We start from the raw sequence: 144179 nt of genomic DNA, 5'->3' as shown, positions 1-144179 counted from the left end.
ACTAACACGCTTCAAACTTGATAACAGCACATTATAACTAGTAGGGATGCTCGATATTGGCTTTTTTACCGATACCGATATTCCGATATTGTCCAACTCCAATTTCCGATACCGATACCGATACCGATATCAACCGATACCGATATATGCAGGGTTTCCCCCCCAAAAAACGGAATAATTTCAGGTAACTAATAATTTCACTGGATGCATTCAAAAGGCTTTCTAAATGTAAGCATTATCTGTGCAAAATATGATAATTAAAAAAGTAAAAATGAACATTTTAAACCAACATGCATACTTTTGACAATAAATAAAATAAGAATTGGTTCTTACTTGCTTGCCTGGGTAAATAAAGGTTAAATAAATGTTAAAAAAAAAAAAAAAAAAAAAAAAAAAATTGTTATTGTTTTTTTGTTTTTTTTTTCGATACCGATATTTTCCGATATCACATTTTACTGCCGATATCGGCCGATAATATCGGTCGGCCGATAATATCGGACATCCCTAATAACTAGTAATGAACATGATTTAACCTGATAGCATCACATTATAACTAGTAATGAACATGATTTAACCTGATAGCAACACATTATAATTAGTAATGAACATTGTTTAACCTGATAGCAACACATTATACCTAGTAATGAACATGGTTTAACCTGATGGCAACACATTATAACTAGAAATTAACACTGTTTAACCTCTTAACAGGCGCCCCCAAAAGTGGCAATTTTTTAACTTGAGGACTGCATACTTTTTTTTGCAAACCAAAATACTATATACTTATAGCACATGCATGAGCCTGGTCTCTTTTGAAAGATGACATTCTGAAGTTTCTGATACAATACAGAAAGATCACTTTTAGTGCTAATGAAATAGAGTAACATAGGTCTGAACTTGAGTTGTAGAAAAACCTGTTACTCACGTTTTTCTGTAGTAGTTAGTAGTCCAGAAGTAGTATTTCCCCAAAAATGTGTATAGCTGAAAAACCCTGGGTCCATAGCCTGAAGTCTTGTGTAGTACCAGTACATGTCCAAACTTCATAAAAATCCGTTCAGAAATGAGTTATTAGGAAGGAAGTAAAGAAAAAAGTGAGAAGAAAAAAAGGCAGCAGGAAACGATTTCCTCATTGGCTCCAATGCACTCCACAGAAATTTCTCTTCCTGTTTGCGCTCGTGACTTTTCACCTAGATCCCTGATTCGCTCATTCCCACATGGGGTACCATTGGAAAACCACACTCATTCGTTACAACCCTGTCCAATAATTTTCGAGATCGCCAAATGATTGACTGAGGTAGAGGCTCGGCAATCGGGAGTGGTATTTGAAAAAATAAATAAAAAAAGTCTGCCGTCTACTTCGGCTCACGCCTCACATATCGGCATGTAACTCGAGAACCGCTGAACAGATTTTGTTGCCTGAAAAGGCAATCGACAGGCAACAAATAGGGCTTTAATTCGATCTATATATTGTATTAAAAAAATATGCACACCGAGTCGGCAAAGTGGCGTGTGGCGCCGGTGGGCAAACCGTCCTCAAGAGGGCCCGGGGCCGGGCCGTTGCACGTTAAGAGGTTACCTGATGGCAACACATTATAACTAGTAATGAACATGGTTATGTTTTCCTGTGTACCAGCTTCTGTTGATGGAGAGGAAGCTGGGTGAGGTGCACCCTCTGCTGACACTGTGTGGGACCATTGTGGAGAACTGGCAGGGGAACCCCATCCAGAAGGAGTCCCTCAGGGTGTTCTTCTTGGTCCTACAGGTCACACACTACCTGGATGCGGGACAGGTAAGAACCCCCGGTCTGTGGTCAGGACCCCCACCTCTGGAGCCACACGTTCTCCTGCAGAACCTTCTCTTGTTTGGAGATAATCTTGATAAATAGCACAGGTTCGTTGATATATGGCGACAGACCCATTTCTATCCCAATTTATGTCAATTTTGTTGGAATAGTGCTATGGAAACATATCCTAGGAACTACTGGGATTAGTATGTACTGTACAATATACTGAGGTGGGCAACACATTTATTCTCTTCTTTTCTCTCTGTTCCCAGGTGAAGAGTGTGAAGCCGTGTCTAAAGCAACTGCAGCAGTGCATCCAGACCATCTCGACGCTGCACGACGACGAGATCCTGCCCAGCAACCCTGCAGATCTCTTCCACTGGCTGCCTAAGGAGCACATGTGTGTTCTTGTGTATTTGGTAAGCCCACGTCCTTCCTCTGCACTACATAAACGTTCCACAAAGTTCTTCTCTTCCACGTGTGTTTGTGTTTTCCTGTCTCAAAACACATTTGTTCATTCTGGCATATTCACTTTAATTTTAAGTTTATTATAACTGCTCCCCTATGTGTAACTCTGTAATGTTGTGTTTTTACTGTGTGTAATTGTATTTGTTTTTAACCCTGTACGGCGACCTTGGGTGCTTTGAAATAAAATGCATTATTATTATTACTCCTCTTCAGTAGTGGGCTAGATCGGAAAGCAAGGGGCTCGTTGGGAACAAGCTCATATAAAACAATGTCTGTACTGTTATGCCACAGTTGTTGGTATCGATACTAAATGCCCTTTTTCTAATGACCCTTGCAGGTGACAGTCATGCACTCCATGCAAGCAGGCTATTTGGAGAAGGCCCAGAAGTACACAGACAAAGCCCTCATGCAGCTTGAGAAACTAAAAAGTGAGTCGTCTTTCCCAAAGGAGATTTAAAATGACAGAGAAACTGTATAGAGTTGTGCTTTTCTTTTAGAAAGAGCTTCTCCGTCTAGCAGGCCTTGTTTATGTGTTTGTCTTCTGTGCCCCTCTGTTATTCCAGTGTTGGACTGCAGTCCCATCCTGTCCACCTTTCAAGTCATTCTACTGGAGCATATCATCATGTGTCGACTAGTCACTGGCCACAAGGCTACTGCGTTACAAGAGGTATATTACTACTGACTTACAAGAGGTATATTACTACTACCTTACAAGAGGTATATTACTCGCGGCTAGGTGGTGTAGTGGACAAGGCACTCGCCACCAACGCAGGAGACGCTGGGTTCGAGCCCAGCTCTCGGCGTTGCTACCAGCTTGGCTGGTCGTTCATACTAACACAATTGGCAGTGTTAGGGGTGGGAAAGCTGGTGGGGTGGGTCCTGGTCGTTGTAAACAGCGACTCCTACAGTTCGGTCGGGGCGCCTGCTCAGCGAGGAAAGGATCTAAGGGGGGTAGTGTGATCCTTCCACACGTTACACTCTCCCAGTGAGAGTCCGCGCTGCCAGGTGAAAAGAAGCGGTTGATTGGCTACACATGTGTCGGAGGAAGCATGTGATAGCCTCCACTCTCCCAAACCGACTGTAGGGGGTAGGTGCGCAGCGACCAGGAAGGGGATTGGGAATTGGCATAACGACTAACATTGGGATGGGAGAAAAACTGAGGAAAAAGGAGGGGGAAAAAAGATTTAAAAAAAAAAACAAGAGGTATATTACTACTACCTTACAAGAGGTATATTACTACTGCCTTACAAGGGGTATATTACTACTACCTTACAAGAGGTATATTACTACTGCCTTACAAGGGGTACAGTACTACTGTGTTACAGGAGATACACATACAGTAAATCACTACTGCACTAGAGGTATATTGCTACTGCATTCACAGTCACTTTAATAACTACTTCTGTTGGATGTGATGTGAGATATATGCCACGTGAGGACGCATGTCCAGAAGCTATAACTCCAGAAAACGTCAGGCTTTATTTGATAACATGCCTCGGCCAATTTAAAGTATACAAACAAGAAATGAGAACATGGACTCTCTGTCCCCTTTGCTCCAGATTTCCCAGGTGTGCCAGTTGTGTCAACAGTCGCCCAGGTTATTCACCAACCACGCTGCCCAGCTTCACACACTGCTGGTAAGTACTTTGAATCTTGAAAGGGTTCAAGTTCAAGTTTGTTTATTAAATATCACAATAAAATACACATACTTTACGGTGAAATGCTTGGTTCTGTATGAGCTCCTGAGAGTGTGCTTCATACAGTAAAAGAAAAAAATGTAAGTAAAGAGGAATATACATATATATATATTACAATCTAAAGTGGTAAAACAGTGAGGTACAATGCAGAAAATTAGGTACAAAACGTTGAGGTAAGGTGCGATTGCAAATGAGGTATGAATGTAGTGCAAAATCTCTTTAATAATAGATCAATATAATGTGGTGTTAACATGTCTAAAGTGAGTGTTAAGGTGAGTGTAAGGTGAGTGTTTGTTTAAAGGTGAGTATGTGGATGTGTGTGCAATGAGTGTAGATGATGGGTTGTTACATGAAGTCATTGAGCATCCTGATGGCCTGGGGATAGAAGCCCCTTCTGAGTTTCTCTGTACTGGCCATGAGACTCCGGTAGCGCTCGCCTGACCGTAACAGTTCAAAGAGGCAGTTGTTTGGGTGACTAGAGGTACCGACCTGTGTAAGAGTGCATGTGTTTTGTGAGTCGGTGAATCACTGACACCTTTTTAACGTTTTCTTCTCACACTCATTTCCTAGGGTCTTTACTGCATCTCTGTCAATTGTATGGACAACGCAGAGGCACAGTTTACCACAGCTTTACAGGTGAGTGGCTGGTTGGACCGAATGTTCAGTTTATTTGTGTTCCAGCTCACCAGTTTATTTGTGTCCCAGCTCACCAGTTTATTTGTGTTCCAGCTCACCAGTTTATTTGTGTTCCAGCTCACCAGTTTATTTGTGTTCCAGCTCACCAGTTTATTTGTGTTCCAGCTCACCACGCACCAGGAGCTTTGGACCTTCATTGTAACCAACTTGGCCAGTGTCTACATCAGAGAGGGAAATCGACACCAGGAGGTTGGTATACTACTACTACTGTGTTAAATCATCCACGTAAAAGAAGGAGGAGAAGAATAGGCATAAAGGGGCATTTCACCGACACATATAACCTGAATCCTATCATTCTGTTGTGAGGAGGACATGTGATAAATCTTACATGAAACTTAACCAACGTGTTCTATGTAGGGGTGGGAATCACCAGTTTCATCACGATACGATATCGATTCTTTGGACAACGATATGATATTAGCAGATATCACAGTCTGCCACGATACGATACGAGTTCGATTCAGGTGCTTGCGATCGATATGAGACTATCATATGCCCATTTAACACAATCGGTAACATTTAGATACATTTAAAAAAGGCAACGAAAATATCATTTGAAAAAAAAAAATTATGAGCTCTTCCAGACATTTAAATGAAAAACAAAATTATTGCTTTGAATACAAATAGAGGTTCACTGTAAAGTGCCACATTTTGATATATTGAGCTTTAAACTTTAAGTAAAATGTTCTCACAACACACAACCTAAAACCCCTCCCTACCTCCCTCTCCCAAACCATTCCTACAACAATTGTTTTATGTTGCATGATCATGTATACATTTATGTATTATATTTTTTATGTTAAAATATCAACATTATCTGTCCATCCTCAGTAAATACTATCAAACTCCTCTGACCTCATCTGGTCTTTCCAAAGACCTTAGATGGGACGCGAACGCATGCACACACAAACACAAAGGGAGAATCAGGGTTAGCTTAGTTTAGTTAGCTTATCACGTTCACTTATCACATTGGTATAGTGATTTTCTAACGCTACACTCACTTGGCATCGTCGGAGATTTGAGGTAGCTTGCTATCAGTTGCTTGCATTGGATATCAATTCCTGGTTGATTTCATTGCTTTGTTTTCTTTTGCATCTTTGCTTGGTCCTCTTGTGTGCTGATTCGGCGGGCCGGGGGGAGAGCACGTCGCGGAGTGCATGAAAAGCACCGTGCCTGGAGCACAGACCGGTGCTGCTGAAACTAAACCAGACCGCCGCTATGTGCAGCGCAACGATATACATAAAAAAACTGTAGCATCTTCTGTTGTCAGTGGAGCCTAGCTAGTAGGTTACACGTTATGCCCACAACAATGGGACTTAATGTTACAAGTTTTCAGTTCCTGGCTACACACAATTGGAAATTGATCCATAGGCACCGTGCAACATAGATGCAATCTGTTATGGTCTCCACTAGATATGTGAGGTTATGAATATAGCCTGGCGACTTCTTGAAAAGCAATTTTCTCACTTTTATTCTCTGCCAGACTGCCACATACACATTACACATTAAGTAAGAATGTAGACTACAGCATCCTTTCTCAACATTTCTCTCCATCTGAACGCCACATTTACCCCCAATTGTCTTCCACGCCAACAAGTCTATGGGAATATATTACATCTTGCACAACATATTACAGTGACCGTTTAACTCTGACTGCCACGCTGTTTCCCCATCTGTACTCCCTGGTGCCAGCGTTTCAGACCATTTTGACGATGTTTGCAGACCCATCGTATATTCTATATTATAGCTATGGAGACAATACTATGGCTCATTTGAAAGGCAATATTTATACTCCCAACAGGGAACAAACCGTTTATTTCTACATACCTTCGTTCCTGCACAATCCCAGGTTAAAAAGCGTCCTGTATCAAAAGATTCCATGCTCATTTTCTAGAATGCGAGATATTGCGTGTTTTGTGCGCAGCATGGTAAATGGTAAATGGCTGCTTTTTTATATAGCGCTTTTATCCAAAGCGCTTTACAATTTGTTACTTACATATTACCCATTCACACACCGACGGCGGAAGCAACCATGCAAGGTGCCAACCTGCTCATCGGGAGCAATTAGGGGTTAAGTGTCTTGCTCAAGGACACATCGACACGCTGCCCAGGAGGAGCGGGAATCGAACCGGGAACCTCCGGATTGCCAGACGACTGCTCTACCTCCTGAGCCACTGTCGCCCCTTGCACAGTTCGTGCTTGTTGCTCGTCTGACACCTATATATTTCCTGGTCAAAGGTAACATGACCATACATACAATTGTTCTATTCACAAAACCACCATGGGGGGCACTACATAAGAATAACACATTCGACTGCTGTAGAATGAGAGGATTCAATTCAAAATTGACATTTACATTCAAGTCCACATTTTTACACACCAGATCTACCCATACAGTAAACACATACACATGAATACAGTATTTACATGCATACATTTATGTGTAGAATTGGTAATGGATATATGGCATTATGTGGCCTGAGTTGCTCACCTAAGTTAGAAGGGGTGACTGACAGGCCTACTACAGGTTCCCTCGCCATACTCATCTGACTCGTTTTCTGAGGATGGGATCACAAAGGCATGTTTTAGGATGGGTTTTGGTAAAATAGAACATTGTGCCAGAATTCTTACAGTTACGTTACCTTGGTCAGGAGGTCCACCAAACCCTGTCCACTCTTCCTCTAGTGTGTCTGACTACCGTGGCGCGGTGAACAGATAATGTTACATCCTTGGCCGGTTTGACTTTAGTATTTGTATGATTTACCAGAAGTGCAGAGTCCAACGTAGTCTGGTGAAAACGCACCTTATGGATGGATCGTCACCTTTTGTCCTCTTCATAATAATCTCCAATAGTTCGCTCGACACGATCGCCATTGCCGAGGCAGTTTGCTGGCTACTGTGGCCAGAGCGCAACCCCCCTCCCCACAGGAAACTAGCCCAGATGTACTCAAAAGGTAGGCGACACTGCCACCTATCGGGATTCGATCGTTATCACAGTCTTTCCAAATGCATACATGAAATGTATGACAGTGTTTAGTATCATAATTCAAAAGAAAAACATAAAAACGAGTATACTCATTTTTGGCCTTCAACGCATGGGCGCCAAAAACTAGTATACTCGTTTTTGCAGTCAATGAGTTAATATAGTGATTATCCTGTTCCATAGGATCCGCCGCAAATCAAACTCAGTTACACACAGAGTTGTTTACATGTATCACAATTGACTGACATATATTCCCAGACCCTTCCTCATTACTCCTAGTTCAAATGTCAACATCAGCTGTTGCCAGTTCAGAAGCATCTGTTCTGTAGAGTGGCCACAGGATGACCGAATTAATCAGTTTAAGGAATACTTCACCCAGCAATGATAATTTGTATAATTACTCACCCCATGATGCCGTGAATTCATACTGATTTTTCTTCCTCGCATGCCTCCGCGGTGAAGGTAGATTCCAAATAAAGTAGAATGAATTGAAGTAAATTTTAAAGCAATTTTGAAGCAATTTTAACATCCAAACATACATTTACAAACTCTCAAAGACACTCTCATCGTGCCGTATATTCCAGTGTCTCATTTATCCAGTCGTATGCTTGGTTCTTACCAAACGCATGCCTTTTCGCTAAAAAGAAAATAATCCGGTTAAGCACTCTCACGCTGGAACGAGTAGCATGCTCAGAATAACTGCAATTAGAACATACTGCACAATGTGTTTGAGAGTTTTGCTGTTGTCACGATTGTCTCCCGTTAACTTCCAACTCCTCAAGTATGGCTACATCTTTTTGGACTCTTTTGCCGCGGAGGCATGCAAGGAAAATAAATAGTTGTGAATTCAAGGCATCACAGGGTGAGTAATTGATATACAAATGATCATTTTTAGGTGAAGTGCTCCTTTTAAGAAGGCAAACATTTTCATGCATTTGGTTAATTGTACTGGGCTGTTTAGTGTTTATATAAAAACACATCTTGTTCATTATACACCTTTTATGTAAATGACGACTAACATCTTTTCCGTTTCACCTCCAGCTGTACAGTCTTCTAGAGAGAATAAACCCGGACCACAACTTCCCAGTCAGGTACAAAATCACGTTCTTCAACAGACATTTTCAATGAAATACCTTCTTACAGGACACTGATTTCTCCCTACCCAAATAATGACACCCACCTACACATATTGCTAAACGCCACACTAGGCTGCTAATCGCCGCCTGCTACCACGCTTCACAATGACGGCATAACATGTTGAGCATATTTGTAAACCAAGTTACTTGGCAGCATAATCTCACACACCGCAGGCTCTGGCATGTAAATGCAACTACTTGTGTGTGATGCTTGAATGCATGCAGGCAGAGTGGGAAACACTCAGTGGTCTGAAGTGTTTTCTTCTCCGGTTCCCTTTAAGCTCCCACTGTCTACGTGCTGCAGCCTTCTATATCAGGGGACTCCTCTCCTTCTTCCAAGGACGCTACAATGAGGCCAAGTAGGAATTCTGCCACTCCTGTACACACACACACACGCATGCACACACGCACATATGCACTAGGGCTGCTCGATTATGGCAAAAACTATTATCACGATTATTTTGATTGAAATCACAATTATTAAACACGATTACTCATTGATTTGAGATCGTATGACGCGCCGTGGCTCCCTCGGGTGCGCTGCATTTACAACATGCAACACAAGACAAAATTAGAGCAATGCGGCACAATAATTGTTTTATCTTTATTCTTTTGTTGTCATGATCGTGGGAAGCCAAGATCATATTGAAATTGAAACTTGATTAATCGCCCAGCCCTAACACACACACACACACACACACACACACACACACACACACACACACACACACACACACACACACACACATATTTTGAATCTTTATTTATGTCCACATAAAGACAATGTTTAAAGGACACAAATATTATCAGTGCACTTGTACATTGTGGGTTATTCTGATACAGTCGTGCCCAAATTGACAATGGCAACCAAAGTTACACACACACATGGATGATGAACCTGACAATCTACACACAGCTCATGGATACAGATAGCAGCGTCTTCTCCAAATTGCCTGGCTGCCAATAATTGCTGACACTGAGCAATATCTTGCTAATTGTTTGGCTCTTCTCTTCGGAAGACCGGCCATCTGAAGGCCTCTAACACCCAACTTATGGACATGACCCAGGCTTCCAAATATGAAGACTAAAAGTTTACAGTTGTAGCCGCACACACACACACACACACACACACGCACACACACACACACACACACACACACACACACACACACACACACACACACACACACACACGAGGATCCAACTGAACTGAGCAGTCAAATGTCTTCCCTCACATATGGATAGTTTACCCAATCATTGAATAGTGAAGGTATCTGTGAGGGCATCATCACACAATATATCCAATGTATGGTGTATGCATGTATGTTTCTGTTGCAGGCGTTTCTTGAGAGAAACTTTGAAGATGTCCAACGCTGAGGACCTGAACAGATTGACGGCCTGCTCCCTGGTACTGCTGGGCCATATCTTCTATGTGCTGGGGAACCACAGGGTGAGAACATTTTACTACAGTATAATCTCATTCCAGGAAAATTTACCGGCTGCCAGTCAGTCACTACATCAGAGGTCTCCAACCGGTAGCTGGCTAGCTCTCTAACATTATCTTTGTAGCAATGGCTTGTGTCAAGCTGGTGACAACAACAATAAGACTTCCGGTCAGAATTTTGCACAATAGAAGTTGCAACATATGCATCTTTTCAGCTTTCTTTTTTTGCAATATTAAAAAACGATATATATATATATATATATATATATATATATATATATATATATATATATATATATATATATTATCTTTCCTAACCACATGACGTGCAATGTCCTGGCCCCGGGCCCTCTTTAGGAGGCGTGCGCCATTGTACACGGCAGAGTCAGATTACCTCCCGGGGCTCTAGCTCCGTCAATCATTTGCCGATCTCGGAAATTACTGCACAGGCTTGTAGCCAATGAGTGTGGCTTTCCAATGATACCCCACCTGGGGATGTGCGAATCAGGGATCTAGGTGAAAAGTCATGAGCGAAAACAGGAAGAGAAAAAAAACCGCAGAATGAATTGAAGTCGATGAGGAAATGTAATCCTGGAGTATTTAAATTTTTTGTACACAGTTTACCAAAATCTCTCCTAATCACTCCTTTTATTTTATTTTTGTATCTACTCTTTCTCCTCTTTTTCAATTTTTCTCCCATCCCAATTACCCGCTGTGCCAATTCTCCCCTCCCCTGTCTTGAACGTTGCTCGCATATGCCCCCCACTGGCCGGTTGTAGGGAGGATAGAAGCCTTGCATCACGTGTCCCCTCCGATACACGAGGAGGCAGCCTGTCACATCTTTTCACCTGCCAGCGCGGACTCTCATTGGCGAGGTGTAACGTGTGGGAGGCTCACACTACCCCCGCCATTTCCTGTCTCTGCTATGCAGGCGTCCCCAACCGACCTGTAGGAGTCGCTGTCCACAACGTCCAGATTACCACCCATCGACTTCCACCCGCTAACTCTGCCAATTGAGTTAGTATGATGACTGGCCCAAGCCGGAGGCAACGCCGACAGCCAGAGTCGAACCCGGTGTCTCTTGCATTGGTGACGAGCGCAATGTCCGCTGTGCCACCCAGTCGCCCTAATCACTCATTTCTAAGATTTTTATTTTATTTTTGCGTTTTAACGCTTTTTTCTACTGGGCAGTCCAGTAGAGAGAGAGAGAGAGAGGAGGAACGGGAGACAGAGTGGAGGGAAGACATTCGGCAAATAACGCCAGGTTCGGGAATCTAACCCGGGTCGGCCGTGCCGCGACTCAGTGCGTTATGTGGTTCGCCACTGGGGCGCCCCTAATCACTCATTTCTGAACGGATTTTGGATATTGCAACTACTACAGAAAAACGTGAGTAACAAGTTTTTCTACAACTCACGTTCAGACCTATGTTACTCTATTTCATTTGCACTAAAAGTGATATTTCTTTATTGTATCAGAAACTTCAGAATGTTATCTTTCAAAAGAGACCTGGCCTATACATTTGCTATAAGTATAAAGTATAGTATTTTGGTTTGCAAAGTATGCAGTCCTCAAACATTTCCACTTTTCAGGGTGCCTGTTAAGAGGTTAAAGCAATAATTGTCAGTAGGGGAATTTCGATATTGCCCAAGCCTAGTTTTCATAAACAAAAAGGTTGGAGACACATTACCTAAATTACAGGTAGTATCAGAATACCTAGGATTACACATAGACCCAAACCTTAGCTTCAAAAATCACATAAAAAAAAGTCTGCAATAGGTAAAGTTCAGCCCATCAAACTTCAGGTACATAAGAAACTTCCTTTCAACCGAGGCAGCAAAGCTATATTTTCATTCAATGGTTCTTTCCCACATCACATACTGTTTGATAACCTGGTCCAATTCACATTCCACCATTCTGAAACCACTTCAATCACTATACAAACGAGCAATAAAAATTCTAGACAAGAAACCATTCAGGTACCATCATTGTCACATTCTAAAAAGATATAATCTACTCAGTTGGGAAAACCTGACTCTATATCAAAACGTCTGTCTAGTTTTTAAAATAAAGTGTGGATTGGCTCCTCCTCCTTTGTCCGGTTTCATCAACCTCAAGTCTGCCTCAACCAGGAACACTAGAGGTGCGGCAAGGGGGGACTGTACAATCCCTTTAAAAAAAAGTGTATTTGGCCAGGCCGTCTTTTCATACAGAGCATCCCACCAATGGAACTCAATTCCTCAAACAATTAGAGTGTCCACATCATACCATTCATTCAAGTGCAGGGTTAGGGAATGGCTCATTGAAAACCAGAACTGTCAACACTGAGGTGTCTGTGTGTGTTATGCGTGTGTGTGGATATGGTGCGTCTGTCTATGTCTGGGTCTCTTAATGTCATGATGTGCTCTGTCCTTGTGTCCATGACTGTATTGTGACCTGTAGTACTATGGTATGTGCTTTTGTTGTGTTTTTATTCTAATGTTATTTATCTTGATTTTATTCTGTTTTTATTGTTAACCCTTTTTTTTACACAGGATTTTAGCCTGTACCTTCTGGCAGGGGGACTGCCAATGGAAATTAGCCTTTTGGCTAAAATTGGGTGCATTTACATCTGTACAATGTTTTATTAATGTACACTGTCCCCCTTGAACAAATAAAGTAAACCTAAACATGCATGCATAATGTTTAGCTATTTGTGTAATTACTTCCTTGTTGCCAAATGGACATTATGCTTTTAAGCCCTTGCGCCACCCAGCCGCCTACTGGATAACTTATTTATAATAGATAACTGCTTCTACTATGTTCTGTTATCATCCGGATGTGCATTGCCCCCTGAATATAATTAGTCTAACAATCTGTCTCACTTCATTCCCTGATGAGATGTGTCTTTTCATCCTCAGGAAAGCAACAACATGGTTGTACCAGCCATGCAGCTGGCCAGTAAGATCCCTGACATGTCTGTCCAGCTGTGGTCGTCGGCGCTATTGAAAGGTAGACTGTCCCTCTCCCTCTTTACAATACATTACAATATAATGTGTGTTTTTAGATTCAGCACTTGTGATCACATGTTAGTACAGATGAGTCAAAGGTCTATTGGACCATATGGCATCACAATTCATATTGCATTTTGTGTCGAATCTGAATAGTTTTTCCATTGGTGTCAACTAGATGAAGGCTGGTACATGAAGGCAGGTTTTGAGCACGACCCCTCGTTGTCTTTGCAGACTTAAACAAGGCCCTAGGCAACACGATGGATGCCCATGAAGCCGCCCAGATGCACCAGAACTTCTCTCAACAGCTGCTGCAAGACCACATCGCCGCCTGCAGCCTCCCCGAGCACAACCTCATCAATGTACGTACAGTAGCTGAGCTGGTTTAAAAAAAGAAAAAGAAAAAAAGCTTGATGTGATTGCCTGCATTTAAAATGTACATCAATATTTCATTTATAGTTTTGGATATTTCGAGTATATACAATAACCCGGGTGTGCCTTTTATACGTGGCAGGGTTTCCGTTGTCCGGTAATTACCGGTTTTTGACCGGCAAAATCTGTTGAAGTCCGACATATTTAATCTCTCCGGTCATAATGTCCGGTGAAAATAATTCCTTCTAAGCACAATTTGATTATTTGAATTGTATTAAAATAGGCTAAAATTAAATAGCCTATGCGATGAACGAAACAATCATTACATTTGTTTCATGGTTGCTTCACCAAGCAGGTCTAATAATGACAACGATGTGTCAGCGGGAGCTTGGTGCTGGATTTGCGAGAGCATGCAGCTGCAGAGCCGCAGAGCCCACAGAGCTGTGCCAGCACAGTGCAATACTCCAATTCAGCCATTGGCAATTCAGCTGTTGGGTGGGGGGCGCTGCTGAGTGGTCCCCAGACCGGACCTGAAAACACCGCTGGCCCTGCGGCTCTGCAGCTGCATGCTCTCGCAAATCCAGCACCAAGTCGTTGGGAGGTGGAGATAGTCATCACGCAAACCCACGATAATGTTGCCGTCTCTCTCTGCTAAATTTCTCAGTTCTTCGCTTGATATAATTAATACAAATGTCTAATATAACGGAATTCGTTAGCTCATAAAAATGTGATTATTTATAACAGACTGCTGTTTATTAATGTCGGGCCGACTGCCCACCGACACCTATTTGATTTTAAGTCGGCAGCAGCACGAAGTCTCGAGGGACTTATTTTATTTGGAATATATTAATGACTGTATATACGCAAAAGTAGCCTAGTTTTAAGTAAAAATATTATAAATCTACATGCCTTGAGGATGTCATTCTTTATATAGCCTGCCTATCAATTGTTTTTAAGCTCAATAAACTCTGACCGGAATTGATCCCATTTGTCCGGTAGATTGAAATCTACCGGACACTGAGACCGGCAACAATTTCTTCTAACGGAAACCCTGATACGTGGTTATGAGAAGCCCGGATGAGATGCGCTGGAAAATGAAGTCTGAAAAACAACAATAAACAGGATGAAGAGTTTCTCAGTATTCCAGCAGTTATAATAATGTTGAGGATGAGAATGTGTCTGTGTCATAGTTGTATATGAGCTACAGTTGCTATAAATGTGTTCTATATCGTATTAGCTTCCGCTCAGCGTCAACTGCACATATCTCACTTAGTGCATATGCACTGAATAAAAACTCACAAATGCACCTTTACATACCAACATCCGTCTGGCCACACCCCATCCGCTACATAAGCAGGTGTGTGACCACACACTCGCCTCCTTCTTCACTTTCACCACAAGAGAGTGCCTGTATACCAATCACTTGACATGGGTATTTAGCTGAAGAAAGTTGAGTTAAGTGTTCACATTGTTTCTTGCTTTTTTCTTTCTCTCATACTTTTTAAAAGAAAAAAGCTAAGCTATAATGTTTACCTCGGGGGTCGCGCTAGCAACGTTACCCTTCACCAGCGATTCTCCATTTCCTCCTCTGCCGTGCGTCTTGGGGCGGGGTTGACGCCACTGTCGTGGGCGGCATCCGCGCCCGGTAGGCGTCCGGTGGATAGCTTGCCTCTCCAAGGAGCTGGTGTACCAGCGCTGTCTCCTGTGAGATGGCCTGGTTCCTGCTCTGGTTCCTTTGCCGCCGGAGAGTCGTCCACCGTTGGGCGGCCGGCTCCTCTTGTGGCGGAGGATTTGAGACTCAAGCTTTTTGCGTCTGCTCGCTCCCGTCGTAAGATGGTGGCTTGCAGACGCGAACGGCCTGGTTTCGGGGAGTTGCTGGAGCCGGATGAGGATGCGTCTGCTTCTCCGTGGCCGGTGGAGACATGTCCGCCTCCCGTTCAGGATAAACTGGCAGGGGGTGATATGTCTCCTTGGGGTCCCTCGTATGCTGATGTTGGGTTAGAACCTCCGACTCAGCGACGGGATGCCCTGCTATCAGCCACATTGGAATGTGGCTCTGCGATGTCCAGTAGTCTGCCGCATGTGAGGGATGCGGGCTCGGTGGGGGAAAGTATGCAGGGGGAACTGCATGCTTTGTTCCCCGAGCTCATGGCGGCGGCAGCAGTCGCAAATGGCGTGCCTCTGCCGCAGCCACTGCCTGTTCCTGTCCCTGATGATCTCATAGGTCATTTATGGCAACGTCGTCCTGTGAGGGAGACTGGCGCTGTCTGCCCATTTTCCCCCTCAATGGAGGCCTACGTCCGTCAGGGACAGGTGGTCTCCCACATCACGGGCCTCACTCCCGCCTACGTGCGAGTCACGAGGGTGGTGGGTTTGGTAGAGGGTATGAAGGAGGGGGTGCCTCGGCTTGATAGGCCGATGGCAGCTCTCCTTTGTCCTGAGGTGGTGTGGGAGCCTTTACGGAAGCCGGTTCCCCACGGGAAATCGGCGAGGCGGTTGGCCAACTGTAGCGACCAGTCGTTCATCGCCGCGACTCAATCCCTAGCTGCCACGTCTAACATCGTGCAGCTAGCGAGGTTCATGTCCGGGATAATGACGGGCGGTACAAAGCTGACCGAAATACAACGTGATCAGCTCGCCCAGGTGGCCGGAGCCATCCTGCATCTGATCCAGCTGCAGGCCGTCGCCGCTGGGAAGGTACGCGCCCTGGCCACTCTAGCCCAGCGCCACCTTTGGCTGGAGCAGGCGCGTGTGCCGGAGAAGAAGAGGACACCACTTCTGACGGCACCCCTCTCCGATGCTGGGCTCTTAGGGTCGGCGTTGCAGCTTATGACTTCAACCTGCAGTGAAATGCAGGAGGAGCGGTCCGTGCTCCAGCCTCATTTCCCCCCGCCCGATGTCGCCGGTGGAGTCAGGCGGAAGGCTCGTCGTCGGGGATCCGCGGCCGAAGCCGCCGCCGCTACCACCGCCACTGCTGGTTCTTCGGCGAAGAAGGCCAGGAGGAGAGAGGGCGCCTCGACCACTGCAGCCGGCCCATCCACGCTCGGAGGTGACGGTAGGGATCGTCGAGACCAGCCTCCAGTCCTTTATCGTCCCTCCGGGGTGGCAAACCCCGAGCGGCTCATGGCAGGTGTCGCTAGGAGTGACTTTTCCCCCTATCATTTCCCCCTGTTCCCTTCCCCGGCCCGCATATGATTTTGTCAAATAAAAAGTCCCTCCTAGGAGGGACTGTATTTTGTTACAAACGGTGTGTTTATTCACTACATATGATGGGGATACGATGTGTGAACCTTCGCTAGTGTGGGTTTGATAGGAGGGCTAGACTTTATAGTCTTGTTTGGTCGCTACATTACATGTGTGCTTAAGCAAGGCCTGCAGCTTACACTCGGTCGAAAGGGTTTTTTCTTCCTCGACCTGAAGACTTAGGTTCTTCATATAAAGGTAGAGGTTAGTTGTGTGTTCTGTTGCTTAAACTGTGATATTGAGCCACAACACTGTTGTGTTGGTCTGCAGTAATGCTCGTGTGTGTAAGGGTACCGCGGTCTTTTAGGCCGCTCTCTCTCTCTCTCTCTCTCTCTCTCTCTCTCTCTCTCTCTCTCTCTCTCTATCAAATCTCATAAACACGGGTGTCATGTTCACACACATATAAACTTTGGCCTTGTTATAAACCCTGTTCACAGACTTGTCTGTGGCTAGCGTGCATTGAGTTAGCTTATCCTTGGATATTCGCTGTTCATTAGCATACTGGCTACTTAAGGTATCATATGGCTATTGTTGTAGTATTCGAGGGTTGGGCTTGCGAGGGGGTACCGAATAAACCCCTCCTTCCCTCTTCTGATTGGTCAGTTTTTTTTTACCCTCTTCATTCGGTCCAGCCAAGCTGTTAGGTCAGCTCGGCATGGGGGGGGAGTCTCTCTGAGGATTCCCGTCTCCTCCCTGTGGTGAGGTTGGCGGGGTGTAAAATGAAAATATTTTTTCCCTCAGCCGCGTCACAAGGGATCCATGTCAGTCTGTGTTTTCTTTCTTTTTTAATAAAAAGAGGAGAGGAAATGAAGTGCGATGGCTTCTTGTCGTTCTCCCAGGCGACTTGGAGGAACAATGTCTGGTGTCTTGTTAGACTATCCATTGATGTGTTTGGGTCTCGACGCGTACATAGTGATGGCTCTGGGTGTTTCTGATAGGAATCATGCATAAGGCTGGTGCGCCTTGGTTGCTCGTTATTAAAACGGCGTTTTTATAGGGCAACTGGGATGGAGTTTTTCTCTTCCGAGCGCCAGTTTACTAGGTTTGTCTCAACGAATTCTCGTTCATATCTGGGGGATGTTAACGGAATAGATCAAAGCATAGGTAGAGGGGTCTCACGCCCTTGGGGTGGGCCACTGAGCGCGGTACGAATCGGACCGTCTGGGTGGCGCCCTCTATAATGTTTTAGATCAACACACGTACCTGCCCCTCCTCCTGGAGTTGGGGATGTCGGCGTGATTAGGGCACGGGACTGGTTCTGGTCACGCTGGTCCAGGTCAGTTAACCCGCTGTCCGCCGGGGACGCAGATCTTCTGTTCTGGTACCCTGAGGGACTTGTGCTTTTTTCAGGGGGAAAAATGCTGGGTCGGCCCGGGTGTCACAGGGTTGGGCGTTATGGAGACACTGTTGTTGGGTACATGTTGTACCTTGTGCTGTCATGAAGGGGCTGGTTCTCCATTCTTTTCGCCCCTCTCTTCTCCCGCTTACGCATGGCTGAGAGGGGGCTGTTGAGGTGGTCTTTATAGAACTCCTCTGGCATCCCTGTGTGCATCCCGGTCCGCCGGGCCCGGTCCGAAGTTGTTTTCGTCGACCCGTAGGCCTGGGATAACCCCTTTTTGAAAACTGAAACACTTGTACTGCGGTATAGCCAGTGTATACCCGCAGGTGTGTTTGAGTTTTTTCCTGAAGGGTTATAGGAACAACCACCGCATGTTGAACCAAGAGGGTGGTTGATTCCCTGGTGTGTTGGAGCGGAGTCAACTCCCGGGTTACCCGGTTGAGTGTGCCCCTGCACGTTCATGACGTCTGCCAATCGTGTCAGCCTTCTCTGCCTCGGCCCCTCTAGAGCGTCTGGGATTTTTTTGGTGGAGGCTTTGACATGGTGCTCACCAATGCCAGCATACGCCCCTTCCGCCGGGGTGCTGTTTTCAGTTGACCCCTTTGGCGCCTGTCTCGTCCTCCGTGCTCCAGGCTCGGGTCAAGTGCCTGCTGCCTGGATTGAGGGATCGGCCTCTTCTGGAGGTCGTCTCCCCGGTGCGCTGCCTGCTCCCGCTGTAGTGTAGCCTCTTGAGTGCTTCGAGTTACAGCCATGCTGACTGCCTGAGTATGTCAGGGTCAGCGTGCCAGGCGGCGTGCTAGTGGGGGGAAGGGCCTGCTCTTGGATGGGCCCTGTCCGAATACGCTGGCGATGTGGGGGGCGGTGTCACTAGTGACCGCCTGGTGAGGTCTTGATGCTGTGGCATCGTTGGCCTCTCCGGGCCCCCTTTTTTCGGGGGGATCCAGTCCCTTCTGGGTCTGGGTCTTCCTTCGCGCTCCGCTGCTATGGCCTTGCCACGGGGTTGAGTTTGCTCTTGACCCCGTGATTTTGGGGGCGGTAACGAGGTTTGTTCCTTCCGTTCGTTCCCTGGTGGCATGCGGGTTGTGTGTGTGCGTAGTCGTGGGGTCAAGCCACGGTCTGCTCACCCTGTGCGTTGAGTTGCTCGAGTTCCTCTTCGCACGGTCGGATCCGTTCCCTCCCGTCCTCCAATAGGGGGGGTATCCCTCCATTAGGGAGGGTCGGGGGGCTCGGTCCTCCCTGGTTCTGATGGTTGTGGGGGGCCTCAGTGGGGTACATTTGTCGAGCTTCAGCTCCCGCTCAGCTCCCGTTGTGCAGTAGACGCTGAGCGGAAGCTAATACGATATAGAACGATAGGTTATGAATATAACCGTAGTTCTATGAGTATTAGTGACGCTCAGCGTCTGGGCGCCACTGCGGCCTTTGATCTTGCCTTGTGGTGAAAGATTGGGAAGGAGGCGAGTGTGTGGCCACACACCTGCTTATGTAGGTAGCGGATGGGGTGTGGCCAGACGGATGTTGGTATGTAAAGGTGCATTTGTGAGTATTTATTCAGTGCATATGCACTAAGTGAGATATGTGCAGTTGACGCTGAGCGTCACTAATACTCATAGAACTACGGTTATATTCATAACCTATCGATATGGTGTTTGTGTGCCAACTCCTAATATAATATTGGAATATAGACCTTGAATAATAATGGATACATATACCTGCCCCCCCCCCCCCCCCCCCGACAAAACTCTGTTTCCTGTCCAAAATGTATATGCATCTTTTGACTTAAAGTCATAGAATTGTCTCTCAGAAAAGTGAAACAACATGTAGTGTTGTCTCCGCGGCTCTCTGTTGAGGTGAGCATTAGAGCTGGTCAGGATCTGTGGTGTTTAGTCCCCTTGCATACCTGGTCAGGCTATTAATGCACTCTGCTGTCTTTCTGCGGGAGAAGCTCCAGGGACGTTCTGGACGAAAGCATTTGACTCGGTAAAGACAACAGATGTCCCATGGTTTCATCCAGACTTCCGGTGCCAAAACATTGTCATTGTTCACAAACTGTAAAAGGGTCTATATTGATTAGCATCTGTCTGACCTGTGGTTGCTGTCTATTATCTTTATGATAAAACGCTCTCTTTCCTTGTTTAACAGTGGACCGACGGTACTCCACCGGTCCAGTTCCAAGCCCAGAATGGTCCCACCACCAGCCTAGCCAGCCTGCTATGAGGAACCCCTCCACCCCACACATGACTCTGGCTAGTACATTATATGATGCAACAGATGGATGCCTAATAAGCTGCTTCCGGCACCCTCTCCATTTCAGATCTGAACGGATTTAATAGGAGTTGGCCTGGCCCGTCATAGTTCGCTATCTTCTCAAAATCATTTCTGGATTGTTTAGCCATAATTCCTTTTTTTGTTTTGTTTTGTTCCGAACTAATGTTCTATACCTATTCCATCCTCTCGGAGGTCCATGGCTGGTTACCAGGTAAAATGGCAGGGTTAAATGGGCAGTTCACCCAAAAAAAAGAAAAAGAGACAAAAGAAACATATTCTCCCCCTTACCCAGAGTGCTATCTATCCATCTAGATCATTTGGGTGGTGGTGGTGATTCACTTACTTTTGGAGATATCGGCCGTCACTCCAATGCAATGGAGCAGAATGGAGCACTCTGAGTTGGAAAAACTCAGAAGCGATGTCTCTTTCCAGAAATCATGACCCAGTTACTCAGGATAATACACCGACCTTCTGACCATTTACATGTAGGAACTATTTTCTATCAAAGTACACCCACATTCATTATTATGGTAAGGGAGAAAATATGTTTTTGTATTTATTTTGAGTGAACTGCCCCTTTTTTAAGAGCCTATGAGTTAGAGATGCAGGGCAACACATACAAGGGATCCTTTGCTTCACAGATATGAAACATCCTTATTTGTGTTTAACACAGGTTTGTTTTTTCTGTCATTGTGAAATAAAGGGGTTAGTTGGAGGTGGAGTAGATGAAACTAGACATTATATCATTAATTTATTCATGTTGATATTTTTGTAGCTGTTGGTAAATATTATACAGCTTGCCTTTTCTTTGTCTGAATGTGTTTTTCCCCTCATGCGTGGAAGTTACTGATGTCAACTCTCCTGTAAAAAAAAAAAAAGAAAAAAAGATTTTCTAACCAAATTGCTAAATATGTTTGCCCCTGGTAGGTCATTTGTTGCACAGTGTCCTCATTCATTAGGCATACGAGCCATCACTTTGTGTTTTCACAAAATAATCTAAGTCAAATAATTTGATAATGTGAATGCTGACTTGGCAATGAAACTACAATGTTTTGGGATTCGATAGTTTGTCCATTACTTGCAGTACTTTAATAGACCAGAGGATGGCTCTGTTGAGCAATCAATTGATACATTTACATACTTTTAGATTTAACATTTGGCTGGTGTGAGATGCCAGGTGTTTTTAATACACAATCTTCACATGTATATTTTTGAAGTTCCATAATATATTAATTGCTGTTCATAACACATTAGTTCAGCATTACATGTTTTTGACTTTTGGAACTTGGTAATCTTGAGATATTCAAAAGTGAATTTATTTTGTAATATTTTCATTTGTGTTAATAATTCTAGTACAGTTTTCTTTACAATATATTTGTATATATTTGCCACTTTACCAAACATTTATTGTACAGCGACCTTTTCTAAAGTCAAGCAAGTAAAGTGTGAAATGTATTTTTTAGCTTTTATCCTATGTAGAAATCAAATTCAATACTTGGTATTTAAGGCACTCTGTAAGGACACAGTTTAAACTTGAGTACTTGCCATATTCTATCCAATGCCTATGTTTTTTTGCTTGCATTTTCAAAGTTTTCCAATAAAATTCTGATGGGAATGTTAATTGACTTCAACTTCAGTCAGTAAAAGAATGTTGGTAATGAGATATGTCATTGTATTTAAGGGATACTTTTTTATTAAATTTTTATTTTGGGATTTTTGGAACCCTAGTCTTATTCCCTGATGATGTTGATATTTTGTAAAGTAATGGTACGATTGCCATATAGTTTGCTGTGAACATTCATGGACCCCAATGAAAGACGCCTATTGATTTTGGTGACCCTCATCATTTCGGACCTTTGTCAAAGTATGGATTCCTACACTGGTTTAAAAAGATCATCTGACTAATGGTATTGTGTGATGAGGAACAGGGTCCTTCTCACGTGTACACTGTGCATCTGATGTTTTGAGTCATTTGGTGGTGCTATTCTCACAAAAGAAAACATGAACTCAACAGCTTGATGACATTTAAAAAGTGGTGCTTTGGTTTACTTTAAGATTTTCTAACATTTGGCTGGTGTGAGATGCCAGGTGTCCTTTTCATTTTGATGTGTCAAAATCAATCGACATTCTGGAACGGGACCATATGGCAGCCAGCTTACCCGTGTCCAGTTCTAAACTTGCTGTAATTGGAACCAATGATGAAAGAGACATGTTGTTTTATGTTTTTTTTTTAACCTCTGCACGTGTTACATTCCCCCAGTGAGAGTCCTCGCTGTCAGGTGAAAAGAAGCGGCTGGCTGACTCCACATGTATCGGAGGAGGCATGTGGTAGTTCTACACCCTCCCTAGGCCGACAGTGGGACAATGCACGCAACGACCAGGAAGGGAATTGGCATAACGACTAAATTGGGATGGGAGCAAAATACAAAAAGTGAGAAAAAAAATATAGAAATAAAAATATTTATAATTGTGCATTTACAATGATTTTATTTTTGCACATTTTCCTGAACAATATGCAAGAACTGTATTTAGTATTCTGAATGTCTAATATACTGTGCTACATTAAGCAATATCCTTTATGTAGAAATCTTTGATTGTAATTGTCTGCCAATATAGGAATCTAAGAGAGAAGCACACCTACAAATAACAAACTCGGCAAGACCGACGGCTTCTCAGTTACAGTGGGTGACAATATTGTCACAAGGAAAGAAGAAATTACCTACCTGGGTTCCATCCTAGAGGCAAATCTTTCCTGTGACAAAATGGCATCCAATGTAATAAAAAAAAAGTCAACCAACGAACTCTATTCTTGTACCGGATCTCCTCTCTGGTAAACAAGAATACCCTGAAAACTCATGGTACCAAAGCACCTCAAAGGTGCTAAAAACTAAATTACAAATATCTCAAAACAAACTGGTCAGACTACTGCTTGACCTTACTCCTAGAACCCACCTCACCCCTGCCCACTTTGACAACCTAGGATGGCTTAGAGTAGACGACAGAGTACAGCAACTTGCAATGGGCCTGGTCTACAAGATACACTACACGACCAAGGTACCCATGTACATGTCAAAATACTTCCCAAAGGTCAGTGAATACCACGATCACAACACCAGAGGGAGCTCCACAAATCATGTTAAACCCAGATTCGGCTCAAACAAGGGACTAAACACGTTTTGCAATTATGCCACATCAATGTGGAACGCCCTACCCAAAGCTGTAAAGGAATGTGAATCACTACCCACTTTCAAAACCACTCTCAAAGAACACCTACGGGAGACTGCAATTCGAAACTGGCCCCTGTAAATGTCCTAACCCAACCCCCTCCAATGTACAGTAAATTACCAAGTATGGTTGTCAATATTCCAAAGTACAGTTTTGCTTGTACAGTGTCCCCCACCCAACCACCTCCAATGTACAGTCCCCCCACCCACCCAGCCCCACCCCACCTACCCAACCTCCTCCAATGTACAGTTTCTACGTCAAATGTATACTCTCTTTTCTGGACTCTTATCTGTATTTGCAAATCTGGTATGTCATAAATGTATAGCTGTAGCAGTACTGTCTATCTGTATGTCATATATGTTATGATGAATTTAAAATGGGGGACCCTGATGTAAACAAGACGAAAGTCTTTCTCTGGTCTGCATCCCCTTAACAATTGTATGTATTGAGCTGTACTGTACTGTACCCATTCTGCAATCTGTTAATAAAGTTTTCAATCAATCAATCAAACCTATTATATATTCATATATGTATTATCTTTGAGCTATAAGTTTAGTTTAGTTGACTAAATGTATGTAAAAAGATCTCATCTACTCTATACTGATGTGTGGAGAGCAGAATATTCAAGCAGATATACATAATAGTGGTTAAATGAGAAGACGTGTACTGTGGCATTATGGATGGTCTGGGATGAAGCTGGGACCTTTGGGGCGCTTTGAAATACTGTAAAAGTTGTAGTGAGCTCTTCATGTGAGGAATCCCTAAAATGTCAGAGGGAGTTCAATGATGAAAACGAACCATCAAAGCACATGCAAGAGACTAGTATTCAACTTAGGAAAGGTTTAGTTGAAGTCATAGGTGCCAGCAGCTGCTGGATCTCAAGGGTTCACATACAATATGCACACAAGGATATTTCACGTTTAATCATTGTATTTAGTAAATAATCAAATCAAATACATTCAAACTATTTGTGTTTTCCTTCAATCATGTCACGCTTTATCAGAAAACGTATCTTGGATGAAGATATAATTAAGATTAATGTGTGAAATATTTGGAAAAACACTATTCCAAAGGCATTCACATACTTTCTAGCACCACTGTATGTTTGTTGTATGACTGATGTTAGCATCACCATCTTTGATAATTATATAAAACATGCCCTATGTTATATTATATTATAACAAATAAATAAATTATATTAACATGGGTTAATCGCAGATACGCATTGTATGCATGGTTCGCATGTGTGCCAAATGATGACCTCGGAGCAGGTCCTAAATTATTATTATTAATTATAATTATTATGCCCGGGTCTGTTGAGACTGGCAATAATGGCAAATCTTGTTTCTGTCAACTACCCAGGAAATGTTGAGTGAAAGTAACTGCAAAGTGGGGAGATTGTTAAAGCGGCAGTTCACCCCCCAAAAAACAAGAAAACACATATTTTCCTCTTACCTTGCACTGCTATCTATCTTGATAGTTTTGGTGTGATTTTCTGAATTTAGGAGATATCTGCTGTAGAGATCTGCCATCACTCCATTAAAATGGAGCTGAATGGCATTGGGCTTTTCCACCATTGTACTTACCTTTCAATATAAGGCTCCAATGGGGCGGCTGGGTGGCGCAGCGGACATTGCGCTCGTCACCAACGCACGAGACACCGGTATCGAATCCGGCTGTCGGCGTTGCCTCAGGCTTGGGCCGGCCGTCATACTGGCTCGTTTGGCAGAGTCAGCGGGTAGGGTTGGGCACCGAGAACCGTTAGGAATATATATATTTTTTTAATTTGTTAATTCATACCCTAGTTACAGTACAGCAACCAAATTAAACTGTATCAAGTCAACTGACAATGTGAATAGTATGAATTCTTTTTTAGATTTAAAAAAAAAAATAAAAAATCTCCTGCGAAATAAGCTGTGACCTGTTTTGACCTGCACCTCAAAGAGTCGCAATCGAGAATCATTTAGAACAGGAATCGAAATGGAGAATCGGAATCGGAATTGTTCAAATCCAAACGATGCCCAACCCTATCAGCGGGTGGAAGTCGATGGGTGGGGATTGGACGTTGTGGACAGCGACTCCTACAGGTCGGTTGGGGCGACGCCTGCACAGCAAAGACAGGAAGTGGCGAGGGTAGTGTGAGCCTCCCATGCGTTACACCTCGCCAATGAGAGTCCGTGGTGGCCGGTGAAAAGATGCGACAGGCTGCCTCCTCGTGTGCCGGAGGGAACACGTGATGCAAGGCTTCTATCCTCGCTACAACCGACCAGTGGGGGGCATAGTCGAGCAACGTTCAAGACAGGGGAGGGGAGAATTGGAAACACGAAATTGGGGGATGGGAGAAAGGTGAATAAAAAAAATGATACCCAGAGATGCGAGTCCTCATGGACAACAAATTTGCCATAAGGATGTCGACCACATTGAACTTTCTGCCATTTAGATTTCTTTCTCGAAAATGTTTTCCTGTTCAGGCTGGAATTGGCTGGGTTGCACCTTAGTTGGGACCAACATCTTGAAATGTGTTATTATTATTATTGAGTGAGTGAACAAGATATCTCGAAAAAGAAAGGCCAGGTTGCCATAAAATTTGCTATAAACATTCAGGACCTCAAGAGAAAGAAATATTTAGATTTTGGTGACGGCATCACCCTTCCATCAGGCCAAACTTTCCATTTTCAAATTAACATATTTCCTGACCTGTTAGTTGTACGGTCACAAAACCCATGTCCCCTACAGTGAGAAACCTGTTGATTTTGGTGAACCCACCACAACAACATGGATTTATAGCCTGGGGCTGTTGAGACTGGCAATATTGGCAACTCTTGATTCTGTCAGATAAAAGTATGTTAAACATACAGGGGACTACCAAGGCTGAGCGACAAGGTTGGCATCCAGGAGGATGAAACTTGCAGGTCACTGCCACTGACACAAGGAACTTCCGACTAGCAAGCTAGTGCTCTGGGAGCCAACGCACGGTGCCACGGGCGCCGACCAATAGGACGTCCCACGCCAACATACGTGGACATACTGAGGAAGGTCGCAGGTGTGGAGAGCTCTACGGAACTGGCCGGATGTATGGAGGTTCGGAATGATTGGAATCTCCGCTGTCGAACCCGTCTGAGGACGACCAAATGATGAAACATGAAGAGATGTGTTGCTTGTAAACACTGTCAGATTTGCACCAAACTTTTCAAATAGCCAAGGTTTTTCCCACTGTATAACCCTTTTTTTATCGTCACCTTGTAGGCAACACTCTGGAACCAAACCGCACACACACCTGGGGAGATTCCAGGGACATGAAAGTACTGGACAGGTTGGACATTTCATGGTTTAATGTAGACCTCCTGGAGCAGTGGCCTCAAAGTCTCATTAGTCTTGCGTTGCCGCCAGACCTCTCTCCACACTGTTAGTGCTGTGCCAGCACTGGAGAGAGGTCTGGCTCAACCTGTTATAATTCTGCTCTAAGGGAAACAACACTTCTTTAAACCAATCACAATCATCCTGATTTCTGAGCCCAGGATACAGTGATGGTGCTCTGCCCTTGCAAAATAGTGTCAGAAGGGGAGGATAATTCTGTCGACCAATGGCATGCTTATACCCACCACTTTATATCCTGTGATTCAGACTAAAAACCAAACAACAGCTTGCCCGGTCACAAATAAATAGTTGTCCCCTTGTTATATAATATCCACTAATGGTATCAGTATGTATTGTAACCTATTATTAAATGGTTGATCAACCGTGGCAATAGACAACTCTCGTTTAGGCCTATCTACCTGGTAAAATTGGGCCTGGGTGGAGGTCTGCATGTTATTCTAGAAACATGCGGGAGAAAGATGACGAAAGCAAACTCTAGTAGCTTAATTTTGCATCAGATTCAACTTGGTTTTGATGAATGCTCAGTTCATATTAACAAAGTGGCCAGATTATTTTTCACATAATGTAGTCATTTTGTTTCAGTTGACTCAATTAATTCACAAATGAGCCGAAAACCAAGATATTATGTAATGCCTTCTGTGCTTTTAATAATAATACATTTATTATTATTATTATTATTATTATTATTATTATTATTATTATTATTATTATTATTATTATTATTATTATTATTATTATTATTATTATACACATATACAATATGGCGCGCGCATTGCCAACCTGTCATTGATTACAATCACCTGTTGTTTGCCTTCCAACATGGCCGTGTAGTGATGCAATGGAATACTACAGTTGTGCCAGTGTTTGTTTTCACCCTGGTCAAGCAAACGGGTGCAGCTGGCAGCAGAATTCTGGTGTGCAGTAGAATTTGGCAGAACACCGGCACTGAATGTGTTCCGTTTTATGAAACAGGTCGACCCACCCGATTGCCTTTTCATTTCACCGTCTGGGCGTAGTGACGTGACGTCATTGGTAAACAACGGAATGTATCGAACCAGCCGACAGCCTGCTGCCGATGTACACTAGAAAATATGACAGGAAAACTTGCAGTTTGCAGTTTAAAAAAGAATGGTCACCACATGTGTAGTTACAGGTTGTCATAACCGATCTGGCAGTGACAAGTGCAGTCAAGTGAGTTTCTTCAGAATCCCAGTTGTGAGGAAGAACGAGGGAGAGGAGACTCAGGAGCTCAGCCGGAGCAGAAGACATCTGTGGCTCGCCAGGATAAACCGAAAGAAGTTCCAGCCGTCACACAGCAGCAGAGTGTGTTCTGACCACTTTGTTCAAGGTAAAACGTATAGACCACCGCAACACTTCCGATAGTTTGAGCTCAGAGCGGGGGAAAAGGGAGCGCCTGAATGAAATGTTGATTAGAGCCGTGGGGTAAGTGGTTGTGTAGGTACTTATTATTACGCCACAAGGCTCTAATCAACATCCATTAATTTACCCCCCCCCCCCCCCCCTTGCGAGCTCCATGTAACGCGGAAGTGCAGTGGTCTGTTTGATTGATTGTTTGATTGAAAACTTTATTAACAGATTGCAGAATGGGTACAATACAGTACAGCTCATTAGACCTATCAAACCCTGCCCCTTTTCTTGATCCTCCAATCACAGCTGTCGCTTACCTCTGACTTCCTCGTACAAACAAAGGTACGAGGAAGTCAGAGGTAAGCGACAGCTGTGATTGGAGGATCAAGAAAAGAGGGCAGGGTTTTGAGACAGGTCCAATAATGCAGACCAGAGAAAGACTTTCGTCTTGTTTACATCAGGGTCCCCCATTTTCAATTAATCAGGAAATGTAGGTGTAGGTGTAGTCTGACATCACTGGCCACTCGGCAGCAATGTTTATGTTGAATGAATGAAAACTTTATTAACAGATTGCAGAATGGGTACAGTACAGTACAGTACAGCTCAATACATACAATTGTTAAGGGGATGCAGACCAGAGAAAGACTTTCGTCTTGTTTACATCAGGGTCCCCCATTTTCAATTCATCGTAACATAATATGACATACATGACATGAATGAATGAATGAATGAATGATATACAGATAGACAGTACTGCTACATCTATACATTTATGACATACCAGATTTGCAAATACAGTACTGTTTGTGATACGAAAAGAGTCCAGAAAAAAAAGTATATACATTTGACGTAGAAACTGTACATTGGAGGAGGTTGGGTAGGTGGGGGGGGGGGGGGGGTTTGGATAGGAGTGGGGGGGAGGTTGGGTAGGAGTGGTGGGTGGGGGACACTGTACCACTGTACAAGCAAAACTGTACATTGGAATATTGACAAGACCATACTTGGTAATTTACTGTACATTGGAGGGGGTTGTGTTAGGACATTTACAGGGGCCAGTTTTGAATTGCAGTCTCCCGTAGGTGTTTTTTGAGAGTTTTTGAAAGTGGGTAGTGATTCACATTCCTTTACAGCTTTGGGTAGGGCGTTCCACATTGATGTAGCATAATTGCGAAACATGTTTAGTCCCTTGTTTGAGCCGAATCTGGGTTTAACATGATTTGTGGAGCTCCCTCTGGTGTTGTGATCGTGGTATTCACTGACCTTTGGGAAGTATTTTGACATGTACATTACCTTGGTCGTGTAGTGTATCTTGTAGACCAGGCCCATTGCAAGTTGCTGTACTCTGTTGTCTACTCTAAGCCATCCTAGGTTGTCAAAGTGGGCAGGGGTGAGGTGGGTTCTAGGAGTAAGGTCAAGCAGTAGTCTGACCAGTTTGTTTTGAGATGTTTGTAATTTTGTTTTTAGCGCCTTTGAGGTGCTTTGGTACCATGAGGTGCAAGCATAGTCGTAGTACCCTTGAATGAGCGCTCCTGCCAGAGTTTTCAGGGTATTCTTGTTTACCAGTGAGGAGATCCGGTACAAGAATCGAGTTCGTTGGTTGACTTTTTTTTATTACATTGGATGCCATTTTGTCACAGGAAAGATTTGCCTCTAGGATGGAACCCAGGTAGGTAATATCTTCTTTCCTTGTGACAATATTGTCACCCACTGTAACTGAGAAGCCGTCGCCGTCGGTCTTGCTGAGTTTGTTATTTGAACCGAAGAGTACCATGAGGTGCAAGCATAGTCGTAGTACCCTTGAATGAGTGCTCTTGCCAGAGTCTTCAGGGTATTCTTGTTTACCAGTGAGGAGATCCGGTACAAGAATCGAGTTCGTTGGTTGACTTTTTTTATTACATTGGATGCCATTTTGATAGCTATAACGTTATTATAGCTAATAGTGAGCTAAATCAGGTAGACTAACATAAACTAGCATGAAGCAGACATAGTAGTACACTTTTACACAAGTGTTTCCACGTCGTTTGGTTATTTTGTGGTGATGGGAGTCAGGGTGGCTAAGATACACATAGTCAACAGTGGACAACTAAAGACTGTACTTGCTACACAAATAAGCCCTATTAAGTTATTGTATTACTAATCATCACTATAGTAAATATTGGGTCTGTCCCCGACTAAGGATTTGGATGGTCGACTATGATTGGCCAAAATTTGCCGTTAGTCGACTATTGGTAGACAAAAAATAAATAAAAAATATAATATTTTAAAAATGTGTAATAAAAAAAAAAAAATACATCAGTGCATGCACTCATCTGTGTTTCACTACACACAATACATGAGTGCATGCTTACCAACTGTTAGTCTGCAACACTATCACCGACATCTTGAAGGGAGATCCCCCCTTGAATGGCCCTTCTAAGGTTTCTCTCCTCCACACTGCCTGTGGAGCATTTTCCCCTATTGTTAGGTTTTAGTGAGTTTTTCCCTTACCTTCGCGTGGGGTATGCCTGGGAGTGCTTGCATTCATTCATTTATTTGCATTTATTTTAAATTTGTTGGACCTTAGGCCTAACAAAATTAATAGTTGGTTTCAGGTTGCCGACCGACCCTGCCGATTTAGGTGCGACCCAATATATTTTATGAGTTTTTAGAAAAAATTATAATTTTTTTTTTTTTTTTTTTTTTATAAATAAAGTTTCATAGAAATCTTAGTCAAACATTTAGTATTATGGATATTAAACATGCTGGCAGAGTACATGCATCCATGTTGTTGTGAACATTTTAACTAAATAAAGAAATTCCCTATCCATAGTCGCCGTGGGAAAGAATAAAATAAAAAAATAAAATAAAATAAAATAAATTCCCTACCTACCCATGGCCAAACTGACAACCAACCTGAAACCAACTATTAATTTTGTTAGGCCCTCTTGCTTTGTTCTTGACTTATTGTTATGTTTCTTCTTGACTTGTTTAAAGAAGACGTGTCCGGCCCATGGGGACATTAACGTGTGTTGTCGGGCCTTACAAATAAATTTGATTTGATCTAGTGTGTTCATTAGATGGGTGAAATCCTCTTTCAGTGCCTCTGTGCCTGTTTTCGTAGGCAGTTAGCCTCTGGTATGCGTGCCATTAGCGTTAGCCACGCTTCTAGGCCTCTTTTCTTTTGGAAAGAATGATATATATATTTTTTTAATTATAAATATATATATATTTTTAATATATATTCGACTAAGAAGTTGGCCAGTCGACTACGGCTCCTTTCGACCGATTAGTTGACTAAAAAAAAAATAAAGTTATTATTATTATTAATAGGGGTCAGCCCTAGTAAATATATTTGCTGCCATTTCCTTTGGATATTGTTTTCTCCTGTTTTGGTTAGGTAAGAGTAGTTTAGGTAATGTAATTTCTTTTACCATAGATTAGATTGGTTTATTTGGAGTATAGTGGTGTTTGTTTGTTGTTTTAGCCTGGGCTCACCCTTGGTGTGCTTCCTTTGCATCTCTCAATAAATATCATTGTTGTTTACAAACGTGGTCCATCATTTCTGTCAACCAACTGTTATGTTACAGCCCTTTACCCTTAGACCCACAGGGGTCGTAACACACACACATACACACATAGGGATGCACCGATATGAAAATTGGCCACCGATACCGATTGTTCAACTAACACAATCGGCCGATACCGATACCGATACCGATATGTGTATATAAGTATTTGTAATTTTTTTTAATTTATTTTATTTTTATTTTTTTAATGAAACTACTTTATATTTGCATGTGTATGTTTGTATTTGTAGGCCTCTTTACTTACTTAAAAAAAAGGAAACATCAAGAAATATGTTTATGGTATTAATTCCACCATGCCATGTAGCACTATTTCTCTCCCAGTATCGTCTGGCGGCCTGCAGATGGATACTATTCTCTCAACCAGAGCTCTCACATGTCGTCAGCCTGTGACTGCAACTTGTTCCTGTTTGCGGACGACTCAGCCCTGCTGGTCTCTGACAAGAACAAGTTGCAGGTTGAAAAAACCCTCAGCACGGAACTAGGCAAAATCTGCATATGGCTCGCTGATAACAAACTATCATTACACATGGGCAAAACAGAGTCCATTCTCTTCGGTTCAAATAACAAACTCAGCAAGACCGACGGCTTCTCAGTTACAGTGGGTGACAATATTGTCACAAGGAAAGACGAAATTACCTACCTGGGTTCCATCCTAGAGGCAAATCTTTCCTGTGACAAAATGGCATCCAATGTAATAAAAAAAAGTCAACCAACGAACTAGATTCTTGTACCGGATCTCCTCTCTGGTAAACAAGAATACCCTGAAGACTCTGGCAGGAGCACTCATTCAAGGGTACTATGACTATGCGTGCACCTCATGGTACCAAAGCACCTCAAAGGCGCTTAAAACAAAATTACAAACATCACAAAACAAACTGGTCAGACTACTACTTGACCTGAACCCCAGAACCCACCTCACCCCTGCCCACTTTGACAACCTAGGATGGCTTAGAGTAGACGACAGAGTACAGCAACTTGCAATGGGCCTGGTCTACAAGATACACTATACGACCGGGGTGCCCATGTACATGTCAAAATACTTCCCAAAGGTCAGTGAATACCACAACCACTACACCAGAGGAAGCTCAACAAATCATGTTAAACCCAGATTCGGCTCAAACAAGAGACTAAACACGTTTCGCAATTATGCCACAACAATGTGGAACGCCCTACCCAAAGCTGTAAAGGAATGTGAATCCCTGCCCACATTCAAAACCGCTCTTAAAGAGCACCTACGGGAGGCTGCAATTCGAAACTGGCCACCGTAAATGCCCAAAACCCCCACCACCTCCTAATAGACAGTCTCCTCCCCACCGCATGTATATATTCCCTCCCCGCCGTTACGTATATTTCCCTCCCACCCACCCACCCCCTCCTAATGTACAGTCCCCCCTCCCCATGGATGGTGCTAACTAACTAGCAGTAGCTACCGTACCGGGAGCTCACGTTGATGCCTGGATGGTGCTAACTAACTAGCTACCGTACCGGGAGCTCACGTTGATGCCTGGATGGTGCTAACTAACTAGCTACCGTACCGGGAGCTCACGTTGATACCTGGATGGTGCTAACTAACTAGCTACCGTACCGGGAGCTCACGTTGATGCCTGGATGGTGCTAACTAACTAGCTACCGTACCGGGAGCTCACGTTGATACCTGGATGGTGCTAACTAACTAGCTACCGTACCGGGAGCTCACGTTGATGCCTGGATGGTGCTAACTAACTAGCTACCGTACCGGGAGCTCACGTTGATACCTGGATGGTGCTAACTAACTAGCTACCGTACCGGGAGCTCACGTTGATGCCTGGATGGTGCTAGCTAACTAGCTACCATCCCGGGAGCTCACGTTGATGCCTACTAACTGGCTACCGTTCTGTGATTTGTTTACTTCGAGGTTGAAGAAAGTGCACTTTTAGGTTGAAAGAACGGGGGCCGGGGGCGGCGTTGTGCAGGTTGCGATGCGTTTTGCCTTTTGACGCGACACAAATTGATGGATATTTATCGGCTACTGCCATCGGCACATTCGAGCTTATCGGCCGATAGGCCGATTGCAGTCAACAAGGCACTTATCGGCCGATACCGATACCCGACCGATACATCGGTGCACCCCTATGGCACACACTGATATATAGGTGAAAATACCTCTGATTATCCCAAGACTGGTAAAATAGATTCCTTACCTCAGATCAGATGTTCTCCAAAAAGATTATTCCAATTCCTGATAGCCATTCCAAATATCGATCGCGTTTATTGATCCAACGCTGGGTACTGGAAACGCATATTCTCCGCTGTTCTGATGGTGGGCGATGACTCCAGTAGGCTCGGATTACATGCCTGACAAGTAAAATGTGGAATCAGGACTTTTTTTTCACTATGCGTTTCATTCAATCCAATCCAATGGGGTGCAGTACCATCCGGAGAGACGATAGGGGGCGGTATTTTCCCTGTTCGAGTTCAAACAGATCCCCACTGGTAACGTGAGGCTAAATTGATGAAAAATTAATGGAAATCGATAATTAAAAAAATAACGATTAAAAACGAGATCTCTCGTCGGCTGGCACTCAACGGTTGGCATGAACTAACGAGAAATCTCGTTGTTGGCACTGAAAGTGTTAAGGCTTTGATTATGATTTTTCCCTGTCAGTATCTAAATGCAGAGTAAAAGTTAATGTTTTGTGTGGGGATGGCTTTTTTACCTATACCGATATTGTCCAACTCTTAATTTCCGATACCGATATCAACCGATACCGATATATGCAGTCCCCCCCCCCCCCCCCAAAACGGAATAATTTCAGGTAATTATTAACATTACATATCTCTTGTCGTGGAATTAACATTATGCATACTTTTGACAATAAATAAAATCAGAATTTGTTCTTACTTGCTTGCCTGGGTAAATAAAGGTTAAATAAATGTAAACCGATAGGATAATCACATTTTAACACCAATATCGGCCGATAATATCGGTAGGCAGATAATATCGGACATCCCTAGTTTTGTGTAAATACGTTGGGGTAACGGACCATTATCCAGACATATAACCTTAAATGTATTGATGCTTGCATATCCCTCACGGTGCGCAATTCTCGCACACAGTTGCTGTTTATAGACTAAACTAAATCTGTAACGCATCCAAACAGCAGACGCAAACGATGCAGAGAATATCATGTGATAAAGCTCACTATTAAGAAGTGCATCAGACATGGCCATTGTAATTTGCAAAATAAAAAGATAGACTTTGGGAATAGTTACCCTGGTTGTACGATTCTGTTAAACCTTCCTTTGATTGTCATCAAGATATATTGTTTTGTGATACGTGTTACTTAGATGTCATGTGATATATTGATTAGTCTGTTGACCTGTTTAAAGATAAGATATTCCTTTATTCAATTCAATTCAAACTTTAATACAGAGTGACTCATGGTCCAGATAAAAATAATAAGATATACACAACCTATATAAAATGACACACAACAGGCAAAAATAACATCACTTAAAATACACAGATCAGTGCATCCCACCTCCTTCACAATACCACCACAGAGACACCACGACGTGTGCGCCTAAAGTCATGGCGCCCCTTTTCCATGCAAGCCTACAGGCTACTCCACACAACACCATCTGACACTTGCAAGGCCTCCTGGGTCAGGACGAGATGGAGGGACCAGTGGAGGTCAGCAGAACCATCCAGGCTGCACCTCTACATCAATGACCCTCTGGACGTCCCTGGTCAGGACTTGCCCCGGAAGCAGTGGACAACCCTCAACCGCCTAAGGACCGGCGTCGGACGCTACGGCACCTCGATGAAGAGGTGGGGCCTCAAGGACCGTGCCTCATGCAAGTGTGGAGCCCCTGCACAGACTGTGGAACATATCATCACCAATTGCCCCAAACACCGGCCACCGTATGAAGAACGCGGTCTGATGGAACTGGACGATGAAACGTCGGCCTGGCTTGCCTCAACGGAGCTGCAGGTCTAAAGACACACGCCAGAAGAAGACTTAAAATACACATCAATGTCCCACAAATAGACGGCTGTGCCAATGTCTCCAGATAGATGAGTGGTAACGTGTGGCACTGAACCTAATGTCCGTTAAATTCAGAATGATCTCATTTCCAAAGTAATTTAGCAGATAAATGTATTAAGGCTGTCAAAGTTAACGCGGTATTAACGCGTTATCGCCCGATTCTATTAACACCACTATTTTTTTTAACTCACGATTAACACTTCCTGCGCCAAAAACGTCGTACAACGGGTTTCAAGTTCATGCGAATTCTGCCAGATCACGGCGTACAACGTTATTTTGATCATATTTCATATTTTCGCCATGGTATTCATATTTCCCTCACGGAGCCTTGTCTGATGCTGTGGGACTCGGCACAACTATGCAACGCTTCAATACTGCCACCTGGTGGATGATCGGCGAGTTGCCAAACCGGAAGTGGCCGGTTGGATATCGGTGCGTCTCCTAAATCCGTCCGGCCACTCGCATATCGTCGCAGGACTCAAGACACACACCGTGGATATGGATCGCTGCCATAACTCAATAATCGACATGATTTGGGCGTGTATTAGTATTATACAAACCGGAAATGGATCTACTCGATCCCCATCAAATAACTGGGATCTTTTTGCTCCAGTGTCATCGCCCAACGGTAAGAGGAGGCTGACGTTATTTTCAGCGTGAGTGTTTGTTATTATCCATACAAACTGCTCTGATATCACCCATACTACATGAAGCATTTAACGACGATCACAGAATTATAAACGACCCCCCCCCCCGTTCACCCGCGCATGATCAGTCATAACGTTTAGGTCCATGTACAGTTGAAATTTTTTGTATAGCGTGGATCGGAACCAAACGGCATTTGATAATCTATATATGCATTTATGCCTATATCTCACGTTCTAGGAATTACTGCAGAAAACGATAAAAACATATTTATACTCTAGACTGTATTTTCATATGAATGTGTGAATGAAAAAGTCAAACGTTCCTACATCCTGAACGATAGATAATCGATGTTGAATGGGCCATAGTAATGTCAATTTAGCAATACAATTTAAAAAGTTATAGCCCTGCAAAGAAGGTGAACATCTCCATAGACTTACAGTGCTGGCAGAGAATGGTATAAGATGATCAAACACCGTGGCAGTTAATGTATTAACTTAAAAAATATATATATTCTTTTTTACTTTATTTATTTATTTTTTTACTAGACTTCACTCAGGTGTATTATTGATGCTCTCATTGATACTATGTTTGTTTCTGAAGTGTGTGTGTGTGTGTGTGTGTGTGTGAGATATATATAGAGAGAGGGGGGTGAGAGAGATGAGGAAGGGGCAAGAGAGAAAGAGCTGGTAGAGTCTGTGTGAGAGAGAGAGGGGGTGTGTGTGATTACTCAGCCCTTGTGTGGGTTTCCCCTATTATTTCATGCATACTTTATTCATTGTTTTAAATTATTATTTTCTTTTATGTTATTTTGTGTATCACTCTGTTTTGAATTTGATGCAAATTTGCAATGCATGAGGGTCATCCTTTTGTGTTAAATGGCAAGCATTTGTTGACTCGCAACAAATAAGAGTATTAAAACTTGGAACTTGAAAAAGATCTGTTTAAGGTAAAAAAAAATTAAAATTTTAAAATGCGATTAATTTGCGATTAATCGCGAGTTAACTATGGACAATCATGCGATTAATCGAGTTAAATATTTTAATCGATTGACAGCACATGAGATTTCTTAAAACAGCTTGGAAGGTATTGACATGTGCAGCCACACACATTTCACTTGCACTACTAGGTCTTTTAAGTAATATTCTCATGGCATCATTATAAGCTACTTGAAGTCTCTGCAAACTTGCTTTTTTGTGCTTGACCACAAGTGTGTAGTATAAAGTGGTGTACAATATGCTCTGAACAGAGACACTTTCACACTTGTACACATACTAAATTTGCGTGTGTTCGCTTGTACATACATCCTGCGGCATTGCCTGTATTTATCATCATCTGTCATTTGTTCTGTAATAAAATGTCCAAGATATTTTACCTTTTCACATAGGCTACCCCAAGATTATTTTCAGACAATTTGAAGTCGGGACATTTTAGACATTTGTCCTCTTTGGATCTACAGATTAAAACAGCACTCTTACTGGCATTGTATTGTATCATGTTCAACCCTACATAACATATAAGAAGCTGCTGCTTATTGATCCCCTTGGGGAAATTCGGTTTACTGTATAGGGAATTGGTATATAACATGTAGCTAACTATACAACAATTTCGAGTCTTATGTCTTGTCTTTTTATACATTGAAAATGATACAATAATGTATACAGTCTGATACATTATTATAAAGTATTAATTTATGAATATATATATTTCTCTTCAGGCAAACCAGCATATCTGCATGATAGCAATCATCCTGACTGGGCCCCTTCTCTTAAGCTGGGATCAGTGCCCGTCAACGATCTAAATCCTAGATGCAGCAAGGAGAGAACAGGTATTTGTGAGTTTATGGTTACATTAACGTCCTGACTAGCAGTATAGAAGTCATCACTAAAAAATATCCATTGATGGACATTTAAAATATTTGTTTGTGTAAGAGTGCAGCCACCTTACAGAACGTGGTTACCATGTAAACCTTATGGGACATTATTCATTTGTAGCATACAGGGATGCATTCAGAGGCTGCATCCCTGTATGGGGGGGGGGGGGGGGGGTTCGTCTTATGGGCTACCCCTATAAAAGGCAAAACTAATTATTTTATTATTTTTTTATATGCATGTTGGATATGAACGACTTTTTATATGAATGTATGTTGGATATGAATTACTTTTTTGCACATTTAAGCCCACCTGGTCTTTCCTTACCTTTCCTCCCTAGAGCCTAAAAGCTATCTCATTTAGCCGATCATCTGATTATACAAATATTTTAAAGGTGCTATAATAGATAACATTCAGCCAGTAGATGTCACACTAGAGCACCAGCATGTTATTTATCCAAGCAGGTGCATTCCATCTGATTAGGGAAGGAGGGGATACATGCCTACAACATTAATTTTAGACTGTTTAAATGATCAATATGGTCAGACGACTCATAACTGCAAATAAACAATCAAAGAAATTAAATACAGTTCAAGTTCAAGTTTCCTTTATTGCCACACAACCAGGTTGGTGGTATTCTTGATCGGTACAGGCCAGGATGGATACATAATACAGTACAACATGACACAATAAATACATAAATACAGCACAACACAGCACAACATAAACACACAGAAGAATCTAGTCCATCGGTCAGGAGCTTAGTTAGTTAGTGTGGGGGCGGAAGGCGGAAGGGGGAGAGGGGGGCCAAGGGAGTTCAGGGTCCGAATGGCGGTGGGGAAGAAGCTGTCCTTGAAGTGGGTGGTTTTTTAAAGGATTGACTTAAAGCGCCTACCTGAGGGCAGGGGCTGAAACGGGGTATGCTGGGTGTGAGGGGTCCTTAGCTATTTTTCTGGCGCGGGTGGTTGTGTGGGAGGTGAAGATGGAGTCCAGGGAGGGAAGGTCACATCCTATGATTTTGGAGGCCTTGTTTATGATGCGCTGAAGTTTTTGAGTGGAGAGTTTTTGTGCGGAACCGTACCAGACTGTGATTGAAGAGGTGAGTATGCTTTGTATGATGGCGATATAGAATTGGACCAGCAGGTGGCGTTTGACCCTGTACTTCCTCAGTTGCCTGAGGAAGTACAGGCGCTGCTGGGCCTTTTTTGTGATGTAGGTGATGTTGGTGTCCCATTCTAAGTTATTGTTGATGTGGGTGCCGAGGAATTTAAGTGAGTCCGTCAGAGTTATGGTTTGGTCAGAGATTGATAGTGGGAGTTTGTGTGTTTTGTTGGCAGATCTGAAGTCGATGGCTATTTCTGTAGTTTTGGAGGTACAGTTACAATTACATTGAAATTGCAAACCTACATATTCTTTTTTTTACTGGATTTTAATCGTGTACCCCGCCCCCCCCCCCCCCCCCCATCCTAAATGTGTGAATCAGTGTTGCCAACTTGGCATCTTTGTCACTAGATTTAGTGACTTTTCAGACCCTATTAGCATCTTCATTTTGTAAAAAGCAACCAACAGGAAATCTAGAGAATTCTTTGGAACATCTATGATAATGTTGGGCGTTCAGATTTAGGCTACATTTATTTGCAGACTATTGGCCCTGCAGTGTGTGTGTATACTAGCACCAGTTAGACTTATTAGATTGTTGTCTAGTAAGCTTTCAGTCTTTTTTTTTTTTTGTATTTTATTTTTTTATTCTTTTTTAAAACAAACATATAAACAAACATGACAACACACGATAAGATATACAAGCATTAATTGTCAGGGCACATCCAATGGGATCACCTTTTGGTTAGTTGTTTTATATAAGATATACCCATAATACCTGTTATCTAAAAAAAAAAAACCCTACATACATATGCTCAGCTCGAACCCCCCCCTCCCGGACCCCACCTTGAGAAGTACCTCCACTATCCCTCGCACCTAACCAGACACTACCATTATAAGCTAGCTTTTATTCTCTCCACCACTTCTAACCCCATTGACATTTTGGATTCATTGAGACCCAGAATTCTTGCTGTAGATATTTCATGGTAAATTACATCGAGATATGTAAGAAACCAAACTTTACGGCTTTCAGTCTTGATACCCTTTCGCCCATGCACTGAACTCCTGACCTTAACTGCACGTTAATCGCAAATGTTCAAATTATTCCACGCAGAGTTCACCCTCCCAGCATCCAAGTCCTAAGTCTGCATAATGACAAACTGAGCACATGTTGGAAGTAACACAAGCAGATCATTGTTCGCAGAATTCACACTGAGCGAGTGGGTAAATGGATTAACAGACTAGCCATGTTCCATACACAACGATGTTGCGTACAGATGGCCTTTTTCAGCCGATAGTTAGATTAAAACGTATGGGTTGTGGAGCAAATGTATATCTGTGTTATCTTCATTCCCGACCACGGACAAGACACAATACATTTGTCTCATCAAGTTAAGAGCAAGGTTGCGAGGTGTGCCCAAATTATGTTCCAAAAAGTGACGGTGACAGTGAGGAGGTGCGTGCCGAGTGTTAGACTGCAGCAGTCGTACATTTATATTAATGTAGGCGTTTTAGCCTCTATGAAATGATTATTAAGTGGTCATCATTTGTGAAATATGTCAGCTTTTGCTCAATAATGTTTTGAAACGGTAATTTTTTTAAATATCAAGTCAAGATGATGCTGGCCAGTTATGAGAAATGAGATATGATAAGCCATTTGCTCGTCATCCAAAAACATTTACATTAATTAACAGTTTATGATACATAATTTTTTGGATTGATTGTAAACTATTTATATACAGTTTCACAGTTGCCCTCATTTGCAAGATGTCGAATTACATGGCAGTTAAATAAACATTTAAAATTATGATCTTCCATACACAGGTGGACTACTTTTCCCTTTCTGTGTCATGCCCTCTCTCTACCTAAACCATGTGCAGTATTCCATATTATGTGCGAACACTTCTGCCACAGAGAATCGCATGCTGTATGCAACTCCATGCAGTGCCCACACCCGGTTCTCTGCACATTGTCCATAGTTCATGTGCGAAAGAGGCTATAGAATGTGTGATATCGTCTGGCGACTTCTAGTGACTCTTTCAGCAACCAATAGTGACTGTCATTAGAAAATAATTGGCAACACTGACTTGAATGCACAGGAGCTCAGATGTCATGTGAATTGGAGATTTCTGAGTTGTTTAAATCATTGTAATGGAGCTGCATTTATGAGAAGATGTAACTGGGAAGTTTCTGACAATGATCTCAGAAGTCCAACCTCCTGTTCAAGCATTCAGGTTGGAAAATGTGAAATAGGTGATGGTAGCTGTTAGCAAGCTGTCTGCAGACCTACCACTAGGGTTGGGCGATAATTCACAATTTTTTATATATATTGTATTGGTATCGTATGATAATGAAGTTACGGTAAAGTTATGATATTGTTGCACACAATTCAGAAAAAACTATAATAATCACATATTAACTCAAATTAAATTTTGAGTATTTGAGGGGTTTTGGTTTTATATCACACTTGACATTATCATGCAGTTTAGTGCAATGAACAGCAATTAGATTATAATCTTGTGATTTTGCACATGACAACAGATATGTGATATATATATATATCTGTCAGATTATCGCAATATAATTTTCTTTCATATTACCCAGCCCTAGTTGCTGCTACTGGACATGCACATATGGGCAACAAGGTGCGAGATGAGGGTATGTATGCCCTCTGTTATATTTGCCCTACAATAAATATAGTTACAATATATATTGTATTGATGTATCTTTAGTAATCCCTTCAGGGGTCATAGCAGCACAGGGGAGGGAGAGGGGAAGTACACACAGTAATATAAATAACAATATAAGAATAAAAGGTGCGGTAGATGATAAAGGACAAGATCAAATATGAAATAAAAAATAAAGATAAGGGTCTGATCTGCAGGTGAGACATATTTATAATCTTCTCTATAATAACAGCACAATGTGCGTATGTACAGCCCCCCCTGATATACAGATTATATCCTAAATCAACCCCATGTACAAATATATATAGCTAACCCAAGTCTACTCTGTACAATGTGCAATACTCCATACTGAGTCTTAGTCTACCCTGGTATAAATAAACAGATTAGGTGCATTTGCATATACAAATAAGTAGGGATGTCCGATATTATAGGCCTACCGATATTATCGGCCGATATTGGCATAAAAATGTGATATCGGTTTTCAAAAAAAAAATAAAAAAAAATTATTTAACCTTTATTTACCCAGGCAAGCAAGTAAGAACAATTTATTATTTTATTTTGTCAAAGTATGCATAATGTTGTGTTAATTACACTACAAGAGATATGTAATGTTAACTACCTGAAATTATTCTGTTTTTGGGGGGGGGGGGGGGGGGGGGGGGGAACCCTGCATATATTGGTATCGGTTGATATCGGTATCGGAAATTAAGAGTTGGACAATATCGGTATATCTGTATTGGTAAAAAAGGCAATATCGAGCATCCCTACAAATAAGATATATGGTTCTAATACTAATAAGTGATCCAATACCTACATTTTTACCTTCAGCAGTGCAAATAGCTAAAAGCATAAACCCAAAACACCGACTACAAATCCCACCATTGATTGATTGATTGAAAACTTTATTAACATATTGCAGAATGGGTACAATACAGTACGGCTCAATACACACAATTGTTAACACTTTGAGTGCCAGCGACGAGATTTATCGTTAGGTCATGCCAACCGTTGAGTGCCAGCGACGATACATGTCTTTTTTTTTATTAGCTATTTGAATTCATATTTCATCAATCTAGGCTCATGTTAGTGCTGCAAACTCTCTCTGAGCTCCATTGGGAAAATACCGCCCCCTATCGTCTCTCCCTGTTGTACTGCACCCCATTGGATTAGACTGAATGAAACACATTCAGGGGGGGGAAATCCAGCTTCCTCATTTTACTTCTCGGGCAAGCCACCCGAGGGGATCCAAGTCATTGCCGAGCCGCAAAACGGCGTGGAATACATATTTCCAGTACCCAGCGCTGGATCAATAAACGCAACCGATATTTGGAATGGCGATCAGGAATTGGAATAATCTTTTTGGAGAACATCTGATCTGAGGTAAGGAATCTATTTTTACCAGTCTTAGGATAATCAGACCTTTTTTCACAGAGATATCAGCGTGTGCCATATGTGTGTGCGCGATCAGGAAATAAGAGATTCGATTTTTCAGCCCGCTTATATAGCGTGCATAAGTACACATATACTATCGATAATCTAGCGTTTATTTGAAAACGATTCATAAATAGGCCGAAAAATTACAACGTTTTGTGTATTCCAGAATATTCCAGTAAAGGGCGTTTCACAGAATCTTTATATTTTCCTGAAACTTTCAAAAAAACAAGTATTTCAAAATGGTATAAAACGGAAATGAACTGATTTTTTTTTTAAACAATCCGTTTCGACAATGTTGACTGCAAACAAGTCATTGATTGATTGAAAACTTTATTAACAGATTGCAGAATGGGTACAATACAGTACAGCTCAATACACACAATTGTTAAGGGGATGCAGACCAGAGAATGACTTTCGTCTTGTTTACATCAGGGTCCCCCATTTTCAATTCATCAGGACATATATGACATACATGGCATACAGATAGACAGTACTGCTACATCTATACATTTATGACATACCAGATTTGCAAATACAGTATTGTTTGCGATACAAAAAGAGTCCAGAAAAGAGTATATACATTTGACGTAAAAACTGTACATTGGGGGAGGTTGGGTAGGTGGGGTGGGTGGGGGTGTACATTGGAGGTGGTTCGGTGGGGGGGGGGGGGGACTTGGGCAGGAGGGGTGGGGGGGGGAACACTGTACAACTGTACAAGCAAAACTGTACATTGGAATATTGACAACCATACTTGGTCATTTAAGGGGTTGGTTGGGGTCATACTTGGTCATTGGAGGGGGTTGGGTTAGGACATTTACATGGGCCAGTTTCGAATAGCAGTCTCCCGTAGGTGTTCTTTGAGTGTTTTTGAAAGTGGGTAGTGATTCACATTCCTTTACAGCTTTGGGTAGGGCGTTCCACATTGATGTGACATAATTGCGAAAAGTGTTTGGTCCCTTGTTTGATAAGCGACGGCCAGATTAGACACATAGCCATAATTTAAGACATAGTTTATGCGTTTGCAAATATGAGAGCTCTATCATTGAAGTGGGTGGTGGCATTCAAAGGGGATAAGGCGTCTTGTTTACATCAGGGTCCCCCATTTTCAATTCACCATGTGTCTTTTATTAATGTGATTTCAAAAACGTCAAGTTGAGGATATCTAAAATCTTTCCAAAGCTCATACTTTACCACCCTGAGGTCCAAGATTGGTGACCAATTCAATGGATATTTCTCTGACTTTCATGTTGAAAACGTCCCAGTTCAGACTTCTTGTGAACGTAGCTTACGGTAGCTCTCTGGTGAAGTCAGAGCCTTCTCTGCGGGTGAAGTGACATAACAAGTTCAGTGGTGGTGACGCTGTCCTATCTGTCGGATCTATAAAAGACGTCAGTTTCATTTAACTTGGAACATGGCATTTTCCGACTTGAGGAGGTTACTTTGTTATCATCACTAGGACCTTGACATTACAAGTCCTTTGCAGTTTTTTTTTGTTGGGCTCTTCCTTAATGGTCATTCTGGAAGTTCTGGGTCTAAACTGATAGAAACCCAGTTCCGACTCATCTATTTGATAATTTTTTTTCGCCCTGGCTTGGAAGTCGGAAATCCCCAGTGGCTGCGTGTGTTGAACGCAGCATGACGCCGCATGTGTCGGTGGCTCGTTATCATCTCTGGACACCGGAGTGGCAGCGGACAGCAGAGAGGGGATCCCCGGAATTTTCCAGCGAATTACGAGTGTAGCAGAAAATACGACATCAAAACAATTGAAAAACTTGGGGGAACCTGATCAAGCTGCTCATATACTTCGTGAGTTAACATATTAAAACCAGCATATTAACTGATATTATCATTTTGATTTGGGATTTTAATCTAGACGACGACGGGAAGTTTTTCCCCTATCGACGTTAGCTCGGTTGGCTAACATTATTAGCATGGCTCGCTCTGTTATCATGTTAAGTTAGCTCTAACGCAGCTAACGGCTAATCGTAGACTGGAGTACAAGGAGGTAGTAACGTTATGGTCCGTGTGTCGCGGCACACACACCTTATCGAATGCAAGGCGAGAACAAGTCGGAACAATAATAAAACACTAGCTTCTTTAACGTTAGCTGAACTTTCTAATAATAAGTAAACACGTTTGATTTACTCGTTAACTCGACCTATAACTTTTCAGTTTCTGTACAAAACGACCCCCTTGGTTTTATTGTGACTGAATCCGAGCTGTCTGTCTCTGACCAGACGGGTGTCCGGGGGAGTTCTCATTAGCTCGGCTGGCTAAGGTCTTTAGCGGGTTAACTTAGCTAGCTAGCTCGTTAATGCTAACCAGCTCTTCGGTGTGTCTGGCTTCATTGTCTTAACCTGCATCGCTATTTGGTGTATACATATAGGCTTAACAATCATTCTTATTTTAAGGTAGATTGTGCCTGTTTTTGGTCATATCTTTGTCAATATCTTTGTCTAACCGATACTAGCCACTATACTGGCTCCTTGCTGGCTAGCTCCAGGCTTTATCGCTGGACAGATGGACAGGTTGTTGTTGGCAAGCCAATTTAGCACAAGATACTAGCTTGTTGTTGTTGTGTATGGGTTAGTTGGAAATAACTATTTAGGGTAAAGTTGCAGCACTAGTTTATGAATGCGATTGTTCTGCAGGATCTCAGAGATTGTGAAGCCCATCATTATTGCGTCTTGACTATTTAGATGAATGTGTATAGCTTGGTGGGACGTTGATTTCAGAAGTTGGCCAGATTAGCTCAACCGTGAAAAGCCTTTCCATGAAGGCGTAATGGTGGACGATGGTGCCCCCATTTGTGTGTGTGGTGTGTGTGTGTGTGCACTTTGCGTCATACAAGTCCCAGACATGGGCAACTGTTATCACTCAACCAAAAGTGTAGACATCCCTGTATCCACCTGTATCTAATTATCTAGCAAAAGTCTCCAGTAGTGTTGATTATACTAATTTATTTATTTATTAAATGTAATTAATCACAACTCTTTATTCTTGAGGTATGTTTAATGGGTATTGTGTACATATATTTTGATTGATAAGATACTCATTTGTCAATTCCATGGTATGAAATACATTACCATATTGTTAATGTGAGCAGTGCATCATCCTTGACCAGCATGTTTCAATGACATGAAGTAGAGAGAGAGAGGAAATGACTTGTTAGTTATAGAATACCCCTATACAGCAGGAGACTCCCTAGATCTGATCTAGATCACTATATCTCATGCACCTCTCAGAAGGTCTGTGTTTCAATCTTTCAGGTATAGTTAAGCATTTGAGACCGACCAGCGAAACGGGACCTTAGGATAGTGACAGGGGACACATGTCGCTTTGCATCTCATGACATGCAATAGAGTTGCCCGCAGAGGGATGCCTCTTGTTAAAACCCCTCCTGAGAGTGATGTGACCAGACAGGCATGACTACTGAGTAGTGACTACTCTGGTTCCGCTGTATCAACGTTTATTTATTTTTTGTATCGAGTGTTTAAAAAAAAAAAGAGAGAAATCTCTATTCTCAAACACATTAGCAAAAGCTTTGTTTCACTTCATGGTAGATAGAAAGATCACTAGAGCATACAGTTAAGGCAACACAGTAAATGCAGCTCTGTATTCCACAGTTTATATTTGAGGCAAGTCTGCCCTTCATTTTCACTATACTGTGAAAATAAGTAAGTGTAACCACAAAGTGAGAGCCAGCTCCATTGTGTCTTGGGGTTGAATTATCCTTTTTTGTTTCATAGTTTCAGTTTAAAACTTTCATCTTTTTACATTGTGCTTTATGATCCTACTTTATGATTGTGTTGCAGTTATGCTTACTTTGTAATTAGTCTGGTACATGGCTACTTGGTTGCCCAGAGGAAGATTTCATGACTGATAAACTGATGAATGATATAATTCATTTATCTGTTTCCTGATTCTCAAATCTCACCTGTTCTAATGCCTCACTCACAGTGCAATCTATACCTAACAGTGCTCTGTCTCCACAGTGGGGTGGAGCACAAACCCTTATTGTTTCCATCCATCCTCATGTCTGGCTGATGTGTTATCATAATAGCATCTGTGTAGTTCTCAGTGGGGCACCTTGCCTTCCAGCACTGCAGTGAGTGAGTGTGTTGAGACTTAGCCTAAGAGCTTGTTGAGCAGCAGGTTTCTCTCATCTGCTCCAGTGGTCACATTGAAAGAAAAGGTAATACGTGTGTTTGGGATACATGGGGTATTTATTGGCTGTTGGTCAGATGGGGAGATTAGGGATGCCCCCCCCCCGGACCCAGGTTCTAAACGGGACCCGGTACTAAATTAGAAAAAAACTGAGTATTGATAAGCTCCGACGTTATCGGTACTGCTATCGATACTCGAGAAATTATTATTATTATGAGTTTTTTTTTTTCGAGGATTTAAACGTTGCCAACTATCTCTCCTCTCTCTGTCTGCACGAGAAGCGAGCCGCAGCGAGCCATTATTACACACACTCGTCGTGAGCCGCTCACACTCACACATACGGGTACTTAACACTTTCCGTGCCACGGGTCCGGTGCCCCCGAACCCCGTTGCGTGCCACCACCCACTTCAATGATGGAGCTCTCATATTTGCGAACGCATAAACTATATCTTAAACTATGGCTATGTGTATAATATGGCCGTCGCTTATCAATGACTTGTTTGCAGTCAACATTGTCGAAACGGATTGTTTTTAATCGGTTCATTTCCGTTTTATACCATTTTGAAATTTTCCGTTTTATACCATTTACTCGTTTTATGAAAGTTCCAGAACATTTCAGAAGATTCTGTGATAATCGCCCTTTACTGGAATATACTGGAATTAGGGATGCTCCGATCACGTTTTTTGCCACTGATCGTCTTGAGCCATATCGGCCGATACCGATCTGATACTGATGGTTTTTTATAATTTTTTTTTAATTTATTTTATACTTTTTTTTTTTTTTTTTTTTTTTAGCGTTTATCGCTTTTCTGGTCAAGCATGACTAGGCCTGCCACGATAACACATTTTGCTGGGCGATTAATTGCCCCCGAAAATATCGCGATAAGCGATATTATTGCGACCGGTTAGAGAATTTTTTTTGAGAAATTTATTTCCCAAAACTTTTATTTTGAAGCCCACCGCTCCGTCTTTTCCGGTGTTTGACTTTTATTTTGAAGCCCACCGACCGGACCGGAAGTATTGTTGTTATTATCCTAAGCAGAAACTATGAGCCGACAACATGTCTCGTCGGGTTCTGTTTTTGAGCTAATGATAAAACAAATTGTTGGTGAACAACTACCTTTCGGTTAGTTTTAACGTTAGCTACTAACGTTAGATGCAGCTACTACAGGCAATCAACGATGAGGAGGAAGCGTCAAAGCAGTAATAGAATAGCTGTGGTGCGTAAGCACTGCAGCACGACTCGAAACTACCGGAGTGTTATAATAAATTAATTCATGTTTAACTTGTCCCCGTTTCCAGTCCTTTGACTAGCCCCACCCGTTCATTGTAAACAATGATGCATGTAATTGTATTAACGTTATTCTGTGTTGTACTTGTAGCTATGCTATACGTTGTATTTCGTTTGTTAGATATTTAGCTAATGTTGTTAGCATGGAATGAGAATCAAAGCTCTATCTTTCATCTTTATTTAGCAGTCCAGTTTCTCCGGGCAGTAGCGAGTAACTACTTGGGTCTAAAAATAGCTAACGTTACACTACAAACAATGCTACTTGGTTAAAAGGAGCAACACTATTGAGAAATGTCTATGTGGCGTTGCCCCACGGAGCTCCCGTGCTGTACTCTAGTAACGTCAGCGGCCCGCCTCCCAACACGGACAGTGACTGAAGGGGCACTGGTTCCGCCTCATTAAAACAAACGCGCAAATAGCAATTAATCGCGCCCGTCAAAATCATTGCATTCATTTTAATTATCGCAGCAATTAATCGATTTATTGCTTATCGCGGCAGGCCTAAGCATGACCGACAGTTGTAGGGTGAAACGGGAGAGAGAGCAGGGGGAGACATTCGGCAAATGACGGCGAGTCCGGGAATCGAACTCGGAGTCAACCAGATCCGTGACGCAGCACGGAGTCCCGCGACGCAGCGCGGTAACATGGTGTGCTACTGGAGCACCCCTCTTTTTTTTTTATTTTTTTTTAATTTTTTTTAATAAAATATATATATTATATAATTAGACTTTTACTTGTATTATCTGCGAGACATCGCCACCATGCAACAAGTCAAAATGCTCGCTATCTGCAAACGGCTCCACTGTCTGTGTGTACTCGAGTAGCCTCCAGCTACAGCCAGGATTCTCCGGCGCTGCAGCTGGACCCTAGTATTGGTATAAATCACATTCAGCAAGCCCTCAGCTCGAATACGCATCGAATCAATGTTATAAGACATTGATATCAGGAGCTATCTGTAGCTACTGCTAGCCGGCTAGATAACGTTAAGACAACGCCTCAGTGAACTATTTAGTTTAGAGCTAACGTGAGCGAACGTGAGCTACCGAGTCAACGGAGGTAACTTATCATGCACTCGACTATTGCTGGAGCATTTGTTGATATCAGCAGCTATCAGTAGCTAGCCAGCTAGATAACGTTAGACAATGCCTCATGTAGTCACTGGGTCATTTAGTTTAAACGGTAACGTTAGCTCGGTAGGTACTGGTAGCCAACGTTAGCTCACGTCGCATCACCCGTGTTACCAAGTAAACAAATCACGGAGATGGCCAGTTCGCCCGCAGCATCCTAGTGCTAACGTTAAACTCTCAGAATGGTAGCAGTTCGCCCGCAGCATCCTAGTGCTAACGTTAAGCTCTCAGAATGGTAGCAGTTTGCCCGCAGCATCCTAGTGCTAACGTTAAGCTCTCAGAATGGTAGCAGTTCGCCCGCAGCATCCTAGTGCTAACGTTAAGCTCTCAGAATGGTAGCAGTTTGCCCGCAGCATCCTAGTGCTAACGTTAAGCTCTCAGAATGGTAGCAGTTCGCCTGCAGCATCCTAGTGCTAACGTTAAGCTCTCAGAATGGTAGCAGTTCGCCCGCAGCATCCTAGTGCTAACGTTAAGCTCTCAGAATGGTAGCAGTTCGCCCGCAGCATCCTAGTGCTAACGTTAAGCTCTCAGAATGGTAGCAGTTTGCCCGCAGCATCCTAGTGCTAACGTTAAGCTCTCAGAATGGTAGCAGTTCGCCTGCAGCATCCTAGTGCTAACGTTAAGCTCTCAGAATGGTAGCAGTTCGCCCGCAGCATCCTAGTGCTAACGTTAAGCTCTCAGAATGGTAGCAGTTCGCCCACAGCATCCTAGTGCTAACGTTAAGCTCTCAGAATGGTAGCAGTTCGCCCGCAGCATCCTACACACAACAACAACACACACTCTCGTTACCACACCGCTTTACGGTATTTTCACAGCACTGTCGCAACATTACCGTAAAAGCGTGAACACCGTTGTGATCATACACAACAGTTAGCTCTCAGAATAGCCAGTTAGCCCGCAGCAACAGTAAGCGTGTCTCATTTAATTTCCCCCACTGAAGCGGGGTTCTCCTCCTCCTCCTCCTCCTCCTCCTCCTGTGTGTAGACAACCAGCTTCTGCGTGTCTCGCTCCACTAGTGAGGACTGGTCTCGCCCTCTGCTGGCGCGTGTGTGCACTACAACAAAACTCAGTTTTGACGTATTGATTTTCAATACCGTCGGGATTTCTAAATACCCTGGTATACCATAATACCATAATACCGCCCAAGCCTAATATGTGTACTTATGCACGCTATAGAAGCGGGCTGAAAAATCAATTATCCATTTCCTGATCAGCACACACACACATAGGGCCCACATTGATATCTCTGTGAAAAAAGCTCTGATTATCCCAAGACTGGTAAAAATAGATTCCTTACCTCAGATCAGATGTTCTCCAAAAAGATTATTTCAATTCCTGATTGCCATTCCAAATATCGATCGCGTTTATTGATCCAACGCTGGGTGGTCGAAAAAACACAGATTCCACGCTGTTCTGATGGTCCACAATGAATCCGATCGGCTCGAGTTACATGCCTGAGAAGTAAAATGTGGAAGCAGGATTTTTTTTCATGAGATTTCATTCAATCCAATCCAAAGGAGTGCAGTACCACACGGAGAGACGATAGGGGGCGGTATTTTCCCAATGGAGCTCAGAGAGCGTTCCAGTGGTAAACGGGAGGCTAGATTGATGAAATATGAATGGAAATCGCTAATAAAAAAAAACTATTAAAAACGAGATCTCTCGTCGGCTGGCACTCAACGGTTGGCATGAACTAACGAGAAATCTCATCGTTTTTCTAACTATCACAGTTCTGTGTTTCAACGGGCGAAAAACATGCTTGGCAAACGCGATCATAGTTTTGAGTTAAAACTACCCCCCCCCCCCCCCCCCCCCCCCCGCTTGATGATTTTGTGATGATACATATATACAAGTCATATACCTTTTGATATGGGAGTTTTCAGGGGATCAGACAGAACGGTTTGGGCTTATTGCTAGGGATGGGTATCGTTAGGATTTTATCGATACTACTACTCTTATCGATACTGCTTAACGGTTCGGTACTTTATCGATACTCTTATCGGTTCTTTTTGATTATTATTTTTGCAAGAAAAAAAGACAATTAATTAAGAACAGAATCGACATTGCTTTATTATTTATACAACTTAATACTTTATAAATAAGTATTATAAATAAATATAATTTCTTCAGCAACAGCAGCAGCAATGTTCTTTTATATAACTTTATAAATAAATATAATTTCTTCAGCAACAGCAGCAACAATGTTTTAAATGTGTCTGACTCTGAATTATAGACTTTTTATAATAAACAACAAATGCAAAAGGCTAACAGAACTGTGACACTCGTTCACCCTATCCTCTGTCATCCTTCCTCTAGCTGCTAGGGAGAAAGGACTTTGGGTGGTGGAGGGAGGTAGAGGGAGGATGTGTGGTGGCCCTGGGCTCACTGGCCTGGGACACATTGGTGGCTGACGCCTCAGCTTGACGATCTATAAAACGTTTTTAGATTGTAGTATTTGTAGCTAAACAATTATTTTGTTTATTAGCCTATTTGTAATAATTCGTTATTAGCCTAGGAAACTCCGTATCTTGGCTTACCGGCTGCAGTGGACGTGGATGCAGATGGACCACTGCGCGCAAGGCAGTCGAATACGGCGCATTTCTGCACGCTAATATCATGTTTTGCCAACAAATGTTTTGATAGGTTGCTCGTATTGCCACCCTTACTGGCAAATGTTTTGTTGCACTTGTGGCAACGTGCATTGTCGGCATTGACCCTTGTAAAGTACCATACTTTAGAACGCTTCGCTCTATCCGCCATGATCACGACTCAGTGCATGCAGAGCTGCTGTCTGTGTGCAGCGCGCTATAGCACGGGGCGTCGGGGACTTTCATTAAGGAGTACCCGTATGTAGTACCCGTATGTCTATGTGTAGCACTAGCGAGCGACTCGCGAGGAGTGTGTGACAGTGTAATAATTGATAGGGGTGCACCGATATGAAAATTGGCCACCGATACCGATACCGATTGTTCAACTAACACAATCGGCCGATACCGATACCGATACCGATAATTGTGGCAAAAAATAAGTATTTTTAATTTCTTATTTTTTTTTTATTTCTTTTTTTATTTTTTTTTATTTTTGTTTTATTTTTTTTAATGAAACTACTGTATATTTGTATGTGTGTTTGTATTTGTAGGCCTCTTTACTTACTTAAAAAAGGAAACATCAAGAAATATGTTTATGGTATCACTGATCCCTCTCCCAGTATCGTCTGGCGGCCTGCAGAGGGATACTATTTTCTCAACCAGAGCTTTCAACCAATGCAATGGAACCATTCTGGCGGCCTGCAGCGGGATACTATTCTCTCAACCAGAGCTTTCAACCAATGCAATGGAACCATTTTGATTGACAGTCGATTCGGCCAATTACGCCACACCGCTAGCACCCACCTCCTGCTTACCACCAAGCGTTTATTCATTTTTCTACTTCGGGGCATGCCGCCATTGATCTGCTTGCGAGAATGCGAGTCAAACTTAGAACCACAACAAGCTAATACGTTAGCTGCCCGGCAGTGCCCGCCGACCAGCGCGCTCCACAGGATGGCCAAACGAGACACAATGATTTTACTGCAACAAATTTTATAATAAAACAAAGCCTTTCTATACATTTGTCTGGTTGAAAACTTTATTAACAGATTGCAGAATGTGTAGTTGGGTACGGAATGAGCAACGGAATGTAACCGAGCTATGCACGGCTTGCTTGCTATCTTCGGGTAAATACTATGCTGATGTAATTGAACGTGTAACTAACTATAATAACGTTAATGCCACAAAACGAATGTTTGTGTCATTTTAACAGCAGATACTTTCTTAAATGCCATCCTCCCGACAGAGCGGTGTTGATGGGGAGCTCTGATGGATTCGCTTGGTTGTGTTATTAACATTGAACAGCTAACCGAAAGCTACGGTTAACTAATGTTAAAGGTTTAGCCATAACGTTACGTTGGCTAAAGTTGGGGCTATTCTTAATCCAGTAATAATGGCTGCAGACCTGCAAGCAAAGTACAGCAAGTTGGCAAAGGAGTATTCCAACGTAAATCACATTTTCACCAGTAACGTTAGTCTTCTGCCTCCCGGCTATGAACGGACTCGGAGTAATGCCTTGCTGCTATGGGTAATAATAATATGCTGATGTTATTGTCCGTGTAACACTAACTATATAACGTTAATGCCACAAAACGAATGCCTTGTTAATCATAAATAGTAACTTTGATGCAGTAGCTTGTGTGTGTGTGGGGGGGACGGCGGGCGTTGTGCAGGTAGGTCGCGAGTGATTTTTTTTTTTGCCTTTTGACGCTACACAAATGGATGGTTAGTTATCGGCGACTGCTATCGGCACATTTGAGCTTATCGGCCGATAGGCCGATAGCAGTCAACAAGGCACTTATCGGCCGATACCGATACCCGACCGATATATCGGTGCACCCCTAATAATTGACTCGCTGGCTGCGGCTCGCTTCTCGTGCAGAGACAGAGAGAGGATCGTTCGCAACTTTTAAATAATAATAATAATTTCTCTAGAGTATCGATAGCAGTACCGAGGACGTCGGAGCTTATAAATACTCCGGTATTTTCTAATATAGTACCGGTTCCCGTTCAAAACCGGGGTCCGGGGGGCATCCCTACTTATTGCACATAAAGTGTTTTATCTCACGATCTATGAAAAAATACTATTATCTTGGAAATGCGCGATGTTTAGCGTGTAATAAACTACAAACTACAGCGTGTGGAAACAAACTATTATTCCCATGCTTGACTACAAGTAATGTTTGTCAAAATGAGCCACACCGTGTCTCATAGAACACACACACAGTTTCACAACATAGTGCAACGACCACAGAAACAACTAGAAGGCTGGCATTCTAAAGGTAAATTAACCAAACAGCGTGGCACTCAAAGTGTTAACCGCTGGCGCCCAACAACGTATGTGAATGGCCCCGAAAGTGTTAACAGGAAATGAAGGCGGGACTAAAGGTTGACCTGAACCAACTCGTCACAGGCTGAATTTAGAACAAAAGTGAAACATCCATTTATTTAATTAAAAAAGGAAGCAGCAGTTTGAAAGGCCCTTATTATTGTCTTCATGTTTTTACCTACTTAACCTCTTAAGCCTGGTGGTACCGGACCCAGAATGACATCACGCCATAAATCCATTTCTACAGACTGTATGAATTAATGTTGCGTTTTATTTTCAAATGTAGCTAAGAGTAAAGACCCTAACCCTGTCAAAACAGCAGTCAAAGTGTATATTTTCAGCAATACATTTGTTTACCAATAGGTTAAAGTGTTATTAGTGAAATATGAGTTTTGGAAATCTAGTCGGAAACAGGCGAATATTGACGCTAGGAAATGTGCGACGCCATTTTGTTTGTAGTCATATGAGGAGAGGAGACCCAGGGCTTTCGATGGGTTTTTGAATTTCAAAAAACCACACTACACAGCTCAAGCCAGCTCCTGTCAATCATATGACTTGTGGATTTACTTTATTTATCTTATTTTTTGGGATTATCTCTCACAAACCTGAACGTTATTGGCATAAATTAGAACAGTTAGTTCCTCTACCTTTCTGTGAACGTCTAGCAAAAAACGGCGTTGCAATCTTATAAAGTGGCTGATAAATCTACATTATAAACAAGTAGAAGTCACAATTTTCCACGTCTGGTCAATTTTAGCATGGTGTTATTCACCGTCAAAGATGAAAAAAAAGAATTTATATTCTCCTTTGGTTCATTACAATTTACTCAAGCCTAGTAACGGACACAATATTTCTGACACTGGGAATACATTGGACCCTGTAGAAGTGGAGCAATCTTCCATTTACTTATGTATGTATTTTTAGGTGAATTTTCAGAAAATAGGGCTAGGGGGCTCAAGAGGTTAAATTAGCCTTGTAATTCTTTATTTTTGTTTAGCCTACATGATGTGTAGCAGAGAAACATGTAGCGTGGTCAGTTTATCCTAAATCCCATTTGTTTGATTCATGATATAACCTATAAATAGAAATAACCTAACATGAGCTCTCGTGCGATTTTAACATTGAACTACCATGGCCGTTAGACTTGGGCTACTGTCCTTGAAGCTCTTTGAAGTAACAAGGTGTCCCCAGTCTGGTGGGACGATGCAGTGTTGTGTTCAATCAGCAGACCTAGTTGTGTAATTTTCAGGATGTAACAAATGTTGTTGTGCTGTGGTCACAGGGTCCCACCCTAAGGCTCCAGGCTATTCTGACGTAGAGGGGAGGAATCCTCCAACATCTGATTAACTGAACCTTTTCTTGTTTACCCTGTTGGGGTATTGACTCAACTGTGTGTGTCAAGTTTACAGTTGGCCAAACCTACGTTAGGTGGCTAGAAGTGTGTGCGTGCGTGTTTGTGTGTGCGCATTAGGGCTGTCACACTTAACGATTATTTTGTTATAGATTAATCTGTCAATTATTTTATCGATTAATCTAAACGAAAAATCAACAATTTATTCTATTTGCAATTGAATATTTCAAAATGTTTACTAGTATCCTCTGGTGACATGGGTAGTTACTAGTTGCCTCTTTGACACCACCTACTGAATACCCAGAGTAGGAGATGAGCCATGAAGTTTATTTATGTCTATAAATGCTGTGTAGTGTGGATGCTAATTAGGGATGCCCCGATCGATCGGCCACCGATCGTTAGCGGCCGATAATCAGTATAAATATGCGATCGGTGATCGGTGATAATGCTTTATTTTCGCCGATCGTCAAAATCGATCTCACTCGCTGTCGCTGAGTTCTGTCTCAGACACCGGGTGGTGCGGCGTCTGCTCATCCCTCCAGCCCCTCCTGCACGCATGGGTCTAGTCTAACACGGGTCTAGTCTAGTGGGACGGGACACGGGAGGACGGCGTCTCCCTGAGCTAACGTTAGCTTAGCTACCGTTACAAAATGACCCAGTCAACTATTCACTTTTAGTTTAATACATGAGGCATTGTCTAACCGAACGGTATCTAGCCGGCCAGCTACCGATAGCTCCTGACATCAACAAACGCTCCAGCAAGTTTAGTAGAGACGTGTATGATACCTGTTAGCTCACGTTAGCGCAAGTTAGTTCACTGTTCAAAACGAAATGTCCCATTGAACTAAATAATTCACTGAGGCGTTGTATTAACGTTATATATCCGGCTAGCAGTAGCTACAGATAGCTCCTGATATCAATGTCTTATAACACTGATTCGATGCGTATTCGAGCTGAGGGCTTGCTGAGCACAGTAACGTTATACCAATAGGGTCCAGCTCAGGGCTCGAGACTAACGATGTCCCGTCGTCCCGGGGACGATCAAATATTGATTTGGGACGAACAGAAATCTTTGCTGGGACGCAACCGGGACGGAGAGGATTTTTCTTTTCACAGGAAATGTCAATTGGCCGACTGTCAGTGCGCGCATATATTGCTGTCAAATGGTGAATGTCTCGTGCTGACTAAGTTCACTGAAGTCTAAACGTAGCGTGATTTGCCAAATCCAATGTCTATCTCCGCCTCCCAACGCAGCGATACGCTAATCCAGCATCAAGCTCCTACCCACCTCATCAGCCAGTCGCGCTGCAGCAGCATCACACCCCAAATGAATCTTTCATCGAAAAAGAAAAACGTGTTAACAGGTGAGGGAAATCTCTCTTACCTAGGCTTTCTCCACTGGTATTTAACCCTGGTTGACACAGTGAATGACAGCTGGTAATTGCCAGTCGCACGGCACGAGACCACTGTACAAGAACCGCGGAAAGATCAGAATGTTATAAAAATAAAAATAAAAAAACGCGCGCTATACTGTGGCATCCTCTCAGTGAAGAAGAGAGCACCGCAAACATGCTGTGCTATTTGAAGAGGATAAACACAGACCCAAAATGACCAACAGGGAACTAGGGCTGTCTTAAATACTTCGAAGCTTCGAAGCTTCGTTCGATGGCATAAGCTTCGAACATAAAAAAAAAAAATCGAAGTTTATAAAAAAAAAAAAAAGAGAGAAATCACTTTTTATTTAATTTTTATTTTTACTTCGGTGTGTGTGCATGGGGCCATTGGGTGGGGCCGGGGGACAAATACACTGGAGGAAAGTAACCCAGCTCAGCACTGCCCAAATTATATCTTCACTATTGCCTGTTTGAAGGATATCATCCTCAAACACATATACACCACCTACACGCCTATTCTCAGTCCTTGCCCCACAATGGTGGAATGAACTACCCACCCCAGTTAGGACAGCCGAATCCCATCCAATCTTTCGCCGTCGACTAAAGACGCACTTCTTCAACCATTATCTGAAATAAAATTAAAAAAAAAAAATAAAAAAAAATCTAACCCTAACTAACTGTCATGCACTTGTCCTAATAAACTAACCTACACTGTAACACGCAACACTTTGATGAATATTGTTACTCAGCTGATAGAGTTGTATCCTTCCTGATGACCTGTCGTACAGAACTTGTAAGTCGCTTTGGATAAAAGCGTCAGCTAAATGACTAAATGTAAATGTGAATGTAAATGCCTTGTAGAATTCCACACATAAGAAAGAAAGATACTGGGATCAATAAACAAAATAGGAAATAAAATGTAGAAATGCATGCAATACATAAATAAATATGAATCTCCATATATGAAATAGAACATTTAGATAAGGTGCTACTGAGATGTTTTGGTGAGTTCTTTGTTTTTTTGTGGAAGTAGCCCTTCTTAAAAATGCATGAACATTCACTGATAATTGGTCTGTAGTGGAGTCTACAAGGTCTACATTGCCGGACCATGTAGAATCCGGACCTTGTAGACTGACATAATTCTGTGCATAGTTTAGTCTACACAGGCCATATTTCAAATTATCAAAATCTTACTTCATTCATCTTAAACATTCTTGATTTGGGGGATTGGTAGTTCCCATGAAATCTGAAGTTGTTCAAACGACAACAGCGATCCACCTTGAATTAAATCACACAGCCGTGTTGGCTGCGTCACAGTCACGAAAGGGGCTACTTAATTCATTAATCCAATCCACTTTATTTATAGAGCACATTTAAAAACAACAAAGTTTACCAAAGTGCTGTACAAGTCCCACAACATAAGATAAAAAAAATAAAAATAAAAATTATATATATAAAAAAAAATATTATTAATTTTTTAATTCGAAGCTTCGAATTAAAATCGAAGCTCGGCCCCGAAGCTTCGATTGGCAAAAAAAAATTCGAAGGTCAGCCCTACTCAGAACACAGCCCTGGGGGGACCCGATGCTCAGGGTGATGGTGTTGGAGGCCTGACCCCCCACCCTGATCGCCTGGGGTCTTTGACTCAGAAAGTCCAGTACCCAGGCGCTCAGGGCGGAGCTCAGACCCAGCTCGATCAGCTCTGCGCTCGTCATGGCGGAGAGAGCAAAGCGCTCGAAAGTCTGGGTACACTTTACGAAAGTCGACTGCACGTTGCCACAAGTGCAATAAAACATTTGCCAGTAAGGGTGGAAATACAAGCAATTTGTCAAAACATCTGTTGTCAAAACATAACATTAGTCTGCAGAAATGCGCCGTTTTTGACTGCTTTGCTCGCAGTGTTCCATCTGCATCCACGTCCACTGCAGGTAAGCCAAGATACGCAGTTAGCTAGGCTAATAACGAATTATTATGAATAGTGTAGTGCCGGAGGAAAAAGGAATAATCGTAGGCAACGTAATGCTTGTTTAATACACAAGACAACTTCAGTCAATACAGAACAAGAGCACATGTATATCGCCAGAACAGTAAAGATCACAACAGCAAGTGCAACCGCAATAACTGTCCCCTCTGGCCGCGGTGCCAGATCAGTAGTTCCCTCCCACTACACAACACAGTAAGAGGAGAACACAAACCATAATGTAGTCACTACAATAGGCTAATAAATAAAATATAATTGCTTAGCTAATTGTTTAGCTACAAATATATTAGAAAGATGAAAGATATTCAAGCTGAGGCTGCAGCCACCATGTCCCAGCCCACCCCTCCTCCCTCTACCACCACTGGTCCCAGCAAGCCCAAAGTCCCTTCACCCTAGCAGGCGCTAGAGGAAGGATGACAAGAGTGTCACAGCCTCTACTAATAACATGGAGTATTGAACCGTTTTTAACAACTGGGTATTGGGTGGGACATTCTGATTTAAGAACTTTCTAAATAAAATAGAAAGTCCCAAAATAGTTAATTTATCTGACTGCTTGTATTAATTGATAAAGAAGTAGCCATGTGCAGTAATATAGTTATATAAAAGAATAATAAAGCAATGTCGATTCTGTTCCTAATAATTTTTTATTTTTTTTGCAAAATAAAAAAGAACCGATAAAGAGTATCGATAAAGTACCGAACCGTTAAGCAGTATCGATAAGAGTAGTAGTATCGATAAAATCCTAACGATACCCATCCCTAATTCTAGGGACCTCTTTTGAATATGGCCATTAGGGATGGGTACCGAATTTGGTACTTTTGAGGTACCGAACCGAAACACGTCGGTACTACCGAGTATCGATTCAAGTGAGATACCTTTTTTTTTTTATTATTTTTTTTTTTTGCTTTTTCTTTTCATGTCAACGTTCACACACACAATATATGCTTACCTAGGATTTGACTTGATTCAACAACAAAGCAGTCGGAGCAATGGCAAGCCGAAAACGGTCGAAATTGTAGTTTTTTTTTTCTTTTTTGACTTTTCAAGGCGAGTTTTTTTTTATTGGCAAATACTTGAAATAAAGTAGTAGCAATGCATCTATTTACAGTACGCCCCTCCAACAGCGACAATATCAGAAAGCCTCCTCCTCCCTAGCAGCCGAAGGTCTCCTGCGAGGCGTAGACCATGTAGAGGAAGCCGTCCTCGTCGCGCTCCTGCTCGTAGATCTCTGAGATGGACGTGGACACCGACACCATGCTGTGCTGGTTCACCAGCAGGAAGAAGGCCTGCGTGGGGTTCAGCTGCAGGCGACGCCTGATAATCTTGACCAGCTCACTCATGTTAACATGGTCAGGTACAAGGAACTTGGTCTTGTCCAGGACTGGCAGCTGTTTCTCTCCCTTATACCTCTCAACGATGAGGGATCTTGTTGGGGTGCTGTTTACGGATCTGCTCGACTTCTTTGCATCGGTCAGCAAATGTTCTTCTTTGTTTGAAAGGTCTGTCGGACGGCATCTCTGTTGATAATTTCACAGCAGTTACTACAACTATCGAATGTTGTGTAACTCCAACCAACTGTTTATAACGCAACTTGATGAAGCAACACAGTCGGGAGCGGCTTCGGTTGAGTGTCCTCAGGTTGGTCTCTGTCTGTAGACTCGAAATTGTAGTTATTTGAAGTTTGGATTTTTTTTCACGACTGAGGTTGGTAAATAAAATGTTTAGACTAAAGTACCGAAAAAAGGTACCGCTGGGTACCGGTATCGATTCACAGGTACCGGTACCGTATCGGTTCAAATGTGAAAGGTACCCATCCCTAATGGCCATGCCCATGACATTTCACTCTCATCCCAGCTAGCTTAAAATAGCTTAACTTTGGAGCAGAATTTATCACCTCTCAGGGCTTGACATTAAGGCTTGTCCTATTGTCCGGGACAAGTAAAAGAAATGGTCGGACAAGCATAATACAATTTAACTTAAAAAGAAAATATACGGTATATATATTCCCCAAACGAATAGTAACGTTATTCCATCTGATCAGAAAGTGCCTGTCTCACAGTGTCACACTGGAAACTCTCAATCTCTGTACGTCAATATTACTTGTCCCGGACAAACGGCGAGCGTCTTCTGAGTGCTCGCTTAGTTGACACTGACTGGCACGAGACCCACGAAAATATCAGAATGTTTAATAGAATGTTTAATAAAAGTTGGTTGTTTTGTTGTTACCTGTTGATCTAATGTGCCTATTGTTAAAAGAAATTATTTCAAATAAAAATACAATTATTTATTTGAATGGTGTTATTTATGGCAATAACAACTATACCGTAATAACAACTATACCGTAATAACAACTACACAACTATAGGCGTAGACCAGGGTTTAACCCCTGGTCGTCAAGAGAGAGGGGAGATGAGAAAGATGAGCTGGAGGACTGATCATAAAGTATATACCCCACACACACAAATGCACACACACTGTATTTAAGTTATTAAATCATAATAATTGTCCAAATCTCTTGTCGGTTTTTATAGATTTTTTAATAGGCCTTTATTTTCTCAAGTACATTTCGGACAAGTAAAATATCTGAGCCACTTGTCCGAAGTTAATGTCAAGCCCTGCCTCTGCCAGTGAGCCAACGGTACCTTTTGGATTCCTCAAGATTCCTAGTTTCATACGATACCAGTATATTCACGCTAGCAAAACGAGCCCGCTAGAGCCCCTTAAATACCGCTAATCCATTGGTAGGATATCGGTAACATACACGCCAATACATCATGATAAACCAATCACTTTAATAACATTCCACGAGTGTGGCGAATCAATGCTGCTTCATTGGACTAGTCCACAGAGGACAGAAGTGGAAACGGAAGTAGGCAGTGCTGCTACTGGGGCCTTTTCAGGGGTAGCTACTAGAGCAGCCTAGGCACACCAAGGAACCATAACAACCATCATGGCAACACACATTTACTAATGGAAACATGAATTGCAAAAATATTGTAAACCTTGGCTAGATAATCTTTGTTGGAAAGAGAATGATGTCGGATGGCAGGGAAAGCAGCAGGACAGGTGAAAGGGAGAACATTTGTAACAATAGTAAACATGGTTATAGTCTGACATATTGGATCACCATTAAAGCCATGATTCCAAATCACGGACAAGATGCTGTCAATTTGTCAGATCATATAGAAGGCTACATCTGTATGGTAGAGTCTTTCTGCTGCCAAGGAGGCTGTATGCAAATACTGTAGGTGTATGCCAAGGAGGTCCAAATATGACTGTAATGGAAACTTAAAAACTACAAATCATGATGCAGGTTAAAAGTTGGCCCTATTTTAGTTGGGCTTTACTATTATTTCTTAATATATAATAAATCATGTTTTTAATTTTGAATAACTATTTATGGTATTTTATCAAGTTAACAATTCACTGGGTTGAGCAAAGGCCAGAATTGTGTCTAAACTGAGCTACCACCACGGTCAGATTTTGAGCCAGGAAAAGCCCTGATGAATAATTTGAATTGGCAAGTGGTGGTGTTGGTTATTGATCTATCTTAAACCAGCCCTCTTTTCTTGATCCTCCAATCACAACAGTTGTCAAGGATCAAGGTAAGAGGGCAGGTTTGAGATGGGTCAATTGGGAGGATGTGGTGTTAGAGGGAGCCTTTATTAGGAGGTTAATTAATTAATCAATCAATCAATTCTCTCTCAATCAGAGATATAGTTATTGCTCTCTTTTTGAATGTTGGATGATTTTTGGAGCTGGGCAGTTTTTCCCCCTTCATTATTATCCAGAGGACTGCTTCTGTAGGGTTAGTGTATCTCTGCTGGCTTTGGAAAAAGGCAATAAAGCATTATGCCTAAGTAAGTGCATCTGTCTAAATGACTCTGACCCTGCTAGTGGAAGGGTCAGAGTTCAGCACAGTAGATACTAGGGGTGGAACGGTTCGCATTCGAACCGTACACGGTTCGGTACGACCTCCACCGTTCGGGACATGTGTGTAATCCAGAGTAATAAGACAAATTTAAAATAATAATCAGGAAGTCATTTGCTTGCAGAAACGTAGAAGCCTTTGGGAAGTGTAGTTTTGGAAAATTCCAACGCTCATTGAAAGCTCTGGATCAATGCCCTCTTCTCAAAATTACTACATTCACCGACGGCCAGTAATTCAAAATGGCCGATTTCCGCGATGACAACACATTTAAAAAAACTAAAACCTCACTAATAACACTGTAACCTATTGGTAAACAAACATATTGATGAAGATATACATTATAACTGCTGTTGTGACATGGTTATGATGTTTATTCTTGAATATGTTTGAAAGAAAAATACGATAATTATGTCAGACAGTCTGGAGAGCTTGATTTATGACGGTATTGTAATTTGCGGTCCGGCCCCGGACTGCACGGGCGGAAGAGGTTAAGGAATGAAATGTGTAATTGATGGAAAATGTTGACTTCTGGCATCCTCCCTAGTGGCTACAAAGATGACAATAGTCTCTAGCAACAACTGGGGTCAGTTTGGGAAATTAAATGAGAAGAACTGACAAAAGTAATGTTGTGTTTTCACCTGTTCTCTCACCATATCTTGAGAGAGCCACCATATGGATTCATAGCAGTTGGGACTGTTGAGAACATCGGCAACTTGTGTTTCTGTACTACGTAAAATGTTGCAGAGATAGTCAGGCCTTGGTGGAGGTCTGCACTATACTGGGTGCATTCTTCTTAGTTCTCAGTGTGCGTTTTAACTGCCCAGTGCTAGGGCTGGGCGATATGGCCTAAATATGATATCACGATATTTTCTGACCTTTCGGCGATACACATCACGATGTTTTTCTTTTTTACCCCAAACAATTCATTGAGGCTTACCAAGACAGTATTTGAGTTTGCAAGCTAACATTAAAGACAAAATAAAATACCCATGCATTTAGCATTTTTATATTATATATTAGATTATTAGATTATATATTGCATATATTTAGCAATGAGATATTATATGATTTAGATATGAAATATGATGAATTGAAAATGGGGGACCCTGATGTAAACAATACTAAAGTCTTTCTCTGGTCTGCATCCCCTTAACAATTGTATGTATTGAGCTGTACTGTACCCATTCTGCAATATGTTAATACAGTTTTAAATCAATCAATCAATCAATCAATCAATCAATAAATAGCATTTTAGCATTTTTATGAAACTACTGTATATATGTATGTCTCTAAATGTTTTGATGAATTGAAAATGGAGGACCCTTATGTAAAAAAGCCGAAAGTCTTTTTCTGGTCTTCATCCTCCTGTACTGTATTGTACCCATTCTGCAACCTTTTAATAAAGTTTTCATTCATTCATTCTGACGGAAACATAATCATTTTGATTGACAGTCGAGTCTGCCAATTACGTCACACCGCTTGCCCCCGCCCTGCTGTTCTTAGCACCAATCGGCAAGCGCTATTTTTTTGACTTCCTGAATGTCCTGTGTGCTGAACAACAACAAAGCTACTAACATTAGCTCCCCGCGGCCGTCGAGTAGGAGACCAGTGCTCCACAGGATGACTAAATGAGGCATAATGATTTTACTACAACGAATGTTATAATAAAAGCCTTTCCATACATCTGTCTGATTGAAAACTTTATTAACAGACCGTGGAATGGGCATATCTCAGCACGGGCTGAGATATGAACGAGTAACGTGTGAACAGATTGACGCGACACAATCCTCTTGGGCAAAACATCACGATATCCACGATACGTTGAAAAAGTGTATCGTTAATGAACTGTACCCGATATTTATATAATATCGTCATATCGCCCAGCCCTACCCAGTGCTGACATGGCAACTCTGGAACTCTCAGTGCGGCAGGCAGGGCAGCCACATCCAAGTGTGGATGTCTCTGTGTCCTTGTCTCATCACACCACTAGGTTGCCTGGATTTTAGCAATGGGCAATGCGTGTATGGGAGTAATTGAGTTCTTGTTTTATTACCATTAGTGAAATGCTAACTGACTCGTTTTTAACATGCTAGCCTAGAGTACTCTACTGCTAAATAACTGGGAAGGCCCTATCTCAAACCCACCCTCTTTTCCTGATCCTCCAATCACAACTGTTCCAAGCCCATTGCTATACGTCTTTAACATATCTCACCTGTAGTTATTGCACTATTTCTTCTATGTAACATATTAGGGATGGGCAAAACTCACAAAATTACTATTCGATCTATTTGATTACTAATGGAAAATCGCCCCTGGCTAGCTAGCGAGGTGTACCCAGCATGCCGTTCAGCGGTTTACCGGTTAATAGGTAGGCTAATACACTACAACAAAACAGTATTTGCATAAACAAATCGATTTTATTTAATCATTTAGCGTAACAGTAAGAAGCATTTTGTATAAAAGTATTCTGTACTTCTGTATGACAACTATTAAAGAAACTTGAAACTTGAACATTTAGCGACTATTCGAAGATCGATGCCCATCCCTATAACATAGTGAGTGTTGTGATGAAATAAAATGTAAGCAGGTTTCAATTACAATTTTGGCTTCACAGTGGTTCACTCCGCCCCTCCCTCCAAACCAAAACAGTATAATTTCAGCCACGGCGTGTTTATCCACTTATTTTGAAATGTCTTTGGTATCTCAATTCTTTAAACATTTAACATTTTTTACGATTTTTGAATCGCCTAAATATAATATATCCTAAATCAATATTTAACCTCACTAGATTGCCACAAGGATCAAGATGGCTACCGACCATATTTCGAACCGAGGGATGCTGTGTGTTTGGATGGCACATGGTGTACTCTGTTTACACAATATTAGTCTACTCGGTTTTCTACAAAATATTCATGATTGAAGGGCAGGTTTACAGGTCATGTAATGCGAGTGTTACATCTGACCTTCCGTCTAGTCCCACAGTTGTCCTTTGCACCTATTTCTTTTTTTTGCCCCCTTTTGTTTTTATGTTCGCAGTCAACTAATGGGTCTGTTGGGTTTTAACCAGCAAATGTTTTAAGTCAATTTGTGTATTTTTTTTATATATATATATGATTCCTGAAAAATCCTATGCACCTCTCCCACAGTCACATCTAAACAATGTTCATATGTTCAATGTTCACAATGTCAGCTGTGTCGTCTTGGTCTTTGAACTTGAGGTGCAAAGAGCTTAATTTACCGGGGTATGTCATAATAATTGATTGGCTGGACAAAAGTATGAGAAATGCACATTTTCAGGTTTGTAAATTAGTTTCATAATTCTATGATTATTACTTAAAACAAGGGTCAGCGATAGTGCCGTGTGGATGTTTATTCATTGTGCACATGAGCATTATGATATATCAGAGGGTGTGTGACTCGCTACTAGGGATGGACACTAGGGGTGGGAATCGCCAGAGACCTCACGCGATACTTGCGTCACGGTACGATAGTATCGCGATACTAAATATATCGCGATACGCTGAGTATTGCGATATTAATATTGCATATTTTCTTTCTTTTTTCAAATTTTATTTATTACCTTTTTCAACTGCAAAGTAAAACTGTCAACAAAGTTTAAAGTTCAGTCTGTTCATCTCACTTCAATAATTTTTATTGCAGAACATGGTATTTTATTTTCTCAAGCAGATAGATGTAAACACTGTAATCTGTGTTGCATGTACCTGACAAACTGAACTGTCATATTCTAACTTAACTGAATGCACGTGTGTGTGTGTGTGTGGACTACTGTACTATTACGGGGATTGAAATGAACAATGCAACTTCCTTATAAAAAAAAAAAGAATTTGAATAATTAAATATCGATACTTGGCGTCCCTGTATCGATACAGTATCGCTACGCAAAGTATCGCGATACTACTACGTATCGATTTCGCCCCCCACCCCTAATGGACACGAGTACTGTTTTCCCAGATCGAGCACTTGCATGAATTACTCTTGTGCTCGAGTAATTGTTTAGGGAAATACATTTTTAAACGCATCTTAACTCATTCACCGCCAGCTATTAGACGGAGCCCGTCATAGCAAGGCCACGCTTTAAAAGATAGGAGTGCGTCCAGGGCACGAAATAAAATTTTTGACTCACCGGCCAGTAGGGCTGTCTTAAATACTTCGAAGCTTTGAAGCTTCGTTCGATGGGCATGGGATTCGAATATTAAAATAAAATTCGAGTATTAATTTTTTTTTAAACTCTGCCTCTCTTTGTTAACTACAACAAGCAATGCTGTTTGTTATTTAAGATGAGGTCGGACTCGGCACTGACAGATTTGTGTTCATTGTGCTGCTTTTATAAAGCCTCAAATGACGGCTTACAATATTTCATGAAAGCAAAGTGTTTTGTTTGTCTAAGATTTAAAAAGGTTTAAACTTTACAGCACTGACAAAGTTGAACAAAGTGCTGTACAAGTCCCACAACATAAAAAAATAGGGGTGCACCGATGTATCGGTCGGGTATCGGTATCGGCCGATAAGTGCCTTGTTGACTGCAATCGGCCTATCGGCCGATAAGCTCGAATGTGCCGATGGCAGTAGCCGATAAATATCCATCAATTTGTGTCGCGTCTAAATGCAAAACGCGTTGCGACCTGCACAACGCCGCCCCCGGCCCCCGTTCTTTCAACCTAAAAGTGCACTTTCTTCAACCTCGAAGTAAACAAATCACAGAACGGTAGCCAGTTAGTAGGTATCAACGTGAGCTCCCGGGATGGTAGCTAGTTAGCTAGCACCATCCAGGCATCAACGTGAGCTCCCGGGACGGTAGCTAGTTAGCTAGCACCATCCAGGTATCAACGTGAGCTCCCGGTACGGTAGCTAGTTAGTTAGCACCATCCAGGTATCAACGTGAGCTCCCGGTACGGTAGCTAGTTAGCTAGCACCATCCAGGCATCAACGTGAGCTCCCGGTACGGTAGCTAGTTAGTTAGCACCATCTAGGTATCAACGTGAGCTCCCGGTACGGTAGCTAGTTAGCTAGCACCATCCAGGCATCAACGTGAGCTCCCGGTACGGTAGCTAGTTAGTTAGCACCATCCAGGCATCAACGTGAGCTCCCGGTACGGTAGCTAGTTAGTTAGCACCATCCAGGTATCAACGTGAGCTCCCGGTACGGTAGCTAGTTAGTTAGCACCATCCAGGCATCAACGTGAGCTCCCGGTACGGTAGCTAGTTAGTTAGCACCATCCAGGCATCAACGTGAGCTCCCGGGACGGTAGCTAGTTAGTTAATAACATTATATAGTTAGTGTTACACGTTCAATATAACATCAGCATATTATTTACCCGAACACAGCAAGTAAGCAAGGCATTATTCCGTTCATAGCTCAGTTCCATTCCGTTGCTCATTCCGTACCCAACTACCCATTCTGCAATCTGTTAATAAAGTTTTCAACCAGACAAATGTATAGAAAGGCTTTGTTTTATTATAACATTTGTTGCAGTAAAATCATTATGTCTCAGTTGGTCATGCTGTGGAGCGCTGGTCGGCGGGCCGGGCAGCTAAGGTATTAGCTACGTTAAGTTTGTTGTGCTCTCGAGTCGCAAGCAGATCAATGGCGGCATGCCCGAAAGTAGAAAATGAATAAACGCTTGCCGATTGGTGGTAAGAACAGCAGGAGGTGGGTGCTAGCGGTGTGGCGTAATTGGCCGAATCGACTGTCAATCAAAATGGTTCTATTGCATTGGCTGAGAGCTCTGGTTGAGAGAATAGTATCCATCTGCAGGCCGCCAGACGATACTGGGAGAGAAATAGTGCTACATGGCATGGTGGAATTAATACCATAAACATATTTCTTGATGTTTCCTTTTTTTTAAGTAAGTAAAGAGGCCTACAAATACAAACATACACATACAAATATACAGTAGTTTCATTAAAAAAAATAAAATAAAAAATTACAAATACTTATATACAAATATACAAATATCGGTATCGGCCGATTGTGTTAATTGAACAATCGGTATCGGTGGCCAATTTTCATATCGGTGCATCCCTATAAAAAAAGATATATATAATAATTTGTCTTTTTTTATCTCTGCCCGAAGCTTCGAATTCCAAAAAAAAATCGAAGGTCAGCCCTGCCGGCCAGTGGCGGGTAGATGGGGAAAATCTACCCGCCAAGCATATTTCTTACCAGCCAAAAAAAAACAGTTGTGTCGCATATAAAAAACAGGTTTCATAGTCCTAGTTATACTAAGTTAAGCGAATAAACATGTTCACTTACTCGCACATCCACTCGAAAGTCCGTAAAGGGTCTTGCCTTCTTTCCAATGGCATGTACAGTCCGAAACAGCATCTTCATTTTTGTGCTGGTCTGATCTAACATGGCTGTTAGCCTAGCCACAGAGGGTCTTGAAAGGAGAGGCTCCGACATGCAGCCAATGTGACACTGGCTCTGTTCATGGTCACGAATTGCTTCCAGCTTCATCGATTTACTCCCAATGACAAAAGTGTTGTTTCAGTTTTAGTTTTTTACATACTTGCGGCACACCGAACAAGTCATTACTCCAGCCCCAGCATCATACTGGAGCTAGTCTCTTGAGACACCGCTAACGGCATCTCCAAATTTCCACTCCTCTAAACTTTCTTTTATTCGGTGGTCCCGCTCTCGCTGCCACTTCTTCCCCCTTTTCGTGTGAGAAAGCCGCGTGAGTTCTCTTTTTACCGGCTGGCTTACTCCTTCAATATGGTTCCACATACTTATTTGTATCAAACGTTATTACGCTAACGTTGGCTAATCGGCGTTAGCTAGGTGGGCGTAACGTTAGCTCCCTAGCTACAGAGCAGAAGAAGAGTAGCGGATGTGACGTTGGTAAACAAGCCAACGAGATGACGCGCCATGAGAGACGGGGCTGCAAAAAAGGCGACTGTCATAAGACCAAAACACACAGCAGTTTTAAAAATTTTACATGACTATTTGGTTACCCGCCACATGGCAGACGGACCTCTGTGTCACTCGCCGAACCTAAAATCTGCCCGCCAATGGCGACCTCTAATTTCGTGCCCTGAGTGCGTCACCTTGTTTGTAGAGCTATAACTATATTCTATATTATAGCTATGGATACAATACTATGGCCATTTGACATCACCTATCTATCGTTCAACATGTGAAAAAAAAAATGTCCATCCATACGTTCCTGTGTTATACCGTGGTGAATATAAGTATGGTTTTAGAGCGGTCTGGGCTAATTCCTGAAATGCTGAGTTATAGCCTCATACGTCAATTCTACTATAGACGTTGCCGTTTCTTGCCTGTACACGCTACTATTCCCAAATCACATCTATGTCATAGGTATTATGTTTCATCATGAATGCATGAAAGGTGGGGGGGTCGTTTCTGATTATTTTGTCAGTAACGGCATTCGTATTGAACACTAAACGCTTATCAGCCCGATTGGTATAAAAGCATTGCAGGATCAAGCAAACATTTACGTCAGATAGTCCTTACCTGTGATCGGGAGTATTCCAAAAATAATATTCCAATTGTTTGATCGCCATCTGGTACATCCGATGTCCATTTGGTCCACGGCATAACCCACCACAACATATGGATCGGGATATTTGACGCGCTTCAATGGAACCGGGAGAACCGTTCCACTCGGCCGACAAGGGAAAGTGAGACCGGAGACATTTGGCCGTTACACAGGCCAAGATACAAGGTTACAAAGGGTGCTCGATACCGCCATCTAGCTTGATGGGGCCGGTATTGCACTTTGGCGATCTCGGACTCATTCCCTATGGTAACACCAAGGTCCCTGGATGAATAATGAATAAAAATATCGAATAAAGGAATAAACGACCAAAACCCGAGAAATCTCGGGTCTGGCGCCCAACCGCTGGCGAGTTAACCCGACTTATCTCGGGTTTGACTTTGGCCTCCATTGAGTTAAAGAGCATGGAAGCAGTAATAACAATGCACAGCAATATACCCGATGCTTAACACTTTGGGTGCCATGGGTTAAATTCATGATATACCATAGATTGCCAGCTCTATTTGTCTATGGAGAAGTACCCCTTCTTTGCATGGCTATAACTTTTTAAATTCTATTGCTACATTGCCATTATTAGGGCCCATTCAAAGTCCTATATGTATTGTTCATTGTGTAGCAACGTTAAACTTTTTCATTCACATATTCATAGTAAAGTATGGTCTAATGTATAAGTATGTTTTCATCTCTTTCTGCAGCTTTCTCCAGAACGTGATCTATAGCCCCAAATGCATTATATTGATGATGAAATACAGTTTGATGGCAATCGGGGCGATATAAAAAATTTCAATTGGACGTACTTCTAGAATGATCTACGTATGATCTGATGATGGGCGGGGGATCGTTTATAATTCCGTGGGCAGCGTTATATCATTCATCTAGTGTGGGTCATATGTTCATCATAACAGTTTATATGGAACACGTTAAAAAATAACGCTGAATCTTACCGGATCTTCCTCGCGCCGTTGGACGATCAGCGTGGTGTAGACCGTTTTCGATTATGGGATGTTTATCCTGATGAACCATTTCCAGCTTGTATAATACTATATACGTCCAAATCATGTTGTTTATCGAGTTATTGGCAATGGATCGCTATATATTGTGACAAGCCAGAGTGCCGGCAGCCAAACCGAGTGACCGGAAGTAATATGGCCGACCAGCACAACCTCCACAGCACTTCCTGTTTGGCGATTGCGCCGATCGGCCACCAGATGGCGCTCCTGAACCGCCAGAGAGCTCAGTGGGTCCTCCTGGTGGATCTCAGGCCAGCGGAGGGGAAATATGAATCCGATCACAGATTTTTGAAATATTGATATTAAAGACGCTGTAAAGCGTCCTTCGGCAACTTGAGCATGGCCGGGAATGACGCTGTAAAGCGTTTTCCGGCACCCAAAGTGTTAACCTCTTAACTGGTGCCCAGAAAAGTGGCAATTCTTTTTACTTGAACTTGAGGACTGCATACATTTTTTGCAAACAAATACTATACTTTATACTTATAGCACATGCATGAGCCTGGTCTCTTTTGAAAGATAACATTCTGAAGTTTCTGATACAATAAAATAATTCACTTTTAGTGCTAATGAAATAGAGTAACATAGGTCTGAACTTGAGTTGAACTTGTGTAAAAAAAATAAAAATAAAAAATCTACTCTTCTCCCCCCCCTTTTTCTGTATTTTTCTCCCATCCCAATTTAGTTGTTATGCCAATTCCCTTCCCTCCCTTCCTGGTCGTTGCGCGCATTTCCCCCCCACTTGCTGGTCTAGGGAGGGTTGATAGATACTATCACATGTCCCCTCCGATACATGTGGAGTCAGTCAGCCGCTTCTTTTCACCCGACAGCGAGGACTCTCACTGGGAGAGCGTAATGCGTGGGAGGCTCACACTACTTCCCCCAGTTCCCTTCCTTGCTGAGCAGGCGCCCCACCGACCTGTAGGAGTCGCTGTTTACAACGACCAGGATACACACCCCACCGGCTTCCCACCTGCTAACACTGCCAATCGTGTTAGTATGGATGACCGACCAAGCCGGAGGTACCGCTGACAGCTGGATTCGATACCAGTGTCTCTGCTGTGGTAGGCAGGCGCTTAGTCCGCTGCGCTACCCAGCCGCCCTGTGTACTCAAAATTTTCTGTAGTAGTTGCAATATCCAAAAGTATATTTCCCAAAAAGAATTTATCGCTGAAGTCTTGTATAGTATATGTCCAAATTTCATAAAAATCTGTTCATAAATGTGTGATTAGGAGCGATTCTGGTCAACTGAAAAAGAAAAAAGCTCTGCAGGTTTCAGTTTTCTCATAGACTCCAATGCATTCCTTGTTTTTTCTCTTCCTGTTTTCGCTTGTGACTTTTCACTTACCAGATGTATCATTGGAAAGCCACACTCATTGGTTACAACCCTGTCCAATTATTTTCGAGATCGCCAAATGATTGACGGAGCTAGAGCCTCGGGAGTCGCGGGGTGGTATTCGAAAAAAAGAAAAGTCTGCCGTGTACTTTGGCACACACCTCACATATCGGCATGTAACTTGAGAACCGCTGAACGAATTTTTTTGCAATCGACAGGCAACAAATAGGGCTTTAATTCGATATATATATTATATTTAAAAATATGCACACCGAGCCGCTAGAGGTTTCCAAAGTGGCGTGTCGCGCCGGTGAGCAAATCGTCCTTAAAACGTCCCCGGGCCTGGTCGGTGCCAGTTAACACTTTGATCGCCATGGTTAAATTCATAATTTACCATCCCTAGCCAGCTCTATTTGTCTATGGAGAAGTTCCCCTTCTTTGCAGGGCTATAACCTTTTAAATTGTATTGCTAAATTGACATTATTATGGCCCATTCAATGTCATATCTATTGTTCAGGGTGTAGCAACGTTATACTTTTTCATTCACATATTCATACTAAAATACGGTCTAAAGTATAAGTATGTTTTTATCGTTTTCTGCAGCTTTCTCCAGAACTTGATTTATAGCCCCAAATGCATTATATTGATGATCAAATACAGTTTGGTAGCGATCGGTGCCAGATAAAAAATTTCAACTCGAGGTACTTCTAGAAGTTACTACGTATGATCTGATGTTGACCGGATGGCGGGGGGTCGTTTATAATTCTGTGGGCAACGTTATATCATTCATCTAGTGTGGGTCATATGATCATCAGAGCAGTTAGTATAGCAGACATTAGAAAATAACGCTGAAACTCACCGTATCTTCCTCGCGCCGTTGGGGGATGAGCGTGGAATAGAATTTTTTCTATTATGGGATGTCGAAATATCCGATCCATTTCCAGGTTGTATAATAGTATATACATCCAAATCATGTTGTTTATCGAGTTATGTGCACCGATCGGTGTTCACTGTGTCAAGATGGAGTCCTGCTAATGATAGCGAGTGCCCGGACGAAATATGGGTGAGCACCACTTTATCCACATGACTTCCTGTTGGGCGATCTGCCGATCGGCCACCAGATGGCGCTCTTGAACCGTTAGAGAGTTGAGTGGAGCTCAGCAGTATATCTCAGGTCCCCGGGAGAGAAATATGATTTCGATCACAGATTTTTGAAATATTGATATCAAAGACGCGTTATGGCGTCTTCGGCAGAATGAGCATGGCGGGCAATGACGAGTTTCGGCGTTTCCGGCGATTAAAGTGTTAATGCATATTGTCAGTCAAAACAGACAGTTGCCATTTGTAATAATTACATTACCTCCACTCTGTCTGCAGCATGTCTCTCTGCTCATGGGATGGCATATTTCTTCTCTATCAAAATTATAATGTAGGAGGACTGACTACTCTGTTGTGTTAGTCAGGAGTATTCAACACAGTCAGTGATGTGTGGTGCTCCTTAAGGGGTCCCCACACGGCGAGCGATTTTAGCCAGGCGACAGTTTTTTTTAGCGAGCCGACCGACGGAATTGTATCGCCTGCATTGTTATGAATGAGAGAACACACACGGCAGGAGATTTTGAAGCGACGGTCGGCAAGCTATTTCTGTCGCCTCGCTAAATATCGCCTCAATCCTATTTTTTGAGGTGACTGCACACGGACAATGAGGAAATAACATGACTTCTACAGTAGAAGTAGTGCAGAAGTTCTACTGGTGTATCATTTGTACACCTTTAATGTATCAATACATTCATTGATCAATAACCTACGTATTATTACCTTGCTACTTATGTTCATTATTATTAACGGGAACAATTTAAATAAATAACGTTAGTTTGAGAAGCTATAGTGGTCGCTTGTCATTAACTAATAAATGAACAATGCGCCATGATGCACCTACTAGTGTTTTAATACTCGGGTAACAAAAGAAGTTGTGGATGTTGACAGTTTAATGTCCAGGCTGCAGCTGATGTAGTTTGTAAGGTTTATTGTCCAAAGAAAATGATGGTTGAGAACAAAACAGTTTGCGTCTTCCGTGAAAAAAACATTCTCTTTAAGCAGCTGCATAACAATACTTGTCCAATCGGTGGTAATGAACGTATGGTAGCGATCAGGCATGCAGTAATGTCAGGAAGAATGAGGAGAGGTTGTATTCGTATAGTGGTTTAATTCCAGGTCAATATGGGTTTTACAGGTTAATACTCCCACCTAACGCACAACACAGCTACCTGCTATTAAATACGCTCGCTTCACAACATAACGGGTCCGTCCTCCTATATCTCCCGGGGGGAAGCAAATCACCACACCCCCAGCTAGACAGAGCGACGGTCGCCCCTGGTGTGGAGGGGCAAGCGATTGTCGTTGAGCAACAGGCGATCGCATCGCCAGGCGACGTCGGTCGCCCGCCGTGTGCAGACCACTTTAGTGTCTTGTCTGGTTGTGACTCCTTTGCACCAGTACTCAACACAGTGATGTGTGGCGCTCCTTAGTGTCTTGTCTGGTTGTGACTCCTTTGCACCAGTACTCAACACAGTGATGTGTGGCGCTCCTTAGTGTCTTGTCTGGTTGTGACTCCTTTGCACCAGTACTCAACACAGTGATGTGTGGCGCTCCTTAGTGTCTTGTCTGGTTGTGACTCCTTTGCACCAGTACTCAACACAGTGATGTGTGGCGCTCCTTAGTGTCTTGTCTGGTTGGGACTCCTTTGCACCAGTACTCAACACAGTGATGTGTGGCGCTCCTTAGTGTCTTGTCTGGTTGGGACTCCTTTGCACCAGTACTCAACACAGTGATGTGTGGCGCTCCTTAGTGTCTTGTCTGGTTGGGACTCCTTTGCACCAGTACTCAACACAGTGATGTGTGGCGCTCCTAATAGTGTCTTGTCTGGTTGTGACTCCTTTGCACCAGTACTCAACACAGTGATGTGTGGCGCTCCTTAGTGTCTTGTCTGGTTGGGACTCCTTTGCACCAGTACTCAACACAGTGATGTGTGGCGCTCCTTAGTGTCTTGTCTGTGTAGTGGACTCCTTTGCACCCTTTGGGCTCTTTCTTTTCCCCCCTCTCCCCCCCCCCCCCCCCCTTGTGGTCACTTCCTGCTTACCGTCCATTTCCAAGAAATGTAATCTGATAGGAGCCTGCGTGCGTGGAGTCTCTGTGGGTATGGGGTTCTTCTAGAGCAGCGGTTCCCAAACTTTTTTGGCCGTGCACCCCCTGTCACCTCCCGACCTAGCTCGCGCACCCCCCAATGGGTTTCTGTTAGAAAAAATTGTTGCTGGTCTCCGTGCACAGATTAAATTGTTTATTTTATCTCTTCCCACGGCGACTATGGATAGGGAATTTCTTTATTTAATTAAAATGTTCACGACAATACTCTGCCAGCATGTTTAATATCCATAATACTAAAGGTTTGACTAAGATTTGTATGACATTTTATTGTAATTTTTTTTTTCTTTTTTTTTTTATAACCACCATTAGCCTTTTCATGTCACGCACCACCTAGAGGGCGCTCGCGCACCACAAGGGGTGCGCGCACCACAGTTTGGGAACCACTGTTCTAGAGGATTTGTGTTGTGCTGGGCATTTGCAATTTTGGCTGAAAGTGGAGATTATCACTGTCAAGGATAGTTATACCGGTTTCTTATTTTTTATTTTTGTATTATAAAAAAATAAGTGGTAGGCCCCCCAATTATTAGTGTTGTCGCAGGGCATGTCACTTCCGCACGGGCGGAAGAAGATAGATTTATATGAACCGATTTATGTATAATTTCCCTAGCTCGTCAAGGTTAATTATGATTAAAGAGAACTTTAATGAAAAAAAAGGAAATGATTAAAATATATACATTTTTTATCTTTTCAGGAGGGGCGGGGGTAGGGCTGGGCGATATAACGATAACAATAAATATCGCGATATATTTTAATAATTGATATCGAATATCGAAATTAAAAAAAAAGAGACAGTGGACAGACTTGTCTTTCTTGCCTGCAACTTAAAGTAATGGCTTTGCTTGTCCAAATGACAATACTGACCAAATTCAGATTTCTTTTTCTCTTGTCCATTTATTTTGTTTGCTTTCTAATTTAAAATACATTTTGAAACCGTCTGTACACAGTAGGCTATGTGTGCTAGCAGAACTAGACTCCAGTCATGAGTCACAGTGCACATGTGCGGTGGTTTGTCCACCAAAAAAGCGCCAAAAGATCGAAAATAAACTAGCAGAGCCAGAACTGTTCAACTCCTCTGGAGCCACAGCCAGCAGAGAAGCCGGTTTACTTTAGCTTTTAAACCAGCTGCAGCCTGAGAACTGGAGTGTGAGGGGATGTAACACTAAATATGGCGGCAATGACAAAGAATTGCTGCAAAAAAAATATGTTGTTAAAAAAAAAAAAAAAAAAAAAATGTTTTTTTTATACTTATAACAATTCGATAATTATCGATATCGAGAAATAAAATAAAATTATCATATCGTTATCGCGATATGATTTTTTTCCATATCGCCCAGCCCTAGGCGGGGGTCCCATTGGCGGGCAATGGTAGGGGAAACACTGCAGTCCTATATAGTCCAGTATCTATATACAATATAGATGCACTTAAAGTATAGATACTTACTGCTGTTCATCATGTGTAGGGCTACTGCCCCCTCATCAGGGAACAAAATAAGCAAGCGCTTAATGTAAAATAATTAAAACTGCGGTGTGTTTTGGTCTTACGACAGTCACCTTTTTTGCAGCCACAATCTCTCCTCACGCGTCAATCTCTCCTTGTTTACCAACGTCACACCCGCCACTCATATTCTGCAGCACCTGCTTGCACTGTAATGTTACGACCGCCTGCTATACAGATAAGCTAACATTAGCTTAATAACGTTAAATGGGTTAACGTTGGGGATGGGTACCTTCACATTTGAACCGATACGGTACCGGTACCTGTGAATCGATACCGGTACCCAACGGTACCTTTTTTCAGTACTTTAGTCTCAAAATTTTTTATTTACCTACCTCAGTCGTGAAAAAAAGAATCCAAACTTCAAATAACTACAATTTCTACCGTTTTCGGCTTGCCATTGCTCCGACTGCTTTGTTGTTGAATCAAGTCAAATCCTAGGTAAGCATATATTGTGCGTGTGAACGTTGACATGAAAAGAAAAAAGCAAAAAATAAATAAAAATAAAAATAAAAATCTATCTCACTTGAATCAGTACTCGGTAGTACCGACGTGTTTCGTTCGGTACCTCAAAAGTACCGAATTCAGTACCCATCCCTAGTTAACGTTACAAATATGTGGAACCATATGGAAGGAGTAAGCTGGCAACTAAAAAGAAAACCCACTGGCTTTCTCAGACGAAAAGGATGAGCGGGGCCACCTAACAAAAGAAAGTTTCGAGAGGAGTGGAAGTTTGAAGATAGCGGTGTTTCAAGAGACTGGCTAGTAGGGATGGGTACCGAATTCGGTACTTTTGAGGTACCGAACCGAAACACGTTGGTACTACCGAGCATCGAATCAAGTGCGATACCGAAGATTTTTTTTTTTTTTTTTTTTACTTTTTTCTTTTCATGTCAACGTTCACGCGCACAATATATGCTTACCTAGGATTTGACTTGATTCAACAACAAAGCAGTCGGAGCAATGACGAGCCGAAAACTGTCGAAATTGTAGTTATTTGAAGTTTGGATTTTTTTTTACGACTGAGGTAGGTAAATTAAATTTCTTGAGACTAAAGTACCGAAAAAAGGTACCGTTGGGTACCGGTATCGATTCACAGGTACCGGTATCGGTTCAAATGTGAAAGGTACCCATCCCTACTGGCTAGGCTACTGGGGGCTGTAGTGGTGAGTTGTTAACTTTTTCCGTGTGCCGCAAGTATGTCAAAAAGAAAAACAGAAACAACACGTTTGTCATTGTGGTGTTATTTCACAGTACAAATACGTGAGTCCTCTGCTGTGGTTGTGAGTATCCTTTATTAGCTTAACTCCGTAGCAACATCACACAGGTGTATCTCTCTCGCCCTTCCCGTACCTCCGCCTTGACCCAGAGTACGGTGGCCTGTACAGTGTACACTCTTGTCGTATTAACATAACACCATCATCTGTAGTAAATCAATGAGATTGTGGACTCTGATGAGGACATGCTTGAGAAGCTTTAAGTTAGGTTTACAAAACCTTCACATTTTATTATGTTCTGTTAAATCCTGCAAAGAGGCTAGAGTGAGGAGGTTGATGTTTAATCAGAGTTGTTTTTCATATAGCGTCGATCGGTATCAAACTGCATTTGATGATCTAATATATGCATTTGTGCCTATATCTCACATTCTGGGAAATACTGCAGAAAACGATAAAAACATATTTATACTCTAGACGGTATTTTCGTATGAATGTGTGAATGAAAAAGTAAAACGTTCCTACATCCTGAACGATATATAATCGATGTTGAATGGGCCATAGTAATGTCAATTTAGCAATACAATTTAAAAAGTTATAGCCCTGCAAAGAAGGTGAACATCTCCATAGACTTACAGTACTGGCAGATAATGGTATGAGATGATCAAAGTGGTGGCAGAGAATGGGTTAATATAGCCTACATTAACACATTGGTTGCCAGCCGGATATGACGATTTATCATGCCAGCACGTTAATCAATGGGAGGAACGAGCACATTTGCGAGCGATTAAACTATATCTTAAATTATGGCTATGTGTCTAATACACCCGGTTTATCAATGACTTGCTTGCAGTCAACATGTACAAAACGGATTGTTTTTTCATCACTACATTTCCGTTTTATACCGTTTTGAATACGAGTATAGTTTTGGAGATTTCTAGTCATTCCAGAGAAATCCGCGATAATAGCCATTTACTGGAATACACATGTTGTCATTTTCCGGCTGATTTATGACCGTTTTCAAATAAACGCTAGATTATCAAGATTATTTGTGTTCTTATGCACGATACAAAAGCGGGCTGAAAAATCAACGCCACACACAGACACACACACGTTGTAAACGCTGTGAAAAACAACTCTGATTAATCCAAAACTGGTAACATAGATTCCTTACCTCAGATCAGATGTTCTGCAAAAAGATGAATCCAATTCCTGATCGCCATTCCAAATATTGATCGCGTTTATTGATCCAACGTTATAGTCCGAAACGCATAATCGAAAGCTGCTCCGAGCCTCGCCAGTGAATCTGGTAACAGACACTGCTTGCCAGAGATGGGAAAACCCTGGACCGGAGTTTTTCTCTGATACACTTTTTCACTCAATCCAATCCAATGATGTGCATTACCATCTGGAAGACGATAGGGGGCGGTATTAGCCCTTTTCAAACTCTGAGCCATTCCCAATGATAACGTCAGGCTGGACATATGAAACATTTATGGATATCGCTAATAAAATAAATAACGATTAAATAACGAGAAATCTCGTTATTGGCAACCAACGCATGGCGGCCAATAACAAGAAATCTCGTTGTTGGCAACCAATGTGTTAACGAATTTGTCTTTATCGATACTCATCAATCAACAATCATGACATTATTGCATTACTGCTGATAAGCACGTAATCCGGTTAACTGGTGAAAAATGTTTCTCACTTTTTTTGCTGCAGGTAGACCATCGCTGTACGAATAGGAAGAGCCGTAGCGTGTCACGCTAACCCTTCCAGAAGCTTTGTGGTCCGGCCTTGAACTTTCTATAAATCCATTTAGTTAGATCCAGCACTGAATGCATTTTGTGATTATGATACATTTTCGACGACCGACAACAACTAGCGTTAACTTATTTACGGGTTGATTCAGGACGTGATGTCACACGAATGCCACGTTCGCTCAGCCAATAGACAATTCGTTTTATAGTGTGAACGTATACTTTTATCCAGTGCGCATTTGGATAGTGAACGGTCCTCAACTGTCGTGTCTGGTGTGGGGTGCTAAGCGATTGTTGTTGAGCGACAGCTGATCGCATCGCCAGGCGACGTCGCTTGCCCGCCGTGTGCTTTGGACTAAGAGTTTCTTTAGTTGAGGACGGCCCTAAACATGTAGCCTATGAAAAGTGAAAAGGTCTGTAAGTAGTATCAGTACTCTGCTAATGATGGGGTCAGTGATCAATAGGAGATTGTCTGCTGCCAATTGTGTTTCATTTAGAACTTGTGAAATGTTCTCATGTCTCATCTGCGGCCAGTTAATCTGTATCATGACGGCAGAGGCCAACACTAGTAGACCTCTGTCCTTTTCTCTGACTGTATTATCCCAAGGGATCAATAAAGGAATATCTTATCTTAAGGACAGAAAAGGTGGGGTGAGCCTGTGCTTAGTATTTAAATGTGAGTTTGGGGTGCGCGTGTGTAAGCATGCATGAACGTGTGTGTGTGTGTGTGTGTGTGTTTGCGAGTGTAATTTTTTTTTTATGTGACCCTCTGACTGTGTATGCATTCCTGTGTGCTCACGTGCAAAGGGTCTGACTTGCACTTCCTGGCCCTACTGCTTTTATCGTTGTCACGTTTTTGACAGGGAATACAGGTGGAGACGCACAACACACACAGTGAGTCAGTCTGGCAGATCCAGTGTTAAAGGCTTCCATTTTGTTAGGTAACACCCTAATGGTCTGATCTGTCAGTGGCGTTAAAATGGCAGGGGCTTAACCCTTGGTGTTCAGAACACAACCAGTAGGGGCACACTCTCTAGACTTGCCCAGCTGGCAGGAGAAGGGGAGAGAGAGAGGGAGAGAGAAAGGGAGGGGGTGAATGAGTGAGTGAGATGAAGTAGTGAGAGTTAATGAGTGAAGGAGGGAGGGCTAGAGGGAAGGAGGGAGAGAGTGTGAGCAAGCGAGTGAGGTGGAGAGGGGAGTATTTTTCATTTGGGTACAGTTAACCTAGCTGTGGCTCCTTTCCCTCCCCCAGCCATGGCACCCAGTCAGCTGGTTCCCCCCAGCCCCCACCCCCACTGCCTAGCCTGGTGAACGTAGTAGTCTAGTTTTTAGAGGGTATTCCAAAGGAAAAGCATGGATGAGTGTAGTCTTTGTTTGATGGTCTGCATGTTTTATGTGCGTGGGAGATGACGTCATACTGAACGCAAAACGAGCAGCAATAGTAACCTTTTTATGATGGCAGGGAATCGGCTGACATTGCAGCCATAATTGTCATCACATCTGCCACTAAAAGAGTAAAGAGCCCAGTATCCATATAGAACAGGATTCATCGCTTCATTGTTTTTCATTAGGCAATAATAATCTGTAGTTGTATTACTTTTATTGGATAGTGTAATTGTTGTTTTCTCTCCCAATGAAACCTCATGGACTGTGTTGAAAAGCCTTGGTGTGTTTTAAATGGCTGTTAATGTGTTGACCGGCCGTATCCAGTCCCAGTGGGCAGATGATTACAGTGCTGCAGCAGATCAGATGGGAGAGAGACTAGAGGCTACCTGAGGGGATGAGGCTTTAACATTGATCTGCTGTTCTCTGTAAACCACCAGCCATAATGGGAGACTGTCTGACTGAGGATGCAGCCGCAGTGTCAATCCAGGTCATTGGATTTCCATCTGCTATCAGGCAAGTCCTCTTCATCTTGACAGTAATACTATGAAATGGGAAAGAAAACCTGTGCTGTTATTTGGGATTTGTCATCACGCAGGCCGACGGGACGGGTGTTAAGTCTGCATGAGCCACACAAAGGAATGCTAATTTATTGATTTGATACTGTGCAGGGAAGCAAACGATGTCTGTTCTAATGGGGATTTAGAAAAATAAAGGGGCATTGGTGTGATTTCACATTAATTTAAACGGGCATTGGGAAATAAAAACATGAATTTGAACAGGCATTAGATAAGTAAAACATGAATTTGAACAGGCATTAGATAAGAAAAACACGAATTTGAACAGGCATTAGATAATAAAAATTTATTTGAACGGGCATTAGAAAAGAAAAACATTCATTTCAACAGGCATTAGAAATTACCTGTGATCTCTCTCTCTCCTCTTCTCTCCTCTCCGTTCTCTCTGGCTAATTCTGCCCTCGGGCCTTCTTATTCTGAGGGAAAGGAGAATACCATGTTGTTGTCCTCAGCAACACGTTCAGTCCAATAATCTCTAGCTGTTTATTTTTCCGCCCCCTGGTTTTCTCCTCATTTCTAACGGGAGTTTTATGCAAAAGCCACACCTCCCCGAAGAGGTGTATTAACCCTTTCAATACCACACTACAGAAGGTTAACCCTTTACTATCACACTACAGACGTTTAACCGTCTGTAGTGATAGTAAAGGGTTAACCTTCCGTATTGTCGCAGTGAAAGGGTTAACCATTTAGTAGTAGCGCAGCATTGAAAGCGTTAATAGGTGGGTACTGTGGCATAAGAAGAGACCAAGAGGCGCAGCGATGCCTGCTCGTTCAGCACATCACTGGTATGCAAAGGAGGTGGATGTAAATGTGTGATAATGGATGTTGTGTGTACACACTAGAGGCTGACATGTGAGTGGATTTTTGACTCCCGCTCCTTCCCACTCCCACAGAAATAATTACATCCCAATCCCAAGTGAGAGTTTCGAAAAAATCCCACTCCCACAGAGGACTGATCCCAATCCCGAGCCAAACTTTTATAGAATCCCACTCCCATCCCACTCCCGTTTACCAATCCTGCTCCTATGCAGTACATGGGTCACATCATGTCTGTAGGGCTGTATGTTAACTTTTTTTGCACATGGCACTGGTGCTACAGACTAGAGGTTGATAGTTTTGTAGCACAGGCCAAAATCTAGTAGCACAAGTATACAAATGTGCCTATTGTTTTGTGTTATTTAGTTGCAGTGCCATGTTTGGCTGTCATTTTCATGCTGAAAGTTGACGTCACACAGCCAGACACGTTACGTGTAAGGAATTATGGGATTTGGTGTTGGATGTATGGACTCTACTAGGGGTGGGAATCACCAGTTTCATCACAATACAATACGATATCGATTCTTTGGACAACGATACGATATTTGCTAATATCACAGTCCTCCACGATACGATGCAGGTGCCTGCAATCGATATGAGACGATATCATAAGCCCATTCAACACAATCAGTAACATTTAGATCAACTCAAAAAAGGTAACGAAAATATAATTTGAAAGAAATAAAGGTAGCTCTTTCAGACATTTAAATGAAAAATAATCTATTGTTTTAATACAAATAGACCTCCTGGTCACTGTAAAGTGCCACGTTTTGATATATTGAGCTTTAAACTTGGAAAAAACTTTTTGGAACTCACAACACACAACCTAAAACCCCTCCCTACCTCCCTCTCCCAAACAGTTCCTAATTTTTTTTATGTTGCATGATCATGTATACATTTATTATGTATTTGTTATGTTTAAATATCAACATTATCTGGCCATCCTCAGTAAATACTATCAAACTCCTTTGACCTCACCTACTTGAAAATCATTGACGTAGAGAGAGGGACAAAGAGAGGCTGAGGCTCCCCCGCCCCCTCCCTTTCCTCACTGTTTTCTCTGCCTCTGACCCGGGTTAGCTTAGTTTAGTTACCGGTAGCAGCTAACTAGTTAGTTTTGGTGAGGAATCCAAAGCATGTAAGATGCATTGGAAGCGTTGCGGGGAAAAACAGGCAGGGACTTATTTCCTGGTCGCAAAATGCGCACTCTAACATAACATAGCACGCTGTTGTTGTTGGGCTGCCGGAGCTGCGCTTGGGAGGAAATGCCACAGGATTTTCAAAATAAGAGTATCGATATGAACCGAACGTTGCTAGCTGCCGGAGCCATAGATATTATGGCTGGAGCTGCGCTTGGGCGGAAATGAGACTTGCCACAGGATTTTCAAAATAAGAGTATCGATATGAACCGAATGCCTATAGCACGGTTGCTAGTGCAGTAAATTCATTCATCGCACAGACCGATTTTTTCATAGCACGCTGTACAGCCCTGATGTCTGCCTTAGTTAAATATAAAACCACCAAACATTTACATTAGTGATGCACCGATATATCACTCCGTCCAAATCCTGTTGATTTTGTTGTCATAGTTCCCACTCCCTTCTGCTCCCGTTGACTTTTACTCCCGGTCCTGCCCAATCACGGGATTCAAAGTGAAATTGACTCCCATCCCGTGGGAATCCCACGGGACCCACGGGAATCCCGAAAAGATGTCATCCTCTGGTACACACGTGCACCTCCTCCGGACCTAGGCATGTCTTTTCCAGCAACATCAGGTGTTTGTTTAATGTCAAACACATTCGAGTAATGTGTTAACATCTATTAAAGAGCCTTTTAGGTCTCTGTGTGGCGTTGCCACTTTCTGTTTGTCACCTTTTCGCTAATGTGACAAGTAGCGACACCTCCTCTAATGTGACATGTACGTAGCTGAGCATCGGCCGTGCTCCCTCCCACACCAGGCGAGGGAGCTGTCCAGCATGGACCAGGGGTCTGACATGGCTGCCTGACAGGCTTGCTGGTCTGACGTGGATACTATACTGGGGTCGAGGCCTGCCGAGCCTCAAACCACGAATGAGTATGGAGTGCTAATCCAGGATCATGGACCGGTTCCCTATGACCAGTATTTCTTTGTTGTAATCCGAAAGGAAAAACTGATCCTAGGCTGCAATATGTGCTCTACTAGTTCTTCCAGGCATTTCCCAGTGGAGCTGCTGACAGACTTAATGGTGATATTGGTGTCTCTGACTCACGAGGTGTTTTACAGATGGTGCTGCTGGGGCAACACTGGTGCTGTCAGCAATGCCACCACTACTGATTGATTAAGGATCCATTCTCGGTTGACTGCCTTCTCATGGAACACTAATCCCCCGCCCCTTTTTGACAGTAGGCTACATGAAATGTATATTCTGACGGGCTCATTTCAGTCTGAGCGACGGGCTAGCAAGCTAAAAAGGAGTGGGCTCCCCCCCCCCCCCCCTATTTTAGGCCTATTTCTTTTTAACACCGACAATCATAGATACTCACTGGGCTTGTGTTATTTCTGCTATCCTCCCTCCTCTGTCTCCTGCCATCGCTGATACTGTGAGCCGTCTCTCAGCTCCACACTATCTGGGCCCCTGACAGCCTCAAGTATTGATGCCATGTTTCTCCTGTCATCCATCCGTCTCATATGTCACTTTGAATGGCAAGTCTTGGATAGACTCCTCTTTGAATGGCTAGGCTTGGATAGGCTCTTATGTAGCTCTAATGCTTTCTCCAGTTTTGTCTCCTGTGTTTCATCTCTCCATGTCACACAGCTCTACGGGAGTCTCTCTCGCCAGCCCAGAGGTTGTGAACGACCCCTTATCATAGAATGGCTAAGTGAGATTGAGTGTGATGTAACATTTGAGGATGGACACATACAGCTCCCACTGGAACACACACACACACACACATGTTTTATTCGGTCTCCTCCCCTCCGTTGCTTAGCAGCAGGCTATACAGCACATTGAATGTTGCATCTTCATGATGCCATCCATCTCTTTTGGGACACTAGCCGCACACACACACACACACACACACACACACGCACACACACACACACACGCACACACACAAGCATTGTAGCTCCAAACAAGAAAAGGTCCCCAGGGAAGAGGACTTCTCTTAGTGTTATCCGCAGGTAACCTGGTGACCATTGCGGCTCTAGTGATTCTTGTGCACATCAGAATTACCAATGACGCTGCACGCTGCCTCGCCGGTGTTCACCACAACTGCAGCAATACAGCCAGTGCACTCGGCAGTCAACAGTCCTTCTCAGTCATGCTAAACTGTGGTTTCTCACTATTAGAGGCACTGTGTGCAGGGTAACACACACACACACACACACACACACACACACACACACACACACACACACACACACCTCAGATAGATGGCCTTTGTGCTCAGGGATGGTACAGCAGGGCACATCTGTCCTTGTTATGTACCAAACCAATGTCTCAGAGGCCCTACATGCTCGCTGGGTGTCTTCACTGTACAATCAACACACACACACGCACCCTGCCCCTTAAATTGTAGTAATGATAGTTTCCTTTTCAGATTGTAGTCTAGGCTAGTTTGTATCCAGGTGGTGAACTAGAAAACTTAGCTTGACACCCTGTGGTAAATAATTAGGACTAGAACCAAGTGTTTCTACCTTTTCTCCTTGACCCTCCCCTGACCCCGTACTCCCTGAGATTTTGGTCTTTTCACCCCAGCCCTCCTTGTGGCCCCTATCTCCAGCCCTCCTCGTGGCCCCTATCTCCAGCCCTCCTCGTGGCCCCTATCTCCAGCCCTCCTCGTGGCCCCTATCTCCAGCCCTCCTCGTGGCCCCTATCTCCAGCCCTCCTCGTGGCCCCTATCTCCAGCCCTCCTCGTGGCCCCTATCTCCAGCCCTCCTCGTGGCCCCTATCTCCAGCCCTCCTCGTGGCCCCTATCTCCAGCCCTCCTCGTGGCCCCCATCTCCAGCCCTCCCCGTGGCCCCCATCTCCAGCCCTCCCCGTGGCCCCCATCTCCAGCCTCCCTGTGGCCCCCCTCTCCAGCCCTCCTCATGGCCCCATATCTCCAGCCTCCCCTGATCCTACTTCCTCTCCCTGACCCTCCTGCTACACCCCTGTGCAAAGGACAGATAGACCTCTAAGCAGTATTAATAGCTAGTTTTGAAAGGGACGCGACTGAGAATGGCACAAATCAGAAAAAGCACATGCATACAAACACAACTTATTATAGTAGTAATAATAATATTGTATTTGTATGTCAAAGTACGTATATGTCATTATTTCTTTACACATTATTTCTGTACTTAATAAACATAAGTAAAGGAAAAACTCCATACAAAACTCTCGTCCTCATCGAGAGTAGATGGACAATACATGGGACACAGGATGTGGTTGATTGATTCTCATAGTCTCTCTCTGATTGGGAGCATCTTGACACCTGGCGCCACAATAACGACTTCAGTGACACCAGGGTTAAAGGTGACTTTCTTTTCCCCCTTGTGAGCCCTTTGCATAATGACTCCTTTCAAACGTGCTGCCAATGACTTTACAGTATGTTGTAGTCACTGGTCATTTAACAAAATCGAGACAAATTAGCCTACTTGATAAATTCACGATAGTCGACATTACATGATATGTACACTTTGTGCTCCAGTGGTACATAGCATTGTGCCTCTACTGCTGAAATGTGAACATCGTATTACTTTAGTTTTTGTTTTGGGGAGAACATAATTTTTTGGAGATGGATATTGTTTGCCTATAACTGCGCTCGACATGCTATCAACTGGCTAAAGTAACCTGGCCAGCTATTCACTGAGGACATTTAAGTGAGTAGAGGAAGAAAGGACAAGTCATCCTTTGGATACTAGGGCAAAGTAAAATATATTGTTGGTTTCCTGTTGGTTGTCAGTTTGGCCATGGGTAGGTAGGGAATTATTTTATTTATTTTTTTATTCTTTCCCACGGCGACTATGGATAGGGAATTTCTTTATTTAATTAAAATGTTCACAACAACATGGATGCATGTACTCTGCCAGCATGTTTAATATCCATAATACTAAATGTTTGACTAAGATCTAAAAAAAGAAAAAAAAAAAGAAATTTATAATTTTTTTTAAAAACTCATAAAATATATTGGGTCGCACCTAAATCGGCAGGGTCGGTCGGCAACCGGAAACCAACTATTAATTTTGTTAGGCCCTAGGAGTAATAGGCTCAAAGAAAGATGTGGTGGCAGGCCCTTCATTTTGCTCATAGCAGTCACCAGGAGGAGGGCCTTCACAGTCATGCTCACAGTCTACTTCATTAAACAAATGTTCAGCTTGGGCAAAATGGCTATTGAAGGCTAAGCAAATCTCTTTACCCTCAGTTATCAAACAGTCATTATATTATTACCTCTGTAGGCAGGGAAATGGTAGCCTTGGTTTCATTTGAATTTACTGCTTTCCAAAATTGTGTTGGGTATGAACTTGTGATTAATTCTAAATAATAGCTTGATTTAGCATTTTTGACAGATGATGTACATTTGTTTCTAATCTGTCTAAAAGATAAACAATGGGATGGATCCCCAGAGCGTCTGGCTAGAGTCCAGGCTCTATTCCTTTCTTTGAATAGCAATGATAGCTCAGGTGTAAACCAAGGAGTTGATCTATCCTTCACTCCGAGTTTCTTAAATGGTGCGTGTTTATCAATGATTGATAGGGGAGTTTTACTGAAGAAGTCTAAGGCCAATTCTATATCCGGAATTTCAGAAGTATATGAGATGTCACTATTGAGTAGATAGGAAAGCTTGATCATTGAAATGTTTTAGATTTCTTTTTATAATGTGTGATTTGGTTTTCTTTAGCTTAGTATTCCTGATGCAGGCTATTTGGCAATGATCACTGATTGCTAAATCAAAAACTCCACTAGCAGTGATCCTGTCTAATGTATTGGAGAAAATTAAATCAATTAAAGTAGATTTTGTGTGATTTTTGGGGTTTGGCCTAGTTGGTGCATTAAAAAAAAAAAAAAAAAACGATTAAAAAAAAAAAAAAAAAAAAAAAAATTATTCTTTTTTTAAACTCATAAAATATATTGGGTCGCACCTAAATCGACAGGGTCGGTCGGCAACCGGAAACCAACTATTAATTTTGTTAGGCCTAGGGGTGTAACGGTACACAAAAACCACGGTTCGGTACGTACCTCGGTTTTGAAGTCACGGTTCTGTACGGGTTTTCGGTACAGTTGGGGAAAGTTTGGCTTTCCATGTTCCACTCAGGGGTGATGTACTGTGCAGTAACTAATTGTACTTGTAGGGCTGTCAACTAATATTATATATTGAAATTAATAATCGACTTGTAAAGAAAAAATTATTATTATTATTATTATATTAGATTGTGAAAAAAACAGCCCCCGGTTGGCGGTTAACATACCGTTGTATTCGTTCAGTACACTACACAGCCATTCGGTACGGTACGGTACACACTGAAACGGTTCGGTACGGATACGTGTACCTTTACACCCCTATTGGATACTGAAGGAGACGTCTGAGGGAGAGAGCGTGGGTCTGTAAAAAGTCAGAAGGCTGCGCGCCTGTCATTCACCCACCTCTCGAACAACAGAAATAGCGTTTTGTTTACATGAGCTTACCATTATGAAATTGGCCAATTAACTGTTTAACCGATAGTATTAGTCTGCCAAAATTCTTACTTGCAGATGGTTAATCGATTGACCACTGACATCCCTATTTCTACCTCCAGCGAGTGTAAAAACCTTTTTTCAACATTGAGAATGTTTTTTCAACATGGCCATTTCTTTCCAGCTTTTCTAATACAATAAGTCATAATATGCATAAGAAAACATGGTTAACCCTTTCACTGCCGCACTACCAAACGGTTAACCCTTTCACTGCGACAATACACAGAATGTTAACCCTTTCACTGCCGCACTACAGAAGGTTAACCCTTTACTATCACACTAGTGTGCCAGTGAAAGGGTTAATGATGCTTTCCGCCTCCTGTTGTCTGGCAGCGTTGTTTTGGAATGTCCGGCGACGGCGTCGTTCTCCCCCCACCCTCTCTCCCTCTGTTCTTGGGGGCGGTTGTGGCCTCGGCTTCCCTCTGCCAGTCTGTCTCTGCAGGGGTTAAACCTGCCCCAACCTTCTCTCAAACGCAGACCGGTTTAAACCGGTTTTCAGGGAAGTGCTTTGTGTCTCCCATGGAATCTTGCGAAGGGTCATGTGGAGCTGTGATGATGTCACAGTGGACTAGAAAGACCTTGAGTGAGCTCTTCGAATCATATATATACAGGATGGTATGTATGTATGTGTGTGCGCTTCAAGTAGACTGTCAGACAGCCCAAATGACTGTCAGCAAGGTGTGGTAATGGCTGGATGGAAGGCAGAAAAACAAACGAACAAAAAAAAAGAAAAGGTGCAATAATGCATACATCTATATTGAGATGAATTTTGTCCATCCACCACTACCCCCTCTCCTTTCACCCCCATCAGGGGCATATAGGCCTAGTTATGAATGGATTAAAGCCTAGGTTTGTGTCGACATACCCTGCACAACCTTTGGTGTATATTCAAACTAGGACTGAACGATTAATCGATTTTAAATTGAAATCGTGATTTTAAATGATGCAATTAAAAATCGCAAAGCCTGCAATTACATTTCTTTTTAAATTTGTATATTTTTTTTTTTATTATTTAACCCTTTCACTGCCACACTTATGTACATCCTTATACCATCCTCTGCCAGCTCTATTTGTCTATGGAGAAGTTCCCCTTCTTTGCAGGGCTATAACTTTTTAAATTGTATTGCTAAATTGACATTACTATGGCCCATTCAACATCAATTATCTATCGTTCAGGATGTAGGAACGTTATACTTTTTCATTCACATATTCATACTGAAATATGGTCTAAAGTATAAATGTTTTTATCGTTTTCTGCAGCATTCTACAGAACATGATTTATAGCCCTAAATGCATTATATTGATGATCAAATACAGTTTGATAGCGATCGGCGCGAGATAAAAAATTTCAAATGGACATGCTTCTAGAAGTTACTACTTATCTGATGTTGACCGGATGTGGGGGGGGGGTCGTTTATAATTCCGTGGCCAACGTTAGATGATTCATCTAGTGTGGGTGATATGATCATTAGAGCAGTTTGTATCGAACACGGTAAAAAAAAAACGCTGAAACTTACCCCAGTCTCCTCGGGCCGTTGGGCGATGAGCGTGGAGCAAACGGATTCCTATTATGGGATGTTGAAATATGCGATCCATCTCCAGGTTGTATAATAGTATATACGTCCAAATCATGTTGTTTATCGAGTTATTGGTAACGGATCGCTATCCATTGTGTCAAGCTCGAGTCCCGGGACATATAGCGAGTGGTCGGACCGAATTAGGATGAGCACCAGTTTCCGTTTCCGGTTTGGGCGATCCGCCGATCGGCCACCAGATCGCGCTCTTTTACCGTTGGAGAGTTGAGAGGGGATCAACAGTAGATCTCAAGTCTCCGCGGGAGAAATATGATTGCGATCACAGATTTTTGAAATATTGATCTCAATGACGTGTTACGGCGTCATTGGCAGAATTAGCATGGCGGGGAATGACGTGTTAAGGCGTCCTTGGCGATTATAGTGTTAACCAGGAAGTCCCATTGAGATACAAGATCTCCTTTGCAAGGGAGACCTGGCCAAGATGACAGCAATAACATTTGCAATACATCACACGGCAATAAAATGTGCGATACATCACACAAGAACATAATAAAAGTGCATGTATACAATACATCACATGTAAACACAAAAACACAAAGCAGAATAGTCTACATGATAGTAAAAGTGTATGACAGTATAATACAGGGTAATACAGTAATTTTGCAGTTGGGACCCGACTACAGAAAGCAGCAACATTCTTCTTGTAGAAAGTTATGTAATACAGATTTAAATTCACCAAGAGAGACCGGGGTGTCTAAGTGGATATGGTCCTGTAGCTAGAGCCATATGGAATCCGCGATCACGGAATCGCGGACGGAATCGCGGAATTGAGCAATAAAAATGGAATCCACTATAAAAGAAATAAAATAAAATAAAATGTTTTAATTTTTTTTTTTATGTTGTGGGACTTGTACAGCACTTTGTTCAACTTTGTCAGTGCTGTAAAGTTTAAACCTTTTAAAATCTTAGACAAACAAAACACTTTGCTTTCATGAAATATTGTAAGCCGTCATTTGAGGCTTTATAAAAGCAGCACAATGAACACAAATCTGTCAGTGCCGAGTCCGACCTCATCTTAAATAACAAACAGCATTGCTTGTTGTAGTTAACAAAGAGAGGCAGAGTTGATTTTGCAAAAATATATATAATTTTTTTTTCTTTTTTATAATCAAATTTTATTTTCATATTCGAATCCCATGCCCATCGAACGAAGCTTCGAAGCTTCAAAGTATTTAAGACAGCCCTATTAAATGGACTGTTATATCTTATTAAATTGTGGACATTTATTCATTCCCACTTATTAGACACTATTTCTGATGGTAAAATGAGCGTACAAAGCAAAATACAGAATTCTGAAATATTAAAACGGAAAAAACGGAATTTGGAAAAAAATAAAATGGAATTTGGAAAAAAATAAAACGTATTTCATATGGCTCTACCTGTAGCCCATTCCATGCCCAAGGTGCGAAGCTTGAGAAAGCTGTTCCTAGCTAACCCTGCTCAAGACAGAAAACATCTGAGCTGAGTAAGGAAAGGGTGGGGGGGAGAGTCTCTCTCTCTCTCTCTCTCTCTCTCTCTCTCTCTCTCTCTCTCTCTCTCTTTCTCTTTCTCTTTCTCTTTCTTTTTCTTTTTCTTCTCTTTCTTTTTCTCTCTCTTCTCTCTCTTTTTCTCTTTCTCTCTCTCTCTCTCTCTCTCTCTCTCTCTCTCTCTCTCTCTCTCTCTCTCTCTCTCTCTCTCTCTCTCTCTCTCTCTCTCTCTCTCTCTCTCTCTCGGTTCAATTAATGTTTAAGTAGAAAAACGTGGCACTATAAAAATTAACTAGATAGTTGATGATAATAAACATTTAACTTCATTAGCTGAAGTATTCTAAAATCTTTTAAGCCATTCTCCTTTTGTGTGTGTGTGCACGCGCGTCTCATATCTGGTCTGACATCAGAGGAAGTTTGATAGTATTTACTGAGGATTGCCAGATCATGTTGATATTTAAACATAAAAAAATATATAATACAAAATAAATATACATGATCATGCAACATAAAAAAAAATTGTAGGAACAGTTTGGCAGAGGGAGGTAAGGGGTTTTAGATTGTGTGTTGTGAAATTTAGACTTCAGAGAGGGAGAGTAAAGTACAGAAAAAAAGGTACCGTTGGGTACCGGTATAGATACCCAGGTAAAAATAAACATTTTCAGGCTCGGTGTCCCGAACAGACCCACTGCTTAGGCCAGATGCAAGCCGCATTGTACAATAAACCTCTGTGGGGCTGCTTATAATCACAAATTTTTTCGCAATCGCAATTTCTGTAAGAAAAAACGCAATTGGATTATTTCCCAAAATCGTGCAGCCCTAATTCAAACCACACACAACTTTTGAGTAGGAAGCCGACATGTTGGTGCACATGCATGCATTGCGTTTGTTTCATCCTTCTGCTGTGTAATGGCTAATGGGTTATCCCAGCAAGTGTACTAGGTTATCCCAGCAAGTTAAGTGGGTCTGTCCGTCCCCTGTGCTCTTACTGTAATGAATGGAATCAAGGTCAACATCTGGAGAGCTGGCATTAGGAGGGTTTTCCCTCACACAGCTTGAAATACCAGCTAAATGGACTGTTGCCACATTTGTGCCTCCTGAATTGGGATGGGCACGATTATTCACGCACTCGAGTACCTAAAAAATGGACTGTGAAATTGAGCTTTGACGACCATTAAAACATTTAGAATAAAATAAATGTACTTATATGAGAAGTACTATGAACCATGTAGTGGTTGTGTGTAGAGGAATCATTGATGTTGTTCTAAAAGGTTGTCAATAGAGTTTATCAAAAAATGGTTTTGCAACTTAATATATATCCTTTGGTTTTCGCAGACGGTATAATGGTTCATGACTAGTAGGGTGACATTTGTCATAGTTTTGACTAGTGTCACAATACCAAAATTGTGACTGATACCAGAACCAAGTTTAGTATCACAGTGCTCTATTCTGAAACGATACTTGAAACTGAAACGATACTGATTCGATACTCTGTACCTAATGGATCAGAAACGGAATGTCCACAAGGGTTGATCACATTTTTCAATTCATAGTTTATTAATAACCTTGAATTTACATTATTAAGCATAGGCTAGGGCTGGGCGATTAATCAAGTTTGAATTAAAATTATGATTTTTGCTAGATTTAATCACAAACGAGATAATTGAGAACTATTATTGCGCCGAATGCCGTGTTGCTCTCATTTTGTCTAGTCATAAACGCTGCGCACCCTTCCTTCACAGCGGTGTGCTCTGCCCCTCCCCCCAAACCCAAATGGTAGTTTCCGTTTGTGTTGAGAGGGAGGAGGAGCCATGGCACACTTCTCTGGTTATTTTGAAATGTCTTTAGTAACTTGTAGAAGATGAGAGAAAGGCAACATTTGGTCAGGAAGAAAGGTAAAACAAATTCTGTCATCATATGATGATCTCAAATCAGTGAATAATTGTGTTTAATAATGGAGATTTCAATATCAATCAAAATAATTGTGATCATGATGTGATTTTTTACATAATCGAGCAGCCCTAGCATATGCCTAGAACAACACCATATTAAACTGAACAAATATGAAATATCTATTTAAAATAAAACAATTTTAAACCAAATAATCTTAAAAATAAAGCAAAGCATTTAAAGAATACAATACACCATATATATATATATCAGTTTCATTTTCAGTAAGGCCTAACAAAAATAATAGTTGGTTTCAGGTTGGTTGTCAGTTTGGCCATGGGTAGGTAGGGAATTTATTTTATTTTATTTTTTTATTTTATTCTTTCCCACGGCGACTATGGATAGGGAATTTCTTTATTTAATTAAAATGTTCACAACAACATGGATGCATGTACTCTGCCAGCATGTTTAATATCCATAATACTAAATGTTTGACTAAGATTTCTATGAAACTTTATTCTTAAAAAAAAAAAAAGAAGAAAAAAAAATCGTATTTTTTTTTATTTTTATTTTTTTTAATATATAATTTTTTTTAAAAACTCATAAAATATATTGGGTCGCACCTAAATCGGCAGGGTCGGTCGGCAACCTGAAACCAACCATTATTTTTGTTAGGCCTAAGCATGCACTCTTTACAATATCCTGTGATATCAGTCTGTATTTGAGACGGGTCCTTTGGCTGTTTTAGGATCTTGGCCAGGAATACAAGCATATCCACATGCTCCCCTGTCAGCCTTATGCACCTGAAACAGACAATGATGTCGCAGGTGCTGGAAACTTGTTCTGAGGCACAACTGAAAGCTGTAATACACATTTATGTTTTTGCAAAGTATGCAAGGATGGGCAGGCTCTTTTCATGATCTATCTTTCCACCAGGAAAGTGGGTCTTCCACTGCAGTTGGATGTAAATGTCAAATTCATTCACAAGTCTTTCAATGGGGGTATTTTCTAGGTCCACTCTGAGATTGTGCTGTTGCCCTCCTTTTTTCTAACATTATGCTAGACCGAAAGCACTTTTCAGTCTGTTTTCTTTCTTCTCAGTTGGTTGTTGCACCACTGAATCTTCTTGCTCCTCCTGATTATGTTCAGCTCCATGTTCTCCTCTAAGGAGGTCACGTGTGAGAGCTCCCCGATGGAGCTCATCCTTCACCTCCTTTTCCATTAGCTACAAATGTCATCTTAGAACTTAAATCTCTTATCTTTCTTTACATGTTAGTGTGGTGTCAGAATCTTTGTCTGCTACAGGAATATATCTTCCATAGTAGGGGCAGGACAGAGGAGACAGTTGGATCTGTCTCTCCACTTGGAGCATCTGTGAAGGCACTCAGAGGAGCTAGAACATCCCTCTGTTTCCAAAATGGTGAGGTCTGTGTCTTTAAGCATGAGATGATCATCTTTGATTCTCTGCCAGGACTGCAAACTGCTTGCTGCTGCTCCCAGAACCTGTCCACCATGTTGCAAGCTGAGTTCCATCTGGTGGGCTCACCATGAATGAGCTTGTGCTCTGCTACCTGCTGTGCCTTTTTTTTCTTTTTCAGCGATTGTGTCCGTTTGTGTGACCTAAAGAAGGCTGAGACTACTTGACTGAGCCTGGATGGACTTGCGGCCACTCTGTTTTTTTTTTGATCCACTTTTTCTCCCATTTTTCTATATTTTCTCCCATCCCAATTTCGTATCATCCAATTCAACCCTCCCCTGTCACGAACGCTGTTTCTTGCCTCCCACAAGCCGGCTGCAATGTGGACTAAGTCATACATAGCACAAGTCCCCTCCGGTACTTGAGGTAACAGCAGTCGCATCTTTTCACCTGCGCAGCTCGATCTCTGTGTCGAGGAGTAACGCGTGGGAGGCTCACGCTGCCCCCGACACTTCCTGATTCTACTGCGCAGGCGCACCAACCGACTTGTAGGAGTCGCTTGTTCACAACGTTCGATCCCCACCCTTCAGTTTTCCCTCCCCGTAATACGGCCAATGTGTATTACTGCGGACGACCAGCTAAACTGAAAACAATGTGGAGAGCTGGATTCGAACACGCGAATCCTAGCGTCTCCACACTGGTGGCGAGTGCCTTGCCCACTACACCACCTAGCCGCCTTGCGGCCACTCTGTTAATGTCTATGGCTTTATTTACCATGGGATTCAAAACATGGGATTCAGTTGAGGTCTCCAACAGCCTCACGGTTGTTGCTGACATGATGTTTCAGTAACCATTTCCTCAAAGGCTTCAGTCAGGCTCTTTGCACTGTGGTCAGAATATAGTGCTGTACAACCTAAACACAAAGGCTGCATCTCCCACGATGCGCTGATAAACTGGATGATAACGGCCACGGTGTCTACAGCTCTGCTTGTACATAGATCTGTTGAGCATGCGTAGAATGGTTTCTCTTCTGATCTTTTTGTAGTTTTTTGTAAAGTAATTTATTCCCGTCACACCTTTTGTCCAACTCACGCACAACACTCAAGACCCACAGAGTATACACGGGTACCTCATCCAGACAGATAAACTCTGTTACTTACTGCCCTGTTAAGTTGTTTGGCATCTTTCCCATCTTTGTGGTACTTTTGGGTCAATTGAAGGGTGGTGGTAATGGTAGGCTGACTTGTGATTGATTGCTTGGTGGTTTCACTTGAACCCTGTAATTAAAAGAAGAGGACACGAAAATTAGACGTGTTGCAAAACCATGAGAAGTTTAAAGCGGTTGTTTTTCGGCCTTGTGTCTGACCAGGACCTGGATCTCTTTAGTAACGGTACTGTGTGACCTTTCTTGCTAACACAGCTTTGTTGCTTGGTTTGTTAGACTGGAATCGAGGCAAGTTGCATGTGCCGTTTTGAGGAGAATTATATCTTTGTTCTCTGTAATGCTCATCTTTGTACCATCTGTATTTTTGCAGTGAATCATGTTTTATCCTGATATTGATTGCACAGAATAAAGTGGCACATTTCTGTAATTTGGGTTTACTGGCGCTCTGCGGTCTGGGCCAGTCTTTATCAACTGGCCCTGGGGGTTACAAACCATGCTTTCAGGCCACCTGGCCAGTGCCAATGTTGCCCTTGCAGTATAAGATCCACGCTCTACCCATTGAGTTGGGACAGAAGAGAACCAAAGGACAGTGCTTATTGTAGAGTGTAATGATCTATGTGCTGTTTGTCAATATGTAGGTGCAATGTTTCCCTAACCCCCCACATCTCCCTCTCTACTTCCCCAGGGAGACAGAGGCCATGTCGGAGGAGGCGGTGCGTCAGACACGCAGCCAGAAGCGGGCTCTAGAGAGGGACCATGCAACCCCTTCTGGGTCCCCAGTGGATATAGACAGTAAAAGGGTGAAGCTGGAGAAGGGAGATCCACCTGGGAGTCCCTTGCCCTTTGTGGGAGCCGGAGCTGAATCGGTGAATGTGAAGTCGGAGCAGGCGGTCAAGGTAGCAGCCAGCATCCTGAAGGCCGGGGAGGTGAAGGCCACCATCAAGGTGGAGGTTCAGACGGGGGACGAGCCTGTCGACATGAGCACATCGAAGAGGTGAGATCCCAAAAAGAGAAGATGTTTGTTTTTATGTGTAAATAAAAGGACCTTTGCACTTTGAGATTGCCCTGGTCTCATCTTGTTTTCGTAGGTGTATATGGTGTGATATCAGTTTGCCATACTACACAACATCACACTGCCATTGATGTTGAAAAAGGGTGGAAAATACTCTTGAAAGACTTGAACCTTGTGAAAACCACTAGGTTGTATATTTTGGCAAACGTTACTGTACAAGCCATTCAAACCCATGCATCAATCAGGAGCACACAGGAGTTAACAACCAGACTTAAGATGAGGGATATTGTGTATACTATAAAAAAAAATTAGGATGAGTTGCAGCTTGGCCAAAAAGTGTTGCAGACAACCAGTATGTGATCGAGCATCTACCATTGCAATGGCTTTCAAACAACAATCGTGTCTCACCTCTTTTCAACATCAATGGCACTGTGAATTGTTTTAGTAAGGTAAGCTGAGATCACTATACACCTACGAACGCAAAATGTGTTAAAGATGAGCAATCTCTGATAACGGCAAGAAGTCAACATTAGACTGTTGTGGTCCTTTTTAACCTTTGTGCTTTTAATTTAATAGTTGGGATGTCAATGAGTACTTGTTCACAGATAATTGAAATTGGTGAGTCAACAAGAGTTTGAACATTTGCAAAGGAAGTTATAGGGCAGTGGTTCTCAACCTGTTTAGGATACAGGGGTGAGGGGGGGGGGGGGTGGTTCTGGATGACTAATGAAACTTTTCACAAACTGAAGCAGAGCAGTTGTGATCCATTGGTGTGTGTTGATGTAGTGTTTATTTAGGTGTGTTTTAGTGTGCATGCATAGGAGGTGCACGTACGTGTGTGCGTGCGCGCACCCATAGCATAATCTACTGGTGTTCTCACCTCTACAAATGTGCTCTAGCTAGTGGTCTGACAGAAGTCACACAGGAAGTCGATATGTGCTTCTGCCTCCTGCCCCCATTTTGAAAAGTTTGAGGCTCTGAGAGGCCCGGGCTGGGTTTTCTCCCACGGCAGCACCTGAACTCTCTGCCTCACACTTCACACAAAATGAAGGCTACGTGTCACAAACTGGTTCCAACTGGCCGTTGCCATGGTTTCCACGTTGGAAGGATCAGTTGGAGGAAGGAGGGGCCAGGAGGGGTGGTGGGTGTGTCACATGACCACCATGCAGAGAAATGCCTGATGTCATGTGATGGTTTGGTAGTGATTAATACACACACACTGAGATGATGGGAGGGAGGTGACTCAAATGAAAGCCGACTTGGATTCCTTTGATCTGTATGCTGATATATTACAAGTTCACTCTCAAGTGTCTCCTTTGGCCCCTGTTTGATGCTCAGCATGGGTTGTTGTGCTTACTCACTCCTAGCTGATATTTATTGACCTTCTAGAGTTATAGCCAAGAGGACGTATTCCTTTTAACCCTTTCACTGCGACAATACACAGAAGGTTAACCCTTTCACTGCCACACAACAGCCGGTTACCCCTTTCACTGCCACACTACCTTCTGTAGTGTGGCAGTGAAGGGGTTAAGCCAAATGAGTAAAAAATGTTGACGTGTCCCAGAGGAGGACATGATGGCACAGCCTTGATTTAAGTTCCACTGACCCGTAGCGACCTCAACACCCCCCCCCCCCCCCAGAGAAAAAGAGAGGAGAAAAAACAACCATTAGAAGATCTAGTGATACTTTTTAACCAGTTTCATGTTGAATAGTATGGATTGGCTGCATCCTGTTTTAACAGAATCTCATATTCTGTCTGTATGGACTTTATGTCATGAATGGAGTGTAGCCTCGTGCTGCAGCACTGTGTATGTGGAGCCATAAATGTAGAACCATAGGCACGCAGAGGCACCAGACATTACATAACCAGGCTGTTGGTTCTTGTTGTGTTGATGCGTGTGTAAGCTGTTTTCAGCTACTACAGTGGCAACTAGCAACCAGGACATCTTGACAAAGGGCTCGGCCATCAGTTTGTCAGAGCACAAGCCAAGTTTTATTAGGTGAAAGACTTGGGCTGGGGTCAGCTACATTATGGTTAGCTTCTCCTTTTGTCATAAATGATTAAGGACAGTGATTTGGAAGCTGATGCACTGCTAATACTGGTGATTGTGAAGCCATTGGTTGTGGTGGTCACTGATATTTTTCTTTTTATAAAATAATTCCATAAATAGATTTGTATGTGTAGTGGTTGCTGATATTGGCCGTTCATAAAATAAATAAATAAAAATACTTTTTTATGAATAAAAATTAGGGATGTCCGATATTATCGGCCGATATCGGCAGTAAAATGTGATATCGGAAAATATCGGTATCGGTATTTTTTTTTTTTTTTTTTTTCCCAACATTTATTTAACCTTTACTTACCCAGGCAAGCAAGTAAGAACCAATTCTTATTTTATTTATTGTCAAAAGTATGCATGTTGGTTTAATTCAACAAGATATGTAATGTTAATTTTTACTTTTTTAATGATCATATTTTGCACAGATAATGCTTACATTTAGAAAGCCTTTTGAATGCATCCAGTGAAAGTATTAGTTACCTGAAATTATTCTGTTTTTTTGGGGGGAAACCCTGCATATATCGGTATCGGTTGATATCGGTATCGGAAATTAAGAGTTGGACAATATCGGAATATCGGTATCTGTAAAAAAGCCAATATCGAGCATCGCTAATAAAAATGTATTGAAAACCGTACATTACCATCTTGCTAGCTGTGGAAATGAGCTTAAGGATTCCCTTGCATGTCGCCTATCAGTCACCTTAATTCACCATTAATTGGTATTGGCTGAAAAGCAAATATCACTAAATATTAGGGATGTCCGATATTATCGGCCGATATTGCAGGGTTCCCACGGTACCTGGAAAACATGGAAAACATGGAATTAATTTTTTCATTTTCCAGGTATGGAAAAGTCATGGAAACTGAGCAAAAGTGAACACTTACATGGAAATAGAAACAGTTGTCCTGGACAATTGTATTGGATGATGTGTAAAATAGTAATAAAATGAAACTATTGAGCACAAAATTAAGATGAGTTTATAAAAACCCTCTTGGCATCCTATATGGTATATTGGATGTTGGAATTTGATCCAGGCAAGTTGGTGATATGGACTTTCAAAGTATAGTTTTGGATTGGTGGACTTCAGGAATAATAACGTTACTCGTGATCTCAATAGAATGGTCAAATACATGCATTTCCCAGCCAACACGGGAGCCTTGACATCTACAGTCTGTCTTGTTTTGGATGAATGAGTAGAAATAAAAAACGGAAATCTTGTTTTATTTAAGTAGTTTTGACATGTGATATAGATAAAGATATTGTTTCATTGTGTATTGATTAACTTTACATTTGCGCTTCATTACTTTACAAAAGTTATACTGGCACTAGGACTGACCCCTATTAATCGATTAGTCGACTAATTGGTCGAAAGGGGCCGTAGTATATATATATATTTTTTTTTTTTTTTTTTTTTCAAAAGAAAAGAGGCATAGAAGCGTGGCTAACGCTAATGGCACACATACCAGAGGCTAACTGCCTACGAAAACAGGCACAGAGGCACTGAAAGAGGATTTCACCCATCTAATGAACACACTATACTAGACAATAATAATAATAATAATAATAATGGATTGGATTTATATAGCGCTCTTCATGACACCCCAGAGTGCTTACAGAGTCCATTATTTGTTCATACACAGTCATACCGGTGGTGGTAAGCTACAATTGCAGCCAGAGCTGCCCTGAGGCAGAGTCACGGAAGCGTGGCGAATAATCATCGCCTACGGCCCCTCCGACCACCACCAACATTCATTCACATGCATACACATTCATACGAGACAAGTAGGTTAAGTGTCTTGCCCAAGGACACAACGGCAGTGGGATGGACATGGGCTTGAGCGGGATTCGAACCACCAACCCTTCAATCATTGGACGACCCGCTCTACCCCTGAGCCACGCCGCCCCTAAAGAATGGTGTTGTCTCACCCTACTCGCATGTTGAGGGAGAGCACCATACATTATACACTGAGAAACCACGGCCGAGAGTGAGCTCTCCGGGAACAACCCCACTTTGCCTGACATTTTCTCGGCAACAGTCTTCCGGGGTGACTTCCTGTGCTAATGTTCTAATCTACACTGCTGCCACCTGTCGTCACAGAGCGGAATTGCAGCCATTTTGTATAAATAAAAAAAAACTGGAAAAATACGGGAAAATATTTTAACGAGAGGACGGCGGGAGAGAAGGTTGAAATACGGATGAATCCTGGGGAAAATGGGAGGGTTGACAGGTATGACATGGAGTGCAATCTTGCTAGCCAACATTCAGTTTGCTAACTAACTAGCTAGTGTTGGCTAGCTTGCATTGCTAGCTAACTACCAATACATTTTCACATTAGACTCTGACATTACTGCTATACTAGTTGACATGAATAGTCTAGTCTTGATACAGTTTGTAACATTCATTCTTATATCTACTTTTAGCTATTTTGTGATTTTTTAAAAGATTATACTACTAAATAGGAACATTTGGGGTGAGACATTTTTGAAAAATCATTGATCATGCCTAGACTGATTCTATACATCTATACTGTTAAGCTAAGCTTACTAGTGGGGTTGCTGTACTGAGGAACCACAGGGGAACCAGCCTTATGTTTTCCCTTTTAGGTTCATTAGTTTGATTTACAAAAGAAGAGTAGGCATACTACCCCCTTCTACGTAAGACTCATAATCTAATAAGACTAATAAATAAAGGAAAGAGGGAGGAGGAAGAGAAGAGGGGTGAAGATGAAAGAGGAGAAGAGAGTAGAGGATGACAGCGGAAAAGGGAGAAGAGTGGAGAGGAGTTGATAAGAGTAGGAAGAGAAGACAGGAGCAGACACAAGAGGGGAGGTGTGGAGAGAAGAGGACAGGATGAGATAGGAGAGGAGTGGAAGAGAGAACATATATCAATCCCAGTGCTCATGTGTTTCAAAGTTCCAGTTCAATAAATAGTTTTTCATCTACAGCTTGTTGCATTATTTCATGCATTGATATTATCAATAAGACATCATCTCTAAGCATTTACAATGTAGACTTGACTGGCACATCTTTTAAATCAAGTAAGTAGTCAGGCGTCCTAGGGGGTTGTGTGTGTGTGAGGGGAGGGGGGCACGGATGGGGGCGGAAAGCTTCAGGGGCCTATAGATCATCACTTAATATGGTACCTGGAAAATCAGGAGGTAACATGGAAAGAAATTTCAAGGCAAGCGTGGGAACCCTGTATTGGCATCAAAAAGTGATATAGGAAATTATCGGTATCTGTTTTCAAAAAAATATATAAATCTTTATTTTTTATTTAAATTTTTTTGCATTTGTTTAACCTTTATTTACCCAGGCAAGCAAGTAAGAACAAATTCTGATTTTATTTATTGTCAAAAGTATGCATAGGGGCCAGGGTTTCCGTTAGAATTTTTTTTTGCAGGTCTGAGTGTCCGGTAGATTTCAATCTACCGGACAAATGGGATAAATTCCGGTCAGAGTTTATTGAGCTTAAAAACAATTGATATGCCTATATAAAGAATGACATCATCAAGGCATTTATAATATTTTAACTTAAAACTAGGCTACTTTTGCGTATATACAGTCATTAATATATTCCAAATAAAATAAGTCCCTCGAGACTTCGTGCTGCTGCCGACTTGAGGTGTCGGTGGGCAGTCTGCCCGACCTTAATAAACAGCAGTCTGTTATAATCACATTTTTATGAGCTAACGAATTCCGTTATATTGGACATTTATATTAATTATATCAAGCGAAGAACTGAACATTATCGTGGGTTTGCGTGATTTATATCTCCACCTCCCAACGACTTGGTGCTGGTCATAATGTCCGGTGAAAATAATTCCCTCTAAACACAATTTGATTATTTGAATTGTATTAAAATAGGCTAAAATTAAATAGCCTATGCGATGAACGAAACAATCATTTGTTTCATCGTTGCTTCACCAAGCAGCCGGTCTAATAATGACATTCTGTTGTCAGCGCGAGCTGGCTGCTGATATATTTACGTGAAGCATGGAGCAGCAGTGTTTTTAGGTCCGGTCTGGAAACCGCTCAGCAGCGCCCCCACCCAACAGCTGAATTGCCAATGGCTGAATTGGAGTACTGCACCCTGCCGGCCGGCAGATGGATGCTTCTCGCAAATATATCAGCAGCCAGCTCGCGCTGACAAGACAATGTCATTATTAGACCGGCTGCTTAATGATTGTTTGTTTCGTTCATCGCATAGGCTATTTAATTTTAGCCTATTTTAATACAATTCAAATAATCTAATTGTGTTTAGAGGGAATTATTTTCACCGGACATTATGACCGGAGAGATTAAATATGTCGGACTTCAACAGATTTTGCCGGTCAAAAACCGGTAATTACCGGCTAACGGAAACGCTGATAGGGGCGCCCCAGTGGCGAACCTGAGCCTGAGTCGCGGCACGGCTGACCCCCGTCTTCCCCCCCACTCTGTCTCCCGTTCCTCCTCTCTCTCTCTCTCTCTCTCTCTCTCTCTCTCTCTCTCTCTCTCTCTCTCTCTCGCTCTCGCTCTCGCTCTCGCTCTCGCTCTCGCTCTCGCTCTCTCGCTCTCGCTCTCTCGCTCTCTCGCTCTCTCGCTCTCTACTGGACTGCCCAGTAGCAAAAAGCGATAAATGATAAAATCTTTAAAAAAAAAAGTATGCATAATGTTGTGTTAATTCCACGATGGTGCTATGGTAGCTGTATTCCAACGCAACAAATGTTTTGTGGTAACTAGGGCTGTAACTAACGATTATTTAGTTATCGATTAATCTAAACGATTAATTTACCAGAAAAATCAACAATTTTTTCTATTTGCAATTACATTTAAAAAAATGTTTTGCTAGTATGGGTCAATATATTTTGAACTTCATTCATTGCACACTAGTTCGATTACACATTGCGCATGTTATGACTTTGAAAGTCTGCCATTTCCACCGCAAAAGGCACATACAAGTAACAACAATGTGGAGGAAATATAGAGCTCTTCTCTTCATCCTACCTCAGAGAATGTCTTTAAACCCCTCCATTCTCTTCCATTTGACCCATCCTATGGGACTCACTCCCCCTCCTGACTATAAAGGAGCTTTGAGATTCTATTTCCGGGTTCTGTAGCTGATAACTTTTATTCTGTTAATATCTACGTCACTCTGTTACAACACAATAGTTTACTCTTGGCTAGGGCTGGGTATACATTTTTATTATTTTATGGTATCTGTTGAATTGCTTCAATACTATAGAGTATCGAAAACTGTTGGTACCTAAGTAGTTAATCTCATCAATGAGGGCCAATAAGCATGTTTGTTTCAAGATGTAACATTTCAATCCAAAATAATTCATCAATGTAACAAATCCTTTGATTGGCTCACACAGCACACACAACGCACATAGGTCAGCAAAATAAGGCATAAAAAAAGTAGGTTTTGGTATCAAATCCCAGGTATCTGTTTCGGCACCGGTATCGGAAAAAAAATATCAGACGGTGGCTTGCTCGTAAACTCTTCTCTTTTCCCACCTAAACTGTTGACTAAAATGATTCTTTACCTCTATACCTAGTTTTACAGTGTATGAATTTTGTGTACCAAAAAGTTCCACAGCACATGGGAGAAATAGCACATACTGCCTGTTTGTGGCTGCTGCTGAATGACTGTACAGCTGTAACTAGGTGCTTTTGGAGTTTTGGACTATAAAACATGCAAATGAAAATATTGGGAAATGGCAATAATATGGGCTCTTCAAATATTATTGAGGAAGTAGTAACGCAGTGGCTGGTGATGATTCATGTTTAGGATATATATGGTGGTAAAATTAACACCGGCCGGCAGCCACCAGCCATATAAAATTGTGTCTGTGTTGTGTATTTGCCTACTCTACCAGACTCATGGCAGGTAAATAACCAGACACGTTTCTATTCTAAGGCCATGTCCAGACTAAAACGATTTTGGTCGTTTTAGGCAAAGTATTTGATCGTTTGCACCTTTCTGCCACACGGAACTGCGTTCTCGCAGCCTGAAGACGGTACTTTCTGATACCAGCTCCCAGCGTGAGCAATTCTGAAGACGCCTGAAGACTCCCCCCATTGCGTCACCATCTTTACAAGCGATACGCGTCTTCTCCTGAACCGATGACGCGATAGCCCACCTCTCCCTTACCCCGCATAACTATACTCCTAAATGCTCCTTTTTACCAGAAGAAAATCTTTTGATATTTAAATCTCTGGTCATAATGCCCTGTGAAATTAATTCATTCTTATTTTCCCCTTGTCGACAACAGATTGACATCTCCCTTAATCCGCATGCAAAACCCAGCCAACAAAAAAAGAAACATGATACATATATGTCCAGATATGTATGTAGAAGTGTTTATTAAACACATAACACTGGGAGTTATTATTAACACTTTGGGTGCCGGGAAACGCTTAAACACGTCATTCCCGGCCATGCTCAAGTTGCCGAAGACGCTTTACAGCGTCTTTGATATCAATATTTCAAAAATCTGGGACCGGATTCATATTTCCCCTCCGCTGGCCTGAGATCCACCAGGAGGACCCACTGAGCTCTCTGGCGGTTCAGGAGCACCATCTGGTGGCCGATCGGCGCAATCGCTTAACAGGAAGTGCCGTAGAGGTTGTGCTGGTCGCCCGTATTACTTCCGGGCACTCGCTATAGGTCCCGAGGCTCGATCTCGACACACTACATAGCGATCGATTGCCAATAACTCGATAAACAACATGATTTGGATGTATATACCATTATACAAGCTGGAAATGGACCGGGTAAATCTACATCCCATAATGATAAAATTTCTACTCTACGATGATCGCCCAACGGCGCGCGGAGACTGGGGTGAGTTTTAGCGTGTAAAATTACCGTCTTCGATACTAACTGCTATGATCAACATTTGACCCACATTAGATGATTGGTATAACGCTGCCCACGGAATTATAAACGCCCCCTAGCCCATCCGGTCAACATCAGATGATGTGTAGTAACTTCTAGAAGTACGTCTAGTTGGAATTTTTTATATCGCGCTGATTGCCATAAAACTGTATTGCATCATCAATATAATGCATTTGGGGCTATAGATCACGTTCTGGAGAAAGCTGCAGAAAGAGATGAAAACAAACTTATACATTAGACCATACTTTACTATGAATATGTGAATGAAAAAGTTTAACGTTGCTACACAATGAACAATACATATAGGACTTTGAATGGGCCCTAATAATGGCAATGTAGCAATAGAATTTAAAAAGTTATAGCCCTGCAAAGAAGGGGACTTTCTCTATAGACAAATAGAGCCGGCAACCTACGGTTGATAATGAATTTAACCCATGGCAGCCAAAGTGTTAAACAACAATGGCATGTACAGAGTAGTTGTTACAGAAGCTATTGAGCTTGATCGGGATGATGCAACTGTGTGATGCGATACACGAAACTAGCGTCACATAGCTGGCCTTTTTATGAAAACCCAAGTAATAGACAAGCACACTGTTCCATAGCATACCCCTTCAGTTGATCATGACAAATCCTCTCTTGACGATTAAAAGCCTCCATAATTTAGTAAATAGTATCCCCATGGATGGTGTTGAGCTGTAGCCAGCAAGCTATGCTATGCTACTAAATAGCTAACCAACTAAATACAATAGACAGTGGTATCCTGAGGTAATGTTAAATACAGACAACGTTTACTAGTCGAAAGGACTGGACACAGGTACAAGTTAAACATCAATCAATTACTTTAATAAAACACAGGTAATTTGAGCCGCGGTCTCTCTCTCTCTCTCTCTACTCCCGAACGTACTGTAGTAGGTAGTTGCGCCGCGGTGTGTGCCACTGGAAAACTAGGTCAACTTAAAAGCACAAAACCGGACGGCACAACAACACTTCCGGTCGGGGTTTTCAAAATAAAAGAAACAGGAAAGACATTTATTTTGTAAATTTGTGGCACGCACTTATTATCTTGAGACGTTTTCGTTTTTACGGAAACCTTCAAACGAAACGAAAACGTTATATGCATAAATGTGCGCTATGTGCCTAAAGTCAAGACTCGACAGTACTGAACCAAACAAATGATTTAGGAGCACCTTTTTTGCATGATTAAAAAACGAAGGTTTTTTAATCTGGTCCATTAGGAAAAACCCTGCCAAAGTTTGAATCCCAAAAACAGGCTTCGGGGACAGCTCTAGTGTGCTTTAAGTGCAGACCTTCAGCTTTAATTTGTTCAGTTAGGTCAGGGGTCAGCAACCTTTTTGACATGGAGTGCCTGTTTGAAATATAGTTGTAACTAGTGTGCCTCAACAATATTCCATGCATCGTATTTTTTTTTCTCATAATCAGGTATTTTTAATGATAATTTTTACATTATTACATCATTATTGTTATTATTAACAATATTATTATGATGGTTGTATCAACCCTAAATCTGAGTTGGGGGGGGGGGGGGGTGTGCAATGCAGACAAACAGCTGCATACAGTGCGACCATTTCACTCACATTTGCCCATTCATTATTGGACACATCACACACCATTGGTGTGTGTACTGTACGTGTGCTGTCATAGCTCCACCTACAGGCCTAATGAAGAACACCAGGAGAACACCAGGATGTGAATGTGAGGTATATCGTGTAAATAAGTTTTGATTGATTGCAAGACTACACTGTACAAAAAATATAATAATAAGTTACCAGAACTTAAAAATATTGAGTTCAGTTACTGTGCATTAAGGTTTTCAGTTTTCAATCCATAATAAATTAACAGAAAAATAAGTACCACATTATTTCAACCTAATAAAACTATGTTTATTGTCATTGTTTTAAGAACACAAGTTGACTTGGTAATACTCACATTGAGTAAAGAATATTGCTTTTAACATGTGCAATGTTCAATGAAATAGAAAAATAAATAATAAAATGTGTTTATTAATCCCACTGGTCACAATGGTGACCGTAATAAAGTTTTTGTTATAAGGCTCTGCAAATGTTACTGAATGATGTAGCAATGTATTTCCAGCTAAATTGAAATAATAAACAAATAAAGGCTCTCAATTAAATATGTGGTAGTAAAAATAACCTGTGGGAGGATTTCAACAAGATAAATGCGACAACAGTGCAAAATATTTCACTATAATATTTAAAAGAAAAAAAAGAAAAAAAAATATTATTATTTTATTTTTTTATTTATTTTTTTTATGCTGCCCCCTGTGCCTATGAAAATTCCCCCGCGTGCCTATGCAGGCACGTGTGCCTAGGGTTGCCTACCCCTGAGTTAGGTGAACAATGTAGGAATTAGAACAGTTTCTACATGTTGACCCTTTTTAAAGGCCAACCTTCACGTTGTATTTTTGTTCAATAAACAATGTGGACTAGGCCAACGGTGACTTTCATGAAGAAGGAAAAAAAAGTATTGAAATTGACACAGTTTTAGCGTTTTTATCAAACATTTTGTCTGCCCAACACAATCACCACGCACATGGATATTTTAATCAATGGTTCATAACGTGCGTGTGTAATCGAAATGATGTCGTCACAACAGGTGCAGGGCACCAGGGGGCTCACCAGGGGGCGCTGAGAGTCACACACAGCTAGTGGCAGGCACTGCAGGCAGAGAGCCTTGCTACCATAGATATATGCTTGCTACTACTAGCCGAATGAAAATGTATCTGTTTCACCTAACACTATTGCTCCGTGATTATAGCCATCCATCTCTAAAGCTAACCACTATTTGTAAAAGCCACAACCACGTTACCATATTTGTAATAATGTAAATCATTGTGTCGTTGTACATATTGTGTTTATAACGTTAGTAGCTAACATAGCTTAGCTTGGTAGCTATTGTGCTAACAACATATCCCGACATCCGGCTCGCTGGCCGGCATGAACGGCCGACCCAAAATGGTTCTCTCCTCTCTGTACACCCCGTCCCCACGGGTACCCTGCCGGGGGGCCCATGGACGCGACAACGGCGGCAACCGTAGGGTGCTCGAGCCCATAAAGGCTAGTGGTACACGATAGCTATGAGCTAACTAACGCTACAGGCTCAAACACCCTACGGCCGCCGCTGTTGTCGCGTCCACAAGCTCCTCCGCAGGACACCCGCGAGGACGGGGGCACACAAAGAGGAGAGAACCACCCGCAGGGACGGCGGAGCTATAGGCTAACTGTGATGCACCGAGTGGGCCACCATTGATCTACATGCCCCGATCTCAAATGGTTCACGACAGTAGACATAATGCTAACGTTAGCCAGCGCCATATATCGAATAGTACTATGACCCGGACGGGCAAGGCATACGTTTCCTGAAGTGACGTCACGGCCGTGCTAGCGTCTGATAAGCTTTTAGATTCGGCTCATTAATATGCACCTGTAGTGACGTCGGCGTTTGATAAGCTTTTTTGATTCGCGCGTGCATGTTATTCGTGCATGGACCTTTTTAACTCTTTCGGAGTGGCATTTCCGGGGTGTCAAATGGAAAAAAATAAATAATGAAATTATATACCAATGATGTAAACTACCCATAATTGATCAGTAGGGTTTAACCTGGATGTTGGGCTTTAAGGGACCAAAAGTAATAATTTGACAAACTAACAATCATAGATCAAATTGTCACTTTTAATACTTTGTTGCAAATCCTTTGCAGTCAATGACAGCCTGAAGTCTGGAACCCATAGACATCACCAGACGCTGGGTTTCATCCGTGGTGATGCTCTGCCAGGCCTCTACTGCTCCGTGTTCAGTTTCTGCTTGTTCTTGGGGCATTTTCCCTTCAGTTTTACTTTTGTCTTCAGCAAGTGAAATGCATGCTCAATTGGATTAAGGTCAGGTGATTGTCTTGGCCATTGCATAACATTCCACTTATTTTCCTTAAAAACTCTTTGGTTGCTTTCACTGTATGCTTCAGGTCATTGTCCATCATCCTGCTTCTTTTGTCAGCAGTCACATCATCAATAAATACAAGGGAACCCGTTCCATTGGCAGCCATACATGCCCACGCCATAACTTCCATGCTTCACTGATGAGGTGGTATGCTTTGGATCACGATCAGTTCCTTTCCTTCTCCATATTCTTCTCTTCCCATCATTCTGGTACAAGTTGATGATGATGTTCCAGAACTGTACAGGCTTTTTTAGATGTTTTTTTTGCCAAACTAATCTGGTCTTCCTATTTTTGAGGCTCACCAATGGTTTACATCTTGCAGTGAACCCACTGTATTCACTCTGAAGTCTTCTCTCTTGATTGTTGACTTTGACACAGATACGCTTACCTCCTGGAGTGTTCTTGATCTGGCCAACTGTTGTGAAGGGGTTTTTCTTTACCATGGAAATAAGGCCATGGTTAGACTAGTGTATTTGTGGCGTTTTTTTATACGTTTTTGAATACGTTTCATGTCCCTATTACACAGAAATGCGTTTTTTGGCGTTTTTTTGTGGATACGGCTGAAACGCAAAATTGTGTTTGCGTTTTGGAGAAACGCTAAAAAACGCGCAGAAAACAGCGTGTAGTCTGCATGAGCCGTTGTTGCGAAAACGCCCATGCGCAGTAGATACCATCTGCGTGCCCTTCCGGTGACAGAGAGCTGTCCCAAACCAAATAGCTGCAGCTACTATGTGTTGTCAAGTTATTGTTATAAGGACCCCAGTCCAAGCTACAACAGTCTGCATTCCCTTAACAATTGTTTGTATTGAGCCGTATTGTATTGTACCCATATGCAATATGTTAAAGAAAGTTTACATCCATTCATTCTGCTAGCATTACCGATTGGCACTGCCACTGGATAACATGAGCTAGTGTTAGCTATCAAACCCTGTTAGCTCAAAGCTCCTCTTTCAACTTAACAAGCATTAAACAAAATGGCCCAGTCATCTATTCACCTTTGTTTAATACACACAGCGTTGTCTCTAATGTTATCTAACCACTGATAGCTCCCGATATCATCAGTTTGGTGCTGGCTAAGTAGCGTGAGCTAACGTTAGCTTCTAGCCACAATGCTATACTGTTATAATGGCAAATTCCATTGACGTTAGCATGCAGCTAACAATGCTACCGATCGTTTTTTAGACTAAACTATCCGCTCTTGGTGGTCACTTGTGTTGATGTTAGTTTTGTTTCATCAACAAATGACAGGCAGAACACACAGTGAATGTATCTGTTTTGTTTATTGCACTTTTATTAGGCTTTGCTGAAAAAGAATTGCTGCATTGAGTAAATAGGCAAGATGGTGGCGCGGCATAGGCGCCTGCCTTATTGACATTTTCTTTGCTGGAGCTTCCAGGAAGTGTATTGGCACATTCAGTTCTGATTGGTTGAAATTGCCTTCATGTTTGCCACCTACTGCCACCTACTGCTTTGGCAGTGTACTACATCAGTGTGCTCGGGTGACAAAAACGAAAAAAAAATGAAAGTGTGACTCGAGGCGCACAACGTCGCGGCGAAACGCATATGACAATGATACGAAAATGAAACGAAAGGTGTAACCGCACCCTAATTCTTCTGTCATCCACCACAGTTGTTTTTCGTGGTCTTCCGCGTCGTTTGGTGTTGCTGAGCTCACCAGTGTGTTCTTTCTTTTTAACAGTTGATTTGGCCACACCTAATGTTTTTGCTATCTCTCTGATCGGTTTGGTTTGATTTTCAGACTAATAATGGCTTGCTTCACTGATAGTGACAGCTCTTTGGACCTCATGAGAGTTGACCGCAACATATTCCAAATGCAAATACCACACTTGAAATTAACTCGACGCTGCGATCATACAAAAGCATTTATTTTTTATTTTATTTTTTATCTTTTTGCCCCCTCCTTTTTCCTCCGTTTTTCATCTTCTCCCATCCCAATGTTAGTCGTTATGCCAATTCCCAATCCCCTTCCTGGTCGCGTCTATTCTTATCCTAACAGATTTTTGCTTCCGCATTCGCGTTTTGCGCTCTGATTGGCCACTGACGTTTCTGGTCGCGCCAATCGTGTGACGGCAAGTTCTTTCGCCGGTTAAGCTTAGGCACTCTTTCGAAGTTGGTTATGGTTAGAGTTTGTCTTAGAGCAGGGCGATAGAACACCAGCCCTGATTCCAAACTCTAACCTTAACCAACTTCGAAAGAGTCGCCTAAGCTTAACCAGTGATAAACTAGGCGTTAGGTAGTTTGCTGCTGTTCGATGCGGAAATGGGCACGTCACGCGATTGGGCGCACATGTCACATGACCAGAAACGTCAGTGGCCAATCGGATCGCACCAGAAACGTCCGTGGCCAATCAGATTAGCAAAACGCGAACGCGGAAGCATAAATCCGTTGGGATAAGAATTAGGGCTGGGCGATATAACGATAACGATAAATATCGCGATATTTTTTAATAATCGATATCGAATATTGAAATTTAAAAAAATCGAAAAATCGTTATTTTTTCTTTCTTTTATAATATATATATATATATATATTTTTTTTTTGTGACCTGCAACAGGGCAGTTTTAAAACCAGAGACTGGACAGACTTGTCTTTCTTGCCTGAAACTTAAGTAATGGCTTTGCTTGTCCAAATGACAATACTGACCAAATTGAGATTTATTTTTCTCTTGTCCATTTATTTTGTTTGCTTTCTAATTTAAAATACAGTTTGAAACCGTCTGTACACAGTAGGCTATGTGTGCTAGCAGAACTAGACTCCAGTCACGAGTCACAGTGCACCAAAAAAGCGCCAAAAGATAGAAAATAAACTAGCAGAGCCAGAACTGTTCAACTCCCCTGGAGCCACAGCCAGCAGAGAAGCCCGTTTACTTTAGCTTTTAAACCAGCTGCAGCCTGAGAACTGGAGTGTGAGGGGATGTAACACTAAAGATGGCGGCAACGACAAAGAATTGCTGCAAAATAAACATAAATCTGTTGTTTAAAAAAAAAAAAAAAAAAAGTTTAAAAAAAGTTTTTTTTATATACTTATAACAATTTCGATAATTATCGATATCGAGAAATATGATAACATTATCATATCGTTATCGCGATATGATTTTTTCCCATATCGCCCATCCCTAATAAGAATAGACTCTTCCTGGTCGCTGCGCACCTACCCCCTACAGTCGGTCTGGGAGAGTGGAGGCTATCACATGCTTCCTCCGACACATGTGTAGCCAATCAACCGCTTCTTTTCACCTGGCAGCGCGGACTCTCACTGAGAGGGTGTAACGTGTGGAAGGATCACACTACCCCCTTAGATCCTTTCCTCGCTGAGCAGGCTCCCCGACCGAACTGTAGGAGTCGCTGTTTACAACGACCAGGACCCACCCACCGGCTTTCCCACCCTCTAACACTGCCAATTGTGTTAGTACGATGGCCGGCCAAGCCGGAAGCAACACAGAGAGCTGGGCTCGATACCAGTATCTCCTGTGTTGGTGGCGAGCGCCTTGCCCACTGCGCCACCCGGCCACGCACAAATGCATGTTTTATGATGGAGCTTCGGTAAAGTAGACGTAAAATAGACGTTACCTTTGTTTTAGAGGTACTCCATTTCTCACTTCGAGTCCAAGTGTCTTGAATCAGAACAGGATCAATACATATAACGTTAGGAAACGCACCTTATCGTCCATAATCATCATCCATATAATCCATTTAGTATTTTTCATAATATCCAATAGTTCGCTCTCTAGGCGATCACCATTGTCGTCCTGCTCACAGCTGCTCGCAACTTACTGGCCCATTTGCATGTTCATAAGGTAGGCGATACTGCCACATGGCGGTATTCACTCGTCATTGCAATTTAAAGGTCTCAGATGAGTCACAAAGGTCTGCACGAGTGTTTAGAATGGGGAGAATCTAAAAAAGGATCTAAAACATGGTCTTCAACCTTCCCTAGACCGGTATGTGGGGGGCAAATGCGCGCAACGACCAGGAAGGGAGGGAAGGGAATTGGCATAACGACTAAAAAGTTGGGACGGGAGAAAAATACAGAAAAAAGAGGGGGAGAAAAAGTAGGGGGAAAAAAAGGATCTAAAAACGAGACTTCTCGTGTTTTTTGCGCTCAACGGTTGGATTTGAAACAAGAGAAATCAGACAGAGTTAAGAGATTAAATGAGGCACATATAGAAATTGTTGTAATTCCTACACGGTTCACCCGATTTAGATGTACCTCATTAAAGCTGAAAGTCTGCACTTAAAGCACATCATGATTGTTTGATTTCAAGTCCATTGTGGTGGTGTACAGAGCCATAATTCTGAAAATGGTGTCGATATCCAAGTATTTATGGACCTGACTGTATATCAGGGAGATATTACGTTCCTGCTAAACGTCAAAGAAATATTACATTTCTCCATCTGGTGAAATATTTCCCTTTCCCTATTCACATTGGACTAGTATTAGGCTACGTGGGGACCCATGGTAATAGACAATTCCCCCTAGACCTCTGCGATTTCCAGATGCTCACTCACAGGATACACTTTTACAGAGGTGTCCTCAGATTGAACTTGACATGCCCAGTTTTGACTGTTTTTTAATCATCGTTTCAAATGGCACCTCAAACTAATTTATAACAAAACCAAATACACTGCCTTGTGCACAAATGGAATCATTTGTAGCCAATGGAAATGCTAGAAATGGTCACATGGGCTGGGAGGACTAATGGAAAATTCCTATCGTTTCTCTATACTCCAGTGCACTCCACAGATCGGGCCGTCAGACAGACACGCACCGAGGATAGAGAGAGGGGCTTGTCCCTGGTTTTATAATAAAATGGCAAATGGACATGAAAAGAGGTATAATGCATTGGAAACCTGGATGTTAAGAACGATCCAGATAATATAAATGAAGAACTCTGAGCCAGATAGCTGGGACAGTGATGACTGCAATCATAGTGAAGGATTTGATGTTTGAAGCTATGGTTTGAAGAAGCCTACTGTTGTATAATTTGATCTGATAACTATATAATTTATTGTGGAGGGGGCGGGGGGGTTGCAGGGAGATATTGGTCCAAATATGAAGGCAACACCAAAATGTATATATTTTCACATTGTCTGCTAAAAAACAGCCAGAACAATATCCAAATAAATGGCTGTTGCTCACTGAGGAAAAGGTGTATTTGTACCAAATTTCAATAGGTTCAGAACACCGAAATAGAACTTTCCATGTTGTTATGTTTAGTTTCTTCACTGGGCGTTTGATGACTTTTCACTGCACCACAAATAAAGGGTAGGTTCCCCATAATCATAAAAGGTATATCACTTGATACAGACTCAAAGAATAAGCTCAGAATTGGCATATATATAACACTTATGTCCAGGTGAACCTTTGTCTATATAGTCCAGTGTACATTTATTTATTCTTTCTTATTGTCAACATAGCCTACGATGAGACCAAAACCCTACAGTGCATTTCTCCTACTTACAAGTATGGTCTATCTACCCAGCACCAGATGTAGAGCATATCCACAACAAGTCATAGAACTCCATTGTTGTCGGAAAAAGGGTTAAAACGAGTCATAGAGCCGTACTGTTGCTTTGGAATGGTCAGTATAATTTATCATTGCGATGAACATATTCATTGTGCTTTTCCTGGACTCAAGCACAGTACGAATGCTCAGAGACTATGCTGTTCTGTTTATTACTATAGATCGATGGAACTGGTTGCCTCTAAATTAGGAAATCTTCGCAATCGCCATGTTTTTCATCATAATACCGTAATTTTCGCACTATAAGCTGCACCTGAATATAAGCCGCAGCAGCTAAATTGAATGATGTGTACATATATAAGCTGCTATATAAGGTGTTTTAATGTTTAATTACCATATGTAATTAGCATTGGGACACAATACTGTCGGACAAATAACAAGAATTAACTCATTTACAAGTTGTATTAAGTTTAGCAAATAAGGGAACAGATAAATAACATTTCAATGCAGTCAAAAAAGCAATATTTAGATTTTTACATTTTTGGGTTTGGTCACGTCGAGTCACATATAATCCTCACCGTTATATAAGCCGCAGGGTCGAAAAATGGGGGAAAAAGGTGCGGCTTATAGTCCGAAAAGTACGGCATTTAAAACTGAAATGTGCGATTATGGGCAAACAGTATCTATCTCCAAAAGCTATGTTCTTCCCAAAACGCATGCACACTGAACTTCTCCATAATAAGAGGTATTTATTTAGCACAAGTGATTTTTTTCCCGATAACGCATCCAATGCATTCATTCACAAAGAGTGACAGAATGACACGCCAAATTGCGTATCCCTAGTCTGGGAAATGTATGGGTCTGTCAGCCACTGTGGCTGATATGCTGCCCTGTGTTCATATAGTATTCTACTGAATGATTATCATGCCCCTAGACACTCTTACATTCTGCATCTCAATTCATGAGCCCAGTTTGCAGACACAGTTGTCCGTTGGCTCCGTCCTCCTCTCTGGGAGTAGCGACTGGGGGGGGGGGCGAAGAAAGTCCCTGGAGAGGGACGTGTGTGTAAAAGGAGGAAGAGCCAGCATGAAGAAGTGAGTTTGGGGAGATGGAATGAACAAGTGAGTGACTGAAACACGCGCTGGGGGAGGGGTGAGCAGCGGAGCAGTCGTCACTGACTGGAGTGAGTGAATGAGTGAAAGTGTACACAATAGGTTGGCTCTTGGCCACGTATTCCCCTCCCCCACCCGGTCACCCTCCAGTATCTCCAGCGGACCTCTGCTCCGCTCTGCTCTGTGACGCTGGTGTCCGCAGCTGGGAGGGAGGGGAGAGCCAAGGCCCTGGCTGTGCCGGTCTGACTAGGCCCAAGGCCCTGCTGGGTAGGGAGGGGAGGGGTGGGGTGAGGCCCTGCTTGGGTGGTAGACCAGGCCCTAAGCACAACCCTGAAGCCTTTCAGCACAGGCTCGACAAGGCCCTGGACAATTGCATAACTAGGTTACTCAGCTCCACAAACGCAATACGCCAGTGTTCAACTCTTAACCCTTTCACTGCCACATGACCGAAGGTTAACCCTTTACCATCGGTTGTGTGATAGTAAAGGGTTAACATTCTGTCGTGTGGCAGTGAAAGGGTTAACCGGCTGTCGTGTGGCAGTGAAAGGGTTAACCTTCTGTGTATTGTCGCAGTGAAAGGGTTAACCGTTTGGTTGTGCGGCAGTGAAAGCGTTAACTCGGTTGTCCACAATTATTTACTTGTCCCACATACCACCCTGGCATCACCCATACCCTCCACTGTATCACATGCCACCCTGGCATCACCCATACCCTCCACTGTATCACATACCACCCTGGTATCACCCATACCCCACACCCCCCATCCTACCTCACCCCAACCACTCTATCTAGTCACCCCCCCCCCCCCCCTTCCTACATAACTTACTGCTGCTCCTCTTCGTTTTCCTCTGTAGAAAACAGAGCTGGAGCAGCCAGGCCTGATCTTATCTACGACTTGTAGCTGCCTCTGTTCCTATACACAAACTTGGCTAGATTGGGTCTTGTTTTGCATAGCTGATCTTGCTATCTCTAGTGGAAGGGCGGGAGGGAGTGAGTGGGGAGGTCGTCTGTCTGTGTTGCCCTTTGCTGGAGATAAGGGCCTGAGGAAGAGCTTGTATCGCTCCCACTCCCCCCCGGCTGCCGCCATTTCAGCACTATTGATCTCCAAGATCTATTTGTGTGACCCATTATGCTTGTCCTGTGTTAGTGAGGTAATTATCTACCACCACCTACTGGGGAAAGGACAACATTACAGGTTTGCTGTATAGACTCAGTAACTGCTTGTGCTCTTTCTACTTTGTTATGAAATTACTATATAGGATCAATGGGAGTAGATTGGTAAATAGTATAAAAAATACTATTTTAATCCTCTTAGTGAAATAAAGAGAGAACGCCAGCCCCCTTCGCCAGATGATGTCATCGTGCTGTCGGACAACGAGCCTTCCAGTCCCAGTCCCAGTCCCCTTATGAATGGCCACTGCTTCATGAAGGCGGACACAGACAAAATCATGGTAAGACTGCTGACCCCAAACACCACACCCTTCTTTCTATCCCACATAAGTCGTCCTTCAGTTTGAAATGGGCCCTTTTCACAAGACATTTTGACTTGATAACATGATGTCACAGGTGTAACCATAGTTATATACCAATGAGTGAATTAACTCATCTATAACTATGGTTGCACCTGTGTTTACCCATCAACGACGAGTCAAAATGTCTGCTGTGAAAATGGCATATTGGTGTTGGGTCTGATAATTAGAATCGCGAAGACTTGAATTGCCAAACACAATGAATGGTGGTATGGCTGTGGAGGCAGGTGTCAGACAGAAACACTCATGACCCAGATGCAGTGCATACCTTTTATTGACAGTTTTGTTTAGTGCTGGGCAATATATCGATCATCTACCTGTGTAGTGTGTACCCTGGGGGTTTCCATACCTGAGCAGATGTTGTGATCAGCAGAGCTTGATGATCAGCTAAATGTTCTACTGGCTTTTTGGGCCAGTAACCTTTCAGATTCACTGGCCCCTAACTATTATAGCCACTGACTGGCCTTTAAATGTATTTGTTATTGTAGGAGTTAGCAGAACTATTAAAGCCACTGACTGGCCATGAAATGTATTTGTTGTAGGACGGAGTAGCAGATCTATTAAAGCCACTGGCCCTGAAATGTATTTGTTATTGTAGGAGTAGCAGATATATTAAAGCCACTGGCCCTGAAAGGTATTTGTTGTAGGAGTAGCAGATCTATTAAAGCCACTGGCCCTGAAATGTATTTGTTATTGTAGGAGTAGCAGATATATTAAAGCCACTGGCCCTGAAAGGTATTTGTTGTAGGAGTAGCAGATCTATTAAAGCCACTGGCCCTGAAATGTATTTGTTATTGTAGGAGTAGCAGATATATTAAAGCCACTGGCCCTGAAATGTATTTGTTATCGTAGGAGTGGCAGTACTTGTCTGGTAATCTGAAGTATCCCGGCTTGAACCCTGCTCGTTCCAGCAGTGTGTCCTTTGAGCAAGACACTTAACCCCTAACTGCTCCCGACGAGCAGGTGTGTTTGTGTGAGAGAATCAGTGTTAACTTTGGCAGCTGATTTTGATTTAGTCGTAGTCTTTTGACTAAAATGTATTAGTTTGTCACATTTTAGTCATTTGATTGTTATCTGATATATTATCTGCCAATTATGAATTTATTAATGAATGTGTCCATAACCCCGACCGGCCCGGTATCGTGCCGAGATTTATTTCACGTCATAAATAGATTAATACAATCCGTATTAATGTTGCATTTCTTTTTCAAATGTAGCCAAGAGTAAAGACCCTAACCCTATCAAAACAGCAGTCAAAGTGTATATTGTCAGCACTACGTTTGTTTTAAGTGTTATTAGCGAAATATGAGTTTATAGAATTCTCCGTGCATTGCATCGGAACCTGGATGATATAGAGGAAATTACGCCGTCATGAAACCGCTGTAGTCCTAAGAAAGAGGAGACGTAGACGAAAGGGAAGAAAGAGGAGACGTTTCGATGGACGTAGACATTTCATAAAAATAAACTACCCAGCTCACACCAGCCACTGTTGAATATTTGTTTATGTTATTTTCGTGATTATATCTCGAGTCACGGGTCAAACAAACCTTAACGCTGTTGCCATAAAATACAACGTATATTGTTTCTTTACCTTTCTGTGAGCATCAAGAAAAAAAACGAGTCTCAATTTGGTGAAAAATGGCGGAGATATGGACATTATACAAAAGTAACTGTACTTACATTAGATTTCATTCACGGTCTTTGCTGCCCTGTAACTGGCTCCTGGTGATACTAAATCCAGATTTAACTCTATTGGAAAGAGGAGATTTGGCGAGCTCCATGGATGTATGACTTGGCCATAATAAGGTAATTTATAGGCCTTATATTCTTATTTCATGTGTCCGGATGGCAAAATTCTGTAATCTTTCACGTCTGGTCAATGTTAGCATGGTGTTATTCACCGTAAAAGATGGTGGTTCATTACAATTTACTCAAGCATAGTAACAGACACAATATTTCTGACACTTAAGTTGGAATACATTCCCTGAGGTCCATAGATTTCCCTACTGCAGTGTAGATACCAAAATGGACTTTGTAGAAGTGGACCAATCTTCCATTTACTTGGTTATGTACTTTTAGGCGAATCTTCTGAAAATATGGCTAGGGCTTAAGAGGTTAAATGCTTTGTTCATCATTGAGTTATTAGAAATAGAAAAATTATTATCAATCTAATATAAAACTAATTTCACAGCTGTTTGTCCCTTATAGTGCTCAAAGCCACCAATATAAAACCAGACAAATGTTGCTTGATGTTAATTACACTCTGGGGCTGATGACAGCTTTGTCGCACCGCGGACCACAACAGACAAACATTTGTGTCAGGCCAGTGCTTATATCAAGCCCCGGAGATGTGTATTGACATAAAAAAAAAAGTCCTTGTGAATATTGTGATATTTATGTTTTTCCTTTTTCCATTCCATATTCTGCTTCTCACCTCATTTGAAAGGCATTAATTTGGACTATCTGGCTTCACTCCAGGGGTTACTGCAGATTATGTATTTGTACTCTGTCCTGTTTGCTATCTGAGCCTCCTCTCTCTGTTGTCGTGGATGTAGAAGAGTAGTCCTGACGAGCGGGAACGCATCATCAAACAGCTGAAGGAGGAACTCCGACTCCAGGAGGCCAAGCTGGTGCTGCTGAAAAAACTAAGACAGAGCCAGATCCAAAAGGAGAGCACTGTACCGAAGGTACACTTACTTACACACGCACACATACAGTATATACATGTAGAGAGAACACTTGTTCCATGGGAGCATGTTAATAGAGGTAGTAGAGAAGGTAACCACTGCGCTCAGACAGGTGCGTAGTCCTAAAATAGTAAGTCACAAGTATAAAAAAGGGGTAGGGACCGCACTCAAGGAATATCGTTTGTTTTAATACGCACAAAACGTTTTCGACCGTCCGGCCTTCAAGCATGTGAATGGTAACACTGACATGAGTGTTCACACATACACACGGATACGCTCACACACACTCAACAAAGTTCAACATAAAGTTGAACTTCAGTTTGAACAGGCTGACTCTAGAGGCATGTGGCAGGGCCTCAGAACAATGACAGACTACAAAGGAACCCCCCTCAAACTGAACAGTGACATCTCCTTAGCAAATGATCTCAACTCCTTCTATGCGAGGTTTGAGGCTGTGAATAACAACACCAGCCTACAAACCACGGCAATGGGGGGGGGGGGGTCTGCTGATGGAGACTCAGTGTTCAGGGTAACAGAGCATGAGGTGAGACGGATCTTTAAAAAAGTGGATATCAGGAAGGCAGCAGGACCGGACGGCATCCCCGGCCGCGTCCTAAAAGTCTGTGCCGACCAACTGGCCCCGGTATTCACTGACATCTTCAACCTGTCCTTGGAACAGGCCGTCATCCCCACCTGTCTGAAGAAGTCCACCATCATCCCTGTACCCAAAAAATCTACGCCCGCTTGCCTCAACGACTACCGCCCTGTAGCCCTCACCTCCATAGCCATGAAGTGCTTTGAGAAGCTAGTGAAGGGCTACATCTGTTCCTCCCTCCCCATCAACCTGGACCCTCTGCAATTTGCATATCGCCCCAACAGGTCCACGGAGGACGCCATAGCCCATGTGCTGCACACAGCAGCATCACATCTGGACAAGAGGAAGGGGAACTATGTGAGAATGCTGTTCATCGACTACAGCTCAGCATTCAATACCATAGTCCCCTCCAAACTCATAGCCAAGCTCAGGGACCTGGGCTTGAACTATGACCTGTGCCAGTGGGTCCTGGACTTCCTGACGGGCAGACCCCAGGTGGTAAGAGCCGGCAACTGCACCTCCTCATCCATCACGCTCAACATAGGGGCCCCCCAGGGCTGTGTTCTGAGCCCCCTCCTCTACTCCCTGTACACACATGACTGCGTAGCACAGCGGAACAACAACACCATCATCAAATTTGCTGATGACACAGTAGTGGTGGGCCTGATCTCTGCCAACGACGAAAGGGCCTACCTGGAAGAGGTAGAGAACCTGTCACAGTGGTGTCAGGAGAACTGCCTCTCCCTGAACGTCAGCAAAACAAAAGAGATGATTGTGGACTTCAGGAGGTCGGGGGTCAAGGACTACAGCCCCCTCAGCATCGACGGGGCACCAGTTGAGAGAGTGAACAGTTTCAAGTACCTCGGAGCCCACATATCCGAGGACTTGACATGGACCACACACATTGACAGTGTTGTGAAGAAGGCACGACAACGCCTCTACTTCCTCAGGCGCCTAAGGAAGTTCCAAGTCAGTCAGAAGATCCTTAGGAACTTCTACTCATGTACAATAGAGAGCATCCTGACCGGCAACATCACCTCCTGGTTTGGGAATAGCACTGCACAAGACCGTAGCAGACTACAAAGAGTGACACGTTCAGCCGAACGCACAATTAGAGGGGGGCTTCCCACCCTCCAGAACATTTACAACAAGCGGTGCAAGGGGAAGGCTAAGAGAATTATTAAGGACTCGAGCCACCCGAACAACTGCCTCTTTGAACTGCTGCCGTCAGGCAAGCGATACCGGAGTCTTATGGCGAGCACAGAAAGACTCAGAAGGAGCTTCTATCCCCAGGCCATCAGGCTGCTAAACGAACAATAATCGCTAAACGAACAATAATCACTATGCAACAACCATCAAATGCACACAGCACACACACCCACACGCACACACACACTCACTCAAACAAACAACACACTGCAGCACCCACTCTCCACACTTTAGATCACACAAACACACTTACACTTTATATTTATTGATAAAGGATTTGCACTACAACTCGTACACCTACTGTGAATTGTACCTAAACTGCACCTTGTCCATTTATGCCTTGCACTATATAGTATTGTATATTAGTACACTGCACAGTATTGTATATTGTATGGTAACTACGTCTACGAACATTGTACATATGTCTAAACTGAACACTGTGACCTCTTTTTTTTCTTCTAATTTTTACTATGTTTTTATTTCATACTTATCTTGTCATGCACAGTCTCTGGAGCGCAACAGTAAGAAGCATTTTGTACAAAAGTATTCTGTACTTCTGTATGACAACTATTAAAGAAACTTGAAACTTGAACATAAACTGCTTTCCACCGAGCAGCTCCAGTGGACTAGTTGGTGGTTAAGTGCCTTGCTCAAGGGCAATGGTAGTTGTTGAGGAAGTAGAGAGGGTTATTCATTCATCATCCCAGATGAGCAGGAAAATCTTCCCTTCCTAAACAATTACCATTGAAGTGCCTTTGAGAACTTAACCCCCATCTGCTCCAGTGGAGCTGCTCGGTGGCTCAACAATACTTTGTTTGGACTGTGGTTGTACGAAAAATCTTCCCTTCTCTTCAGTCGACAGGCTCTGTGGCCACGCCCCCTCCTCTGGTGAGAGGTAGCATCACATCAGGAAAAGGACCCCTCCAGGTAATGACAACTTACTACATCTAGAAACTGTTAGATTCATTATAGCCCTGGGTCTCCTCTTGCGGACCCCCTTGAAAACTAGATGGTTTCATCTCAAGGGGTTATTCCCAATAAAGAAATTTCAATATTATATATTTGATTTGATTTGAAATCTTTATGCAATGAATACAAACAAACAATAACAAAAGCAAAACGCAACTCAATCTACATGTTCGAAAAGGAGTAGGAAGAAGTATACACTTATTTAATCCTACCCCTTTTCCACTATTCAAATGAGTGTACTATTTTACAACATACACTATGTTGTGAGCAGAAGTACATCATGTGTGTCTTTGAGACGAAGAACATATTGCATGAACTAGGGCTGTCCCCGACTAAGGATTTGGATGGTCGACTGAAGGCTTCTTGTCCTCTGCAAAAGCATGCAATTGGTCCACTGATGGATACATCTTGATATTTGTCTAGTATAGTGTGTTCATTAGATGGGTGAAATCCTCTTTCAGTGCCGCTGTGCCTGTTTTCGTAGGCAGTTAGCCTCTGGTATGCGTGCCATTAGCGTTAGCCACGCTTCTATGCCTCCTTTCTTTTGAAAAAAATTATAAAAAAAATATAAAAAATTTTATTTTATTTTTTTTATTATATTCGACTAAGAGGTTGGCCAGTCGACTACGGCCCCTTTCGACCGATTAGTCGACTAATCGATTAATAGGGGTCAGCCCTAGCATGAACAATGTTATCAAACCTAATTGATCTACCGGTATATCAAGCCCACCCACTTTTGTCAACCCTCCAATTACAACAGTTGCTTCTGACTGAACCAACAGTTGTGATTGGAGGATCAGAAAAAGAGGGTGGGGCTTGAGATGGGTCAATTATCTAAATGTTAAGTTGGAGTCCCAGTTGAGGACAGTAGAGGTGAGTTATTTAGGATGATGTATCAACTTTTTATCTCAAGGCTTCAGTCTGGCACTCCTCATCTCATGCAAAACATATGCCAATCAAAATGGACTTATAATGTGATGTTTGCGCTCAAGGTGCTTGTTAAAAAGTATGTTTTGTGTCTCCAGGTGTCAGGCCGTAGCTCAGGCACAGTGATCCCTCCTCCGTTAGTCCGGGGTGGCCAGCACGTCCCGTCCAAACAGAACTCGCAGATCGTCATGCCACCCCTGGTCAGAGGGCCACAGGTTGGTGTCATGGGCTTTGTTTTTCACATGATATTCCACTGTTTGTTCACACTCCTACGCAGAGCTTAGCTGACATTTTTATCCAAAGCAGGGTAGGAGGCAGCCGTTCCCGGTATGCCAGGTCAAGAACCTTGAAATGGATTTGATGCGGCAATGGGAAGTTAGGGTGACGTGGCCAGACTTTGGTAGATTAGAGATCAGACGGGCCGCTGCATTCTATATGAGTTGAAGGCTTAAGCGTCTTGGTGCTAGCTAGCAGTGCATTGCAATAGTTGATGCCAGACATGACCGTTGATTGCAGGAGGAGTTTGGTGGCTTCTTTTGTCAGGAAGGCGCAGATCCTTCTCACCTGGCTCAGGAAGAATCTGCAGGTTCTCTTTGTTGAGGCGATGTGAGCAGGGAAGTTCAGCCGGTCGTCAAGGACTGCACCTAGGTGGCTGTCAGGGACGGAGCCACGGCTATGTTCTCCACTGATTGAAATGTCGGTCAGTGGGGAGGATTCAAGGAACAAAGCAGGCGGGGCAATGGCAAGCTGAAAATGGTCGCAAGTGTGGTTATTTGAAGTTTGGATTTTCTTTTCAAAACTGAGGTAGGTAGATTACATTTTTAGAGACTAAAGTACAGAAAAAAAGGTACCGTTGGGTACCGGTATCGATTCACAGGTACCGGTATCGGTTCAAATGTGAAAGGTACCCAACCCTACTGATACTGACTACGTCTGTTTTTAATTCATTTTTAATGACTAGTATCTGGTTGTTTGACAGGATTGATGTTGTGTCCGTCTCCACCAGATTTGTGATTTGTGACCATTTTGATAGACAAATGTTTGTAGACGGTGAACTACCATCCGCAGAGCTGTTGTTTCTGCAAAGGCAGGATTAAGTTCTAATTAAAAAAATAAACTAATATCTGTTCGTTGACTGATCAATGTAGCCACAGCCTTGTTGCATACTGCTCGTTCATTTCATGCAGTACCATCTTCAACAAGGTACAGGTTTTTCCATTCCTTATTATAGAGGAGTACCTAGTGGTAACTAGGGATGGGTACCGAATTCTGTACTTTTAAAGGTACTTACCGAAACATGTCGGTACTACCGAGTATCGATTCACGTGAGATACCGTTAAAAAAAAATATATATATTTTTTTTACACTTTTTTCTTTTTTTTTTTTTTTTTTTTTTTTTAATCCTTTTTTCTTTTCATGTCAACGTTCACACGCACAATATACGCTTACCTAGGATTTGACTTGATTCAACAACAAAGCAGTCGGGGCAATGGCAAGCCGAAAACGGTCGAAAGTGTAGTTATTTGAAGTTTGGATTTTTTTTTTTTACGACTGAGGTACGTAGGTAGATTACATTTTTAGAGACTAAAGTACAGAAAAAAGGTACTGTTGGGTACCGGTAGCGATTCACAGGTACCGATACCGTATCGGTTCAAATGTGAACGGTACCCATCCCTAGTGGTAACGTCAAACAGCAACCTCCAGTATCCTCTATTCATGGTGCTCCATAGAATTTGTCTAAATTGGCTCCTCATTATTTCAATGGTTTACAAAATCAGAACACTACACACTCATTTGGAAAACAGTATTGTTCGTTTTTATTCTATTTTGAATGTTTTTCATAGACAATTTTGGAAAACTAACATTTTAGAACCTTTTGAATAAGCCATTACAAAAGCAAAAAATTATTTGGATTACCGGTACTACTTTTGTTGTCGACACAGAACACAAGGCTGCACAGTTGGAGTGAAATTAAATCGTAACTTTTCTTATTTATATAAGAGACAAAAAGATATTGCCAGAACAATAACATATATTATTATTTATTCAATATATTAATATATAATAATATGAGTAAAGGTACCACCTTTAGTTTACTTCATGTTTGGGCAGAGATGTTTGACCGTAGAACGTCACCCAACTCTGCGTAGGATTGTGCCATTTGTTGTCTGCTTATTTGAAAGGTGTCCATTTCAGGTGATTTCCTTTCACAGTTGCTTTAATTAAAGGAAAGGTGATTTAACTACATTTGATAATGGTACACGTGTCATTGATTACGAATGTTGACAAAGTATTTCTCTACTCTGTCCTTTTCCTCTCTTGCGTTCTTTCTCTCCTTCCCTGTGTCTTCCTTTCCACACCCTCTTTTTTGTGTCTCTGCTCATGGCTGTGTCCTGGTGTGTGTGTGGTTACCAGCCCATCGCAGTGACACCCCAGCAGATAGCCAGTCTGCGTCAGCAGCACCAGCACGGCGGCTCCGGCCCCCCTCCCCTCCTCCTGGCTCCCAGGGCCTCTGTACCCCACGTCCAGGTGCAGGGCCAGAGGATCATCCAGCAGGGACTGATCAGGGTGGCTAACGTGGCCAACACCAACGTCATGGTCAACATCCCTCAGGTGAGAATGCAACATGGCAGCCCAGTACAACCCTTCAGAATTGACCTATCAAGCACAAACTTTGTTTGTCTGTCTGAGGGAAGCAACAGTTGTGATTGGAGGATCAATAAAAGAGGGCCGGGCTTGAGATAGGTCAATACCACTGTCTTGATTTAGCATTCCTTTGGTTAGTTGTAGGGATGGAATGGTTCATGAAAAAAAAATAAAAAAAACACTGGTTCAGGTTGCCTTGAGACAGTCTAGTTCACTATATATAAAAACTAAAAAAACAAAGTCTAATACATCACATTCGGACCATGTACAAAAAACACTTGTTAACTCATTGGGCGCCATACCCCAGAGTATAGTCGGGTTATCTCGCCAACCGTTGAGCGCCAAAACCCGAATATACTCAGGTTTTGATCCTTTGATATTTTCCCCTTTGATCCCCGTTCCATACACTCAGCCGGAGCTCTCTAGGTCTCCCTGGCTCATCTGCCTACGTTGGAATTGCAATGACAATCAAATCTCACCAGGTGGCAGTATCACCTACCTTTTGAACTGTAATAGTTCTGTAAACCTTATTTATTTTTATTAATTTTTTTTCCCTCAATGGCTCCTCCTCAGAGACAGAGCGATCGCTTTGAGATTGTATTGCCTGAAGCCTATTTCCCGTATACACGAGTATAGACATATACATGAGTAATCGCGATGGGATCACTGGGGATTGTTCTTCTTGGAGTACCTTCTGGCTAAGGTAAGGTATATAATATACCATGTCTATTTTACCAAACCTGAAACTTACTTTCGGTAACAATCACAGTTTTGAGTTCAAACGACCTGTCAAATGAGCCATACTATTGTCTCCATAGCTATAATACAGAACACACGATGGGTCTTGCAAACATCACTAAATGGTCAATAACGCTGGCGCCAGGCAGTACAGATGGGGAAAGTGGGTGGCGCCCAATGAGTTAATTAGAAAATATGAATTGCGCCAGATATAGCTATTAGCTCATTTCCATCTGCAGTCCCTGGGCAGGTAGACATAAAAACAGTATAAAATAAAATCACATAGCAACAACCATAACCGCATTCCCAATCCTAGACCTACCCCCCTCTCCACCCCAGTCTTCCTCTATACCCACAAAAGTGTGTGTACACACACACACACATGAATATTGTCACCTATATACAGTATAAGAAATCATGACTATAAAATATAGATATCAAATGAATGCAGACATGATTGCTTACTCAAGATCCTTTTTTTTTACCTTCACGTGAAAATGAAAGTAATGCTACACTGCCCCCTTGAGGTTGACCTTGTAACCCTGCTCATCTGCTCAGAGGGGAGTTGAACAAAGCTCTTAACCTCTTAACACTTTGGACGCCAAGAACGAGTTACGCCGTTTTTGCCCGCCATGCGTTGAACGCCAAGAACGACTTACGCCGTTTTTGGGATCAATATTTCATTTTTTCGCCATGGCATTCATAATTCATCCAGCCAACCTCCGGACTCCAGCGGGACCCTGTATGAGATTGCAACGCCTCAATACCGCTGCCTGGTGGATGATCAGGCGAGTTACACTCTCGCCAAAACCGGAAGTGCCGATCGGTGCGTCGAGGAAATCCCTCCGGCAGTGATATCTTGTTACGTGGCTCCAGACAAACACTATAGTGCATTTGGATCGCTTTCTAAACTTAATCATCGATATGATTTCGGCGTTTATTGCGCCATACAAACCGGAAATGGATGTAGGAGATCGGCGTCAAATAATTGGGATCTTTTTCCTCCAGTCTCATCGGCGAACGGTAAGAGGACAGTAACATTATTTTCAGCCCGATTGTTTATTCATTTCACTGCAAACCATCTGATCAATATATCAACCATAGATAGACCATAAGCCGTTACTGACGATCAAGGAATTATAAACGCATGATGAAGCATAATGTATACAGATCATATACATTTACATTTTTTAATATAGCGTGTATAGGAAAGAAACACCAATCGATAATCTATCATATCGCTGCTGTAGGGACAAAACCTCATAACTCCATTTGTTTTATATTTTTATTTTTTTATATAAATCACCTCCGTAGATCATCCTCCATATGTGTGTGTGGGTTTTACAAAGTTTAAACAATGGGAAAGCATTAAACCGATCATCTGTCTAAACCGCCTAACTCTATTCACCCTCAAATCTGTGTTCGTTTTTTTCATCTGCTGAAAAGTTGGGTTTTTGGAGTTATGAGGTTTTGTCCCGACAGCAGCGATATGCGTCAGGGCCTATAACTCTCGTATTTGGAATTACAGCAGAAAAGATTAAAAACATACTTATATTCTAGACGGTATTAACACAACAATGTATGAACGATAGATAATCGATGTTGAATGGGCCATAGTAATGTCAATATAGCAATACAATTTAAAAAGTTATAGCCCTGCAAAGAAGGTAAACATCTCCATAGGCTTTCAACGGTGGCAGACTGGGTATATTGATGGATATAACCCATGGCGCCCAATGTGTTAAGCCCTAGCCATATTTTCAGAGATTTTGCCTAAAAATACATACGTAACCTAAGTAAATGGAAGATTGCTTCACTTCTACAAGGCCATTTGCATGTTCTTGGTATCTAGGAACATCAATGGATCTTAGGGAATGTATTCCCAGTGTCAGAAATATTGTGTCCGTTACTAGGCTTGAGTCAATTGTAATGAACCAAAGGAGAATATCTATTTTTTTATTTTTTTTATTATAATTATTTTTATCTTTGACGGTGAATGACCAGACATGAAAAAAACCTTCTTGAGATCACATGTACAAAAAATCTAAGCAAATTAATAAAGGGCAGATGATTTACAGGGTTTTTTGTAGATACAGTACTGAATTCTGCCATCCGGACACATGCAATTTGAAATATGAATATAGAATTTCAGGCCTATAAATTACCTTATTATGGCCAATTCACACATCTATGGATCGGGCAAAATCTCCCCTTTCCAATGGCAAAGTTGAATCTGGATTTAGTACCACCAGGCGCCACTGACAGGGCAGCAAAAACCGTGAATGAAATCTACTGCAAATACAGTTACTTTCTTATAATGTAAATTTCTCCGCCATTTTTCAAGTTTCTTTAATAGTTGTCATACAGAAGTACAGAATACTTTTATACAAAATGCTTCTTACTGTTACGCTCCAGAGACTGTGCTAGACAAGATAAGTATGAAATAAAATAGTATAGCATGTAAAATAGAAGTAAAAATAGAGGTCACAGTGTTCAGTATAGACATATGTACAATGTTCGATGCAGAATAGAAGTAACTGAGTTAACATACATTATTACATGGCGTTTTCACATTCGCCGAAATGCTTGCTTGTGATTGGTCAATAGCGTGCGTCAGAGGTCAGTTATCAGACAATAATGACCGCTGTGGGACAATAATGACCGCTGTGCGCAGCTGTTCGCAATCAAGCCCACTGACACACACTGTTTCAGTGCAATTAGACACTGCCGGTGTTCTGCTGCCGGGGAAGCTGCCGGCGATGACAGGGGGCAGAGCGTCGAGCGGAGCCAGAACCAGTGTTGCGAGTCGATGTAAAATGAATTAGGTATATTGTTAGTAAGTTAGCCATGTAATAAGCGGGATAATGTATAGCTATACTCGATCATTGTCGCAAAATAATTGACCTTCACTGACGTTTAAAACACCTCGCCGAGGCGGCTCGGTATTTTAAACTCTGTCTGTCAATTATTTTGCGACAATGACCTTGTAGCTATACATTATCCCTTACATATACAATATACTATGCAATGTACTAATATACAATACTATATAGTGCAAAGCAGAAATGGGATGAGGTACAATTTAGGTACAATTTACAGTAAGGTGTACGAGTTGTAGTGCAAATCCTTTACCAATAAATATAAAGTGTGTTTAGGTGATCTAAAAGTGTGGAGAGTGGGTGCTGCAGTGTGTTGTTTGTTTAAAGTGAGTGTGTGGGTGTGTGTGCTGTGTGCATTTGATGGTTGTTGCATAGTGTTTATTGTTCGTTGAGCAGCCTGATGGCCTGGGGATAGAAGCTTCTTCTGAGTCTTTCTGTGCTCGCCTTAAGACTCCGGTATCGCTTGCCTGACCGCAGCAGTTCAAAGAGGCAGTTGTTCGGGTGGCTGGAGTCTTTGATGATTCTCTTAGCCTTACCCCTGCACCGCTTGTTGTAAATGTTCTGGAGGGTGGGAAGCCCCCCTCCAATTGTGCGTTCGGCTGAACGTGTCACTCTTTGTAGTCTGCTACGGTCTTGTGCAGTGCTATTCCCAAACCAGGAGGTGATGTTGCCAGTCAGGATGCTCTCTATTGTACATGAGTAGAAGTTCTTAAGGATCTTCTGACTGACTTGGAACTTCCTTAGGCGCCTGAGGAAGTAGAGGCGTTGTCGTGCCTTCTTCACAACACTGTCGATGTGTGTGGTCCATGTCAAGTCCTCGGATATGTGGGCTCCGAGGTACTTGAAACTGTTCACTCTCTCAACCGGTGCCCCGTCGATGCTGAGGGGGCTGTAGTCCTTGACCCCCGACCTCCTGAAGTCCACAATCATCTCTTTTGTTTTCATCAGATTGCAAGACGTTCACAGAAATGTAAAGAAACTAACTACTTTAGTAGTGCTCTTTTATGGCAATAATGTTCAGGTTTGTTCTACCCATGAGATATGATCCTGAAAATAACTGCGGAAAAAAGCTTCACACTAGAAGTCAGATGAAGTGTAGTTTTATGATATTCGAAAGCCCATCAAAAGCCCTGGGTCTCTTCTTTCAAAAGACTACACTCAATTTATGCGCCTTTTTCCGACTCGATGCGCTGATATTTCTATAAACTCATATTTCAATAAAATAACACTTAAAATCATTGGTAAACAAACACTCTTATGGAGGTTGTGTGTTGTTCCAAAAAAGTTATTAAAAGTTATTTCAAGTTTCTTTAATAGGATGTGAACATTTTAAAGCTCAATATATAAAAACGTGGCACTTTACAGTGAACAGGAGGTCTATTTGTATTAAAAACAATAGATTGTTTTTCATTTAATTGTCTGGAAGAGCTCAAAAATAAAAATGTCAAATGATATTTTTGTTTCCTTTTTTGACTTGATATAAATGTTACTGATTGTGTTAAATGGGCATATGATATCGTCTTGTATGGGCATATGATATCGTCTTGTATCGATCGCAGGCACCTCAATCAAATCTAATCGTATTGTGGCAGACTTTGTGATATCAGCAATTATCGTATCATTGTCCAAAGAATCTATATCGTATCGTGATGAAACTGGTGATTCCCACCCCTACCAAATACTATCTCCACCCCCCCCCCCCCCCCCCCAGCTGAACCACCAAACCGAAAATCGTCACCCCAAAACCGTAATATGAACCGAACCATGATTTTTGTGAACTGTTCCACCCCTAGTTAGTTGTGTAGCTTAGGATTTCAAAATGTTATTGAAGTCATCCTGCATGTCATCAAAAAAATAAAAAAACACATTGTTGATTGTTCCCTGAAGTTGACATTCACCGTACAATCTGCCCATCTTTTCTCAACATGAAGCAAAAGAAATCATCTTTGGGGGTTTTTCATGTCCAGGCCTCTCCGACCAACATCAAGGGCTCGTCGGTGTCGTCCAACTCCAATGCTAACGAGTCTCCCGCCAGCCGGCAGGCGGCTGCCAAACTGGCACTGCGTAAACAGCTGGAGAAGACGTTGTTGGAGATCCCTCCACCTAAACCACCTGCCCCCGAGTTCAACTTCCTACCGTCAGCGGCCAATAATGAGTTCATCTACTTATTGGGGCTGGAGGAGGTGGTGCAGAACCTGCTGGAGATGCATGGCAGGGGTGAGTAGATATCTGGGCTGCTGTAAGGGGGTCCTTTAGGGGGCCCCCAGAAAAATGGGGAATAGCTTAATTTCACTAATATATTCTTCATCAGAAGTTGGTATGAGATAATGCATGAGAATGACAATTCTTCTCTCTCCTCTGTCCTCTCTCCAGCTACAGAATAGACACTTATGGAATTCTGGATTAAATCATAATGTAGCAACAAATATATTGTCAGATCTGTAGTATTATCAAATGGGTGTCCATGGTCAATTGCGTATACATTTGGGGGTCCTTGCCACGAGGAGAACCACTGTACAAACCTACTTCTATTGATCCACTTTCTGTCTCATGAACTATTCTGCAGGTAAGCTTGGACCAGCTGCAGCGATGGCCAACTCCATCCCCAAAGAGCCGTACACCTGTGTTCAGTGCAAAACAGACTTCACATCCCGCTGGCGCCTTGAGAAGGCTGGGACCATCCTTTGTGACCAGTGCATGTCGTCCAATCAGAAAAAGGCCCTGAAGGCCGAGCACACTAATCGGCTGAAGGCGGCATTCGTTAAGGCTCTCCAACAGGAGCAGGAGATCGAGCAGCGTATCCTCCAGCAGGTTGCTGCCTCTGCTTCCTCCTCCTCCGCCTCCCCTGTCTCCAAAACGACCTCCTCTTCCTCGCTGTCCAAGAGTGAGCAGCATGTGCTGGTAGCCCAGCAGTACAAGCAGGTCAGGGCTGCCATGCAGCAGCAACAGCAACAGCAGCAGCAGCAGCAGCAACACAGAGGGACACCTGTGTCTCGCCACCACATCATTAAGCAGGTCAGCACTTACATCATGGTGCATACCACAGTATTCAATGTTTTTGTATCAAGCCAAGACCACTATGAACAAATATATTGTCATCCACCCCCCACCTCTTTAGAGTCCTGGTCAGCTTTCGCGAAGCATCCAGTCTGCAGTGAGCTCCCGTGGCATGGCCCACGCCTACTCCTCCGCCTCCCAGCTGCAGAGTGCGGTGACGGCGGCTGCGCTGGTTAACAGGCCAGGTAAGCATGCCGCAGCGCGTCCGCTGCAGCAGGGGGCAAAGGTCAGCGCCACTGGCAGCAGCAGCAGTAACCAGGCCAACATGGCTGCTTGGAGGAAGCAGAGCGGCGGGAACACAGGTAGATAAACAACCAGGCCAGGCCTGAGAACACTCTCCACCGGCTCTCCTCGTCCCTTTGCTCTCGGCCTGTCTGTCGCTTTCTCCCAGTCTTCAGGGTGGTTTCCTTTTCCCAGTTATCCCACTGCCTTCAGGGTGATTACCTTTTCCCAGTTATCCCACTGTCTTCAGGGTGATTACCTTTTCCCAGTTCTCCCACTGTCTTCAGGGTGATTACCTTTTCCCAGTTCTCACACTGTCTTCAGGGTGATTACTTTTTCCCAGTTCTCCCACTGTCTTCAGGGTTGTTAGAAAACGGTGTGTTTGGCCTTTATCAGCCTCCATCTGGTCTTCCATGAAGTCTTCTGCGTTGTGTCTTGGTTGTTGATGAGGCAATCATTTGGTGGGATTCAGTCCTCCCACGCACTTGCTGTCACACTGTTTCACCCCTGTTAATGCATCCGGACCAAAGAATGTACTGGAAACGTTGTCTCACACTCGCAAGAGAGAGAGAGAGAGAGAGAGAATATTTTACAATACTTCTACTAATGAAGTGAAATATTTATTATCAACTATCCAGTTCGTTTTTATAGTGTAACGTTTGGCTACTTAAAATCATTGAATGTACAGAAAGCCTATCGGGTTCAGCCCCTCCCATGCCTCACTATTGGAGCTGGAGCGGAGGGCAAAAACAAAACAAAGTCGAATGCTAGTGAAGCGCTCACTGTTGAGTCCTGGCTATTCACTTCGCCGCCATATTTGTCAAGTTTAATGCAGCGTGAGGAACCAAAATAGTCAAAACATGACAGGAAGAATACACACTAGGAATCATAAACTCATGATTATCTGACTCCTGATCTCGGCTAAGTCTCCTTTCCACAGTAATATTCACGATATTCTGGATACTCAACGTACAAGGGAGATTTTCGTGATGTGGAAATGACTATTCACATGAAACGCCATATCTCCTCTTTAAGACCTTAAGCAGTTCTGTTCGTATCTGAATTACTGTGTGCAAACGCAAATCGTTGAATTCTTTGAAGTTATTGTATTCACCACTGTTTTTATTTGTGTTGGTGCAGGTGTGACCATGGCCTACGTGAACCCCAGCTTGACGGCTCATAAGACCAGCTCCGCTGTAGAGCGCCAGAGAGAGTACCTTCTGGACATGATTCCCTCCCGCTCCATCTCCCAGACAGCCAATACATGGAAATAATACATAACCAACCACCCGCTCATTATTGATAATATCAAAAGTAGTAATTTCTCATTATTAACCTAACGACGGACTTGGCCTCCTGTGAAATCGGTGCAGAAGAGAATCTACTGTTTAAATTAAAAGAAAAACAGGAAAAAGAAAGAAGAAAAAAAGTCTCTCCACTTCTCCCTCCGCTGCCTTCTTCCTCTCCTGCCCTGAGCTCTTCATCCCAGCATGCAGTTGTGCTGGGGCAACGGGGGGCCTCTGGGATACAAGGATTATGTCCTAAGGATTGTGGCTAACCAGGGCTGGCTGGGCTGACACGGACATACAGGTCTTAAACTCTTCTAGCGTCGCCCTAACCTCACCCCCCACCTCTACTCCCGGTATGTCAGTTGAACTTTACTTTTGCACCGAGAGGGGACTTGTCACAGAGTCCTCCGCTGTCTCTGGTTCAGGCAGGGGAGACAGTTGCCATCACACACTGTGAATGATTCATCTTACTTCTACGCTCGTCTAGTCCGGGACAGTTGGACTCAGGCCCAAATGTGGCAGCAGGACTGAACTGTGGCAGGGATTGTGGTTGAGCTTCGAGGACCATCCACAAAATACATTAAAAAAAATAATTAAAAAAAACACAAACTGCTTCAGCTTTGCAAAAATGAATATAATAATAATAAAAAAGACTGTAAAAAATATTCTCTATCTGCACACGGACGGCCTCATCTCTTTTAAAGGGTAATGCCACCCATTTTAATAATTAACATTATGTTCTTCCTGTGCCCCAGGACAGGTTTGGTCAGTATTTGTGAAACTGCACAACTCTCCTAAAGTTAAGAGATCTTGTGAAATCTTGGGAGCTTTTGCACCCAAATGTGGTTTTATATTGTAGTAGAGCTGAAATGGTATGAAAATTTCATATCACGATTATAGTGAACAAAATGATAACATTTTTGGTATTAATCACGGTATTGTTATTAATATGCTAAAATGTTTAAAAAGTACTAATAGACATTGAAATCATTTCACTATATTTTTATATATAAAATATCAAAGGGAATATCAAATGTAGTGCTCATAGTATCCGATTGCAGGGCATCTTGGTCGCAAATGGGTGATTGTAATCCAGCAGTAGAAGATTATCATTAATGACAACCATGGCCAATGAGCTGTGGCATTGCACCATATTGTAAAGCAAAACGCATGATAATACTATAAATGATTATTGTTGTTACAGTATTATTCGCTCAATTCACAATAAATACAGTCTTGAGAAGACTGATATAGTGTTTCTCCTGTTCGAACACTCGTACTCCAATTTGACCGTTGCTGGATTTTAAATGAACTAATTATATGATTGGGTGTGTGATTCCATCTACATAATGTGTCATGGTGTGAGCAGTCTCGACACACGGTGCATACGTAGGGGACACTGAAAGCTTCCCTTTACAATATTGACTAACTGTTTTAGTGGTTGCAACACTTAAACAAAGTGTGTTGTCCCCTTTCATTGCGGTTTCCTATCTGCACATTCTGCAGACAAGACAGGTTGTCATCTTCGATTCACTTCCCCTCAGCACTTTTATAATAATCGATCAGCCCCAGATTTTACATCCCAAATACATAATTTGGAGAGAGTGGCGTGTATTCACACATACTGACGGAGCTATCCTGGGGCACAGGGAGAACATGTGTGAATTCTTAAAATGGTCGACATTCCCCTTTAACCTATAGTGTGTGTGTATAGCAGAGAAGTGGGTGTGGTGTGTCGGGTTATTTTGTATGGCTGAATGTTTTGTCTTTTTTCCTGTAAGTCATATACTGTGTCAAGATATTGTGCTCCCTGATGTTTTGGAAGTGGCCTGGATTTAGAGGCTAATGTTACTGTTGAGGTGGTTTTACATCTGCTGGGTTCCGTGTTTTAGCCTACCGTAATTTTAAACTTTTTTTTTTCTAAGATGAAGAGGAAAAAACTGATTATGGTTTCACTCACTATTGTATAAAATAAAATAAAAAAGAAACACGGAACATTTGTTTGGAGGACTGTTCTTGAATATTGTAAAGAGAGAAAAAAAACTTCCAAAGAACTGGTGGAGCCCAAATGTAATCCCTTCTGCTAGAAGGTTTGTAGTTTATTTGAACCCTCTCTGGATCTAAAGATGAATACGTGCTGAGAAGAGGGGCTTGAAGAAGTGTCATATTTAATGACATTGTTTTTGCTTTTTAGTCATTAGGTTGTGGTGCATTATTTCTTCTTCTATAGAGAAACTGTCTCTGGGTATATTTATAGGGTCACATTAGTTAAGATATACGCTTTTTATGCCCCAAGTTTGAATGGATCTCCCACTTTAGATCTTTTTTATTTTTATTTGTTTTATTTTTTGGTGTCCAGTAGCTCCGAGGCATCCTTAAATTGGTCTAAGAGAAGCTGGACGGCTTTCAGAATGTAGTTATGCAAACCCCCCCTCCCATATAGCAACACAACATGATTTTATTTGTCTTTCTTTCACATTGACGTGTTTTAATTATTTTGGTCCGATCCTTGAAATGCTCTCATCTACGCCTTTTCATGTAAAGCTGTGGTGCATTTTGATACGGTTGCGGCAGCACAGGATAAGCTAGTGGTGAAAGGAAGTGCAGCAAGTGCTGTATGAAGCAGCGGCAGGCTCTATGCTCGACCGACAGGGAGGCACAGATACCGGTATTGGATACCAGGCCAAAAACAAGGAATCCCAGAATTTCCCCCCAGTTCTAAACTCTTAATAACCAAGAGCTGTTTATAACTTAACTGAATGCATATTTTGGCACGTAAACTTTACATGTCATGGGGAGACACATTTATGTCCAGTTGACTCCAAACATAATTATTTAAATCTTAACGTTATTATTATTAAGTAATGGATTTGGAGCCATCGTGACTCTGTATCGACAGTGAAAAGGTGGTATCCGTGCTCAAAGAGGTTCCTTCTTTTGAAGAGGAGTTCTGTTGTCATTCGCCTTATTCCCTTCGCCACCATGTTGATCAAGATGTGGAAGTGCCCGTTCACTTCGATGTTAAAACTTAAGTTATAAAAATGCCACTTCAAGAACCAAAATGGTCAAAGCAGCAGGCAGAATCCACTATCGGAATCACAAGCTGATGATTACCCGACTCTTGTGTTTTGAAATGCATGTGAATTGGTCATCAGCTCATTGAAATGTGTTCATGGTGATCTAGGAAAACAAAGAAAGCAGCGAGGTGAATAAGGCGAACAGGGGGTCCCGCCGGTATAAGCCAACTACTTTCACTCTGCAGTGACTTTGCACACACAGCAGTTGACTTACCTTGAACCTGGCCCTCTTTTCCTTGATCCTCCGATCACAGCTGTTGCTTCTAATCAACAGTTGTGATTGGAGGATCAAGAAAAGAGGGCAGGGTTTGAGATGGGTTAATTCAGTGGCATAGTAGTAATGAAAGAAGGCTGTTTTGGAAGCTAATAAAACATGCATTTAAATGGTAACCTCAGTTCTTGCATCATTCTTTTTTTAATTTAATTTCTTTTAACTTTTCTTTCTCAAACATCTGATGTTTTGCAAGCAGTATGTGTCATATAGCCCAAACTTCACAAAGTCAGACTAACATAGGGACATTGCCGGTTTTGCATTCTCACAGATGCAATTGGCAGTGGCTTATTGATTTGGAGCCTATTCCTGTATTGCCTCAGCCACTCTATAATAGATGCTGTTTCACAGAGTTGAGATGATGGCTGATGGTCCATAGTGCTCTCCTTTAGACCAGAGCCTGCCGAGTGGCATTCAGGTCTGTACTGGCAGTGGATGGTGCACTGCACTATGTTGTAGGTAATGGGGTGCCATTAGAGGTTTAGTCAGCCATCATCGTTCCAAGTCCTGGTGAGTATCTTTATACACATTTGGGTTGCATTCAGGATAGTGGGGCAATTGTACTTTGCAGATAGAAATATGAGAATACAGTATACACTGTCGATATGAATTGTACCTGTTCTAGTAGATTTATTTCTATCTGGAAAGTGACATTTTGGGAGTATCAGGTCACCTGTATTTTCCAGACGGGCCTCAAATACCAACCTATGCCCTGCGTGGCTGCAGTAATGTGCCCACAATGTTGTGCCCTGCTGAATGTAACCCTGTGCTGTCCAAACTACTGCCTGCTGCTGCTGTTTGACAACAAGAACACCATTCCGTTTCCATGGGGTGCTAGCACTGTTGAATGCAATGCAACCCTAAAGAAGAAATGTACGAGAAATTTGTTGTTTTTTTCCTGCTCTTATCAAGTAATAATAAAACTAATTTTAACCCCTCTTTTATGCCTTTACCATGTGCATTTGTAGTGCATATATTTTTATTTTGCCTTTTTCACCCCAATTTAGCTATTATGCCACTTCCTTGTGTGTGTCAAGTCCTGGTCGTTGCGCTATGTCGGTCTGGGGAGGGTGTAACTACCACATACTACTACTCAATACATGTGGAGTCGCCATCCTGATCCCCTCCCTGCTGAACAGGCTCCCTGACGACCAGTAGGAGTCGCTAATGCAACTACCAGGACTCATTCCCCAACGGCTTCCCACCCGCGAACACTGACAATTGTGTGTTCGTTGGAACGTCTGACCAAGGTGGTACTACTACCGGGAATTGAACCCAGGTCCCTGTGGTGGTAGGAGAGTGCTTTTACCTCCACACTACCCAACCGCCCTGTAGTGCATATCGTTTATACAGGCTTGTCGGCCTATACTGAACCATGTACATTAGATCAAATGGCACACAAATGCATTCTAAACAAGCCATTACACATGTTTTTTAACACATTGCACGCCGACAACGTGATCATTTGTTATTGCCCGCCATGCGTTGAACGCCAACAACGAATAAACATGTTTTTGGGATCAATATTTCATTTTTTCACCATGGCATTCATAATTCATCCAGCCTCCCTCCGGGACTGCAGCTGGACCCTGTCTGATATTGCAACGCCTCAATACCGCCGCCTGGTGGATGTCCGGCGAGTTACACTCCAAGCCAAACCGGAAGTGGCGCTCGATGCATCGAGGAAATCCCATTTCTCTATTTGAATGACCACATCAAACAAGAGGTGGACGCAGGCAAATACTGCGGCATGGTCATGCTGGACCTACAAAAGGCCTTTGACACGGTCAATCACTCCATTCTGATTGACAAGCTAAAAGCAATTGGTTTTGATAGTCTATCAGTGAGCTGGATGCAATCCTACCTTGAGGGGAGGGAACAGATGGTGGAGGTAAACGGTACCCTATCCCCCCCCCTCACAGTGAGCTGTGGTGTTCCACAAGGAAGCATACTAGGACCGCTACTGTTCCTAATTTATGCAAATGACATGTCGTCAGCTTGTGACTGCAACTTGTTCCTGTTTGCGGACGACTCAGCCCTGCTGGTCTCTGACAAGAACAAGTTACAGGTTGAAAAAACCCTCAGCTCGGAACTAGGCAGAATCTGCATATGGCTCGCTGATAACAAACTATCATTACACATGGGCAAAACAGAGTCCATTCTCTTCGGTTCAAATAACAAACTCAGCAAGACCGACGGCTTCTCAGTTACAGTGGGTGACAATATTGTCACAAGGAAAGATGAAATTACCTACCTGGGTTCCATCCTAGAGGCTAATCTCTCCTGTGACAAAATGGCATCCAATGTAATAAAAAAAGTCAACCAACGAACTCGATTCTTGTACCGGATCTCCTCTCTGGTAAACAAGAATACCCTGAAGACTCTGGCAGGAGCACTCATTCAGGGGTACTACGACTATGCTTGCACCTCATGGTACCAAAGCACCTCAAAGGCGCTAAAAACTAAATTACAAACATCTCAAAACAAACTGGTCAGACTACTGCTTGACCTTACTCCTAGAACCCACCTCACCCCTGCCCACTTTGACAACCTAGGATGGCTTAGAGTAGACGACAGAGTACAGCAACTTGCAATGGGCCTGGTCTACAAGATACACTACACGACCAAGGTACCCATGTACATGTCAAAATACTTCCCAAAGGTCAGTGAATACCACGATCACAACACCAGAGGGAGCTCCACAAATCATGTTAAACCCAGATTCGGCTCAAATAAGGGACTAAACACGTTTCGCAATTATGCCACATCAATGTGGAACGCCCTACCCAAAGCTGTAAAGGAATGTGGATCACTACCCACTTTCAAAACCTCTCTCAAGGGACACCTACGGGAGACTGCAATTCAACACTGGCCCCTGTAAATATCCTAACCCAACCCCCTCCAATGTACAGTCATTTACCTAGTATGGTTTTGTCAATAGTCCAATGTACAATTTTGTATGTTTGTACAGTGTCTCCCCCCCCCCCCCCCCCCTCAATGTACAGTTTTGCTTGTATATACAGTGTGCCCCCCCCAACCACCTCCAATGTAGATTACCCAGTATGGTTGTCAATATCCCAGTGTACCCAACCCCCCCCACCCAACCTCCTCCAATGTAC

General features: G+C 42.4%; 3 protein-coding genes across 5 annotated transcripts in view; 2 read left to right on the top strand and 1 right to left on the bottom strand.

The window, feature by feature from the left end:
• Nucleotides 1-22932, top strand: part of LOC311248930 (MAU2 chromatid cohesion factor homolog) — a 28948-nt gene extending 6016 nt beyond the window's left edge. The window contains exons 7-19 of the mRNA XM_084338171.1: nucleotides 1634-1789; nucleotides 2056-2202; nucleotides 2589-2679; nucleotides 2815-2918; nucleotides 3811-3888; nucleotides 4519-4584; nucleotides 4750-4833; nucleotides 8669-8718; nucleotides 9045-9122; nucleotides 10102-10213; nucleotides 13106-13196; nucleotides 13430-13557; nucleotides 20289-22932. Of these exons, the coding sequence (XP_084194297.1) occupies nucleotides 1634-1789; nucleotides 2056-2202; nucleotides 2589-2679; nucleotides 2815-2918; nucleotides 3811-3888; nucleotides 4519-4584; nucleotides 4750-4833; nucleotides 8669-8718; nucleotides 9045-9122; nucleotides 10102-10213; nucleotides 13106-13196; nucleotides 13430-13557; nucleotides 20289-20363 (1260 nt within the window). The 3' untranslated portion in view covers nucleotides 20364-22932. The remainder of the gene's footprint in view (nucleotides 1-1633; nucleotides 1790-2055; nucleotides 2203-2588; nucleotides 2680-2814; nucleotides 2919-3810; nucleotides 3889-4518; nucleotides 4585-4749; nucleotides 4834-8668; nucleotides 8719-9044; nucleotides 9123-10101; nucleotides 10214-13105; nucleotides 13197-13429; nucleotides 13558-20288) is intronic.
• A 22209-nt stretch (nucleotides 22933-45141) lies between these two features.
• Nucleotides 45142-142000, top strand: gatad2ab (GATA zinc finger domain containing 2Ab). Of its 3 annotated transcripts, none has more exons than XM_084307250.1 (12): nucleotides 45142-45520; nucleotides 83257-83332; nucleotides 99124-99432; nucleotides 120281-120416; nucleotides 123050-123181; nucleotides 125841-125912; nucleotides 126980-127096; nucleotides 129297-129494; nucleotides 135112-135361; nucleotides 135711-136159; nucleotides 136263-136503; nucleotides 137564-142000. In XM_084307250.1, the coding sequence occupies exons 2-12, from the start codon at nucleotides 83262-83264 to the stop codon at nucleotides 137695-137697; spliced, it is 2109 nt and encodes a 702-aa protein (XP_084163376.1). In that variant the 5' UTR covers nucleotides 45142-45520; nucleotides 83257-83261; the 3' UTR covers nucleotides 137698-142000. The 3 variants fall into 3 exon arrangements, with proteins under 3 accessions (XP_084163376.1, XP_084163375.1, XP_084163377.1); XM_084307249.1 differs by having other exon boundaries at nucleotides 135076-135361; XM_084307251.1 differs by lacking the exon at nucleotides 83257-83332 and having other exon boundaries at nucleotides 135076-135361.
• Nucleotides 61095-61523, bottom strand: LOC311224236 (microtubule-associated protein 1 light chain 3 alpha-like; the record flags this gene model as incomplete). The annotated part of the gene is given in 2 exon segments (XM_084309139.1): nucleotides 61095-61362; nucleotides 61364-61523. Coding segments are annotated over 2 exon segments (363 nt in total). The 5' UTR covers nucleotides 61459-61523.
• Nucleotides 142001-144179: the final 2179 nt, after the last annotated feature.

The sequence above is a fragment of the Notolepis coatsorum genome (assembly GCF_963971535.1).
Source record: "Notolepis coatsorum genome assembly, chromosome: 2".
NCBI lineage: Eukaryota > Metazoa > Chordata > Actinopteri > Aulopiformes > Paralepididae > Notolepis > Notolepis coatsorum.
Note: the sequence above shows the minus strand (reverse complement) of the source record. Positions and strands in the feature narration are given on the sequence as shown.

Bases quoted from the DNA above. Each gene is read 5' to 3' on its own strand.
- gatad2ab (XM_084307249.1), top strand. From the start codon at position 83,262: ATGGGAGACTGTCTGACTGAGGATGCAGCCGCAGTGTCAATCCAGGTC. The intron at 123,182-125,840 runs GTACACTTACTT...CCTTCTCTTCAG, and splicing joins AGGAGAGCACTGTACCGAAG to TCGACAGGCTCTGTGGCCAC. The intron at 135,362-135,710 runs GTGAGTAGATAT...ACTATTCTGCAG, and splicing joins GCTGGAGATGCATGGCAGGG to GTAAGCTTGGACCAGCTGCA.